Here is a 144,179-nt window from a genome sequence, read left to right as displayed (position 1 = left end):
TGAATATTACATGTCCTTCTGCAGTTAATTATTTATGCTGATGAAACATGGCACTCTCTGTACCCTTTTTGGATCCTAATGGAAAGGAACACATTTTCTAGACAGTCCTTCTAAATACTGATGGCTCACAGAGGCTTCTCTCATCGGAGGAAAGATCATCCTCAAGCCAGTTTAAGAAGGCTTGGAATTCATGGACAGAAACTATTGTGAGAGTAGAGTCTTCACCGCTGGCCACCAGCTGTGCATCCCAGGCTGCCAGCTCTGGGTGGGCTTCAAAGTGCCTGGCCTCAGAACTCCTTCTGTTCCTGGTGGGAAAACCTTTCACATTAAAGATCAATTAATCAGCAGGATTTATATTTCAGAATTTTTGGTGCTTCAGGAACAGTTTGCATCTGCTCAGGATTTTAGACTGAGCTTGGAGTCTGGCTAAGCAGAACTTTGACATTTTTAGCTTTCCTTTCAAATTGGCATGAAAGCAGTCATCAAATATTGAAAACCTCCGGAGCTGGAATGATCTTTTTCACCCAGCTCTGATAATTACTGTTTATGGATCTCATTGCAGCCAGATATGCTGTGAGCTGATCTAGACAAGAGCTTTGGCTGAAAAAGATCTGCAGATATTATCTCCGCTATTGTGTCATTTTTAGTCAAAGAAATGTAAGTCTCTCCTGCACCATAAGTCCCTCTGAATTATCAAATCCTTAACAACCACTTCTGGTTGAGTCAGGTCTTCAGAATTTGACCATCAATCAATAAATTGATGGTACTCAAATATCTTGAATGGTGAAGAATCCAATGAAATATAAGCCCCAGAGAAACAGAGCTTCTTGTAGCCATCGTGACTACAAGACATTGGGTAAACCAACCCCACTTAGAAGCTCAGTGTACTCTGGTATCCAGGGAAGCAGAGTAAGGTGTTACAAGCTTTAGAGACTCCACCTGTTAACTACACATGTACTGCTGTTAAGGAGGATTCTTCTCTGGGGACAACAAAACACTATTACAAGGAACAAGAGAAGCATTTTTTACTGAACTCAGCAGTGAGATATTGAAATAACATTTGGTGGGACTCCTCTAAATCAGTATGTCTGGTGCATTGACTGTGATTTATACCTGTTTAATTAGTCCTTTATGTTAGTTAATATGGAGATACACTTGAGCAGCTGCAGAATGCAGGTGCTGGAAAACTTGTGCTGTTGTTATGCACAGACAGCTGGAAGCAGACCCAAATAGCACTGGGATCTCAAACACCCCTTGCTCTCAAATGCAGAGACAATGGAAATGGTACAGCCATGGGGGGGCTTCATCCCAGTAATGCCCCAAGGCTCCTACACTCTTGCCCTGGCAGGGGCCCCATTGCTGTGCTTGGCTCCCTGTCTCATTTTCCTCACCCCAATAACTTCTTATGAACAGAGAAATGAGACTGGGCTGACATCTGTTTCTGTGAAGTACTGTGTCTCAGCACTATGCCTATCGCTGCCACACATAGAAAAAGTCTCAGCTGCCCTGGGGAGGATGAAGGTGTTCGCAGCTGTATTTATACGGCAACTGGAATTTCAGGCTGTTGTTCCCCAAAACACTCATTCAGCACTATATGATATAAGCACAAGATACTGGTGAGAGCATCTTGCATGTCTGTTTAGGATATGGGCTGGGCAGGGAGAAGCAAGAGAGAAAGAGAGAGATTTCTCAGGCCTAAGGCCTGGCATTCTACTGGTAGCCAGTTACATGAAATCAAGCTTTGACTCCCTGGGTGTCAGCCAAAACTGTGCCTGTAAAACCTAAGCTATTCTACAAGCATCAGCTACTCATAAGGAAGTTTGCGGATGTTCTTGACAATGTTGTGTGATTTTCTTTATCCCATACAAAAGTTGTCATTAAATAATTAAAATGAAAGTAACTACAACTCATGCTGATGGGTCCTGCTCAGATTAAATTTTCAAAAGCACCTGAGAGTATTTTCAAATAGCATTTTATTACCCTTGCCATATTAACAGGACTACTCAGGCTGGCTGAAAGCCTGTGCTAATGCAAGCTGTACCACTGCAAGTACCCCAAGCTAGGTCATTGTCAGCTAAATCCAGCAGCAGCTAGTGCAATGTAAACATATTGTCACTTCCTTGTGGTCATTTCCCCTAAGTCCCTTTTGCCTTGAAATCTTCCTCTTCTCAGGATTGTCTAAGTTAAAAAAAAACAAACAAAAAACCCCCATATTTTCTGACTCCTAACAGTCACATCTTAAACAAAATAACTTCCTGTAATTCTGATAGCAGCCACCATCCTTATTTCCATAGCTTTCATCATTCACCTCTAATCCTTTTTTTTTTTGCTTGCCGCTATTTGTCTTTGCCTTTATTCTTTCTGATCACTATTGTTATCCAATTTCCTTCCTTCTTTCATCTTTCCCTAACTCCCACTGCATTTGTACCCTGTCATTTTGCGATTTTGTTTTCACTCCACATGTAGCTTTCTATCAAATATAGAACTTTGTAACTGTCTTTGCCTTCATCTTCCTACCTTTTTTCCCCTTTTCTTAGTCATGCTCTGGGGATCAGACAAAGGCCAGCAATGCAGGCAGTTGCAGACTCTTCTCACACAAAATCTACAGAGCACAAGTGCTCAGTCTGCTTCTCTGATGAATGGCAGAACAGCCTTTGGCTTCGTTTGTAATTCATATTCGGCTGGAGGCTCTTGGGGATAGCAAATATCTTTTACCATGTAGTATGCAGTGCCTGGAACATGGGAGATCTGATCCTAATTGAGGTAGATGTTATTGGAGACGTAATAATAGTAATATCAGGGATTGCGGATGAATAATAACATCGTCACAGGCTTTGGCTCACTTGAGTAATGCAGGGAGAGATCAGAGAAGCACCTCTTTTACATGGGCTAATTGAGAATTTATTTATCCATTTACTTAAACTGTTATTTAAAAAAAAAAAAAGGCAGAAAATACCAAAGTGATAAACCAATGTTTCTACCAGCACCCCAGTAAAAACAAAACCAAGCAAAAGCAAAATCTCTTAAGAGATTATTCCATCCTAATAACCACTTAGTCTAACATAAGGTCCATGGTGTGGCTTCATGCTATGTAAGAAAGAAGGTGGCAGACGTAAACAAGAGATATGTCACCAGTTGCTCCCACAAAATTTCCATACCTGGGCTGTATCTGTCTTGCTCAGTTTGATTTAGTATTTTAGACCACTTGGCTATATATGACATGCGGTCATTTTTGAGGGGAAGGATTGCTCCCATGCAATCGGAATACATCATGCAAAACAGAATACATCTGAATATTTGAGGGAATTCCTCTTTCTCCTTTTTCTCCTCCCAAGTGGAATGGTCTTCAAAGTTCATAGATACACTATCAAACAGATAGAAAATGCATATTTAATATACCTTATTTGGAATTTAAGAAAATGAAAAATGGGTCATCAGCTTTAACAGCTTGCCTAAAAATTTCCACGATGCTGAGTTCTTAACTGAAGTTCTCAAATACAGCTGTATTTCTTTTAGTTGTCAAACATGGCCATACTGAATGATTTCATATGCTGTTCCAAGAGAAAGTGATCATGTCCTTCTCTTGAGAAAAACTTGTCCTGACAGAGGTGTCAGGGACAATCTACTTCACTCCATTCAGGACTCAGCTCTCTATCCCTGAAGCCACTTGCTCAGCAGAGACAGATAACTCCAAGATGCTTCTCAAGAAAACTGAGCTCAAAGACTATGAGATTGGCAACAGACTGTCCTATAATCACATTTGGGATGAAACCCTGCTCACTTTTACATGAATTGTTCTTAGGGCTTAAATAGGTAGTGTGAGCAAGGCTTAGACCTATAAGGTATCACCTGAACAAAGGGTCCATGCTGTGTCGCTCGCAGATCAAGTTCACTATCCAAACACCTGGGAGCAGAGGCTCTCATGGACTTGCAATCACCAGTCACACTTCTCTGTCATTTTCATGCTTGCTCTTGCTGCAACCCTATCTCTTCCCTCCCTGTGACTGTCTCAAAGGAAAGGAGGAGTGTTTGATTTCAGGCAGGCTGGGTTTTAGATTGCTCAATTGTTCTGGATATTACAGTCTGCAGAAATTCTCCCTTCCTGCCAGCACTCTACAATGTAACCCTCACTGATGTATTTTCATGAGTTACAGAAGAGCAGAATGACTGTATAGATAACTATATGTGGATATGGTTGTATAAACCCACCATTCAAATGCAGGTACTCAAGTAATGCCAGGGTTGATCAGGTAAACCCTCAAAACTCATGATTTGATTCTGACCCAGTAGTTCTCTTGAAACATTTATAAGTATCAGGGTGCCAACTTCAAGAAGCTGAACTGAGTTAGACACGCAGCTTCCTTCTATAGTCAATGAAAATGAGAAGCCACCTCCCTGAGAAGCCGTCTCAAACCCTAACAGCAGTGTTTGCGATAGGTCTGCAGGTGAGAATTATCCTTGCATTACCTTCTCTATATTAGAAGGGACTTTTGGAGATCAGCTGTATGGGCTTGTGTTGGAGTAACACAGAGTGATGACCCACAACAGCAAGGAGGACCAGTCAGTGTAACACAACCAAGGGCTAATAAGCACAAGCACCCTGTAGCCCCCAGTGTCTCCAGGTTGCAGCTGGTGAGCTCTTATCTTGGAAGAGGGCAGGTTGCAGGCTCAGCAAGGATGTGTAAGCTGTGAAGTGAAACAGATGCTTGCCTGTCATTTGACCTGCAGAACACGCTTCACTTTACAGTGCTCATTAGGGGGAACTACAGTTTCCTCTGCCAGCTTGGTAAATCTGCTTTCACTCAGACCGCATGCTTGATAATTTATTTGTCCTGTAATGAATACCAATTTAAACTTCTCATGCAAACTTTTGTATTGTAAACCCATCCTACTGCATGGTGCTTTTTTGTGCTGCGTGAAAAGCATCTCTATGCATTTTTGTTTGTGCAGCACCAAAAGCTAAAATATTCTTGGGCTGGAAGTAGGGTTCTTGGCCCTGCAACAATGAAAATGAAATTGACATTATTTGTTTTGTGGTGCTGCCTCTAGGCCTCAATCAAAAATGACACAAGACAACAGATGGATGTAAGTACGCAGGGGAAACACAAGACAAAACATTTATTCATTTAGTAAGCATCAGCCACAGTGCACCAGCTGCTTTGGTATTAAATATTTTGCAGGCAGCATTGTATAGATATAAAAATCGCAATAATTGTTGTTATAACCTAGCATATATGTGAGAAAGAAATGAGTTTTTATACTGTTGTATCATGGGACTGGAAAATGTGACCATTAAAAGCAAACACCTCTGTAAGTACAAGCATTCAGTTGTTCTTCAGCTGTAAATATTACATTATCCTAGACTGAGTCAAAGCTGATAGTTGTGCTCTCATTTAAAGCTGATAAATATCATATTAGAATTTTCTGACAAGTTTGCAGTATGCAACTTGTTATACTCTGCACACTGGCTAATTTTACATCTGTTCAGATATTTAAGCTATTCTGAAAATAAAACTTACCTCTTCCAAAAATGCTCCAGAACATATTAAAGTGGCACTGGTATATGAAACACATAAAAAGGAAAAGTGGATGACAAGTTTCATTGTAGACAATTAAATTAGAACAATATTTTAAAGAAAACTTATGAAAATACAGAGATCATGACTGCAGATGTTATTATGTCAATAAACATGTATTAACTGGTTTTGAAGCCTGGTTCAAATGGGAAAATATTAGACGCCAAGCTTATCACTCATTTACCTCCTGAATGGCTTGGTTGTTTTGCTGAATTCATGGAACCACTGCGAAATTTATTTTGACCACTGTGAAAGTTTTTCCTGTTTTTTCAGTTGGAAAAATCAAAGCTATAGTTTTTCAGGGCAATGTCCCAAGAATGATTAAACTTTGCTCAGGATAATTTTCTCAGATTTTTAATGTTGTGCATGCTACAGCTGAGGGGGCAGAATTAGGCTTGACTAATCTGCATGTGTCTTTTAGTGACAAAGTTACATGCTGCATGCTGTGGGTGGCCCTTCAGGTATGACTATTGTGTTTATTCCCATGTCCAATAGTTAACATGAAAGATGCTTCTCAAGAGCACATAGGGAGAGACAAGGAGATTTAGTTCAGGCCAGATTCATTTAGGTCTAAAGTAAATATGTTTTCCCAGCTGCTTTTACTGCCAAGTTACTTTGTTTGAATCTTAAAAGATCCATTTACCTGCTATCAAATTTTATAACTTTTTCATCTAAGTTTTTGTTGCCTTTTTTGTTTGGTTCTAAGAGACAAAAAAAATTTATGGAAGTTCTTCCCCCCTTACTTTTCAGCAACAACCTAAAACAATTTTACAGGAAGCACACAAAACAAGTAAAAACATATGGAGAAAGGAGTTTATGTATGTATCACATTGTATACTTAGACAACATACATAATATTTCTTCTTAGTTCCAGCTATTTTTATTTTTTATTCTTAAAAAGGTGACTAATGACAGCAATACTGAGTCCATTGAATTGGTTCCATGTGTGTTAAATAGTCTGGAACTCATTCCCAACCAAAAGAACTAACCACCAACTCTAGAGAAGGAATGTCAGATAAGGAAGCAGACCTCTAATTTTTCCAAACACTAGAGAAACATGACATGAGATTTGTAACTGCTTCTGTTGAGGTTTTTTCTCTCATCAGTAAACAATAACTATCTTTCAGGTGTCCGTTACATGTTTTGACAGCTGACAAAATCTGTAAAATACAATTCCTTGGTATATGGATTTTATGAGGTTCAGATGTACGCTCTCTGTAAAATCAAATTGTACCCTTTGCTACGCACTCTTTAATATTCCCATTAGCTCTTTTTTCTTCTGAAAGTGACTATATTGCTAGAACAAATGGAAGTAGTGAGAACCTTGTCTGGTTCCCAATTGAAGGAATGTTTGTGTAGCAAGTATGCAATTTATAAAGCATTTATAAGTACTTGAGACAGAGCACGTATTATGATAAATCTTGTTTTCCAGTAAACCTTTTCTAAACTTCTTGTCTTGCAGCTGGATTTAATATGTATTTTAGAAAAGCTAAAAGATGGGGTATCTGAAGCTATCCCTCTTATAGCTTGTCTTGTCTCCCCTTCTGGGTAAAATCTAAACTAAATTACCCACCACAATTGCAATACCCTTCTTTGAATAATTGTTGAGAGAGCTGGGGTTGTTCAGCCTGAAGAAAAGAAGACTCCAGGGATACCTTATAGCAGCCTTCCAGTACCTAAAGAAAGCTGGAGAGGGACTTTTTACAAGGTCATGTAGTGATAGAATAAGGAGGAATGATTTTAGACTAGGAAAGGGTAGATTTAGATTAGATATTAGGAAGAAACTCTTCACTGTGAGGGTGGCGAGACACTGGCACAAGTTGCCCAAAGAAGCTGTGGCTGCCCCATCTCTGGCAGTGTTCAAGGCCAGGCTGGACAGGGCTTTGAGCAACCTGGTCTACTGGAGGGTGTCCCTGCCCATGGCAGAGGGCTGGAACTGGGTGATCTTTAAGGTCCCTTCCAACCCAAACCATTCTACGGTTCTATGAATTGTCCTCCTTAGTGCTGAACATTCAGTTTGGAAAGACATTTCTGTAGACAATTGTATTCCCCATTAGTACAAACTGAAAGTTACATAAATTAACCTCTAATTTCCTCCTGGGGTTTTTATGAACAGAGTTAATTAGTTGAATTACAGCCTCATGGTTTAGGATGTCACCACAACATGTCGTACAGAATTACATCCTTGTTGTATACCAAGAAGGGTGCACTATTGCTTATAGTCTGATGTCTTCCCGTCATGGACTAAGAGCAGCTTTTGAATTTTGACCATCTTCTCTTCTGGGCTCTTGACAGCCTAAAATGTCATGCTCTTAGGAAGTCATTGAGATAGTCAGAGTGAGCTCTTAAGACCTTTGCTGCCCATGGTGGACATTTTCTTCAATCAGGAAGTCATTCTTCAGCAATGCTATTCAGTTTAGTTTACCACAAGGGGTCAGTAGAAATCAGTGAGAAATATTCCCTCCTCCTCCACCCCAGAAACTATGAAATGCTCACAGCCACAATGCCATTCCCTATTAATTTCAGGAATTCGGTAAGGGAAAAACAGATGTAATTGTTTTTCTTTACAACCAAACAGCTTTCAATACTAAAATATATGAGTGGTTTCCTAATATTACACAGAAGTTTTCTTTTGATCAGAGCCATTTGGGGTTCAAAAGCTTGTATTCATTTATTTTTCCAGGAAAACTTTGCCTCTATACTTCTTTATTACAGTTGCTAAAATGGGTACTTTGAATGTGGCATAGATTTATGATCAGGAAGCAGATTTTTTGTCTCTTCCAAACTATTCATGGAATTGTTTTTCTTTTAAAATTGATAGAATTAAATTGAAAATAATTTTAAAATTAAATCAAAGCATGTGTCCTACTAAGCTCTGTGCAAGTAAGCAAGTAGGTGGGAGCAGTTGCATATATTTTCTCTCCAAATCCTTATGTAACTGATTTGTATTTATTCATGATTGCCCCATGAAGACTGTTCATCACACTTGCACTGTTCTCTCTATATCACATTCCTTTCATCCTAAACGATACTGGGGAAAAAAGATCACTGGCTTGAAGCTTGATTCTCTGTCACTTTTCTGACAAAGCAGTATGCCTAGGGACCCTTCCAGACATAAATTACTGCAAATTAAAGACCTGTATACACCACAGAGGGAACTGGCATCTCATAAACTTTACCAAATGCTATCTGACTATTTTCCTTTAGGCAGGTAGTGGGTCAAGCTGATGTCAGTTAATCTTAAACAGAAGTGGTGCATTAGGTAGTGTTTATAGAGACCTTGAAATTCCTTACTTTTTCTTGCCATAGCCTTTCATCCTGAACAGTTCAGATGTAAGGAAATGAAAATAATGCTGGGAAGTAGATTGGGAAATATTTCAATTTTAATTTATTCAGACTGTTGCAGCAAAGTGGTAAAAAAATAAGTCCAGTGGTTGAAACTGTCAGGGAATTATGGGACTGTAGATTGAGTCATTTGCTAAAAGTATTATTACACTTTGGTTCATTTTTATGATATGGACAGCATAAGTGGTCGAAGATGGAACTAGATGGGGGGGTTTGCTCCAGCAAATCAGAGTTTGGCCAATCCTATTGATGCTTGAGAAAAAAAAAAAATCCATTTTTATCACTGTACATTTACTTCACTGTGCTTTGTTCAGAGCTGGGGTATAATGAATGTGTGTTCAGCGTGGCATGCAGAAAGAGTGTGCACAGTGAAAAAGGTTGATTTTTCATGTATATTGCAAAACCAAAGCCACATTACTCTTAACTCAGGCAGTGACATTCTTTAAGTCTCTCACTGCTAATATGTACAGCAAAGCAGAGGCTCTGAAACACCATTTTTCTTTTGCAACATTCACAATTCATTATGACTATAAAATGCATACTCATCAAAAATTGTTAAAAGAATCTAATTTCAGTTGTAGAGCTAAAAACCAGTAGATTTGGAGTTTAATTCTATTCTGTGCACTGAATGTCACAGGAAATCCTGAAAATGTAGTAGGAACCGGTCCCATTCGATGTTGGATACGGTAACCAGGGCATAGAGTGTCTGCTGCTGCTGCATAGACTGCAAGACGCATATTAGCTGATGGCAGGTGAAAGTGGGATAATGGCATTGAGATGTTGGTGACACATGATACATCCAGCTGAAATCTGCAAGACTTCATTTCCTGTTCCCTAGGGAACCTGGAGAGTCACTGCTATGGATGAAGGGAAAGGAAAAGCAAAAATGAAGATAAGAAGCCCAGAGTTATTTGTGATGAGGGAAACCAGTGCTGCTCTTGCTCCTTGTCATCCAGAGAGGGGTACAGGCAACAAAATCTCTGTCTTGGATTCAGAAGACAAACATCATCTGGCATTCAGTTCATAGCACCAAAAGCTATGTCCCCACTAGTGTAAACCTAGAACATTCACGTGTTTCTTTGTTATCCTGATATGCAGCCAAACTCCAAAGAACAAAAATAAAATGTTTCAAACTGTAATTTCTCTCCTTTTTTTTTTTTTTTTTAACATGATACCTTGGCAAACTCAAACCCAGAATTTTTGAGGTACTAGAACTCATTTCCTCCACTGTGCAGAGTGTCACTCTTATTTTGTTAGGAAGGTCTGACCAAAGTCATAAGGTTCAAAGAGCTTTTTTGAGTAATGGTTGTGTCTGAACACCTAAAGTGAGAATGGACCCTAGATGTGCTATATGCTGTAAATAAAAATTCCAAGTGTACTGAATAAGCAAGGCAGAGATAAACTACCACTATCCCCACGCAGACTTCGAGAGCTGAGATGCTGGTAATGACTAAATGACTTGCCTCAAGTCATATCAGAGCTAGATACTGAACTTCAATGTCCTGAATACCCTTTCTGACCCTTAAACATCCTTTCTGTATCTACTTACCCCTGCAGCCATGTTCCAAACTGACACATGGGGCCTGATAGATGTACCTTACTGAGGATGGGCACTGTGCCGTGCCCCCAGGAAGAAAGGTGGAAAAGGGCCTCTGGAATTGAGCTCCAACATGCCAGGTGCTCAGAAAAGAGCTCAGGTTTAAAGCTTCATAGGAGCTGTGAGGAAAAGTTTATACTCAGCAGTGAGGAGAAAGGAAACTCACTTGATAAACACAAACTCAAGACATACTTAGAATCTGGGTATGCAAGCTGAACTTTCCCTGGGGCTAATTGCTGTAATGGCATGTTAAATAAATCCTCACTAAACTTGGTTGTACAACAGGAACTCTGTTTAAATAATGAAGTGCTCACAGACAAATTCTCAAAAGTATTAGGCAGAAACAGGCTTTTATTTAACTGGAATTGTAATATACGGGTTGTTTGGTTCTTTTCCATCTAGTTACTGTGACCATCACAAGTCAGGTAATTTTTTTTCTGTTAACCTGGGGCTTTCGCTTCCTTTTGCTATCCTGGGCACCTATGAATATAATACATGCTCCTCCTCTTTGCTTTTTTCGCATTGTTCCATGACAGACACAGGAAAGTTCTTAGTCAATTACTGAGCAGTTGGTAACTTCTGGGCTTTTCCCTTTCCATTATGCATGTGCTCAAGACAAGATCAAGCTGCTGGGAAATGGAAGATATTTATGAAGCAACAGCCTCCATGGCCAAGCCTCTTGAAGAAGGGTACTTCAGCTGATGAGTTAGAATGGGCTGTGCCTCATTAAATCTGAATAATGTCAGTTGACACTAAGGAAATAGAGGAAAAAAACAGAGGAGTAAAGGGTATTGCTACAATCTAAAACTCTTAAATCTGAAAAGTTGCTCTCAGTCTATGTATATAGAAATAGCTAGAGACAGTCATAGATTTCCTGATATGCTGATCATAATGGACAAATTACTGTAAGAAGGAGTGGAAGGGCTTAAATGGCTAATTGAACTGGAAAAATATTTCATAATATTATCTAGGGTTTTGACAGATTCTCCACATAGCAGGGCTGGAAACATGCCAGTATCATCATTCTGTAGTATTTCGGGCATTTCTGCTTCTTGTTGCACTAACTGGGATGAACATCCTCATAGACAACTAACATACTGCTAATAAGATTCTGAAACCTTTGTAAAGGTTTCCCTTTCTAAGGAAATTAAAGTAATGGTTAACATAATGAGAAACCCCAAAGTGTCAGCTGCAAGACCACTTCAGTAAAAGAAGGTGCTTTGTACCTGATTCATCCCTACTCCTTATCATAGAATCATAGAATAGTTAGGGTTGGAAAGGACCTTAAGATCATCCAGTTCCAACCCCCCTGCCACGGGCAGGGACACCTCACTCTAAACCATATCACCCAAGGCCTCGTCCAACCTGGCCTTGAACACTGCCATGGATGGAGCATGCACAACCTCCCTGGGCAACCTATTCCAGTGCCCCACCGCCCTAACAGGAAAGAATTTCCTCCTTATATCCAATCTAAACTTCTGTGTGTTGTAAAGCAGCAAAATCACCATTTCAAATACATAGCACAAGTGGTCTTTGCAAGAGGTAAGCAGGAGAACTTTTTCTGAAATCCAGCCTCATGACTGGACAAAATGCAATCATATTGAAGTAACCTTGAAGACTCCTGCCTTTTAGTGTTCAGAGATGCCTTTTATTCAAATAAATATAAGATAAAGGTAAGATTTTAGATGTCGACTGTGAAAAAGGTGCATTACTTAATTGGTGGCTCTTTCTTTTCAGGGAAAGTACACATTTTATTTTATGCTTTTGATAAAAGATTTCCTTCAAGTATTTTTAGAAGAGAGCGGAAATAAAAGTATATGATTCTTCTAAGCCTTAGAATACTATGTTTACATATTAGGGAATCTATTTCATAGAAATCAATATCTTTTCATTTCATCTGGGGAAGAATAATATTAGACACTTGTTGGTTCTTGGCATTCTTAACACTCTGTTTGCAAAGGGAAACAAAGAATTTTATAGCTGCTTCCAAGAGAGCATATTATTAGATCTTAATACTTAACTGCATTTCCTCACAAACATTGATTTGCTGTTGTTATTGTTGTGACTGCATCCAGGTGGTCATATAGTTTGAAAGAAATATACAATTAAATTGGTATCACAAAATTATACTTGGTATATTTGTGTCTGCCTAGGTCTTTGACTCAAATGCAAGTAATTTGATTTTTCTTCAGAAATGGAAAACTCGATTTCCTCTTATGAACTCCTCAAGTTCTAACAACCACCAAGAGTGATAGAGAGGGAGGTTGCTTCTAAGCAAGAAGCTTGCCAGTGGTGTGGGAGGCTGTTGTGGTTTAAGCCCAGATCTTCCCATTCTTCAGCAGCTATCAACAGTCTGGGAGACATTCCCTTTTAGATTCCCACACACATTCCAGAGAAGTCCCATGATCACCAGGTGGTTTTTGGGCTGGTGTTTGGTGATTGGGGGAGAGAAGGGAGTGTGAGGCAGAGGAGCTGGAGGAAGTCACTGACCCACTCTGAACGGTACCCTCAAAGTGCTTCCCATTGAGCTATAGCAAGGACCTGAATCTTTTTATTCCTCCACACCAGTAGGGTTAGAGACCAATGGATAACTGGTGCTACATGTTCTCTGATCAGAAATTCTTTACACACTGAAATTGTACATAAAGTATTGATAAGCTTTCTTTCACAAACTGATTTTTCTGTCTGAAAAATGTTTTCCTCTAAACATGCCCAGCTAGCTCCATTATGTATTTGCTAAAGACCTGAATACATAATCATTTTGCTTCATTATTATTGGGTTTATTTTTCTGTTGACCTTTATTCTGTCTGTTTAACATCAGAATTACAAAAACCATGTGAAGTGAATATTAAAGTATTCTATCTAGAATACATTAAAAGAGCCCGATTTTCAGAACATCTGGTCCATGGTTTCCCAGCATCAGCCATATTTAAAAGTCTTGCTGTCTGTTTGAGCTTTTAGGCAACTAGACACTTCATATATGTTTACATGTGTTGCAGCAAGGACATGAATTCTAATTTTCTCTAAATATCCCTGTGGATTTTAATTGCATAGTAGTAGGATCATGATATTCTTTCTTCTGAAATGTTTGTTCTTACACATTAAAATTTATCACAATCAGCAGAAATCTTTTCCAAGAAACAATCATTTAACCCAGGCCTTAGCTCTGTGGTCTCCGAACAACAGTCTGCTCAGGTGCATGGTTATTGCATCTTGTTTTTCACCTGTTAGTGCAAGGGATCTCCACTAGTGTTGAAAGGCATCAGGAGAAGATCAGTGTTGGCAGAATGAAAACTGCAAACTATTTGGTTGTTACTGTGGGATTATGCCCCTGCTTATAGTCCATGATCTGTAGTGTCACAGCAAATACTTAAGAGTCCATGATCAGGGATGGTTTACAATGAACAGCTGTGTTGGTACTTCCTTCAGCTGTCCATCTTGATGATGGCTGCTGCTTGCCACCTGGGTCATTCACTAAAACAAGCTTTATGAGCACAGGCAGGTTGCATGAGCTGAGGTATCAATGGCTGGTCAGGCAGACGGACAGGAAAGTTGATCACTCCTGCTCGTGAGCCTGGGCATGCAGCGAACACACTTGCAGTTAGCTGGAGTACATCATGATTCCTGGCAGGGCTTCAACTTACAGAGTTAACTTTACTCAAAAGAAAACTATGCCAGATTCTGGCCTTTGAAGATTTCGGTAAGCTTCTTTTTGAGGGAAAAAGGACTGCCAACTGGGATTTTTCATAAGTTGACTGCTTTTCAAAGATCTCTGTGGAAGGGGCTTGGTTAAGGGCATTGCTGGGGGAAACCAATTATAATTTTCAAATATGTTAGACTTAAATAAACATTTAATTAAAATAAGACCAGCTCTTTCAGCCATTGCCTGTCTTCTCCTGTTTGTAGAGCTGGGGAGTTCTGGGGAATTCCTGATACTACATATTTTTTGACAGCGTCAGCAAACTTTTCAAACTAACCTTTCATATTTTCTTTCCTTTCCCTTCCTCCCAACTTCTTTTCTCAGATTCTTTAACCTACTTTTTAGTCTCTTGTTTTTCCTGGTTTTCCGTGCTTCTTGCAATCTCCAATTTTCTTCTAATCATTCGCTCCTTGCCCATTTATTCCCTGGTCCCTTTTCCATACTTTTTTTCCCTGCTCTGTCTTCCCCCAGCCCAACCGTACCTCACCACAACCCAGGTTATCTCCACAATAGCCTCTGCCTAATGATGGAGGGAATATCCTGAAACATCAACTTTCAGCACCTGGGAGTCAGGAGGGTATATGTGATAATGGCTTTTCATCCCCTTGCTGGTTTGCGTCACTCTTCAAATGTCCATCTACCTCTGGAGGCAGCAAGAGATTTACCTGGGCTAGTAAGAGGCAGAATGGAAAAAGAAGATGATTTTTTTCATTTGTTGAGCAGCTCCAGCTGCTGCCAGGCAGCCCAAGAAGACCCATGGGGAGTAGAAGTGTGACAGAGGGCCACAGCAAGGGCTGTGGGAGGGGGGGCTCCACCTGAATGACATGCAGCACACAGAAATCTGTTTCCACTAAGGTACAACGCTGTATTCAGCATTATAACCACAACAGCACATGCAACATTGAATGCTGAGTGTGAATCTGTGAAGTTATTAAAGCTTATAAATATCTTCAATAAAAGCAAAAGGAAAGTGTTGGCCACACCATGTTTTTATTTCAGAAACATCCAACTGATAGTAGTTTGCCCCAGGTTTAAAGTTCTCCCACCCTCCAATATAATTTGATTTTAAATTGTCCTGCTTCCTCTTTTCCCTTTTTGCCCTTTTCCTCAAGGACATCCAATGCTTAAGTACGTTTTCTTGGTAAGAAATTATTAAGGAGCATGATATTGCATTGAGATACAGTAAATGTAAACAGTATTATCATCCCTATTTTGCAGAGGGACAAAGAAGGTATTGTGCAGTAGCTGGTGACACTGGCTGCTATTAGACATGCATTAACGCGATAAATTGTGACTGTTTTCTACATGTCTTCAAAAATACAAAAAATGCAGCTTAGCAAATAAGGGCAGCAAACAGACGTGTACCAACTACAAACAAATAAAACAAAACATAGCCTTAGCCATTCTTAGAGCTTTGTTAGAACTATGGCATTATGTGCAAAATAAAAAATTATAATTAAAATAACCCAGTAAAAAGCTCCAATTCTATTTAAAAGAATGTGACTGAAATCTTAAATAAGACTTCCATGCATGTTTCTGCTCAGGCTTGTCTTTCTACAGCTCCATGCTAACCATAAAACATTATTTTTATTTGCTATTTTAAACTATGCAAAATGCACAACAAAATCCTGTGAACTTTGTCTGTCAACCTTAATTTCTAGGCTTTTCTAGCTTTTAAATGTTTGATCTTATAAATCTTGTTTATCAGTAATGTCAGCATTCTTTGCCCTTTTACTGTAATAAAAGTTTGGGAAATATTCTGCTTTACATCTGTGAGTACTATGTGAAGAACTATCACTTCCTTCACTTGTCAACTCATTCTCAAAAGCAGAAGAGCTTTTTAAGTTTTTGGTGGGGTAGCAAAGTTAGTCCAGGAAGATTCAACAGACTGGGGAGTCTAAATTAATGTGGATCAGGTGAGGAGATATTTCCAGAGTCACACCATGATATCCAGCCTGCTTACAAATTCTGCTTCAGCTGCGAGCAGGCTTTTCAGACTAGAGGCATTTCCAAAGAAAGGAAAATATTTAGATCCTACTTGAAGTTTAATAATTTCTAACCATCCAGAAAAAAGTAAAAACATATTCACAATAACAGGTTCCTCCGCCAGTTAAAGTTTTTTAACAGAACTGGAAAGGTAAGCCTAAGTGTAGATCACAGGCAATAACTTTTGTGTCATGGGTTTGATAACAGGTCTCTGAATTTTGGAAAACAAATAGTTACTCAGTTGGAGGTTTGACTGCAAGCACCTTTCACTGCACTCTCATACAAAGAGTCAGTAAAATTATAATTTTGTTATAATCTTCTAGTAGATACATGTTTAGCTATAGTAAAGAAACAAAATGAAATAGTTGTCATTAGTCTTGTCCACACCATGAGACAACTACCGGTTTCTTCATAACTCCTGTCCCTCTGATAAGGATTAAATTCTGCCATCTGTTAAAATACAAAATGTAAAGTGGTTTAAATCCTCATAAAGAACAAGACATGGAGCCTAACTCCTGCTTTTCAGTTTCAAAGGTAAATTGATCTGTAATCAATGTGGGGATTTTAGTCACATTCATTGCTTTTCAATTGAATGAAAACAATCATTTCAATTTTCTCTGCTTTCTAAACACCATTAAAATACAGATTTGGTGTCCTGTAAATAGAATAAAATTTTATATTATACCTATTAATATACATATGCATTATCTTGACTTGCACGTATCAGTTATTGCATAGTACAGATGAATCACTAAATGCTTAATGTATTTTCACCTACGGAAAATAATCCAGCGCATGACATTTACCAAACTACAGACATTTGACATACTAAGCATGTCTGAAAGCATCTCTCTTGTTTGACCAAATCACTAAATTAATGGTGCAATCATGTAAAACATCTCTGTCTACATAAAATTTTCATCATATCTTAATCATCATTTGCTATGTCAGGTCCATCATTTATAGGAATAATTTCCATGCAGACATGAAGAAAAAAAAAATCAAAACAAAGCCAAACATTTCTCCTGTATTTAATAATATATATAAAATACTATATATAATATTATATGTATATATATTCATCTCACAGGGTCTACTTCTTGCTACTAGGAATTCATGCATGTGAGTAAAGAATGGCAGCCTTACCATAATTTTAAAACTCTAAATGTCTTTCTCATGTAAGGAATTAATAGCCAATGGGATTTGCTATATCTTAAAATATGAATAAAGACAGAGAGCTCTATCTGAGGATTTAGGTCTTGTAAACCATGTGTTTCTCTGATTTCTATGTCTTTCAGTTTTGTTGTGAAAGTTCACAGAATGTTATATACATCTCTGAGGACGTGTTTGGCTTAGTTCTGCAGTATCTGCATTCATATTTCCCCTACAGCACTTTGGAAAAATACTGCCTTCAGCAATCTGACAGCTGAAGCCACCTTCCCGCTACAGCAGAGTGGCAGCTCCAATGGCAGCAACAGGAGTTTATTATGACTATCCCATGACTGCATTTCAATCCTCATCAGTCAGGAGATATCGCCCTCTCCTGCCCCACAACATTTTTGATGTGTTTTGCAAAGCTGTAAATGACACTACTATTTGTGAGACGGGGCTTTTAGATGGTGAGCACTCTTAAGAATTACAAAAGTATCTTTAGCTATTAACTGCTCCACTGTTTGCCAAGCTGCATTAAATTTAATTTAAAACTAAATTCTGCCTTCTGGCAGCAAAACATCTCAGCCAGGGCTTGTGTGAGACTAGGATTTTGTCCTTAAAAGAAAAGCTGATGTTGGTTAAGTTTTGTCTTAGGCATGTACAGTAGTGGCAGATGTTCTTGGCAATTGTTAAATGAGCTCCAGATGGTAGCTTAGAAGTTTGACCTTAAACATTTTCTAACCTTCAGCTGTAATTATTAAATAAAGAGATGTATAGATGCATGGCTTGTTCAGTTTTTCTCCTGGATTTAGACCGAAGATAAAATGATGAGATTCATCAAGAAGATGGATGATGATATTACCTTGTCGTGGATTCATTGAAAGTGAAGTTTGATAGAATAATCTGTTCACCATTATCTATAAAAAAGATTTTAAGGGGAAAGAAATAGCCTGTTAATTTTATTCTTTTTAGTCCTCACAGAAATAAAAGAAAACCAGTTTTCTGTTTGAATCTTTTATTCATTGTTTGATAAAATTTCATCCATTTACGCAGATTGTTTCCTGCTAGGCTGCTCAGAGTAAAGCCTAACTTGATGTGTTTATCCTAAGAGAGAACAAACGACTCAGCTCTCAGGTTTAAAGAACTCTTTTAATTTGCTTTGCTTTTCAAAATATGATGTGCATATTTTTAGATCATTTACTACTCTTAGCAGAGTAATCACTACATAGTTTGCCAGAAACCATAAGACCATCTCTATGGGAAGCTTTATAAGTTTGAAAATAACATCTAAAATCACTGTAATCTCTTTCCTACTAGAATTATTCTTTACATGCAGAGATAAAGAAGGATAACTCATTGTTCATTTCCTCATTAGAAAATAAAACAACCTGTCATTGCAGTAAAATTTCTGTATGCCACTTCCAGAATGGGTACATGTAGCAAGGGTGTGATTCTGAATGCACGATAGGCATATACTTAACAACATTGTCTGATTTTAAATTAATTGGTTTTCTCCATTAATTTCTTTTTTCTTTAATATACCCACTATTTTACCATTTACACGTTTATTCTGAAGATGTATTCCTTCCAGCAGGGAGCAGGTAAAAGTCCATCTCAGAATGGCATCAGGCACAGGAGAGGAGCCAGGTCCTTTCAGGGCATGGTGCAAAGGCAGACCAGTGGAGGCACACTGCAGCTGGGCTTTGCACACCCCACTTCCCTTCTGATGAAATTTTGGCAATGCGAACGGACAGGGCTGTGCTCATGTCTCACCCCAACACGGGCTTGAAATAACAGGTTAAAAGTGATGCATCCATGAACAGGACACCAGAGTACTATTGCATTTAGTAATTTAGACATTGTCATAATAATAAAAACATCAGATACAGTCTGGTCCTGTAGACCTGCTTGACTAACCTGTTGTCCTATGACAAGGGGACCCACTTAATGGATGAGGGAAAGGCTGTGGATGTTGTCTGTCTAGACTTAAGATTTTGACACCATTTCCCACAGCATTTGCTTGGAGAAACTGGCTGCTCATGGCTCATACTGTTCACTGTGTAAAAAGCTGTTTTCATGGCTGGGCACAAAGAGTGGTGGAGAATGGAGGTCAATCTAGCTGGCAATCAGTCACAAGTGGTGTTCCCCAGTGTTCAGTACTGTGGCCAGTTCTGTTTATTATCTTTAGTGATGATCTGGAAAAGGGGATTAAGGACACCTTCAGGAAGTTTGCAGATCACACCAGTCTGGGAGTGTTGATCTGCAATACCACAGGCATGGGGAAAAGCATCTGGAAAGATGTCTGGTGGAAAAGGACCTAGGGGTGTTGGTTGACAGCTGGCTGAACATGAGCCAGCTTGTGCCCAGGCGTCCAAGGTGGCCAACAGCATCTTGGCCTGTATCAGAACTAGTGTGGCCAGCAGGACCAGGGAAGTGGTTGTCCCCCTGTACTCAGGACTGCTGAGGCTGCACCTCGAATCCTGTGTTCAGTTTCGGGACCCTCACTACAAGACAGACACTGGGGTTCTGGACCGGGTCCAGAGAAAGACAACAAAGCTGCTGAAGCATGTAGAGCACAGGTCCTCAAGGTAACAGCTGAGGGAACTGGGGTTGTTTAGCCTGGAGGAAAGGAGGCTCAGGGGGGACCTTATAACTACCTGAAAGGAGGATGCAATGAGGCAGGATGCAATGGGGCAGGTGTCAGTCTCTTCCCCAAAGTAATAAGCAATCGTACATGAGAAAATGGCCTCAAGTTGCTCTAGTGGAGATTTAGATTGGATATTAGGAAACATTTCTTCAACAAAAGGTTTTTCAAGCATTGGAACAGGCTGCCCAGGGAAGTGGCTGAGTTACCATCTGTGGATGTTTTAAAAAGATGTGTAGGTATGGTACTGAAGGACACGGTTTAGTGGTAGACTTGGCAGTGTTAGGTTAACAGACAGAATCAATAATCTTAAAAGTCTTTTCCAACCTAAATGATTCTATGATTCTATATCCTACTGCTTCAACCACATTTGGCACCTTCTAGTGGTAAAACACTTCTTTCCTTTTGAAGGAAAACAACTCTGGAAATATTGACTTGGAAATATTTAAAGGTTGCCATTGTTCATATCTTTGACCCATAGATAATTCAAGAAAATAAGATCTAATAACATAACTTATTAAAGCTGATGAATGTAATCAGCAGCTTTCAGGCTGACTGAATATTGAATGTTCCTTTATATAGCAATAATTCAAAAAAAGTAAGAAGCCATTGCCCAAGGTAAATGGAAGAAAAAAAAATACACATGAGGCCAAAAACGGTTCCCTAAAGTTAACTGCAAAGCAGTCAGGCTGTGATACTGATTTATGCAAATGTGCAGCAGGCAGGAGGACCCATCATTTAGGGACTGACCCTGGGAGCAGGCAGAGAGGTATGGGGACAGCCCTGGGTTGCTGAAATGGGCATCTCGCTGCCCGTGCCCATGCCCCACGGTTTGAGGGTGTAAAGGCAGACCCACAATGCCCAAGCGGCACCTGGATGTATAATCTGTGTCTCTACCCCACAGACTCACACACTGTGTGAGAGATTTCCAAAGTGCACAGATCTAAAAGCTATAATTAATCTTTATGCTTTTTTACTACACTTCATACATTACCTGCTTCCTGGTGCAGCACTGTGCCCCATACACAAAGTAAAAGGTTCCTTACACAAGTGTGTAATCAGCACCAATATGATGTACCTATCTTTCATATCCATTACTCGTATTTTGGAGAGTGCAGACTGATTTTCTTGTCTTTGATGAAATATATGGAAAGCAATTGAATTTTGGTTTAAAAATACTAATTTGTACAATGAGTCTAATCACAGTTTGCTATAGACTTATTCATCATTGTGTTCAGACAAACAAAGCCAACTGTTCTTTTCTGCATTTTCTCCCCAGAGACATCATGGAGTGAAGCCTCAGTCCAGCTGACCACTCGGAGTGAGTGTGGTACAAGCTTATGCCAAGTTTGGGCTGTGAAGAAGGGAGGAAAAACAGTTTCTTTCTTTTTTAAGTTGCTGTAGAATTGAAGTTTTTATCTTGATAATCACAATGAATTCATTAAGTGTAATTTGAAACCAGCCTGGTACAAAATTGTCTAGAAGTCTGTTAAAATCAATGTAACTATGGAATGAGTAATTAGAATTCAGTCAACAGGGGAACTTGCTGACTCTTAAGACAGAGAAATCAATACATATTTTGGCAGAAATCACAAATTGCAATGGTTATATTCAGAAGGCAACTTGTTTTATACTTTAAAGATTACCAATTAGTTACGTCTTTCACCTGTACTCCTTTGTAAGACTCTACCCAGTGCCCACACAGCTCTTCTAGCCATAGTGACGTTTTTTCCCTTAGTCGTGGAAATCTGGCTCATGATTACCAATTTTAATGTTCTGATAAACTTAGGAAAAATGTCAATTTAAAACAAAGAAGCAGAGAGACAGAGACAACTTTGTTCATGGCATCAAAAAATTCACTCAGGCAGATTGCTTTAGTACTCATGCTAATCGTTAAGGTAAATACAAAGAGTTAGTCTGAAGATGTCATATCACAAAAATTTTGTTGGTATATCTGGGATTTGGAGCCTGGTCTAGAATAAGGCTGCATAAGGTTCTGTAATGGACCTAGAGGTGTGGAGAAGGCAGATGAAGTGGTTACCACCTCACAGTACAAACTTAGGTGTCTGAAGAAAGAGGTTAGAATTTAAGTACCAAGTGTGCAACTTCCAAAGCTGTTAAGATGGCTTCACAGTGAAGCTTTGACACAAACTTTGACACAAGCTTCTGTGTTTTATTTTTAGTTTTGTTGTTTGTTTTTAATACCAAATCCCACTTACACTAAAAGCACAGAAAAACAAAGTTAAATTACATGCAAATATATTTTATTACCTGGCTTGAGCCTCCTCATCAAAAAGGAGCATTAACAGTTGTAATAAAAGCATAGGAAAAAAGTGAAACCACATGCAAATATATTGTGCTACCTGTCCTAAGCCATCTCATCAAAGATGAGTGTTAATAAATTTAGCAGGCTTTCTGAGCAAGGCCCACCAATTTCAGTTGCTGGAGTTCACCCGTGAAGCATGAGAGAAAAGCAAGCAAACTACTTTCCAGTGTAAAATAAACAGGAAAGAGATGAGAGAAGAGAATGACATGCAGTATGTTGACCTAGAAAAAATGCTAAGTAATAGATTTTTATCTGTGATCTGTAGGAGATCCTCAGTTCATCTGCACATGGTCTTGCTTATAAAACAAAAAAATCCTTTTCTCAATCCTGCAAGCTAAGCTTAGCAACTACCCCATCTGTTGAGATATAGTAGTAGGCAGAGGCCATACTCTATCACTGGGTGTTATTTGTATAAAGAGTACAGTGTAAGGTTGCTTTGCAGCAAGCAGTGACCTCCTTTTCAGTTGCCTGTTTGGGGATTTGTACTAGGCACCTCCAGACCAAGATAATATTTGTGTAGCTGCGCACTGACATCATTCCTTTGCTCCCTGAGAACAGAATCAGTGGGTTGCAAGTGGGTCCTGTATTTCTGTGCTGGGCTGGTCGAGTCTTGCTTTCCTTTAGGCCAGAGTACAAAACCTCACCTCTTTGCAACTCCTCTGTCACCTGTTCAGGTCATCTGTGTGACTAGAGGCTGGTCTGTGCAATCATGGAACTTATTGCTGATCCCAGGATGCCCTGGTTTGGCATTAAGGGTAAACCATTTTAATAATCTAGTGTAAATCTCAGTTTTGTGCATGTCTTCAGCTCCATCCTGCAGAGAAACTCTTAAACTCTTTAGGAGTCTCTGCCTTTTCATATTATGCTAGGTAGGCTCAGCTTGCAAAAAGGAAAGTACATCGGCACCAGGCTTTCTTTTTTTATCGCTGCTAAATATCAGGCTGACAAGACGGATAATCTTTCTTGATTACTTCCTTCACGTTTTATTAGAACATGTTCCTGCATTCATTCAGATATTTAATTTCACTATTGATGGCTACTTCCTAAAACACAAACAATTCTGTCTTGGTTTGAAAGAACGTTTATATGATATCCAATAATTGCCTTAAGTGACAGCAACCACCATTACTAGCTCAATACATTCTCCAAGGTTGCTGGACTCAAGAGCATTTTCAACTACTAATTGTTTTTCTTCATGCTTCTTTGTTTTTCCCTTGGTTTGGTAATTAATTTCTTCATTCCTTCCTCAGGTTTTCATGTTCACACACTAATTTTCTTCCTCAAGCTCCTGAAATGTTTTTGTGTAACTTAACCTCCGGATAGAGCTGCTACCCTCCTGAGCATGCACCTACTTCTAACATGGGGTTCTGCTAAATGAGGTGACTCTAGATCTGCCCTCAGAAGAGTCCCTGCAGATTTATGCAGGTATGGCTGACTGTGGGGTTAGTTATTTACAGATAAAATACCTTTTCTCCTGGAGGTCCTCCAAGCATGAAATGTTTGACTGCTACATGTAGTGAGAAGGTCTAACTTTTTGCACTAGCTTTCTGGCTGGGAACTGTCTTGTCAGAGAGATCCTGACGAGCTGCTCTTTCACTGCTTGATCAAGGGACAGACAACGCCTAAAGGGGTTTTCTAAATAGTCATAGCATCACCAGGAGTTACACAGATAAAGACCTAGATGTGCTCAAAGGGAAAGCAGCAAGGATTTGCTATGGCTGTCAGACTCTGTGGAAATAATGACTCAGCCTCTGTGAATATGGAGGAGGGCACTGGCTTGGGTGATGACAGTGAGCTGCCATTATCTTCAGCACTCTCAACCCAAAGTTTTTGGCAGCATTAGTATGAAAATTACTCATGCTCAAGCAGCAGAGCTCAGACATGCCAGAACAAAATGCGTTACATGTACCCATTATAAACTGTTAGCTAGCAACAGGATCTATCCCTCAGCCCTATGAACTGCTATATTTGCTGTGACACGAATTCCCCACAGATTTTGCAATATCTGTGTGTAAATACTTTCAAATATTTACACTGGTTTACAAGATCGCTGCATGCAGTGGAAATCAGAAATGTGAAATTTGTTGACCTGCGCTGATCAAGTGATTAATATTATCTCAAATGAGAAAGTGTGCATTCTTGGAATACAGGATCTTTCATTATCTCATTTAAAGGAAAACTTTGTGTTATGAAGCATGTAGGCCTGTTAAGTTACGTGAAAGACATTCTGTCTGACTGCTCAACCTACCCATACATGCAAGCTACTATACATTAAAAAGATGGAGAACTTATATGTCCACTTCAAGACATTAAATTGCATGTAGTTGATATTGAAGCTTTTCCTGTCAAATTATTCCATCTTTTGGTTGTGATGGTGATAGAGATAATAGTGGCAGTTCTGGCTTTCTAACACTAAGATGGGTGAAAAAAGACCTTGCTAAAGCTGAAAGTGTGATTGTAACAATGCAGAAATGAAAAAGGACGCTCAGGGGCAAATGTAATATCTGAAAGAAGCTGTAACTCATTTATTGGAAATGACCAGGTTTCATACCACCCTCATCATCTTAAAGGATCACATTCAGTCCTCTCTGATGGCTTAAAAGTCTCTTTCCCTATATAATGTAATCTTTACAGACAGCTGCTAGAGAATGCAGCATAACAAAGGCAGGTGCTGAATATAAGATACATTTATGTTATAAGGTGAATTTCATACATTTTAGTTGAAGTTGATCCATCAGTTGCACACCATGATCTGATGTAGCTAAATGAGAGGCCCCATTTTGCTGGTAGGGTCACAGAACAGAAATCGTATGCATAGCCTGCAGCCCCAGTATAGTATTACAGCACTATGCATACACTTGATGGAGACAAGGAGACATGAGCAAACACTGCTAGCTCATTCACTCTGACCTCCTGTAGAGGATACCATAGCCTTATATTAAGAACACTAGTCTAAAAGCATGTTTGCAGATACTTGGAAAGAAAAGATTATCTCAAGGCAAACTGCTTCTATCTCATTTGCTAAATATAATTCCTTTACTAAATCATCTCTCTTGTCCCCTCCCTCCACCCCACCATGTAAATTGGCAGTTGGTGATGGTAAGACTGGTGATTCAGTGGGAGCCTGATTTTTTTTCCATCTTGTTAGTCCCTGCTGATAGTTTTGGGGCAGTCCTCCATAAAATCTGTTGTTTCGCAATTGGCAGCTAGCAGCTGACTATTTGCTCCACCTGGTGAGAAAGGATGTGGCAGTAATTTTCTGCAGGTCCTGGGGTGTGAGAAGAGCAATCACAGGTGAAAACTCTGGAGTAGTCCATGCTGCAGGCACAATGGGAGCCGAGTTTCATGTTGTGAGGGTCTGGACTTCCAGGTTAATAAATCCGAACTGCAGTGAGAATGTATTTGGTTCTGTGTGGTGTATGGACCTCTGACAGCAGGGTGTCAATGGGATTTGCTGATAATGGTTTTCCTGTGAGTTACCTTACATATAGGATTTTTTACAGCAGACAATCCTGAAAATCCTGACTATTTCAATTTATTTGCTTTTGAAAACACAGCTTGGCAGTTGGTTTTATTACACTGACACAAGCAGCAACTGTGTACCTAACACCAATTTCATGTCTGTGAAAGAAATAAAGGAAAATAAACAAAAAATTCCTGTTACTTTAATTCACTGCTGGAAGTTTCATTCAGTTTCATAAGCTTAGCTCTTTTTAGATGACCTGCAAATCTGAAACAAAGGAACATACAAATATATTTATAAATCAAAAGAGCATACAACATCACATATGCATGTAAACTTCAACATGTCCTGACCTTACATATATAATAAAAAAATAGCTTAAGACAGCTGTAGATGGAAAATGTGGTCGATGACAACCCAAAAATGTCAGGTTAAGGACGTGTGTACAGAGCCCACATTTCCTGCAGTTTCTTCTCCTAACATTCAAATAAAAACACTTCAATCACAACTGACAGAGAGCTTTGCAGTTTATAAACAACACAATAAATAATTTTATCTGTGCTTTAGTTTTACTGACAAATATTTGCCATGATGATTGTGAAGCTTTCCTAAACAATATATTTTGTACCTAAGCATTTAGCTTTAAAGGGGTAATTATGAAGCAGAGCACTTATTTGTAAAGCAAACAAAAGAATAACAGGCTGCTTTGTTTATTATTTAGCCGTTTTCCCATAGTAATTAGGATAACCCCCAAAATTACAAAACAGCAAAAACAGTTAAGTTTTTCCATTGCCAAAATTTTATTAAATTGCCAAATACACATTAAAAAAAAACAAACCACAAAACAAACAAAAAAACCCAAACAAACAAAAAAACTAACAAAAAAACCCCACCAAAATTAAAAACAAGTATAAACAATCATTCTACTTGTGAAGCCCAGATGAGGTGTGTATTAGTGTACTAGGAAAGGCACTTGAAAATAGGCTACATTTCATTAGTTGTTAACAAGTGCTTAATTGCCCATAGAGATGTTTTCCCACATAAAGGTGAGCCCTAAAATTATTTCAGATTCTCTCATGGAAGGGGTGACAGATCACATTCCTCTCTCCAGATGTTGAATAAGTCTATAGCAATGAAAGCATTGCAGGAATGCATTTGCAGAAGTCCATAGTCTGTCCCAAGTTACTTATTGAGTATTCTTAAATTTCATTCCAAAGATGGAGAGAGGGAAAATAACGACACCATCTGGAAATGGTGAATTCAATAGTCACAAATCTAAAGAAAGCCCTAGCCAGGAGAGTGGGTCATTTAAAGCATCCTTGAGAAAACTACCTTTGTTCATCAGGTTTACAATGACAGAGACAGAAAGAAGGTGGCTTACACTGGATTAATGAGTGAAATAGATAAATTCACTGCAAAATTCAAACACAGGGTAAAGGATGATTGCTTCCTATTAAGGAAACAATCTGCTCTGGCTCTTGTTTTCTTTAGGAGGAAGCAATGATTTACCACGTAAGAGCTTACCACAAAGAAGGCAGTAAGCTATTCTGTGTCCTTTGGGAAAAAAAATAAAAGGCATGAAATCAATGAGGGAAAACTAGATTGGTTATGAGGAAAAGTTTGCTAAAAATAAAGAAAAACCTTCCTGGGAAACCTAATTACTAGAGAGAAAGTAAGCGAAATCCTGGAGAGCATGGTTTATACACAATTGAGCTGAGCTGAGCCAAGGGAAATTAGCAGGAAACCTGTGAGATGTGTTAGATTTTATGATTCCATGGCTCCATCATGGCATTCACTTGCACTTTCTTCTACAGCATTTTGCAGCAGTGGAGCCTGAAGGCAGGAAAACCAGCTGTGGGTATACGACAGGAGAGAAATCCCCATAGCTAGAGAACTTTCTGGCATCATCCCTGTTTCCAGAACAGCTCTAAGCCTAGTTACCAGCCTGAACTGAAATAATGCTTCCAGATCTCCTCTTTGAACAGTCCAGTATTAGAAGCATACTTAGTTTTCCCAGACTACTGTTGATTTTCGTGTGCAAAGTTCTGCACTTTAGTGTTTGGAAAGATTTATTATGCTACTATGAAGATACAAAGTTTAATTGCCCATGCATGCTGCCAGCTCCCAAATCCATCTCATCTCCCAGTCTTAACTAAGAGCTCTTAGCAAGTGAGGTTATTCCCAGAACCAGGAGCATACATAATTCCAAGTAATGATCCAGCTAGGAGGAGGGATAAGACAATGAGATGTGCAGCTTCATCCACCCTGCTAGATCCTATGCAGAGCAGAACCATGATAGTCACCTCCATCAAATACTGCCAACAGACCTAGCTACATTAGCACAGTAATTAAACTAAAAGTTTATGGGTAAAAGAAGATGGCCTACCAGAGCAGTTACCATTGTCCCCGTGTAGTATCTTCATCTAAAAACCCAGCTGTGTTGCCTACAAACAGCAGGCAACAATAGGTTAACCTCTTGGTTATGCCCCCTCAAAAGATATCCATTGTTTTATATGTATCTCAACTTTCAGCTAAAGGAAAGTGTGTAAAGAGCAGTGAAATTGCTTCCAAATCTTAGGCTAGCCAGCATGCAACAAACTACACTCAGTACAGAGCATCTGACCTTGTTTTCCTGAGACTGCCCTTGTAATGGTACTTTATGGAACTGCAAGGCGTAGTGCAATACTGACGCGTGGCCATATGTGAATCATTATATGATGACCAAACACTTGGGATTAATGCCCACACTAGATTAAAATAAATAAATAGACAAACAAATAAATAAAATGTAGTTCTTTTTCTGTCCCTTTCCTACTATACAGTGATTGATTGTCAGTCTGCCTAGCCCTTATGCTACTTGCTACCCTCATGTGCCCTAGAATATCTCAGTAACTTTTTTTTTCTGGCACATATGAATACCATAATGTCATAGTCTGCTCAGTGTTTGAATTCAGGCTGTCAGAATGGGTTCAAAATATGTCCACTGGTTCTAGTAAGCAATGCAGACATTCAACATGTAGCACAATGCTGGGACTGGCTAAGAGAATCCCACACTGTTTTATTTCAATCTTCCTTTATCTGTGCTTCAGGGTGGCTGCCAGATTGTCATGTCACCGTATTTCTGGTTTTTATTCCAGGTATTTTAGGCTGGAAAAGAAGCTAGAATACTGGAATTACATATTTAATGGTATGGTGTCTTGTTTCAACAGATTGTGAATCACTTTGGAGGCACACTCAGTTTCATGTATCAGTTCATTTCTCTTTCGATTTATATAGACAGCTTGTCAACAGATGTTGAATCAGTGCAGAACTTTCTACTACCAGGAGTGCTGTTGGGAGTAAGAGAATTTTGTTTGTCTCACATTCAGGGTATGTGTAGAGACCAGAGCACAATATTCAGATTTTACTTCTCTGACATTAAGTAATGTAAAAGACAGTAAAATTGGTCTAAGGGGGGTTGGGGGGGAGAAGAGGAGTTCAGTCTGTGTATTGCCTAAGAGCAGTCAGTCTTAGCTGAGAAATACAGACTCCACAGTAAGGAGGGAGATGATCTGCTAAGATCTCTTCAATCAAAATTGAAAGACAAGCATGAAGAACATATCCTTCAAGATCTTTATGAATGCCTTTAAAGTATTTAAATCAAACAATTAAGTAATTCACAATTAATTTTGTGGTGAACACTGTGATACCAATAACTGAAACACCAAAGAAACTGTCTCCCAGCTAGGCATTCTAATACAATAGGCTTTTCTTTTCCAGGAGGTATCATAATCTAGCATTATTTGGCAGAAAAAAAGAGAAATGTTTCCCATTTTCTAGACCTAGGCAAACTAGAAACTACAATGTTACATAGATTTTACAAACACTGTTCAAAAGTCCTGGAAAAACAGACTTCTTTCAGAATCTTCTCATGGAAGTGATGAAGGTTTTCAGAGGAACGTCCTCCTTGCTTTACAAACCACATAACAACAGAATCCTTCTGGTGGTAGTTAAGGACCTCATTCATTCATCTGTGTAAGGGTAGCAGTCTTCAGATCTCGTATTTGGAGATGAGACATTTCTGGTAAAAGTACGATACCCTGATTTTTAGATGCCCTATCCAGGAAGACAGCACAGGACAACTCACAAAGGACTGGATCACAGGAAACCTTTAGTCCGATCTGCAGCACACAACTGGGTCAGCCATGGGGTCAGGCCAGGTTGCTCAGGACTTTATCCAGCCTTGTGTAGAAAACCTCCCTGCATGGAGCCTGCAAATCTAACACTTTGATCTAAGATGTAAACGTATTATAGCATGAGAACATACGTACACCCTGATTATCCAGTGTTAGAGAAGAGGGAGTAAGAGAAGGGGAGCTAATCTTAACCTTCCATTCATATCTGTGACTGGAAGCCCTCACCAGACTTTTAAAGACAGAATGAATTCGCTTTTTCAGAAAATCAATTTTTAGGACATCCTGAGGCATTTTCCATCCCTGCAGCTCATGACAGAGTAGTGGCTGCCATTTGAAGAACATTTTAGAATGGCAGTAAGATAATACACAAACCTTCAGAAAAAAATACTGCAGCTACTGTTGTCTTTCAGCTATTTTTTGAGACAGGAGCCCATTAGAATAAAATAGCTTCACAGTTAACTCACTGAAGTGCTTAAGTCAAGTTGGGTTTGCTTTTAGAGACTGAAAAACAAAACTTTGTAATAGCTGAAGAACAACAGATACTCTGAATTGCCTAATATTTCTGAATGAGCACACAACTTGCTTCGAAAGGCTTTGATAATTACCCCAGCATGCCAGTTACTGAGCAAATGAATTTTATACTGAGTTGCTTGCAGTTTAAAAAAAAAACCAAGCAAATGCCCCATAGCAATGCTCAGTACAGGCAAATTTTAGCCTCCTAACTGAGAAAAGGAGCACGTTGTAGGTGGTGCATTTCTAGCTAATTAGCTGAAAATTAAAAAAAGCTCAAGGAAATAAGATGAAACTACTTGCTGGAATGGCTTATGCCCTGGAGCAAAAGACACCTTCATAATGATAAAATGCTTTTAATCACCAAAGGTTCGTCTAATCGGCTCTATATTGATACACAACACACAGCACTGAAACTGTGCCAGTGTGGCCCATCCCAAAATTCACTGCATTAAATAATGGTACTTGGAATGGATTTCCCTAATCTAAAAAAACCTCTGAAGGTCTAATCTTTCCCCTTTGGAATAGGATCAGGCCAAACAAGCACAGTTTTGTCCCAGCTGCTACTCCAGTCATGGTTTTCATATTAAATTATTCTTTAAACATAAGAATCGCAGTTTCTGACTCTGAATGTGTATATGTGTGTGGGTGGCTGAGCTAGCTTTGCTGTAAACTCTGCAAAATCTCAGATGGAAACCTGGGCTGTGTGGAAAGCTGAGCAGGAGCGAGAGGTTTCCTAATAGGTCACAGCAATGGCTCATGTGGTTTCCATCCCACCTCACACCAGGGAAAGGTCCAAGTGCCAACGGAGCATTTAGGGGATTTACACAATGTGCACTAGCAGTCAGAGAAGCACTTGCGAGCATCGGTAACTGTAACCTACCATCCAAACCAAACCTTCCTCCATGGCTGTTGCTGCTAAGCTGAGCTGAAAATCTACACAGAAAATGTGCTTAAAGAGCTTTAATTGGTCTTACTGTAGAGCAAAAGTGGTTTTATTTCTACAAATTGACCTGTAACTTTTGTCAGGTTTCAGTTTTAATTCATGGCCTGTTACCTTTCTTCTCCAACTGCACCTACTGCTCCTGTCACTGCGAGGAGGCATCACCACACCAGCGCTGCCTCACTGCTTGCAAAACATGACGCTGCTAACTTTTTAACCATTGAGCTGCTTGTCTACCATGAGAAGCCATGAGAAACATGCAGAAACCTGCCAAGAATAGGGTTTCTGATGCAGGCGCTGGCTCTGTACCAACCCCGCTGACACAGACAGAGTGCCGCCACCTTTTCGTAATTCGTTTCTTTTTCACTCCACGTCAGGCTTCAGAAGGTGCCGATTACATTTATGTAGCTGATGAGCTTCCTAACCCAGTGTCCAATTTCACCTGCATGTTGAATTTTTAATCTGGTAAAGAACTTAAATCCGTATCTGGAATATGCCCTCTGCGCTGGAAGTACCTGTGGTGGAACAAGTATTATATAAGCTAAATGCACAGAGGGGAGGAAACTGGAGGGGGAGGGTATTTATCAAGTTGTAAAACAAGATTTGGCTTTATCCCAAAGCAATTAATTTATTCCTTTAACTGAAAAAAAAAATAATCAAGAAGCTTGATCTTTTCACTTATATATAACTTCAATCAGTCAATGGGTACAGTCTGAGCAGATCAATCTGAAGAAATATGTTTGCAGCATGTACTTATTGAGTGAAATTAAATCTACAACACTCAGAAGGTTAATCTGTATACCCTTATCAGAAGCCTCAGTGACTTTCATTACAATCTTCTGAGTGTATTACCTCAGGAAACTAAAATTCAGTAGGCATGTTGTTTTCCTCTAAAATCTCACTGGCCATCAGGGACTAGCTGATCTCTAATTTGAATACACGGTTCCATTTTTTTTTGTGAGGGCATATGGTTATCATAGTATCACATGCCTGCCAGATTGTCTAAAAAGGGAAGCATGTTCAAGACTTTTGAAATAGCAAACAACTAGCATATTCTGCTGTTAAACCTACTTCCCTCCCTCCTTCCTCCCCTTTTATTTCTAACAGGGAGCCAGACAAGCTACAGATGTGAGGGAAGTAGTCTTTTCTCACCAGAACTTCAGAAGTAGATCCATGGGTGGCTTTAAAGGAAAATAAGGAAAAATCTTTGTTCTCCGGGTCTCTTCTCAGCTGCTGACCTCTATAATGAACTGCGACTAGGGAGTGACTCAAGTGAGATAAAAGAGAGAAAATTTATAGCACCACAGTGAAACCATACATACACAACCCAACACAAACTGGAGCAGGATGGTTTAGCACTTGGATTGGAAACCCACAGGAACTCCCCTGTGCACAGATCTTGCCTGCCCATGGCTGCTGCAGATCCTGGGGCACTTTTCAATGAACGTGTCTTATTCCCAGTGTCTAAGCTCTGGTCGGGATAATTACACTCTGCTTAGTTAAACCCCCTGGAAATCAGAGCAGCACACAGCTTTCTACTCTGTGCTCTGAAACACTGCCTTGAGCAGGTTGGCAGTGCTCAGCTTCACACCAAAAGTGACTGTTTTGCTGGCTGGAGAAGTGATCCCTGTGTGCTGGCTATAACAGTGTGTAAGGCGATTTGAGACCTGTTAGGGTAAAACATGTAAAAACATGAAGTGTTATGTTACTGTTATTCCAAGAAAGGCCTTTTGCTGTAAGTGAGCAATGGGGCAGTGACTTGAAGCATGTCAGAAGTGTGTGCTGGGGTAATTCTGGGCATGTAGCACTGCAGTGAAATGCCTGAAGGGGAAGGGCTCGATAGAAGTGGTTTGAGCATAGCTCTGGGAAGTCCAGACTCCTCTGTGCTTACCCCATTTCAGCAAGAGCAAGAGCTATTTCTTCCAGGACTTCCTTGAAGGAACATAAGCGAAACTGAACGCCCATTAAAGAGAGATAACGTTACTTATCTACATGGCTAGTCTATTGTCAGAATAAGCTGATAACGTTTGCAAGGCGCATACGAAGTGCTAATAAGCACTAATTCCGTATTTTTTTTTTCTATGCATCCCGTTTCCCATAGACGAAATAAAGTTTTTACGCTACCTGTTTCAGTAGCTAATTTACAGGTACGACTTGCCTTTACCTGGCAGCTTAGATACATTTGTTTGCTCGCACAGGGAGAGGCTACCTCCGGATCCGTAACAGCAAACAAAACCTGTTAGCAAAGCGCTTAATCTCCTGGGCTCTCAGAGGCAGGAGCGGCGAGCAGCAATCCGCGCCGTCACACGGGCTCTGCAGCCACCGCGCCGCCGGGCAAACCCTCCCTTCACCTGCCCGGCAGGAAGAGACGCACCCCCGCTAGGCCTCGGTGGGGGCTCTCGTTCAGGCTGGGGCCCCAAAAGTTTCGCGGTGAAAGTTTGAGCGCCGGCGCCTCCCGGGAGCGGCGGGCAGGTGAGGGGCTGCCGCGGGGGGCGGAGGGAGGATGGGGGGGGGGGTAGCGTGTGCGCAGTGTTGGCGGGTTGCTGCGGGATGTCCTCCCGGCCCCGCAAGCGGTGGCTCCCCGGGTGCAGAGCTCCGCCGGCACCGCCCAGCCCCAGGGCGCAGGGAGTTCCCCAGCGGAGGCAGCGCCGCCGCCCCGGTACGTTTGTCGGGGACCGCCCGCAGGAGACGGATCGAGGGGGTGAGACGGGTACAGCGGGGCCAATTCCGGCTGTCTGCGGCGCGGAGCTCTCAGCCCCGGGAGCCGCCGCCGAGGGTCGTCCCTTCTTGCAGAGGGGGGCTGCCGGTCGTCCCCAAAAGTTTCGGGTAGTGCTGAGCCCCCCGCCGTTCTGCAGAGCCACCAACTTTTCTGCTGACTCCTCGACCGCCCCACGCACCGTCATACTGCGGGCATCGGGAATTCGGGGCATGTCTTCGCAACTAAAGAACTGTCTAGTGGTGCCCGTGCGTTTTCAAGCAGTAGAGTGGGTGGCTGGGGCGGGCTGCAAGTCTGCATGGCATGCTGATAACAGTTCTGTTCGCTGCAGTCGATAAACAACATCGTGTAAATTCACCAGTTTAAAAAATGCAAAATCTTGCTTTGACACAGCCCTTTTCTTACTCTTCCCTGTCCTAAGAGGAGGAAGAAAGTCCACCTGCAACCCTGCCAGAAGATTAAAAGCTACCAAGTTGCCTTCCTGTTAGCTCCAACTCCCCAAAATACAGGTGACTTCCGTGGGGACTGCTTGCTGACTTCTAGCAGTGCTGCAGGCAGGTAAGAGCTATGCATGCCAATCTTTGTCTGCTGAGGTGCAGTGGGGTCCCCAGTCCTGACCGGGAGCTGTTACAAAGAATAATAATATTTTTTCCTTTTTTCAAAACAAGATGTCCTGCAGCTGTAGAATGAAACCCTTGGTATGGAATAGTCTGGTAAACTGGTGAAGTTACAAACCCAGCACTTTTAGTGTTGGAGTGTCTTCTCTGTTCTCTTTATACAAGCAAAACTTTTAATGACTCTGATGTGTTAACTTACGTACTCATGGATAGGACAGCTCTGCATTTATCTGTTGTTAACACAAGCATACTTTTGTTTGTTTGTCTCTAAGGAATAATTAGTAGAACTTCAGCTTTAAATTAACCCACAAGTGGCTGAAAGTTGACATGTGGATTAAACTATATAGTCTGAAGTCCAATAGGTTTTATGGTTGAGGAGCAGGACCAGGTAAATGGTTGTATTTGTGCATGTTCTCAGAAGCAGTGCAGGTGCTATTGACTACTTTCAGTCACTCAGTATGAGCCCTATAGAAAAATTTAATGGCATCAGAAATTGACATATGCTTCTTTACTAAAAAAAAACTTTGCGTCCATTGTTTCATTTGAAGGAGTTTTTTTCCCTTTGGAAATATATTGAAAGGATAATGAGGAACTAGTGACTTTAATGGCCAAATCAAATGCAAACCATGTTTTCTTTGCCACATTAATAATTATGTACAACATGTTGTATGCTTTAAAGTGCATTAATAACTAAACATAATTGCTGTAACAACATTGTGGTCTGCAACGTAACAAGGGAGAGTGAAGTAGAAAAATGTTAAATATATGCAACTTGGCTGGGTGGGAAGTTACTTTGATGGTGTTGGTCTTTGGAATTTTGTGACTGCTCTGGAAATTTTGAATTTTTAAGCTCTATTTTTTTTAAAGGGGTTTTACTGTTTCAGGATTTTCAGTGGGTGAGTGAAGGACGCTCGTTTTGTTTAAACAGTTCTCTCCTTTGATAAGAAATCCCTACCTATTAATACAAAATACTTAACCATTTTTATCTTATGGAATGCTAACAAAATTCTCTTAACTTGATTTGCGAGGTTGGTAGGTAATAATCTTCCATTACTGCTAGTGATAAAAGTTGTGCAGGCCAGATGGTGCCTTCAGTTACATCTTGACACAACTTTCTTAGAAGCATCTCTTCAGGTGAAGAAATTGCTGAGGTATCAGCAGCACTGATGTACCAATGGGCCTGGATGCTCTGTATCTCCCTCTTTCTCACCAGGTACTGAAACACTGTTTGTCATGGGTTGAGAGAGAAACTCATCATTACATTGCACTGTCTGTACTCAGTCCTGTTGTACTGAGGCCTGCCAGCTTTTTTACCATACCCGTGATACACCTCAGTAGATTCCTATGGACAGGAAGGGAAGTTTGGTTTGTTTATTATTTTTATTTCAACAAATTTTCTCAGCAGCACTGAGTTTGGTTATCTTGATCTGGTTATGCACTTAATTCAAACTTCTGGAAGGACTTTGACTTCACTCAATCATAATACTCAGTGTAACTTGCTGGACAAATTAAACAGCAAATATTGTATGTTTATTCCTAGCAAACACTGGAATAAACTAGAATGCAGAGCAGCCCTGCCTGACAAGAGGAACTGTGCAAGCACTGTCGAGAGCTGGAGCTGTGCCTTGTGTTAGTTGTTGTAAAGCCAGAAAGTTGAGATATGAACAGTGGAAAGGCGATCCTGGAGGATCACCTATGCGCGAAGTAGGACAGAAGCTAACAGATGAGAAGTGAGGAAGGAGGGGGAGCATTGAAGTGAGAAGGTATCTGTGCCTTATTCTGCTGACTGAGCTAAAGTAGCCTGGGCCAGTATCCAGCAGGGCATTCGTTGGTACAAAATTTTCTTGCTGTGATGCTCCAGTGGAGGCATCAGAAAACGTGTTGCTTCTTGAGGTAAGGAAGGAAAGAGGGAAAAACGTATGGGATTGCAGTATCCTTTTCCTCCTTTTGCTTTCATTAATTCAGTTGTATCTAAGGAGATGCTGAGACAGTGGGAATTTGTGGTAACCCCCAATAATATGAATGCTTTGACCATTATAAAGAGCATCTGTTTTTTCCCATTAGTATTCTGCTGGCTAAGACACGCATCTTGATCATTTTTTTTGCAGGTGAGGGAAAATGGTGGAGGGGAATTGACAAAAATGTTTCTGAATTGTTTGAGGCAATCTAATGTTTTGCTTTTATATGGTTTTGATTTTATGACTAAGTGGTGGTGTAGGTAACAGCAGCAAGGAAATCTTATGTTAGGCAAGCACACTGCAAAGAGGTGCGATTTGTTTTGTGTGGTCTGGAATACGGAAAAGCCAGTAATGGTACCTGAGTGCTGGAGGTTCCTCTCCTCAGCTACAGGTGTGTTTGCTTGCCGGGGTGGATGATGTACTGAAATTAGGAATCATGCCAAAAGCAGGAGATGCACTCTTCCCCATTTTTGGGTGGCTGTGCTGATTCAATTGCTTGTGTTGGCCCTGCTCAGGAATGTGCGTCTTCCAGCTGGACCAAAAACAGAGTTGGAAAAATGCAAGGGTTTCACATTAGAGGAATGTGGATTCCTGAAACTGTTAAATTTGACAATGGCATTAAACAATTTGGCATCAAAAGTGAATGAATATAAACGTATCAAGCTTCTAAATTTTTGGTGCAAAGAGGTCTGTGTTGTCATCTAAGGCATAGTGGTACTCTGAAAGGACCTGAAGTTAGGGCTGTTTTGGTCACTATGACATTTTCTGTGAAGGCTTGAGTTGAAACATGTGAGACATTGGGGTCCATACTTTCAAAAGAGATGGGAGGGAAGTCAGGATAAAGTAAGAATCAAGTTCAGCATGGGTTAGAGGGATACAGCAGTTTCTTAGGCTACATTATTTTCCCCATTGCAAGCATCCTATTCAGCAGGATGGTCAAGTTATCACACCATGGAGCCATGTTGCCCAGAGCTGGAGGCAAGGAAAGATTTACAGCTTAACTAGGGATGCTGAACCTATGTCTGGATACAGCTGATCTCTTCTGAAAATACTTAGGTTGAAAGTAATTGCTTGTTGTCTCTTCCTTCACAGCCACAAGAGAGCATTCATCTTGATTAAAGAATATTTGCAGGTATTTCCTCTTTGCCATGATGCTAGAGAGTGTTATTCATGACCTTTGCTTTTTAATACTGAAGGAGCAAATTTGTCAGTGTTGTGCAGCCATTTTTCAAGTCCTACTAGAAGACTGCTAGACACAGACTTTTCTTAACGTCGCTATCATTTTTTCATACGTGGGTTACAAATCACTACCTTAAATAAACTACTTATTCAAGCTGAAAAGCCTGAAAAAATCTGATAAGGTAGCAGAATAGCTTCAGATTTTTGATGGGTTTGATGTATTTAGAATAACCTATGCTAAAATAGGTAGTCTTAATTAAAACCGATGCTGCTTCTGTTTAAAATTAATCTTAAAACTTAGACAACGCATACTCAAATAATACAATTTCATATAAATTAAATTTAAATAAAGTAATTGCAAGCAGCGTGAAAACTCTTGATACAAAGGTAATTGTAGTGACTGTGATGGTGGAGTAAATTTGCTATAGCGTGTTTGATAGTTAAAAAATTCATCTTGAACTGCTGTTGCCTTCTAGGAACTTCTATCCACACAAAACTGAAACTACCCTAGTAGAAGAAACGTCTGTTTTCTTACCCACAGATTAAATTTCTTGGAAGTGCTCTTGATTTTACTATGCATCTGATGATGCAGGGCTGATAACATGGTGCTGCATGCAACCATGATGGTGTTTGCTCAAGGTCAGCTGTATATCATGTGCTATAGATGCATGTGATGGCTGGTATAGATAAAGGAAGAGCCATCAGCACTGTGCCTTAGGTAAATCCTTTGAGGGCTTTAGTTCGATTGAACCACTTCTTCCTGGAACAGTTTTTAGCTGAATGTTACATGGCAAATGTGTGAGCCCTCCTCGTGGTGACAAGAGCTGGGCAATAAGGGATGAGGAGAGCAAGTGGCTGGAGAGAGCAGCAGTGCCAGCCTCTTGTGTTGGAAAAGTTCATGGTTCGTGGAGATGTGGTGTGAGATACTTTGTTTTCAGCATCATCCATGTGGCCTGAGGAAAGTTTTCTTGCCCACTCAAGGACACTAGTTCTCAGAAAGGGCAATTCATAATGCAACAGCTTTGTGTAGTCAGAGATGGAAACAAATGATAAAATCACAAAAGTGGGCTTATTTGGAACAATGCCGCTATTCATGGTTTGTGTCTGGATCACTAGCTTTTTTATCATGAGAAAGTTATGAATCCCAAACAACTTTTCCAAAATAAACTGATTCCTGCTTTCTAGTACCTCCACTTTGATTAATTTCTGTCAAAGATGCTCATTCAGATGTGCATGTCTTATTTATTTGGCTTTTTTGTTTCTATTCCAGATGCTGTCGATGTCATTCTACATGAACAACACAGCTTTTGTCTGGGGGAAAACAGAAGAGGTTTGTATTTGTTAGTCCTTTGACTAATGGCTCTTAAAGCATTACTTATGCTGGGAAGCTTCTGTCTTGTCAGCAGAGTGACTTCTGAAGACATGCAAACAGTGCATTTGCTGCATGACTGAAGTTAGGTGCAAAGACCTAAGTAAACCTTTTGGCATAAAAAAAGAAAACTGCAAGTCTGAGAGTGCTGAGAGCACTGTAGGGGAAGGTGCAAGAGGTAACAGCTAGTGAAGCGCGTTTTCTTTGGCTTTCCCCAGTCTTCACTGCTTCCTTCCAGTCCTGTGCATCATCACAGTAGCTGCAAACAGGTACATGTATATAACACACAGGTAATGCCATCTCTGCAGAATCAAGGCAGTAGGAACTAGGTGCAATAAAGCACCTAGTTGTCTTCCTTCCATATTCCAGATTCAATCCAGATACATAGAGGCCATACAAAACACTTCAGACAGAACATTTACATTCTGTTAATGTCTAGCTGTCTTCTACAGAACAATTATGTATGAAAGTATTAATATTTAAACTCTGGTTTACAGTTTTTGCAGGCTAGTACATTGCTTTAGAGCAATGTATAGTCTTAATGGCATGGAACTGGGGGAAAAAAACCAAACAACACTTTAAAGCTCTGCATGCAGTTTTGTTGTTCTTGAAATCTTTTGTCTTTTAAACACAGTTACTTTGTTCATTCAACAGCTATTTTTTAATGGGAGTTCCTGCTAAGCCGTGTGTGTGTGTGTGTGTGTGTGTGTGTGTGTGTGTGTGTGTGTATGTAACAGAGGAATTACAGATGTAACAGAGCTGAGTTACTTAAAAAAAATTACAAACTTACGGAACCTGCAGCTCTTGTATACTTCAGAATAACTCTTAAATGCCTGCATTTTTTTTTTCTTTATTTGGAGGCTCATGTACGTTAGCTCTGTTAACAGATTTCTGTTGCAAATATTTTTCAGTAGACTGTCTTCGTTTAAAAGCTTGAGTTTTTCTTTGCGTTCTTTGTGGGAGTTTACCAGACACATCTATCCAATATGCACTTATAAGGGTTTCCATTTTGTTGAATTTTAACACTTTTCTTTTTGCTGACCAGGTCAGTTTCAACAGTTGCTTTTCAGCTTCTAGTAACATGCTTCCAGCATTCTGATTCAGGTTAAAGAGTTGGCTTTTTTATGACCCACCGTGTTTTCTAACTTAATTTTATAGCCTTTTTTCTGGCATGTGCAGGGCATCAGGCATAATACTTCCTTTTTCTGAGCCCTCTGCTCTGCAAGAAAGTAATCTTTTTGGTAAGGTTTCACATTCAGTCTCATTTCTGTTGAACTTAGTGGTGCGAATTGGGTTTTTGCAAGTCCTTCCCAAGTTGCAAAATAGCTGAGTAAAAAGTTGATCCACTCATTTCCTTTCTGCAGCATTACTGATATTATCTTACAATGATATCTGCAAAACTAGGATTCATGTTTGAGGGTAAATATCAAAGTATGACTCCCGGAAGCATAGGCTGAACTGATGTCAAGGCACTGTGAGTGGAATTGTGTTATGGGGGTGACTGCAGACATCCTTCCTTGGGCACACAGGGTCATGCAGTCCAGAAACAGAGGCACTGGGTTGCCCATCACAAGGAACTGGCAGCACCAGGGTGGAACCTGGCCACCCAGGATGCCTCCAGCTGCTGCTGTAGCTGCTCAGCTGTGATAGTTGGTGGGCACTGGTTGACTGGTGTGACACCTGGGCATCTCCCTGCGGGTGTCACCTCCCTCCATTAACAACAGCAAGGCAATGTTTGGTGGTGTGGAGTTGGAATGTTTTCTGCAGCCACCTTGAGAAACACTTGGAACTCATCCAGGGGTAGAAGGAGCATTGAGATTGTGAGCAGAAATCTAAGCATTGAAAATAATAGCTTGTAAAAGTTCCAGTTTGTATATAATATGCTGTTTGCACAGTCTCTGATGAAGAATAAGAATGTAACACAAGAACTAGCTCCATCTTTTGTTTTCCAGGTTGGTGTCTCAGGGGAAGATGCTGAAGAAGATGCAGGCACGCTGAAGATTTCCGGGAAGTGAGCCATGTGTCCCTCTGAAAGCTGAAAAGTAACTCCCTGCTAGGGTCATGAATCTAAGACAAGTTTTTGTGTCTGTACTGATGTTTGGAGTAGCTGGTCTACTCCTCTTCGTGTATCTGCAAGTTTGGATTGAAGAACAACATACAGGTAAAGTAGACTTTCTCGCTTTCACTTTCTCTTTTTTTTTTTCTTTTTTTGATGTAGTTGTGTCCTTTATTTAAAAGATTACTGTAATGTCTGTTGAATACATGTGGGTAGTTGGGGGATTCCCCCCATTTGGCAGTAGAATGGCACTGAAAACAGACTTGTTTTAATTGCTACACTTCATAAGCATTAAGAGACTTCTTGAGTCACATAAGATGCCCCCAGCTACTGGATCATATTGTATCAGCTTCATTTGCAAAAGCAAGTGATGCAAAAGCATACTGTGTATGTGTGAAGCCAAGCAAGTCATGTTTAGAAATAGTTCTGTATGATGATTTTCTGTGGGTTTTGTACATTTACTGTGGCAAAGCAATTCTTTGAGAATTACTGATATGTCTGGTAGACAAAATTGGTCTTTACAGCAGCAATGCTCATGTGGAATCATCCTATCCTATTTTTTCTGTTATTTGAGACAGAGTTAGATACTTAACTTACAAGACTTTTTTTTATATATAGCAGCAGAGTCATATTGCAACTTCCGGTAAGTCTGTGCTAGCACTCAGAATTATGCTTACGAGTTGAATTTCTGTTATTCCCCATTTACCGTATTTTGGTTTGCACCAGAGCTTGATCTAATTGCTTTATGGATGAAACTAAACTATGCTATTTATCTCAGCCTCTGGCAGATTGTTAGCTCACAGAATCAGCCTAAAGTTAGTCTGAACTAACCCCCCTGGAACTGAGTAGGATGGATATCAGTAAGGTCCTTAACACCCATTGTTTTGCACTGCAGGTCTACTTAGTTTGTGCCATGTTTCTTGATGTGGTATCCTTGATTTTAGTTGCATACTATTTTTTTGTTTTGGGGTTGTTAGGGTTTGGCTTTTTGTTTGTTTGTTGTTTGTTCATTTTACCACATTAACAATCCAGAATATTCCCAACTTGTTAAGAAGTCCTGACATTTATGTCCTATCATCTCTTGCTCAGCTTCCATTTCCTCTGTAAAACTCTGTAGTATGCTGATACCATTGTGAAGAAATACATCTCTAAAACCACATTAGTCTTCTGGCTTTATTGATCTGTGCTTTTTTTCTATATGAGCTGCTAGGCTCCAGGATGTTTTAGAGAGCAGTGGTGAGGGGGAGAACCTAGTGAATCACTCTTGCAGTTGTTTGACAATGACCTTGAGGGGTTTTTTCAACTAAACTGCAATGATCACAACATTAATTTCAGATTGTTAATGTCTCTGGACTGGTCCAAGACATTTGCAATCTTGTGTTTTGTTAATGTATGTTAATTTTGTTAATCTGGTAAAAGAGGTAGCACAGACTCCTGTGGGAAAGGTTCTCTTGTAATCAGCTGTTGACACCAGGGTGCTGGCAGAAACAGAGTCTGCTGGGGGGGGGGGGGGGGGGGCGGGGGAAGGCTTCCTTGGAAATCTCTACTCTTGTCAGGAATGTAAAGGTCAGATATCCTTGCTTTCAAGGTAGTTCAGGAATGTAGATGATAACTGTAGATTATTGATTTATTTACTTGCTGACATTCTTCACATTCCTTGCATCTTTTCTTGAGCTGCAATTAACCTTTTTCTTTTCCTTGAAGTGCTCCTTGTTCCTATTTCTCACTGCTTTTTCCTTTCTTTTTGTCTGTATCTATCTACCATTTAAAAGAAACGGGGGAAAAAAGATAATAAAAGGGGAGTTAGAACACAGAGTATTCTTTTGGGCAACCAGATGCTTTCTTTGGGGTTTTCTTTGATGTATTGCCATAATCTTCAGGCGAGAGGCTTCTCCTAGTACACATAAGTCATTTCCATGTGAAAACATTTCTGTAATAAAACGGAAACCTTTGGAGAACAACAGAATGGTTAGAGAGCTTAAAGTGTGGCTGCAATTTTGAGTGCCCTTTTATCCTACTGGGCTGCTGCTGGGACAGCACTTCAGCAAGATCCAAAAAGAAGAATTTTGGCATTGTCTACAGTTGCTAAGTCCTGCACGTCAGAAAGATCATGGTGAAAAATCAGTCTTTGGTGTCTGCTCTTGCCTCTTCTTCCAATTTACCATGAAGAGAACCATTCTTTTTTATTTCAAACACCTGTGTCTCCTCTAAACCTTCTGCAGCTCAGTTCTCTAATGTTGCCCCCTGTATGCTGCTTAAGAGCCGATATGAAGTAAAACATATTTGAGTATTCACAATATACATTCAGTTATGGGCATTTTGCAATTTTTATGTTTTTTCCCCTCTTCTGCTGTGTTTTTCATATTGCCATGTATTGTGCACTGTGGCTTTTTTGGGATGAGCTGTGTCTAGAAAATCCCAAATTGACAAGTATCTTTACAAGGATTTTATTTGTTCCTTTAATCGTATCGCTAGTCACACAGCTGTAAGACAGCAAGATTTAATCTGCAAGTGGCTGAGCATGTGATTTGATGTTCTATTAAGAAATGGAAACTGTGCCTCATGCTTCTCAACTGCCATGCTATGAGCCTGTAGAGACAAGTGTGTGTTGTAGGCAGAACTATTTTTATCTTCCACAGTGCCCTGCTCAAGACTTTGCATTCACATTTGTATTTAGTTGCAGAAGGATGGAAAGTTGGATGTGTTCGAGTTCAGGAAAGTATCTGTTGTTCATGAGTGAGGTGCTGCTGTTTGCCATGCATTCCTCTGAATATCTGACTTGGAGCCTTTATAAATCCAAAAGAGAGAGTACATTTTACTTGATTGTTGTTTGTAATGTTCATATTTCTCAGACTTTTCTCACTGTGGTGTGAATGATTGCCAGTCAGATATAGATATTGTAGGGAATCGGAAAATTGTATAGTAATTTACAATTTCCTCATTAGAGTTTGTCCGACTATACTAAAGTCAGATGATTGCTTTCACATTCACCATTCTAATTGCTACCTTTTCCCTTTCTAGCTTTTCATAATTTTTCCCACTAGACCTAATGCCACTTTTTTTCATAGTTGGATTCCTTTCTCTGTCTCTCTTCTTCTACTTGCTCTTCATACCTCTAAGATCCTAACTTTGATTTGATTCCCCCATTTGCCTTATTTTCTTCTAGACCTTATTTTATCTAAGCATGTTTTTTTCCTCATTTACTTTTGCAGACTACTTCCCTCACCATCCAAATTATCCAGCCCAGGAGCACCTTCCCTAATCTTTCATCCTGTCTGTGTACTTCAGATGCACCTGCAGGCTCAGCAGCTGTATGTGCCTTTCAGCACAGCCACATGTTTTGCTCCCTCCCACTGTGCTTGGACTCTTCAGATTATTTCCAATCACGTTCATAATCCCTATAAATTAAAAAAGAGAAAAATCTTTCATTTTACAAGTGTCTAAGAAACAGATGGTATCTACACAGTGGTCCTCTCTGATGGCTTTTCAGAGACATTAGCAGACTGAGAGAACAGGTGAGTTTCTTGGTTTGGCTCTGTGCATGAAGTTTATGAAGACAGGATGATTTATCCTTACTCAAATGTAGAAGAGCCCTTCTGTGGGTGTCTTCAGTTCACCTCAGTGAAGCAGTGTGGAACAGGCTTGTCAAGAAGAGTCCAGCATGAGTGTAAACACATACAGACTTCATCTGTCTGAAAAATTCATTGACATAAATGCTGATAATGCAATATATATGAAGCACTTCAGGTTCTGCATATATAAATATATTCACTTACATATAAACTCATATACATAGATAAAGCCTGATGTGAATTCACCTAAATCTCAAAGCTTTACTTGACAGTCTTCCATATGATCTTGCATTCCCCAGTGAAAGCACCAGATATTGCGGCACTGGTTAGAAAGCAATTACTATTTATTGCAAGCTTAGTAATTCCCAGCACTGTTAATCTTACACAGGGGAAGCGAACTGCTGGGTCTTCCAGAACTAATGTGGAGTTTTATACCATGAATCACCTGAATTAGGGGGGTTTGAGGTGCAAAGGACACTTGCATTTTACTCCTGCTGCATTATAGATGTGAAATTGATTTTAAGTTAGGGATTCTGATTTTGTACTTTAAAACTCTTATTTTTTTGGGGTTGTCTGATGTGATTTAGTGTGACTGATTACTACAAGATAATCTGTAAAATCTTTGCTGCTTGTGTGGGTTGATTTCTATTTAAACCTTGCCCGAGTGGAGCTATGTGAATGTGGCTCAAAGTTCACACATAATGCATTGCACAGGCAACTGTTTACACAGAAGTCATAGTTTTCCTAGGCATTCTTCAGTAAATACATTAAACTAACATACTTGTAGAAACCAGGTTTGTAAGTAAAGGAGATACTGCTCAATAGTAATTATTAATCATGAATAATTTAGTTCTTTTAGTAACCTTGAAATATTTCTGTTGTCAAAGTCTTGTGTAGTTTATGGGAGGCTTCTCTGCTGGAGAATGCTAATATGCAAGCATATCTTCCTGGTTTGCAATGTCCAGCTACTAATGAGGCTGTTCTAGTGAGGCTGGGTGTGTTTAGGTTTTACCCTTCTGGTCAGAATATGCTGTCTTCTGTGTCAAAAAGTGGTTTTGTTTCTTTGCTTTTTTAGAAAGCTGCCTCCTTATGGGATTGAAACAAAAAACAAAAAACAAAAAAAAAAGGAGGATTCAGTAGGATCAGTAAATGCTGCTTGAGTTGTTGAAGTCCCAGGAATACTAGGTGAATTTCGCCATGTAATGAGTTTCCTTCCCCCTCTCTCCACCTCCCGCCTTTAAGCTGTAGCGAGAGAACAATTGTCTGCATTAAAAAAACTCTATTAAGAAACAGGTAGAGATTGATACTTTGTCAAACCATAATGATCTAAAAACATAAATAAAAACTAAGTATAAGAAATTACGGTTTTCAGAGGTAGTGACTGTAGAGTCTCGCACCATCTTCAGCAGCTGCAAAACCCAGACGCTTTAAGGAAAATAAATGTTCATGCTGGTGCATATAACACGTAAGACTGTAATTTTCTGTTTGTGAGGATGTTCTTCCTAGATCTGTCTGTTTAGCAGCCCTCAATCTTGCATCTCCTTCACTTTTATCGCTCCTTCAGCTAAATTGCATCTGATTTTAGAAATCCTTCTTCTTTAAAAGAAATTCTTGCCATGCTGGGTTTTTTTTTTGAGGGCATTGAGGAAGAGCATGTCTAAGTTGGTGGTATGTTTTAATCATTTGGTATTTAGCTTCTGTGTTGTAGTGGTATTAAAAAAAAGAACACTAGATGGGATGAGTTTTCTGTGGCTCCTCTCAGCTATAGATTCAATGACGTTTCTGCAGAAGAACGTGGCATTTTACTTGTTATTATGTATAAGCTTTTGACAACCCACTCAACCTTGTTCATATCCAGACCACAGAGATCTACTTCTAGAAAAGTGTAGCACATACCTTAATTGTACTGGGGACACCTAAACATACTTTTCCTTGCCCGTTTTCAAACTACAAAATTCAAAAGAGGCTAATACAACTTTATTATATCTCTAGGTATGTAACTGCTCTCACTTTAGAATTTGTATTGTAACTGCTGCTGGAGGGTTTTTGGGCTTGGTATTGGAATACTTACATAGTGGGCTGCCCTCTTCCTTTGGTAGGTTGAGTGTCAGTCATGCTGTCTTCAAAATGCTGGTTTGAGTTGGATATGAAACATGTATTTTCCAGTTATTCAGATCCTTGGAGCAGAACGTTTATATGACATTTGTAAATGCAATTTTACATGGAGCTTTTAGCAGTCATTCTATTTTGCAGCTATGCTTTGTTTTACATGGCATATGTTATTCAAATTCTGTTTGATTTTCTAGCAGATGTGCTGTCAATGAGGTCAATTTTCAGTTACTGTCCGCCAGTGTTGTTGCTTTTAATAACTTTCAGTTCATATCACCTCTTCAGTTCCAGAAAGTCCTTTGCTTAGAAGCAGATTATCCAGACAATGAAGCCCTGCAGTCTTGTCTCTTCAGTGTGCTGATTGTATGATGCTGTACTGTTTAAGACATATATATAGCTTTACACAGCAAAAATACCATAGAGGAAATTTTTACCTGGCAGGTCACTTAGAAGTAATGGTAGAAAAACTCTGAGGTGAAAGTTTCTCTGCTCCTGACTTGTTCCATTTTCCTTAAGTGTACAGCACATTTTTAGAATAGCAAGTGGTTGCTGCTGGAGTACATTTAAGTACATTTAAGGCTGCTTACCTCTGTGTCTGATGTTGAACTACTTTGATATGTCGCTTGATTACAAACAGTCCTGTTAGAGCATGTGATTTGGTCTCTGCCAAAAACCTTTGGCTTCTTAACTACAATTAAATTAGGAATTCTGGTATTTGTTTTTAGTGTGAGCAAATGCATATATGTATGCATGCATGCTTAATTTTAGTATCCTCTTTATTTCCCTTCTTTATGTGGGAGTAGGGACTGCTGGTGGGAGAAATATTTTGAAGAGAAATCTCATGGCTGTCAGATATTTGGATACATGAAGATCAGTTTATATGGAAGAAATGTTTTGGTGTTCAGCCTCAAAAGCCTTTGGTTCTGTCATTTTGCTTCCATTTTACTAATTTGGTGTTACTATAAACAGGTTATTGCTATAAATTAGGGATAATTCTTGATCATTTTGCAACATCTGTGAAATAAACACTTCAAGAGGCTGACAGGTTACGAGTAATGGGAGCCATTTCGGTATACAAGGGATTAATATCCTACAAATGATGTGTATGATTTAGCTGAAAAAAATGTGATGTATATCTCAGAGAAAAAGATTCAGGGAGGAAAAAAATAAGATGATTTCCTTAGAAAAAAATGAGTTGTTTATTTTTTTCCTGCTTGCTTGAGGTTTTTTGTTTGCTTGCTTTTATTTTTAATTTAAAGGTAAACATTATTGCGTGGCAGTATGGAGATTGGCTGGCATTCAAGTCTGGGTTTCGGCTGCCTCAAATATCTCACTTGCATTTTTTTGGGGGGGAGGTGTATTTATGTTAATGGCATATTCAAAGAAAAAGAATGTTTCTGCATTTTTACAGTATTTCTGTGGAAGCCATTTCTTGACTGCCAGTTTGAAACTGGAAAGATTCGTTGTCGCATCAGCATATAGTGTTTTCCTTCCCAGCTCCTCCAACTTTGAGCCTGGTGGATGTATCTGTAGGAGTGAATGTAACTGTCTTCAGTCACAAAAGAGAATTAGTTGAGTATTATCAAGTGCTATGTTTAAACAACAAAAAGCACCTAAGGAACGTTCCAAAGTTTGTTCACATCTGTCCAAAGTCAGGGTGAATGACTGAGTCAGCTTAAAGGCTCTTCTTTTGGTAAAACTTTAAGTATTCATTACTCAAGAAAAACTGCAAAATATGCTGTTTTTTAAGCATTGCCCTGTACAAAGATGAAACCGTTCCCAGGCATGTATGAGCCTCACTTGATATAAAATGATGGGGAATAAAATAGCACACATTCCATTTGCTTTGGGTTTTGATTGGTTTGATCTTGATTTAGCAAAGATGTGCAGCAGCATCCTGTGCTGCCAGGAAAGCCTTAGTTGGCAGCATGTGGTAACAGTATTTTTCAACCTATAAAATATTATTCCCTACAGTAGTTCTTTAGGAACTCCCACGCTTTCTAGTCCCACTCATATCCATGAAAAATGATTGTTTCCTTACTACATTGAGAGCCTCCCCACAGTAACAACATCCAGCACCATCACTGACCTCTATTAAACCTGTGTGATACCTGCTAGCAAATACAATTTGTTCCTCACAGCTTTGTTGTTTCAAATGATTTTGTTTATATTATAACCATGAAGCTTTCTATCATGCAGTTCCTGGCAGAAATCCACAGGGCATAGCTCTAGCAAAATCTGTCTGAGTAGATACAGTTTTTGTCTCTTAATCCTCTGGCTTCTTAGGAGCTATGCTTAGCACCATCTACAAGGGATGATGACATGAGCTATCAAAATGTCTGAGCAATGATAAAAATCTCCTTTGTTTTTTTTTTTTTGGGGGTGACTAAGAATGATAAGCAAAGAAAATTCAAGTCTTCACATCACCTATTTAATAATAATTTTCCTGTTTCCAGTTCCATTATATTCTAAAAATAAAAGTAAGGCATGGTCAAAGCTAGCCTTTTCCAAACTAATACTTTTGGTTTGATTTGGGGATTTTTGTTGGCTCAAGGATGCTGCAGTGCTGAAGCTCCTGTAATGGCAGGAGCAGGATATGGGGTAAGTGGTGTGAGGCAGTGGTTGTAAGGAGTTCAGTTCACATGCAAAAACCTGCTATGAGCCAAGCAGACAATGGGATGGAAAACTTGAAGGAAGTTGTTGGCATTGGAGAATTGAGTTTCTTGAGAAACAGACATCACAAGGCAATAGTTGTCTCCTGGCAGAGAATTTCATTGCCCTCAAATGTAATGAATGATGGCCTAACAGCCACAATATTTGACATGCACCTCGGGGTATGTCTTCTGTGCGTCACGGACACTGGGTAACATCCAGAAAAGTAACTGAAGATCAGCAGCCTAAGGTTAAGAATAATCAGAATCAATATTAAATTTCACTGTGAGCAAATGCCAGGTGAAAGAAGATATGTTAACTGATTTTTATATTTAATGTGATTGGAATGGAGCAGGTCATTTCAGTACCAATTATGATTTAGCAACAGAAGAACGTGTTCAGCTGTATGTACGTGTGTAAGAGCATAGATAGAGGAAGAAGCTGTTAAAGGTTTATAACACTTTCTGCTACAGATATATTATAATCTAGCCTTAACACAAGCATGCACTTAGAAACAGCTCAAGTGAACTTGGGGTTTCTTAGAGTCATGCAGTAGCCTAGGTATGGGAATATTGCCTCTTGGTAAATTATCTGCAAGAGAAAAGAGGGTTTGGGGAATTTTGGTTTTGATTATGATCAACTAGGGAGATGTGGTACGTGAGTTCTGGTAGCTGCAGCTGGAAGCACTCAGTTGTGTTAAATAGAAACAGGGAAAATAGCAGTGCCTGATGCTTCACCATTCATCAGAAAAATAGCTCTGTTAAGGGAAGAAAATATGTTCAATAGGAAATAATAAGTGTAGTAAACATTGCTTACAAAGGCAATTTTCTCTCTGACTTTTGATCATACTTGATATTCTTGCTTTAACTCTTGAAAAGAGCAGACACAGTTGTTCCTGCATTGCTGACAAAACCTTGTACTGTTTCTGTTGTTCAGAGTTGTATGCCATGAGAAGTTACTTTGACTTTGCATTAACCATACTGTGTTTTCAGATAATGGTATAGCTAGGAGATAATGTTATGTTTAGAAAGAAAAGGATGTTCCTGCTCTCATGTAGTATGGTTCCCAAACACACGTATGTGCAAGTCTTAATGTGAGCATGTCTTGCTTTCTTGTTTTGGGATGGGAACCATGGATATCCAGTGACACCCATTTGCTGTGATGTGTAAACGTTTTCCCTGCATAGCTGAATTGTGGCATGATTCCCACTGTTTTGGTTTGCTTGGAAAGCTGTCTGCTGTGGCCATCCTTGGCAGCATTCCAGTGAGAATGAAAGTAGAGTGGCATGCACACTATGCAAATGTTGTGGGAGGTTCAGCTACTCCACTGTGCTCCACTGAAGGGGCCACAACATCAAGTTCATGCTCATGAGGGACACAGACTGTGCAAGAAGCTGTTATTGATGAGGATTGTCAGGGGAAAGGCCACTGTATATGTCCTTTGTAGAGGGTTTTGCAGGCAATAGTGGAGTAAGAAAAAATGTAGCCCTTTTGGTAAAGGATGGCTACTAGTCATGGAAGTTTTTAGTTCCTTCCACCAAATATCCTTATGCCCTGTTACTTTTCAGATTTATTCTTCCTGACTTTGGAACCACAACAGTGGCAGCTAAAGGAGAGACTTTAGTTAGCAAAAGGTTAAAGTTGGGTCAATAGAATTTTACTTTTTGCTCCACTAATCTGTGCAAAATTATGTATTTATTCCTGGAAAAATGTTTAATGGCCAAATAATGCAATGCAATCTACATTGCAATGATGTTATTGTATTAAAAAAAACCCATACTACAGCATATTAAAGTATTACAGTACACTTTTCAAGTGAAGTATGGCAAGAAAAATTAAGAAAACTCATACAGATGCATTAATTTAATTTTTCTTTTCTATTTTTCTGGCTCTTTCTTGCTCTCATTAAAGATCCATTAATGCACAGTATGCCTTGTCCACTACTGAGAACTAATGGGATACAACCTGTTGACACAGGTCATCACACTTGAATTCTGTGTAAAATGCAGCCTGTTATTTTAAACATGTTATATGTACATAATTCATTAAACATCATTGCTTTAAGATGATTCTGTAATTATGGTCAAGATCTATGGTACACTTCCGAGAAAGGTCCTCATCTCTGTTGTTGATGTAGGGCCAAAGAATCAAGACTTCTCATAAATTTCAGCTTGATTTATAAGCTGTTTAGCAACACTCAAGCTGAGTAACTCCACTGAACAGTTATTAATAAAGGCAGCAGAAATCTGTTTTCCTTAGAAACTGAAATTTCCACAGGAATATAAGATCTTCAAGATGTCTATACCATTCTGTCTACTGGCAATTCTCTAAGAGGTCATTGAATACATAAAATACTGACACTGGTGAAGAAACAAATCTGTCATGTTCTGTGATGGGAGGGGAAGAAACAGGGCAGGCACATTGGTAGAGGGACTGGAATTTACTTGGATGTGGTTTTCTCTTTTTTACACTTTTGCTATGGCAGATGCTGAATTATTATGCAATAATAGAATTCATTTGATATGAATAGACTCCTAATCACTAAAGAAATTACTTGTAGGAGCAAAATCATTAGAGTGAGAGCTGGCTGACTGTCCCCTGATTAAATGATATCCAGTGAAGCGACAAAATTTTTAAAATATATATTTTTACAAGAATTATTTGATGATTTTTTTTTCGTTCTGTCTGTGATCTTATGTTAATGATTTGCTATTGCAGTCTTGGGACTGCTGGCAGAGAAAAAGAGATGATTAAAAAATCCCTCTCAAAAAACCCTGGGTTTTTGCCTGACTTTCAATTTAGTTTCACTGGGTTGGGGGAGGCAACATAACTGTGCAATATAAGAAATAATACAGGCATGAATATTATACTTCCTGGCTTTTTTTTTAATTCACTTTATCCTCTTACAGATGGCAAAATTAATTTTACCCTACTTCTTTTCTGTTACAATTTTTCACTTCAGTGTGTCTGTGTTGAAGATGAACAGGCAGATGAGACTGGGCTTATGTAGGCTGAGGTAAGTTGCAGTGAGGTATAAATACTTCATGATTTATTTAACCTTTGAGCAGAAATTCCTTTCTGGTAGAATTAATCTGCAAATAGCTGTGGTGTGCTACCTCTTAAGTTATGATTGATCATGCAATAGAACAAAACTCTATTGGCATCGGGTTTAGGACTGATGTACATATAAATATAACCCAGATAAAACTGCCAGATGCTGTGACTGACAGGTGGGTTCAAGGTATTCTAGGAAAGTACAGCCAGTCTTGCCTCTCCTGATACCAAAATATGTATAGTATTGTACAGCTGGCATTAATATGCTCTGAATAAAACATGCTTGAGCCAGAGCTGGGAGTCAATTTAAGCAAGGACTAGTCTGGACTTTCTTGAAAGTTAGAAGTTAATCTTGGTATTTTAAATGGGCTAATACATATGGACTAATATCAGCTTAAGGCAATCATATTAATTATTTGGGAAGGTCAGCTGTTTGTTTTGGAAATTTTTGCTGTCCTTTCAGCATTCATTTGTGCCTGAAGACCAGGTAGCTCCACTGGGTCAGAGGACTGCCAGAATATCTAATTGCAGAGCTGGTAGCACAACACCTTTTTGGTTTCATCCCCCCTACATGGGCCAAAGATCCAAGAAAGGATCAAAAAAGGGCTAGTTCAGTCTGTTCAGTAATGTGTTTCTTTAAGTTGACACATTCACTAACAAATGTGCTTTGCAAATATTTACCACCTGAGGTAAGCCAGAGAAAAAAAGATTCAAAAAATGTCAGAGAAAAGTGAATGCTTCCCTGATCCTCAATAGGAAAGGAGGGTAAGGCAGGTATAACAGTTGTTAACTTCTGTTACAGGAAATGTGTCAAATGCATATTTATTGTACATGTTCATGTTTTTCATGATTATGCCTTACTTTGGTCCAGCATTTTTGGGTAGCTCCTATCACTGAAATATTTTTGCCCTTTGACAATTCTGTTTCTCACGCATCAATAATTAGTTAAATTCTCTATCATTAAACCATATTCCAGTGAGACCGTTAAAAGACAGCTCCCAACACACAGCCATTCTGGAAGGCAGGAATTGAAGAATTAATTTTGCAGGTGCCTTAACCTAGCCTCACTAACCTGGCCAAAACTTTTTTTTTTTTTTCTTTGAGGAAAATTATGATGTTTCAGATTTTTCCAGAACTCCAGTTCTCACTGCTATTTCTTATCCTGTCCTCCAAATAGCAGGAAGAAGCTAATGCAGCTGCAGTTTGTAAAGGCTTAGAATGAATGGGTGAATGTGTAGGAGCATCACCTTTTCTTTATAGTGAGAAGTAAAAATATATTCCTCATGGGAAGATCACTCTGCGCTTCCAAGAATGATGATAGTTCTGCTGATCATTCAAGTGATCAGTAGAACTAACAAAGAATTTTTTCATGTGAGGAGCACTGAAGTTTGACCACTTGAAAGTACTTATGTGTCTGTTCCTGTTTTCTTTCTAAATACTCTTCTTCTTTGGTTCTTGGGTTTTTCTCCTCTGGTGTGACAGTATAGTTGTGCAACAAATAGAGGTAATGTTTCAGGTAGTTATATTGCTACAGTCACATTTTGTTCTTAAATAAATAGCAATAAAACTGAACAAATAAATATGTTTGCATTTCATGTAGCGCCAAATACTCCATCATCAAAAATGTTCACTTGGAACTGCACCTCTCTAGGAGCATTTTTCAGCTACTAATAAAACAAAATATTTGTTGTGGGGGAAGAAGTCCTAGACTGATGTCTAAACTTATAATGGGAAGTAACAGGAAGCATTTTTATGTGGAGGCATTGCTTTGTAAAGTTGCTGTGAGCTGGGGAATGAGGAATGATGGAAGGGAGGGACGGCAGAGCCTGGAAAGGAGGTAAAATACGTTTGATGGTGTGACGTTCAGGAAAACACATGCCTGGGAGGGACAAACTAGGTGGGTTCAAAAACCAAAACAAAAAAAAAATCCCAAATCAGAGTCCTATGAGTTTTCTTTTCTGAACAGGAAAGTTTAATCAAGTGGATCCATAAGTAGTCTTTTAAATGAAGAATGGTTATAGGGCATAGTGACTTAGCCTTAGACTGCCATGAATACCAGTGAGGGGAAGCATTCAGACTGCTACAAAACTGAAAGCTGTAAGTTTCAGAGAAATGCTGCTTGAGCTAAGCAGAGGGTAGTAGTGTAGTGATGTGATCACCATCTGCCATGTAAGATGTGTCACATAACCTCTAGCTTCAAGTATCTCAAGCAGAGGCTTCTGAAACCTCCCACATGTGTAAATAAACTGGCTTTCAAGGAGTGAAATTTGATAAGAGCAGGTCAGAGATCTGATAGACATTTAAGGGGAGATCAGGTTGTGTATAAAGCATTTTTTCCATAAAAGGAAGATAAGCATTTTTAAAAAATCGGTAACAGGTAGAACTGCATTTCCGTGCCAATGAGGGACTGAAATAATGATTAGGTTTTGATTAGAAGGATATTTTCCCATGCTTTTAACAAAACATGCATCTCCTAGTACCTAAGATTGAGAGGGAGAAAGAAATGTAAGGATTTCTGTGGGTTTCATATGAAACATCGTGTCCTGAATGCTATGTTCGCTTAATGTTGCTTGTACAGGGATTAGAAATGGAGCTGACAGTATGAGTTGGGCAAAATGCTTGCCGTGTATGGATAGCAAATAGAATAGTAGGATAGCTTGGGTTTTTTTATCACTATGTAGAATGAAAGTTTAGTATATCAATCAGCTGCAACACCTTTGGGAACAGAATAATGATTAAACAGTGTTTGTGAAGCTATCGCCATCACCCTTGTGACTGCTTAGAGGAGCTGATCTGCTGCCATTTCATCTCTGAAGAACTGTCTATCATTAGTGGAGATAGGTGCGCCAATTTGCTTCTTCAGCTTAGAGAAACTGAGCATATGACAGCATCTGAGGGTGTGCTAGCTGTGAAACTGCTGCCTAAACTTTAGCAGACAAAAATTCAGTTTTCTTGTCTTAGCTGACAATTAATGGGGAAGGTAACAGTAGAGTCAAATGGCTTCTGCTGAATGAAATTATTCAGATGTGAGGAATGCATGAATGGAAAAAAGTAACTTTAATAATTTGAAGCAACTTAACTAAACACCAATAACCGTAATTTTTTTTGACGAAAAAGGCCCACAAGCTTTCGTGGGTCAAAGGCAGGCTCTAAGAAAAATAATGCTAAATACTAAATAGATGTAAGTAACTACAGTAACTTTCATAGAAATTTTCACTTGTTTTCCTGACAAGAGTTTACACTTCAAAACACAATCAATGGTAAATGAAATTATAAAACCTTTTCCATATTTTTGTGAGGACATGTTTCTCTTTGCATCCCAGAAGAATAAGGATCAAGTCAATTATGATTAATGTTATGTGGAGAACTTTTAGAATAAAATTTACTGAGAAGCATCATTTTATCAAAGAAGGAAATAAATACAATAAAAAATAGAGGCTTGTTTATTTAAAAGAAAAATGTAATAAAAATTAATTTAAAAAATAAAAAACTGAAAAAAATTAATCTCTGGGTTTGCTTTTTAAGAAACTGTCTGATTCAAAGCATTACATAGTGTATAGCTTAAATTCACTATCCTGTTAAAAATGGAAAAACATTAGAATGTCAGGCTTTCCTTAAGAAGAGTAATTGAGGTTTCTGCTAGCTGTAACAAAGGCCCCTTAAATTTATGCTATTATATTGGAGATGTATTATAGATTGCAATATTTGAATTTAACAGTGAGATGGCAAATTATAGGGTATCGATTTATTTGACAAAAGTACTTTGTTTAATTAGGTACAGTACTGCATAGACTATTAGCAAACATTTTGCAGACTGTCCTCTGAAAAATGATTTCTCATAAAAAGACCTTGCAACAGCAATTGATTAAGTTTTGATTTGAGATGAAGGGATCTCAGAATTTTGTGAGCAAAGTCTGCCTGTGCAATTTATTGAGGGATGAGTTGGAGAGTCTGATAGAGAAATCATTTTTATCTGTCCTTCGTTGCACTTGTGGGGAGCGTATTTTAATTCTACTAAGTTACATTCTCTGATAGAAACTGTACTGTGTTTTGTTGGAACTGTTAGATAAAGGCTACATTCCTTTCTAATCAAATTCCTGAAGTGAAAAAAAAAGGGAACATTCAGTCACAGATTAAATAATCTCCAAAGCTGATCTGATTTAACATTTGAAAGCTTTCTGAAACTAATAAAAGCTCTCTCACTCTATAATTCCTTTCTTTTATGCATTTTTTTGTTCGGAGAAACCTTGTGTTTGTGAACAAAATATATCCTTCTTAAAGACTAAATTTTCTTGTTGAAGAAGTCCTCAAGAAGTCTGTTTCTAGTAATTGTCCAGTTAGGAGAGACAAGAATATACATCTTAGACTGCTGAATCTCTGCTAAAAAAGTTCAAATGCTTTATTTGGCTAAAAAAAAAAAAAAAAAAATAATTATAGCCACTGCCTAAGCACATGGCAACTATTTTGAGCACATAACTTCTAACCTGATAGTTTCTATCAGCCTGTCCTAATGCATGCTATACCGAAACAGTAAAGGCTCACTGCTGAATATAAAACAGCATTTGAGAAGGATGAAGAGCATCGTGCCTTCTATATGTATAATGCAAATGGATGGGAGAAGGTGACATCTGCACTTGCTTTTCACTGATATAGTGACAAGCGATAGATGTGACTGCAGGTTTATGCATGCTTTATATGCTGGGGGGGTTTTTTGCCTGACAGTAGAAATGCCAGTATAAATTTGACTCCTCTCTTGCTTAAATTGCAAATTGTCAGTCAGTAGTTGCAGTGGTTTATGGAAATGAGGGTAATGTCAGCTTACTTCAGAGTTACGCTTTTCGGGCTTTAAGCAAAAAAGACCAATTTCATAGCTTACTTTTAGACCGAGAAGTTTTATCTGTTTTGGATTTGAGCAGTAATGCATTGTAGCATGTTTCCCACACAGTACTGAACATGACATGACTGTTGTCACCAAGATACCTACCTGAATGCTTTCAGCTCTTAATTTTAGAATCCCCAAATGAGCATCTTTAGATGCCCTTGCATGTAAACCTGGGACATTAGTATGTTATGGTTGTGGAGTCTTTTGAACCCCGATTTAGTTGGAGAAGACCAAGATTTTCCATTTCTCTGTTAAACCATGGTGATGACACAGGAATAAGGGGATTAGGAAAGGCTTTGTGAATTGTGCATAGAGATTCATCGAGGAAGATGTAAAGAGATTTCAAGGCATAAATTGCATCTTAAGCCTAGGTACATGAGTAATGAAATACAACAGAAAGAAGGAGACATGATGCAAAGGAGGGAGTTTGAAAATAAATGTTAGAGTCAGTAGGCTGATCTTAACCACTGCAGTTGGTGGAGAGGGGGATGCTTCCCTTCACCCTCCAAGATAATTTCAGATCTATTTCTCTCCTGTGGTGTAGTGACAGTAAGGTTGGTGTCACACACACTGGTTTGGACTAAGGTTGGCCAGAGAGTTGGTAATATTTGTTTGGAGCATGGGCAGACTGAGGGGAACAGGAACATTTGTCTGGGTGAAACTGAAAATGAATTGAGAGCAGACAGGTACAGTTGCAGTCAAGTTACTGGTTTGACATTTCAAAATAACAACGCTTTTTTCTTGTTTGTTTTTTTTTCTTCCTTTTTTTTCTTTTGGTTGTAATTACAAATCAAGTTTAATTATCCTTTTCTGAACACCTCCTGTGGAGCTGCTGTCTTTCCTGGGGCTTAAGAGAGAGTCTAGAAAGAAGCTGATTTCCTCTGCCTAAAATTAGCCTTGTGAATACCCCTTAGAGGTACTACAGTTTGTGTTCTCTATATATAAACTTCTTAAAGACGGTATGCAAAGGAAACACAGCCATGAATAGAAAGAGGTTTCATGTTGCTAGGTTATATAAAACTGCAAAGGTTTGCCAGATTCTTCCTTGGTTATTTGGCTTAGTTAACACTTTGTATGTTGTATAGTTCTTTCATGGTTTAATCCAGGCCAGCAGCTAAGGCACCTCCTTGCTGCTTATTCACTACTCCCACGCCCAGGAGGATGGGGGAGAGAACTGGAAGAGTAAAAGTGAGAAAACTGATGGTCTGAGATACAGTTTAATGGGGCAGCAAAGGAAGAAAATAATAATAACGATAAAAGAATTAGAATGTGCAAAACAGGTGATGCACAATGCAATTTGTCACCACTTGCCAACCAAAGCCCATCCAGTTTTCAAGCGTAGTATAAACACTACTTAGCAACAACTAAAAAGTTCAGTGTGTTATCAACATTAATCTCATACTAAATCCAAACTGCAGCACTGTACCAGCTACTAGGAAGAAAATTAATTCTATCTAAACCAAAACCAGGGCAAGTTCAAGTTAACATATTAAAGATCCTTTTTAGATATGAGTTCAGGTGATAATCAGTGAAGCGCAGATGCTCCTCTGTGAATATAGGAGGGTAACAATAATGCAAAATAGATCTGCAACATAAAATTATGTGGGGAGAAGGGTTATTTTGTGCGCTGCACTTTCTTTCATCCATTATACATTCAGGAAGCATCTTTCTGTTTTATTAAGGTAGATGGCTTTCATAGGAGAGGTGTTCCAGCCCCCTGATTGCCTCCATGGCCTCCTCTGGAGTCGCCTTAACAGGTCCACGTCCCTCTTTACCTCTTGTGTTGACCTCAGAGCTGAACACTGAACTGCAGGTGGGGTCTCAGGAGAGTGGATTAGAGAGGCAGAATTAGCTCCCTTGACCTGCTGCTCACACTTCTTTTACTTTCCTGTTTATCCTAGTTTAAGAATTGTCAGTAACTAGTATGTCAGTATGAATATTTAGTTTATTACATTTAGAAGGCAATTCTGTTACCTGTCTAAAATTTATGGGTTTGCATGTCCTTTTATGTTTGGCCCAATGAAGCAAAATAAAAATAAAAAAATAAAAATGGCAAAACACCCCCAAGAAATATAAATGCTTGGTTTAAAGTAGCAAATATTTAATTAAACTAATAAAACAAATTTAAAAACTCAAGTCTGATGAATTCACAATTGGACTTTCAATAAATATGTCAATACCTATAAGGCAGCTGTGTATAACTTGAGCATTCACATATCAAACAGCCAAAAGAAGAGGAAACATAAGATTTATAGTTCACTATAGATTACGTTAGTGAACTAGCAAGGATTGTTTCATAAGCCAGATATTTTGTAAGCTACTTTAAACATCATAGATCTGTATTGCGTGCTTACTTTGGGGAGAGAAGGTTAATGTTAATATTTAAGCATTTTGCATCAGGTAGAATAAGCCTTGATAGAGTCTGAATATTTCTGCATATAATAAGTTTTTACCATGTTCTATTTCCCTTTCTGTTGCCTCTCATTATCAAAAGCAAAGTAGACATATTTTTGATGGGTTTTTCTGAGCCTAATACAGAAAAAATTATGGATTCATACTTGAGCTGTAAACTGCTTGAATAAAGATTTGTTATAAAGTGGCAAATATTGGAGCAAAGACAGTGGAAAATGCATCTTGCAGTGGTAGAGATGGTAATTTGTGGTGTTTAACACCTCGACTGGACAGATGGTTCTTGCTATCAAGGATACACCTTCTCAAGACAAAGTTGTTAAATCTGTGCAGTGCCCAAACTATCACCCATATTTCTTTGAGTATTCTTTTTATCTGAGCTTGACAGATTCACTGTTTCTTTTTGTTCTCCAATTTCTTTTGCAATTCCTCAGGCAGAATATTCTTATGATTTTAATTTCAACAGCTATATATGATAAACTGTATTAAAGAAGCATTTATTCTTTACCAAGAGTTAAATAGCTTCACACATGCTTTTAACTTTTTTAACAGAAATTCGGAAGTGTTGCAAGTGATGTATGAGTTAGAGGTTGGCAGACAACACCCTCCTACACCCTTGCTTTATATATGGAGCAGGAAGAACTGAATCTAAGAAAACACTTGTAATATTAAAAGATTAAACTTCAGATAGTTCACTGATTGTTTGGCTGCCATAAAAAAATAGAGTACACTTTGCTCATAGGTGCTATGAAAATAATAAAGTATAAAGTATTTTTGTGACCACTTATAAAAATTTAAAAAAGAGCAAAAAATTGAAATAGACTCATTCACAGATGCTTTGTTATATTATACTGCATTCTTCGTGGATAACTGATCTTCCCTGCAACTTTATATGAACGTGAGTGTGAGGGGACACAGAAACAAGGCAATTGAAGTGCTATTCTTACTCTTTTTTGTGATTCCAAATGTAAATAGTTTATTCATTCAGTATTTTGGCATCTTAAAAATATGTAAATTGGGTAAAACATCTTAGTAGTGATTCAAGTTTTCCATCACATTTGATATCTAAATCATCTTAAAGACCATCCCCAGATTTAAAAGAAACCTGAGAGGCAAAACCAACATAGTTCATGTTTTCCTATATATGGAACATAAAGTTGTCTGATTGCAAAATTCTTCACTGGATGTTGAAACCTCAGAATACAAATGGGATTTTAAGTCTCCCTCTTTTTTTTCCTTTAGAAGATGGTGGCACACCCCTTTCCCTTTCTGCGGAAGAGCTAAGCCATAGTAGAAAAGGTGGCTTCCTTGATGTTCAGTTAGTTGTTTTTCTAATTTTGTTGTGTGTCCCCCTTACTTATTGGTATGGTTTTGATAGTCTATAGGGGACTACCTATACTGGAAAGTTTGCATCTAATTTGTATATATAATTTTTTATATCTGTCTTTTTGCAGTACTTTATTTTTCAAAGTTGGGTTTTTCTGCTTCTAGGTCTTTGTGGTTTTTTTTTCTGTAGTAGCAGTAAAAGCTCTTGTCTTAGGCAGAATCTGCAGGACACCATAAGAGTTTGATGATCACATCTATCTACAACTGATATATTTGATTTTCAGCAAAGTTTCAAATGTTACCTTAAGACGGGTATTAACAACATAGACATTGATTCTTGAAATTTGCTTAAAGAGGCTCTTTTAATCAGACTGAGTCCTATTTTGATGTTTTTCACTTAATAGCTGCACTGATGGTTGGATGTTACTGTAGCCTAATACTTCTTTAAAAAAAAAAAAAAGGTGAAATCTTCTTCTCTTTCTGTGTTGTCATTTCTCTTAATGAGTTATAGAATTGCTACAGAGGAATACTGTGAATTTGAAAAGCTCTGGAGAGAGAAAATAGTGGGAGAAAAACAGTGCTGCAGACAATAACTAATTAAGTTAGTGATCAGTGCTACTTTAATAAACATTTTGGGGATGTATAGTCCATACTATGACCTTCATGTTTTTCAATTAGCAATAATTGAATCTAAAGCATGTTTCAAAGCATGCCCTGAAACTTGTAGAGTACTCTGGAGATAAAAATCTTTTTTGCATTCATTTTCCTATGCAGGAGAGATCTGTTATGTTTCTCTGCCTCTTAATAACAAACGTGTGTGGCTTAAATTAAAATCATCAGTTGAGACTGCAATTATTCTGTTATGAAAAGAATAATTGATATCTGGTGGTACCTGGCCACCAGATATCAAATGTAGTATCTTGAGGCCAGATCTCTGGAGCCAGATCTGTTCTTTGGAAAGATACTACAGAAGGATGCTGTCAGGTGAAATCAGAGTGGAATTCAAGTGGAATGAGTTTTCCAGATCATGAGACATATTTTATGATGGATGAAGGTAACTAAGGTTGGGAAAGACAAACTATATTTACGAGAAATTGTTTTCAGTTAAGGTAGAAGAAAAGAACCTCTTCTCAAACTTGGAAGTCTGAGCAACACCAAGACATCTGGATGTTGCTGTAAGATAGGCATAGACTGTAGCTATTGAAAATACACTTGTGGCATTAGCTGAAATTTTACTCCTGTTGCAGGAACGTGGAACTTCTTGAGATGTTGAGCTGCACACACAGGACTAGCAAGACAGGGTATGTTTGGGCTCTTTTGTGTATCTGATTAAAGAGTGAAAAGAACAGAACTGAAGTGTGCTATGTGAGAAATGAAAATCTTTCAGACAAAGCCTAGATATAAAGAAAAGACTTCACTGAATGCACTGTTACAGGAAGCAGATTTTGTTTGATTGGTTAAATGAGGAGTATAAAGAGCAATGAAGTCAGAAAGATGTCTTGGTGATGTCTGTGAAACAAAAACTGTTAGCACTTAAAAAAGGGCAAGTCAGCATTTTAAGCTCAACAGCAAAAAGTCAAATAGAAGTTGTAAAATGAAAAGTGTGCCATGAAAATAAGGCATCATTACTCTGAGAGGTGGAGAACCTCAGTGCAATAGGTGTTACCACAAAATTCGCTTGCAGTTAGGACATTAAATTGTAGAAGTGAGCACTAAACCTGCATGCTCAGCATAGTAGTGTAAGGAGGTTCATACTGCATAGATGAGTCTCTAGAAATTCAAGTCTGGTCATCTAAAATACCAGCAGTAGGGGGATTACTCATTAATCACATTTGTGAGTCATCTCATTAGGTCAAATAGTAGGTGTGGTGCTATAGGTTCTTGAAGAACTAGCTGCTCATTAGGAGAGAAAGTAATTTCAGTTAGCTTTAAATCACCCTCACAGACACTTGACTGACAGATATTTTTTTTGAGAAGCCACTGGCTATAAATTGAGCAGTTCTGGAGAGCTGTACTCCAAAACTGTACTGTAATGTTCATGGGCTACAGGAGGCTCCATGAGGATGCTATCTACAGCAGTGCTCCACTGGTGTGGTCCCCATGTTGGGGACTGTAGGATGAGAGGAATTTATCTTCTAAATATGGAGGCAACTATCCACTCCTTCTCACTATTGTATTTGGGGATGCTGAGGCTGCATCAAACATGTCTTTTGTTGAATTTGCCCTGCATGCTTTAGTTAAGGTTCCTTACAACAAGATGCTACCTATTTAAAGTACAGCCAGAGTTCCAAATACTGTCATACAAATGATAGGAGGGACAGATGGCAATTGGTTTTTGGTTAGGATTTTTTTTCAAGCATTTGAAGAAGAACAGCTATGAAACAGAACAGAATCCAGGTCTCTCTGCTTTGATCTCTTGCCCCTTTGACAGTGCTGCCTCTTGACAGACTGATGCATCTTGGGAAAACAGCTTGGGTATCACTGCACATACTCTTTGAAGTGCTCATATCATCTCTGTCTCTGCTGTCCTAATAACTTGTTGCCGAGATAGCTACCAACAGTTATAGGAAGGCATGGTAGCAGCAAACCTAAATTTAGTGAATGAGATAAAAATCTTCATGCAAAATCTGAGGGTTCCTTTTTCCAAACCAGTAAATCCTTTCCAATAAAAGCCATGTTTAGCTCTTCCCACCCGTTAAGCACAGTGCGACTCAAGTGTGGAAGAGCAGCCACTAACTCACAAAGTTTTAGCCTGGATCCAGACAAGTGTCCCACTGTAGTGGTAAGAAGACTGAATTGTTCTTTGGATTTTTAAGCTCGGCTGATCTATGTAGTGGGAAAAATGGATGAGACAATTCAGGAAAGAAAGGAGAGGCCGAAAAGAAGGGGTTAGCTATCAAGTAGTTTTCTTTAAAGACAAAGTGGGAGTGGAAACTCTTGAATGATTGATCTTCTAAGTGAAACTGAACTGCATCTTCCTTGAATGAATTTTAAACAAATGCTGTAGTGTCAGAACAATTTATTTGTAAGATTTTAAACCAAATAGTTCTTCATTGATGGCATAGCTATGTGGTGCACCATAAAAGAGAATGTCAGAGGTACAAGCCTTTATCAGTATGACTTTTAGTACAACATCAGTAATGACGTATGTAAGTGTTTAATCGATAAAGTATTTTGAGGTTGCCATATTCCACTTAAAACCAAATCTAACATTTTTTTCAGTCTAGTGATAACTTTATATAATTTTATGTAAAATAGTTTTTCTATGGCACAAGTCACCTACGTGATTTGTATGCATGTATGTTACTTCAGGCTGCAAAACTTATTTAAATACATATGAAGGGTGCAAAGCAACAGCCATGTTGTTTGGAACTAGACACTTGGCAATTGCTGCATGCTCTAAATTGCATCTATAAATAGCAGCATCACTGTGTTGGAGACGCCTTGGGCTACCTTCAAGCCAGGTAATTTGTGTGTAAGTAGCAGTCTTGCTGCAGCATGAAATAATTCAGGGCTCATGACTTACCCTACTTCCCTAAGTTGTAGGCATGATTCAACTTCAGTGTAATCTTTCAGTCTTAAGAAATTTCTGTTCTGTCTCTGTATATTCCAAGTAGGATTTTTGAGCTGCCAGAACCTTTTCCCCTGTTCAAGACAACCAACCTGTAAGTTGTTGAGCCTGTATTACATCCTCTTCATCTTTTCCTAAAAAACTTAACAGGACATTGTTAAGTCTCCTTCACTAAACTGGCATGGCTTCTGTCCTGCTGGCCACTTCTTCAGTGTGGAAAAGAAGCAGTACCTCACTATTCACGTTAGGCAGCCAGTCTTAGCTTTGTGCAAATGTGGCATGTTTTCACTCAACATTTTTGTATGTCAGTATCCAAAGTAAAAAATATTTCCTTTTTGCGTGTTTTTCATGCTATTTGCATCTGAGAATTTGACCATGGGATGATGTGAATACCTCTCTAACATTAGTCGCTAAACATAGCCTAGGACAACGGATGAGTTCCTGCTGTGAGTAAGACACCAGGCTAATGCTTTTGATGGTCAATTTTCGTATCTGTAAACTGACCCAGGTTTCTAAAGTTCTCTTTCCCTTAGGCTAGAGAGTTTATAGTGTCATGAGCATGACATTCTCTTCCTAGATTTGTTTGCTATGGTTCTCCTTATTCTGCAAGAGCAGCTGCATTTGTGTTGAGGGCCTCTCCAAAAAGTGGGAGAAGGCTTCTTCCCCCTTATGACAAGTTCTCATCTGACTTGTCTTCATATTTGCTGCTGTTAAAGTCATGAAGTAATTTTCCCCTGATCAGTCAGAAATCTTATCACCAGCACTAGCTTAGTCCCTGGCATTACCTCTTTGGCTTCATCTGAGCCTTCACAAGGGAAAACATGACTACGATTAGGAATCTTACATCAGAATTGGTTCCCAAAACATGCCTGCAGGCTTTTGGGTTTGTTGCGGACAACAATATTTTTGTGTCTTTTTCCATGAAGAATAAATAGAATTGAATATCAATTGAAACAAACTCATTTGAAACTAACCAGTAGACATTTCAAAACCCAAATGTCTTAACCAACTTAAAAAAAAATAAATATATCTACTTAGACACTTAAGATTCCAGTGCTTAGTACTTCTGAAAATGCTGAAAGCAAACTTCTCTAAGCCTGTAGTTTTAAAGCAGAAATGAAAGTTAATTGGAAATTATTTCTTTTAAAAAGGAAACTGTCAAATCATTCTTCCATAAAACAGACATTTTTGTATTGTTTTGTGGCAAGTCATGAATGCACTGCAATAATGTATTCCAAAAGTATTTTGCATCGATTTTTCACATGAAGAATCAGGAAGAGAACTGTTTGCAGTTGTTATTTGGAAGGCACCAAAATATTAGGTAGCAGGAGTTAAAAAAAAAAAAAAAAAAAAAAAAAACAAAAAAACTCCAGTGTCATTGCTGGTATCTGGAGGTATTTTTTTGGTTTCTTTATTCTAGAGATGGTGAAAACTACTTCCATTATGGGGTTGATAGTACTGATTGCACCCATGTGCATTTCCTGTAATAACCACTATCCAAGCCAGGAATCTGTATTGAAAATTCTGTAGCACTGTTTACTGTCACTTTGTCGAAGCTCTGTGTTTGCTTTGGGCAAAACTTCAGAAAAAGGCTTACATTCCCCAGACACAGAGAAGATTTGGCACAGTATGCTGACATTCAGAATTTTTGCATTTCAACAGAATGCATGAATTAGGTGTTGAGTGCCCACTGTGTTGAGTGAGTGCCGCTGCTCCCATGTTTTTAAGGGCTACCACCCAAATTTCTAGATAAGCAAATATACCAGAAGTTGATACTCTCAAAGCTGATGCTTTCTGTCTTCAGAGATGGAATTGATTCTCATCCAGTTGAACACCAGTGGGTATCAGTACTCCAAAATTCTTGGAAAGTCATTCGAGAAGGTCATTTTTTAGCCCAACCTCTAAGTAAGAGTGATGTATTTCAGCTGTGTACACCAGCTTCATGTTGTAAGTTAGTTTACCTTCAACTGTGTGTAGATAAACTGGGGCAGAGTGGAAGGGAAACAATGTCAACTGTGTTTCTTCAGTTCATTAAGGTGATATAAGCTGTAAGACAAGGTCTTTTGCAGAGTTTTGAATGAGGCAGCAGGTTGTATTAAAGGACTAGAGAGATTCAGAGAACTTAGTCCTGCTATTATGCAGTACAATTATATAGGGCCTTGTCTGGGTTAGAATTCTGCTTCATGTTTTCCAATTCACCTGAATGACTGCTTCTCACTATGCGAAAAGAGACATTTTAAGTCACATCCCACTCTTGTGCTCCTTAACACCTTTTGTTCGACAGACCTTTGTAACATGCAACTTAAACCCTAGTCAAGTCAATGGTAACTCATCCTAAACATACCAGATATGCAAGTAGGATGTCTGCAGGAATGAGTGGCTACATGGTACCCCTCAGTGGGTGCATGTGGACTCGTGGGTATGGCTGGTGGGATTCCATCAAGTTGTTTTACTTCACAAAGTGCTTGTGAAATGTGTATCTTCTGTTACTATGTCAGAAGGGCATAGAATGAATATGAATTTATATGTACATAAGCTCACACCAATAAACTTATAAACAGTATGCTAATTTACTTCATATATATGGTATTTTTCTTCAAATTATATGTTGCATGTTTCTGTTCATTTCACTGAATATTAGGTAATACTCTCATCGCTAAATTATTTTTTATAAAGACATGTCTTTAAAGCTCTTCCAGCAGTTATGAGACTGAACTTTGGTTTTAATCATTATTGTGCATCTTAGTTGTCCAAAAGGTCCATGTTCCAAATGAAATTGTATTATGCAAACTGTAGACTATGTTGGGGTTTTTAACATTATTTTTCTTGTTGATGCATATTCTGAAAGTCTTGATTTTATTTTTTGTTTTTAAATCGGTTTCTACAAGGCAGTTTTCTTGTCTCAGATTTGGGTGTTCCTCATGGCACTTTTTAACAAAGAGAAGCATTAGGCTTAAATGAACATCTCCAGGTAGCCTAGCAACAGGATATGATTAATAATGCCTTTCACCTAACTGTATGCAGATAAATGTCTGAAAGTGAAAGAAAATTCAGAATTGGTTGGCCAGAGCCTGGCAGTAAAACGAGAGAGAAAAAGTAATATGATAATATCTTGTGATCTTTGTTTAAAAAAGGAGAGAAAATTAAAGTTATATTTAATGGGTTGGATCTGCCTTACGGAGTAAAATACAAGGCATAATGGATTTTTTAATAACAATTAAATGGTGTACTAAGAGAAAGTATAAATGCCCTTGCTTCTCATTATTGGTTATCATCACTAATTTACCAGCCATATGTGAGAGATAAGAAACAAATCCGTAGTAATTATGGGACCATCACAGCTAAAATGAAATCTAGTATAAATGAAATGTAGTATAATTTAATAAACAGTCAATGGCTTTGTAGTACCTTACCAGTGTTTTTAGGCCTGAAATGGACTTTCGTACTAAGTGCTGTACTTAAAAAATATACTAAATATTGGATATGGCATTAAATTTATAATTAAAGTTTTCTAGAAGAGAAAAGGAAGCTGCTCTGGACTTTCTGTCTGAAATTATACTACATTATTTAGGTTTTCCTTAAAATTTTGTGTATGTATATATTAAAAAAAATAATCTGAATTTTATTACTATATTTGAATTTTATGTATTTATAAAAGATTGGAGATATTTACTTTTCAAGCACTCAGTGTTAGAATGTGAGTTGGCCACACAAGCTTAATTCATTCCCATTTTGTATTCATTCTGTACAAAGAAGTGTTGCTGTGGGAGTAGGGTGAATATGGGATTCATTGTATGCTCATTTTGTAATAGTGGAAAATTGCTGTTTGTATAGAAATAAAATGGAGTAATGCATTTCTGTGCTGAATGTAGAAGATCTAGTTATCTTGAGACAATCCCATGGACTGTCATAAAATCATAAATATTTGCCTTTAGAGAAATAACCTATTACAATGCAGAAGTAACCTATTACAACGCAGAAGCACAGATTTCTGTCCTGCTCTTCAAAACCTGCAGAACCCGCTTTTTTCTATTTTCAAATTACTTAATTATACTGATTGTGCTCTGTCTTCTGTGTGAAATCAGTAGAGATGTTTTTTCGAGTTCATCAGATGCTATACTTTTGTATTTGCTGCTTAATGACAAAACAAACCTTTCAGTGTATGACAGAAGTTGCAGGGGAAATGCTGTGAAAGGTTAGGGGTTGATTGTGCTCTTTGTAACTGTCCTGACACATTTTCATGGGCTAACATCCACCAGCAATCATTTCAGTCTTCACTTGTTTTTTCTTTACACAGTGTAATTCTTTAGTGCCTGGTGGAATTCCAGGTTTTGTTGCTAAAACAGAGAGGAAAGACTTTCTGCATTTAAGAGGAAATTTACTTTTTTGTCCAAATGCAGTGTCCTACTATCAAAATATCATTGTTCTTCTGAATTAGCAAGTAGGTCTATTTAAGCCTTGACTTTTCAAAGGAAAGTTGCTGCTATTTTCTGTAACACCTGCAAACCCCAGTTATTCAAAGTTGTCATAGGTGTATTATGGTGTTTTAGGGGTGTAGCAGGGGAATCATTGACTCATACCTGAGACGATTGCCCCTTGTTAGCTGAAATGCCCTCCTGTAACATGTCAGGCCCCAGTATTTGGCTTCTGTTAATTGTCTGCTGGAAAACTGTAAGATTTCCAAAAAAACCCTAGCTGTGGCCTTATCTTACACTCCTTCCTTAGTTAACTGATGTTCCCTCTTTCATCTTTTAGTTGTCACCTGAATCCATTTGGCACTTTCCTGTACTGCCTGCTACATCTCCTCCTGTGAACATGTCAGTGGCTCTGCAGCTCCTCAGCCATCACGGCTGGTGTGGGCACAGGAGCATGACAGACCCTCGTGGAAGAGTAGGTCTGTTTGCCTTTGGTTTGACACCGTCAGGCTTGCAGCTACTAGCTGTCAAATTATATCACAGGACTACATGATGGGGTAAAACACTATTAAATGCTGGCTAGTATTACTCCTTGTGTCCGTTTGAATATGGAACTGGAAATCATTGATCCTTTTATTGATCACCTACAGCTACCTTTTGCATGGCAAACGCTACTTTTGTTGCCTGTTGTATGCAAGGATATGGGCTGACTGCATGGTGATGACACAGGTGTAAAGGCACATCTTTAGTTTTTCTTTGTTTTCTTAAATAATGCCAAACCCCATCAGTGTTGAAGGACTTCTCTAACATATCTCTCTAGTATTAGTAGAGAGAAGAATTCCTGGTTAGGAAACAAATACCATCCTTAATCTTGAAATCTGAGACTCCTCTTTTTGAAATTACTGTTAAGTTGTGCCATGAACTTACCTGAGATAAGATAGTGCCCTTATTTTGTAGTTCTGTTCAATGAAATCTTTTTAGATCTTTGCTTGTAACCTATCCTAAATAACTGGCTATGCAAACAACTCTTGGTGCTTTTACTTCTTTAAAGCAGCATTCAGCAAAGACTGTTCGCAGAACTAGTTTGACTTGTATATCAGGTAATTATATATTTTCTGAGAATTACAGCTTCTAGTCAGTGCAAGATACTTGTGCAGCTGTTCTTCAGCTTTACTGACCTTCTATTTCGAGTCAGCTGTGTTTGCTTCGGTTTTCTACTCTAAAATGTATTTGTAAGTTTTTGGTTGAAAACCAACAAACAAGAAAAGAATGAAACTGAAATCCCCCTTTCTTCCTGGACTGCAGTTTCAGGATAGCATTTATTTTGCTGGTAAATCATATTTTCAGCTGAAAGAAGAGAGACTTCTGTAGGCAGTTCTGTAAACTTAAATGATATCAGAGGTGATTGTTTTCAGACAAACTTCATTTTCCAACCAATTTTATGATGGAGTATAAGTAACAAAGCAGCTGCGCACTACAATCTTGCAAATGAACAGGATTTTGTTGTATAATGCAACTCTGAAATATAGGACATTTAAACAAGCAAAACAGTTCTGAAATTAAAAATTACTAATGTTTAAAAAAAAAGATACATAGCTTCGCACTGACTAAAGCCAGATACAAAAATGTTTCTCTGTAGTCCTACTGTATTTGAATAGGTGGATGCAATAACCATCAATGAAATAGGCTGTAATTAAACTGTATGCCCCCTGCATAATTGCTAATGAAAGAGTAATTACTTATTACACATTACCAAGTCTGAATTTTCAGAAGTTACGTGCAACCTGGAATGTCTCTGTATTGTGTAACTCAACCAAGATACCTCATAGGAGCCTTCTTTTGCAAGTACTGAATTTTGAGGTAAAGTGGTAAGTGTGTGAAGCTGCATCCATTCTGTCTTTTCATGTGAATCATAGTTGTGACTCTCTTTTCCTTAGAGAACTGAAGAGGGTGAGGAGACTTGTTTGGCTTAGAAATGCAGAGGGAATTCTAAATGGAATTTTTTGCATTCTCAGAGTGTGTGCATGTGTGTGTTGTGCCCTTCCTGCCTTCTACCTCAACTGCCAAAATAGATTAGCATGTATCTCTGCCTAGCACTAAAGTGCTCTGTACTTCCATCAAGGGAAACAGGTGTCCCTGTGTTTCAATTGGCAACTGCTGTGTTGCAAAATGCCCCCAGGATCCCTCTGCTGTTGACAAGGTCTTGCACCAGCCAGGATATCCACTGCCTAAATTGCTTGTTACCAGTTAGCATCACCCCACACTCCATGTGTCTTGAGTAGTGGGAGACAGAATTAGACCTGCTCCTCTCTTTAATATCTCTCAAGGGTCCACTGGTTCTATTTGATAGTGTAATATTTACAATGCAATTGTTAATATTTTCATTCTTGTGGAGGTCAGTGACATTCACAGAAGTCTGAGCAAATCCATTTGTTCACTGAATCCTGTTCAGCATATCCACAGTGTTTCTAGATGGCCTTGCAGAGTTTTCAGTTTCACAGATGTCTGAAATGTTGACTATTTTATTTATTTTTCCTTGGAGTAAGCAGAATTCGTTTATGTAATGAACAAATAAAAAAAGAAAAGAGAGGAAGTAAATACATTGGTTCAAATTGCTTCTGCATCCAGTTCAGGCTGAACACTGATGTTCCTCTTTTGGTACTGCTTCTTCATCAGCATTTGCTTTAGTATTCCTTGATTTCAACTTTTTCTGCACTTTATTCTCTTACATTTGGGTATATTTTCTTCTAGATCAATCCCTATCACGATTATTTTTAATATAGTTATTTTTTAATGTCTTACTATTAAGAGTCACGTCTCTTTTGACTTCATTGCTTCATTCTTCCTTCTCCTCTTCCTTTCCCATCTGTGTTCACACATTTCTTGTGGTGAACACTTCCAGTGATTTTTTCTTGTTGCTGAAAATCCATCTCTTTGTCAGAGATCCTCAAGCTGTCCTGCAGCAACATCATCCTTCCACTGCCAAAAGAAGCTGTTTTTTCATGTGAAACTGAATTAGCAGATGTTGTTACCTTTTAAGCCTGTAACAAGTGATTTATTTTATTTATTTTTCCTGGCCACTTGAGAAGCTGCATCATGGTACTTCAGTGTGGTGGTGGTGGGTTGGTCTTGTCTTGGACTATTGGGCTGGGGTGGGGATTTTAGTGGTTTTGAGGATTTTGTTTAGAGGTAGCTTGGTTTTTGCTGGGAAGATATATTTTGGATCAAGGAAAATATACTTAAGAAAAAATAGGTGTACTATAGGTGTACTCTCAGTGTCTAATGCAACCTACAAAGTAACATATGAAAGATGTCGGTTTTAACTATCAGCCCCGTTTGACTGAATAAGGTTTTGTGGACACAGTGGACATGCCTATTTAAAACAGAGCCCCCCCAATTCCTCTTTCTTTTTTTGATCTTTTTTTAGTGACTGCAGAACCTCTGGTCTGCCATGTACGGGATAACATCTCAAACCATTTCTACCATTTGCAGGTGCAGAGGGGATTGTGTGCATATCAACTTAGTAGCAAGGGGAGAGTTTAGCAGGGAGGTTATAAAACAGGTCCTAGCAGAGAATGGCAAAAATAAAGCTTGAGAACCCAAAAGTAAATAATAAAGAGAATGAGGAATCTGAGTGAATGCTGGTCTACAGTAGTAACAGAAAAAGGCATGAGAAGAACTGGCTTGTGCAGAGGGAGGACCTCAGAGCTCCTCAGCAGCACCAACATCCATGCTTTATATTCCCACTTTCTCCTTCTGCAGGAGGTAAGCCCTCAGAGCTAATAAATGAGCTTGTGATTTACTGTAGTTGATTTTTTCCTTCTGTAAAGCTTGTGCTTAGCTTGTAACACTTGAGTAGACCCTGAAGTCAAGAGAGACTTTTCATGTGGTTAAAGCTAAGGGAGTGCTGAAGTGCTCTGCCTGGTTGATTTGTGCTCCTTGCTGCAGAACTGAGTTTTAGCACGCACAGTTTATTAAGGTCAGAGGAGGCAGATTTAGGAACAAAGTTGCTGTACCTTAGGTTCTATTTCTGTGCTTCTTTCCACAAACTTTATCCCCACCGTGCAGTGCTTCTTTTAACATGGCAGGGTCCATTTTTGCAAGTGTTTTGTGACTATAACTGGAAGAGCTAGTGAAATTAGAACCATAAAAAACAGGCAAACAGCAAAAGCATTGAGAGGTGGAGCAAAGAAGATTATTTTTCCTCAGCTTTAATAGTGGAACCATAAGCAGTAAGACAAATAGGCTTAGAAAGGATAAGTCTAGCCAGATTGCTTTTTTTTACCTGATAAGATTACAAAATAAGCAGATAAAAGGCAAGTGATATAATGCATGCATTTTAGTAAACCTTTTGATACCATCTTGCCAAAGCATACACAAATAACTAATACATATTGGCTTGGATAGAAACATGGTCATACAGACTGTAGATGAGTTGAAGGACTGTAAATAATGAGCAGTGATGAATAGTGATTAATTGAAATGGTGAATTGTACTAATGAGGCTCTGCAGGAGTCAGGATTTAAGCTTGAGTTTTTATTCTGTAACATCTTTATTACAGCATCTTTTCCACATGCTGTTGATTTTGCCCTTGTCAAAATTACCAGTGAGACTGCTAAGTAAAATATTGGTATCTACAGGGATTAGCCCTGGACAGAAGGCAAAATGAAGTAGTAAGGAAGCTAAGCAAAACTTGTTTTTTTAAGTTTCATAAGGAGGGACTGAACTTGCTACTACTATTGACAGCCATAGAAAGGTGTAATGAATAGTGGATTAAACAAGTGGGTGTTCAGCTGGATTCCAGGAATCCTTAAAGGGAATTTAGTTTTCTGTCAGGGATATATTGGAAGTTATTCATCAGCTTCTTAAAGAAAGTTACTTAAAGCTTTGCTGCTTGATTTGTCACATTCTGCAGTGGAAGAAAGCCATTAAATGTGTCAAAGGAAGATGGTGTGAATAGCTTCTCTCTCGGTAGTCTTTGTACCTGTAACCTCCCAGATAGATGGCCAGCACTGTCCTATATAGAAAGTGCTACCCCCACCCCAGCTCCCACCCCGAAAGTCCCATCCTCCATATAGGAAAAAGTTCTTTACAATGAGGGTGGTAAAATACTGTAGCATGTTGTTGCCCAGAGAGGTAGTGGATGCACCATCCCTGAAGAGATTCAAGGCCAAGCTGGATGTGGTTCTGGGCAACCTGATCTAGTTGAAGGTGTCCCTGTTCATTGCAGGGGAGTTGGACTAAGTGACCTTTGAAGGTCCCTTCCAACCCAAACTATTCTATGATTCTATGACTCAATGCCACAGCCTGACACCCTATAGCAGAGAGGTATTTGATGGTCTTCCTCTGGTGTTTACACCTTCTTTCTTGAAAACATGGAATGAAACTGAAAATGTCAGCATGTAGTTAGCAGTTCATACACGCTCTCTGCAGAGTAGCAGAAGTGTCCAGCTGTGTTATGAAGAATGACCAGGAAATAGCTTAGGCTAAATAATCGGTTTTAGAGTGCTGTTGCTCAAAGATGTTAACAACAGTAATGTAGCAGAACATCTACAAAATGATGCCATACTAAATACCGTCAAAACAGGCAGGAATGGACTAGATCTGCTCTGAATTCTTTTGTCAGGTTATTTTCATAGAATCATAGAATAGTTAGGGTTGGAAAGGACCTTAAGATCATCAAGTTCCAACCCCCCCTGCCATGGGCAGGGACACCTCACACTAAACCATGCTACCCAGGGCTTCATCCAACCTGGCCTTGAACACCTCCAGGGATGGAGCATTCACAACCTCCCTGGGCAACAACATGTTACAATATTTTACCACCCTCATTGTAAAGGGTTTTCAGTGGAAAGTGTTCTTTTTAAAATCAGTACTACTGGAAAAATATTTGTTTGGAGTTTTTTTTTTAACAGATTGCCACCAAGTGTTGAAATAATGATTTGAATTTTTCTGGAACTCGTTTGTATTTTCAAAATATTATTAGGCAATAGGTAATAATTCCCTTACAAATGACATGACATATAACACAAGGTGAACACATAAATGGTGTGTTACAAGTGGTCTAGGGAAAAGCCTGTGTGAATCTGTCAATGATACAATAACCAACACAGTACTGTTTTTTTTTTTTCACCTAAATCTGTCCCTCTGAGATTGTAATGACAGGTTATCACTTGCACCGAAATGTGTACAACTGCAATTGAGATGTCATGAAATAATGGAAATTTGAAATAGGTAATAAAAATTTTCTTTAAATTGTCATATGGGATGCTGTGGATATATGTTTTGGGTTGTTTTTTTGTTTGTTTGTTTTTAATTTATCCTCATTTACCATGCCCAGAAGCCACATTGTTTAAAGTTTTCTCTGTGGATGAAATTGTGTATTTCAACTGGTTCTGAAATTACTGTTTTACTTTAATTGGCATACAGAATATCTTGTCTATGTATTGCAAATTAAACAAGGATATCAAAGGATATAACAAAAGCAATGTTTTATATCAGCAATGAATTTGGAAAAAAAAAAAGGGAGAAACAATTACAGTTGCTGCAGAAATCTGAACTTGTAAATGCAGACTTTTAATTCCCTAACCATCTTGAGGAAATTCTACCTTTGTTATTACAAAATGCATCAAACTAATTTTGCTATCCATTTCAAGTGGCAGTTGTGATAAGTATATGAGCCTGAATAGCAAATATGAATCCTGTATGCAGGCAGTAAACAATTAATGGCATTTCTAAAAGTTTGGGAAACATGGTTGATAAATTTTCCCTACCCATGAAATGTCGCAGATTCATTCTACCACTTCTTGTAATTGAACCTGTATGAGACATAATTAAGCCCTGTTACATTTCTCACGTTGCTGCTGCTTGTCTTCTTAAAATTAAGCTAAAAGAACAACAAAACTGTTTTCCTCCACATCTTTTAGGTTGAGTTGGTGCAGACTTAAATGATTATGAAATTAATCAGATGTGAAAGTATAGTTTTAGTTGTGTGTATAGCATGAATTTAGAAAAAGCAAGAAAATACAATTAGAGTAGTAAAAGATGTGAATTGGATATAGATTTTTCATCACTATAATGCCACAAGGAAGCTAAATAATTAGTCTGAAAGACTGGCAGACAGTGACAACTGGTTTGTATTTGAAGTATATCTGATAGTACTGTACAATTCTACCATTTCCGTTGTGAAACAAATCATTTGTTTTGTGATAATTTACATCAGCACAATTAGAAATAGTTTTTCAATGACTTTGTAATGCAAACAACTTTGCGACTAATCCAATAAATCAGCATGAATATTTTGCTTTATTTTTAATGGATATTAAGCGAATTATCATCCACTGTCATACTAACAGCAGAGTGTAACTGATGTGGTCCAATTGTATGTCTAACCCTTGCATCTTTCTGAATTCAGGAGAAAATTGCTTCTGTCTCATCCAAAGCTGGTACTGCAGTGTGTTGCCTTTGATCCTATTCAAGCAAATGAAGCCCTGTCTTTATGGTTTCTGAACAATCTGAAATATACATTGATGCATAGGCTAGTTATTTCTTTAAGGCTAGAGAGGATTGTGAATGAGATGCCATGGCTCTGGTGTACACCCTTCACCTGATCTGCTTTTGGTCATCTGGAAGGTGCCCTGGACATCCTTGAAGTATCTGCTTCCTTGCAGAACATGCTGCAGGGCCCTGGCCAGGAACAGCATCTTCCATTCGGACCCACAAACCGTGCTGTCCCAGCTAAATCTAGATGTCTCGTGACCTGGACTGAGTGGTGGCAATTGACCCATTTGCCCATCCTTCCCTATCTCCACTTACGTTAAACCAGGTTTGGAAACTACAGGTTTACATGGTGACTAGTAGGCTTACCTAAAGCAAAAAAGAGTTTACTCAGAAAAGAGAAAACATGTTATAAATAAGCTACGTATATGCTTAGTCAAGAGCAGGTCATCTGTCTTCTACAGTGGGAGAATTAATTAATACATATTAATTAACACATATAGAATACTAGTCTAGGTATGGTATAGAACCTGCCTTTTCTGGTATTGGTATCCACAGCCTCCACTTGTTCCTGCAGTGACTTGTCTCCTAACCACTTACACAATAATGCAATCACTAACAAGCTCATATGTGAAACACTTCTCATAAAATTAATCCAGTAATCTTCAAATTGTGTGATTCCACAGCATCTTGCCCATAGTGCCCCTAGCCACACTGTATTGTAAGTGCTTGAAAATAATGTTGGAGAATGTGTTTTATCAGGAAGCCACAAGATGTACAGATTTACCATAAGTCATTCCAAGCTATGAAGTGAAGATACAGAGCAAAGAATGCAGTAAAATGGGAATATCTAAAATTAGTTATTTATTAATTTATTATTATTAATAATAACTAATTAGTAAAATTAGAGCCTTGATACATAAAAGCATGAAGATAAAAAATTAACTATGATACCAAAAGATTATTTCAGGGTAATACTAAATGCTGTTTTATACGTTCATATATAGTGAATATCTGTTTTAGCAGTGGGAAATGAGTTCAATTTATGCAGATGAATTAATACTTTGGATTATAACTAATCTTTTGCTACAGCCAGTTTAGTTGTCTATTTTGTGTATTTTCTTTTTAAATACTCATTAATTCAGGAAATGAGAGAACAGAAAGAAGCAGGTAAGATGCTGTATTTTAATTCCATTCCCCTAAGTATTTTATGCCTTTTTGTGTCGGTGATTTTCTTCTTGAAGCCTGTATCAGCATCCATCCTCAGCTCAAGAACGGTACCTCTGTCTGCAGCTTTACCAGTCTTATCTTGCATGGCTCTAGCCCGTGTACTTTGTCACATCCTTGCCGCACAACTTTTAGTGGTTTTCTCAGAAATCTGAGCCAAGGTAGCACAGTTCTGCAACACTGGCCTTAGGCCTAGGATCACAGGCAGCTGGATCCCAAGGAGGAGTGTTGCAGTACTTACGTAGGAAAACATCTTTTCAGGCCTTGATTCTCCCGGTGCTAAAATACAAGTAAGCACAGAACCCTAGAGCAAGTCAGGGATCTTTCTGACAGAATATTCTCCTTCAGAAAGAAATGCTGATCCAGTGCAATTGTGAAACAGTGTGTGGGGAAGAAAGTTTCAAATTAATTTTTTATTTAAATTCATTTCTTTGGAGAACTGTGTTGACATTATTGTTTTGACATCTTCTGAATAAAAGAATCCTTTCTTAGTTATTCTGAATTTGTCAGAGTCTCCAGCCTAAGAAAAAGGACTTTTTTATTTTATTTTTTTTTTGTGTCTAGCAGATGAGGAGGAGATTAGTGATCAGAGGTTCCTCTTATCTTTAAGAGGAAGAAGATGCAGCATGTATATGCAAATTCCAGAGCTAGGAGGCTCAGAAAGAGAGGGGTCTTTCTTCTTATGGTGATTGAAAGACAAAAGGCCAGCCCTGGCTGTGCTCATTTTTATATTATAGCTTCATCCCAGATCATTTCGGTCCAGTATCCTGTCTTTATTAATGAGTTTGGGTATGTATCTCTTTTTGAAAATTCAGTTATGCTTTCAGGCTCACTTACATGAGGAAAAAGAATAACATGGGAAAAGTGGGTTACCATGAGTCTGTTTGTGACAGAGAGACTGAAAATTGAGGAGATAAAAATAGGCAACAAAAAAAAATGAATTAGCAGATTATTTCAATCTAGTCATGCCTGTCATTTCCCATGTGAGTGTGTCGGGTTGTCTGGGCTTGTTTGTGCTGGGCTGACCTAGCAATGCTCATGGCCAGAGACGTGACTCCAAAGAGGTATTTGCTAAAGGAAGTGCATTATCTATGATGGGACTGTTGATGCACAGGTAAAATCACTTAGCACAACGTCTAAAGCCACCATCCTTTCAGAGAAAAAAAATCAAACCCTTTGTGGTTATGTGAATATTATGAGATCTATCCTAGATTATGAATGAAGTCTATGTAGACTGCAGGTGAGACCTGAGGCAGGGCTGTGGTGTGTATCATGCCTGTAGAGAGAACTTTACACATGCTTGTTTCTTGAAAGGATATCCTGTTATTACATTTTCCAAATAAATCAAAATTGGTCATTTTTCCAGAGGTCTTCAAAATCAATGAATTACATATTTAGCCTGCAAAAGCTGAAAGTGTATACACTTTCAGTGGAAAAATACCCCATTTACTACCTTTAGAAGAGTTACCAACCCAGCTGCAATCTTGACAAGTTTGAAAATGGGTCTTTAAAGCTATCCTCATAGTTTTACAATCCATGTGCATTGAAAGCTACCTATCAAGGAGTCCGCCTCTTAAGATGGAGATGCATTTATGCTAATGCAATTTACTTCTATCTAAAATAAATCTACGTGAATTTTGATTGTGATTTAATAAGAATATTTTCTTGGAAAGATATGCATTAAAGGTCAAGTGCTAGGGTGTTTGGAAGAAACCAGAACCATTTGCATTAGCTTCAGAACAGTTTCTTAGAATACCTTGTGTGCTCTCTGCACCCTTTCTGAGCTTTCTAATTGGAAAAGACACTTATTCCTGACATTGGGACATCAAATTTCTCATATTCTTTCTACCTTTGGTACCAAAATTATGCCCTAATAAGTGATATCCTCAGGATAGTGTTAGAGAACATTGGTTATGCTGCTTGGGCATAGTTGGGCAAGCTACTCTGTCATGCAAGTCCTGAAGTCCTGAGATTGGACACCAGCTCAGTTTTGTCTGCTGTTTTTCTGCGAGGTCAAGGGATTAGATGTAATTGTTTTGAGTTGGTGCTAAAGAAGGGAAAGGCACAAAAGGAGGACAAAGTCTGCATTTGGGTGCTGCAAGGGGAAAGACTTTGTGACTCTTCTGTGAGACTGGTTCCCTGTTAGCAGAGTTTAGGAGGACACAGTCTGACATGACAGGGCTGGGCAGACCTTAAGACTCCTTTGCCCACACATCCTTGCCTCTGGTCTTGGCAGCTCATATACAGTCTTGCTTGGCTGAACAGCCACTTACCCAGAATGAACCCTGCCTCTGAGAAGCTGAAAATCCATCCGGGGAGGCTCCAGGTGGGTGATGCAGCCTCTCCTGACTCAGTTGTTCTGTGTCAAGGATGGATGCCACCCTGTGTCCTACATCTTTTCTGTTACAGAAAAACAAGAAACTGTCCAAGCCAGTCTTGGACTTGACCCCTTCAACATCTACTTATGAGCTCAGAAGTAGGAAATTTGCTGAAACCGTTGTTCAGAAACATCAGGAAATCATTGCTGAGACTGAGTTGTTTGTTGTTTGTTTGCTTGCTTGTTTGGGGTTTGGGTTTTTTTGTTTTGTTTTTGTGTGGGTTTTTTGTTGTTGTTTGTTTGTTTGTTTGTTTTTTGTGTTGTTTTTTAATCTAGTATTTCCAGTCCTTTTGTCAAATTATATTGCTTTATTGTAACAGCTGTGCTCTGGGATTATAACATACAGGTCTCTGTCTGCCTCTAATGGCCGAAATAGCACTTTGTAAGTGTACTTTAAGGTAACAGATGTGGATTTATTTTATTTTTTTTTTTGTTAAAAACGTGTATCTGGAACACCCTTTGTTGATGTCTTGCCTCCCTGGCATTACATTGAACAAGCAACATCCTAAAATTCTTACATTGGGTGAAGAATTTCTCTATCAGACTAGTAAAATTGACAGCATCTTTCCCCCCTCATCAAAGTGACCTCTTTCTTCAGTATCCAGATATAACTCCCCTTGCTTTTTTGAGTTAAACTATGCACAATTGCAGCAGAACACTATTCTGAGTTTTGTCATGCATAGTAATTTCACTGTAAGTACTTAGGATGATTTCACACGGGTATTTACAAGTTGATTAAATGCTTTGGTTACCTAGTTGCATAGAACTAGTTACAGAGTTGCAGCATTTTGGAGGGAGGGGAGTTCTTGTTTCTGTCTAAAAACCCCTCAGTGCAGTAGCAACGGTATGAATGTGGGAAGCTTGGCTGCAGTGATGAATCAGGTGCAAGCAGCAGCTTTTCCTCTCAGCTTTGCTTCTCTAGTCCCGCATTTCCTTGCTTGGGACTGGAGTTTCTCTGCTCCACAGTGGCTGGGCTGTAGGTTGTGTTGGGCAATGCTCAGAGGTATCTATAGCATATGGTAGCATAGGATTGAAAGGGAAAAGTAGTCACAGTGCAGTGAAGAGGCTCTCTCTGTGCTTTCTCTCCTTCTCCTGCTGCGGGGGGAGCTCTGGGACATCCAGTGCATCCCTCCATACCGCCCCATGGGCAGGTCTGTGTCTGTGCCACAGCATTTCAAAGGTCAGTGGGCCACCAGCTATACATGTACTCTTCTGTGAAAGTGCCAGATCAGTTATCTGTCCCAAGTGAAGAAATCCAGGAGTGAAAGCCTGCTTTAAGAAATTTCACCTTCTGCTGTCGCTATCAGGGACTGCAGTTCAGGCTTGAGAATGCCCTCCTACCTACCAGCCCCAGCAGTGCCACGTGTTTATTTTCTTATGAAGCGTCTCTCCTTCCCGTAGAAATATGTAGTAATTCCTGTTTAAATGGAGAAAATATATTAGAAGTAGTTCTCAGGTTTGAGAAGGTTTTATCTTGCTGCCCTGGGGTTTATATTGAGCTGATCTGAGAATCTGTATTTGTGCTTCCATTTTCTTTTCAAAATCAAATAACGCTGTTTTCTTTGTTTGTGGATTTTTTATTTTTTTTTTTATTTATTTCTCAGGCTTCCAGTAGAATGTCCCTTCCACTGTCTATACAGCCCGGCATCATTGTTCTATACATTATTACCTTGATGTCTAGTTTAAGATCGCTGAAGACAGTTCTCAAAGTGTTACTACTCCCCTTGCTGGTGTATTGTAGTCATGGCAGTTAGATGCTTACCCGGCTTGCCGGTGGTAAACTGCTTCCTATTTGGATTCCTGAGGATGATTTTATGGAGAAACAGAGCAAAATTTAAGAGAATAGGGTTTTGTCACCTTTTTATGTCTTGCGACTATTAAATTAATAGAATTGCTTTCACCTGTCTTTTTGATTTACGCAGGCGTGGACCCTTGGACATGTGTAGACTTGTCAGCACATTTTTATTTGTAGTGGGAGCTATCTGGACAATGGCATGATAACTGTTTTATCTGGCTTGGTTTTCAGAATGATCTGTTCTCCCGAATAAAAAAATCAGAAAGGCTTGTAGACATTTGGGTAAAGATTTACCGATACTGCTGTCTTAAGTGGTAATAATAACAATAATAATAATAATAATTAATAATATTTCCAAAACCTAAAAGATGGAATTAACATAGTAGCTATGAGGTTTTTTTCTGGCCCTGTGTGACTGATGAGATGAAGTGTTACTACAACCCCAGTTTCATGTAAAATCAATTCTTCACCCTGCAAATGGAAAAGTGTATAGAGCTCTTTTGCCTCACTGTACAAATCATTAAAATACTCATTTATAGAGAAGAGATGATGAAGAATCTAGACCAGGTTTTTAGGGACATTGGGATATTCACAAGGAACTTGCTGAGGTTTTCCTTCTTTTTTATACCTTGACAAATGGTAACAGAAACAACGCAGAACAATGTTTCAGGAATTTGTCAACTGCAGTGGAATAATGATCTCCTCCTTCACCTGATGGTATGCTGGAATAGCTTTCAAATGATTTTATATAAGCAGGACATAATTTGGTTGCTTTTTTGCCCAACAATAACAGACCACATAGGGCCAGACAGAAAATCTGCTGGCTGCAGTTATCTGGTCTCCAGAAGGTAACCAGAAGCAGATTGCAAATGAAGAATACAGGAATAAAGGAAAAAAATACGATCCATTCCCCCAGGGCTCTCCCAGTTCTACTTGGGTAATACTCCAGTGAGAGTTCAGAATAACTTTAAAAAAAGAACCAAAATTATTTTTCTTCTTTGGAGGGCCCCCTACATAGAAAAGTTGTTGTTTCTGGGAATGGCACTGAAACATGTAACAGGGCTTTAGGAAAGCTGCAGGCAGCTCTGCCTATGACATGTTGTGCTCCAGGGCTGTGGATTAAACATACACACTGGGGTGAGACAGGCATTGTAGCATCCAGTCTTGCAGGGTGTGCCTGCATTTTGCACGGGGTCTGTATCTTGGTGTGATTTTTTCAGTTTCAGAGAGTGGGTCTGTGTGAGGCCAGCAGTGTGGAGCCCCAGTGAGCCACTAAAACAGCTCAAGAACAGGGAAATGTGCTTTGCCAGTGGTCATTTCTGTGAACAAAGTCAAATCAAATGTTGCAAATCAGTGGACCCAGGTCACAGCCTGTGATGTGTGCCCCTCTGACTTGTGAATATTGAGTCTGAGATGTAAAATCTAAATCTTAGCCATTCATTTTCATTGTAAGAAACCAATCCATTTTACTAAGGGTGGTTTGTTTCTTCTTTTCATATAGGCTGTCCAGTTGTGTTCTGACCATTTAGGGTCTATAGAGGTGCTTGGCTTTTGTGATTAAAGTAGGTGAAGGAGTGGGGGAGACTGTCACCCTCATCCTATCATCTGTCACTTCAGTACTATATCCTGCAGGACACACTGTTTTTACCCTGCTTTTTGCTACAAGCAGTAGATTTTCCTTTGTGAGGACTTGACATGAAGTCTGTTCCTTATGCTTGTTTAAAAACATTCATATTTAAAGAACAACATTTTCAAGGCATATAGTTAAAATACAAGTTGAGACCTTTTTTTTTCCTTTTTTCATTGTTTTTCTGATGGCTTTGTCCAGCATACTGGAAAAACTATTTAAGAGATCTGTGTCTGCAAAGGTTTCTCTTTGAGTGGGCTACATTGCCTCTTTTATAAAAAACCTTTTTTTAATTAAACCCCCCAAGGCTAAATGTGGCTGGTTGAAGGCACTATGGGATTGTAATCCAGAAACACAGAACTAATTTCCTTGTTTTACTTTTAAATTAGGGTGATTTTTTTTTCTCCTGTTAACTAAAATTGAAATGTTTCAATTATGAATAATGCCAGGAAGAACTAGCACACTTGAGTAGGTTTAATGAATTGCGTATGTTCTTACTGCTTTGTGAATGTGTGCGTGGCAGTGGAGTTTCTGAGGCCTGTCATTTAATATGTACTGAAATGCATGTTTTATTTATGGTGTATTAATTTTAACTATCTTAGCTTTTTTGTTTTATGAGCAGGGTTTCTGTAGAGCCCTAAGATCATTTTAATATGTTCGGAAGAAATTTCCACAGACACTGAACTGCAGAGCTTTAAGTCTCATGAAAGTGTAAGAGGAGCATGTTTCTTGTCTACTTTTATTAGTTTTAAGGCAGCACTGGATTCTTCTGTCATGATTGAGAAAATGCTAAAAGGTGGTTTATTCCTTTCCCTGGGTAGTTAGCCTGCATTTGCAGTTCTTGATATATTGCAATTCTAACCAATATGAGCCCATATGGACAAAGAGACAGCAACGTATGTACTCTTCTAAAACTTGAGAACAGGTACTAACAATAAAACTGTACCACTTCTTGACAGTAATTTGAAAGGTCAAAATGTAATTTAGAGTATCTTAGCATTGCTGTTTGTTGTTTTTAAGGAAGCAGAATTTCCTTAGAAGATTTGAACTTCCTTTAATGCATTTTTATGCTGTCTGCATTTGAACAATTTGTCTCTTTGCCATGTCTTTTTTTTTTATGAGCTGTTCTTTATCTTGTGTAAGAAATTGCTTACTGAAAAGCTGCATTTTAAGCCTTTGATTTAATATTCCAGAGGAATATAGGAGTACTTTTGACTAAAGCCCCGGTTTTACAGTAATATGGGAGCACGCAGTCTAACCGCTTATCTAGCTAACATCAGTGATTATAATAGTGCAAAGACAGTGAGTGCAGAAACACAAATTAATGTGGAAGGTTATTGCTTCATTAGAAAAACTGGAAAATATAATTCATGCTCATTAAGTGTGGAGACAAATAAATATGTTTTCTGACCAGCATGTCACTGAAGTGACATTCTCTTAAATAAAAAGAAAAAGCATAGCAGACAACAGTGTTACTTAAATCAGTCATTGTGGGTCTTTTAAAAAATTACCCAGACCTGTTTTACAAACTGAGGTGTAATTGTCAGTGTGAGATCCTCCGTGTTAAAAAGCAAAAGACAGCATTTGAAAAACATGGAAGAACTACTGTTTGCAGAAGAACAATGAGTAGTTTTGAAGTGGCATCGACAGATCTGATCACAGATCTGCAGCAGGGGAGCACACACACAGAGTTTTCTTCTGTATTATAACAGTTTGAAAGTAGAGTCGGTATCTTTTCTGGGACTTCTCTAATTTCACAAATTGAAAATGTTTGAAAGACCAAAAAAATTAGGAACTTTGCTTTTGGAGGTGCTTTTGTTTTGTAAGAGCTCGTTTGTAAGCCAAACTTCCCTAAGTACATGTTTTCCACTTAAATCTTCAGGGACCATAACTTGACAGATGAAGCTATGTGCATACTCTTTAGACATGTTTGCTCCAAACAAGTCCCTCTAGACATATTTGTTCTGAGGGAGGAATGACTGATTTGAGGTGTGTTTCAGTGTGTGGAGTGGGATTTGTAGCAAGAGGCAAGAGTTACAGGGCTAGCCCAGAGTTAATTCTCTACTACTTTTGCAGTATCACCACTCAGTGGCAGACATCTCTGAGTATCAGTTTCTTGGATGTTGTGGAATTTAAACAATCCACCACAAAGATGACTATGCATCTCTTTTGTGTTATAGATAGCATCAAAGTTAATGTTAATACTCCTGTACCTACTTTCCTGCTACCTGCAGGAAAAGACTGAAGCATTTGGAGTCATGTTTCAATGTATAAGGCTGTATTTAGGCTAACACGGTGATGTGTTTGTTTGTTTGTTTGTTTGTTTGGGTTTTTTGGTTTGTTGTTTTCTTTAGATAGGGGTTGGTTGGTTGTTTTGCTTCATTTTCTTAGAAACAAACAAGCAAACGAAACAAAGCAAAACAAAACGGTTAGAGATAACTGAGGTACAAAATTGGGTAAGGCGTGGAAGTGGCTGTGAAAGTTATTTGAAGTCGGGCTTTGTCACTAGGGGGCACTCAGCCCCACAAAATTAGCCATGTTTGGGTTCAGGAGTTTTTTGTAAACGGTTCTTTCTTTAAAATATTTTCTAAAATATCTGTTGAATTCTTTTTCTTTTTTTTTTTCATTATTGATTCAATATGAGACATGTATAGGCAACCCCCATGGCAGGGGTATTGGAACTAGGTGATCGTAAGGTCCTTTCCAACCCTAACTATTCTATGATTCTATAAATATCTGCAAACACAGAAGAGTTTCAAGGCAGTGATCTGAAGTGTAACATTTACTCTGGGACACGGGATGAAGGGGGAAGGCTAAGGAGAGGCTACAGTGTACAGGATTTAGCGCAGAACCCACTCAAGTTAAAAATATACTAAAAGGCTGCTCAATTAGTATTAACTTAATTAATAAAACCTGAAGTGGAACAAATTAGTGTATTTAGGAGGGTGGTATTATCACAAACACAGATACATTTCTTGAGTATCAAAATCTCTCTGCTGTAATTTTATAAGTGCAAAACCTCCTGTTGTTAAAAACAAACAAATCAGAGCTCTCATTTACACATACCAATCATGAAGCGCTTAAGATACTAAATGGAGTGTAGTTTTATAAAAGGGTTTAAAGTCCTTAACACTTCATTGCATACCACCTAGATTCATTATGCTCCAGTGGTTTGTTTTGCCATACCCCACTGTACCTCAGTGATCTCCTGATGGGATTCTTGATGTTCACTGGCAGCCTGGCCACACAAAGGCATACTGGCAGCTCCTGGTACACCTGTAAAGCTGTCGTTGTGTCAGGAAATAACACATTTTATCTACCAGCTGCATGGCCAGGAGAATTTGACATGGGACCTTTTTTCTCCACACCCCTCTGATGGATAAACAATCACAGTGGGCTGGAGAGTGAACCTACGGGGGGGGGGGTATCCCAGGCAGATGGAGTTTGCTGTAATTTTTTTTCAGGCTGTTACTGCCAATCAGAGAGGGTAAACAAGGTACCCAGGGACTGCGTCTGCCAGGCCAGTTTAGTGCTGAGGCATGCAGAACGCAAGTATTAGTTTACAGATAGTTTCAGCAAGCACGGCATGCAGCCGTAGTGTATCTGTTTCTCAGTGTTGTCCTCAGCTTCTGACCAGAGCTTACCGTAGAAGGCCTTGGTCCAATGTTACCTGTGGTTTTTCTGCTGTCTGAGCAGTCTGACAGGCTAGTTATCAAATTAATTAGCTGTAACAAGTGGCTGAAGCCAGGGATGGATATTCCAGGGCAGTATCACTTCTTACTCTTGTAATCAAAAAGAAACAGACTAGAAATCAGTTATAATCAGAGTGGGTTTGACCAGCTTAATTATAAGACTGAGAATTCTAAAAACTGGAAAGTGGTTTCCTCTGGTTTTGCTATTTAGGCATTTTAAGTGAAGCAGGTAGGTGCTAACATTCACAATATCTTCTTCATTGTACCAGTGCTGGGCAAATCACTTGGCTGGTCTTCAGCTGTGATCATAGGTAACCTGATTTTACACCAAAATAGACTGGGAGCACTCACAGAATCCATTAACACAACTCAGCAGTTGGATTTGAAGCATCATAGATGGCTAAAAGTGGGCCTTCTGGTAGGACTTAAGAATCAACGATGAAAGTAGTGCAGCAGTTGGCGTGGAGGTTCTCCATGCAGGTGAACTTCAAAGCTGACAGCTGATTTTGCCTATAAAATTGTGCTATGAAATATTCAGTGTGTTGTGCAGATTTTGGTTTAAACTTTTAAAATAAATGAAGTTATAAGCATTATTTTCCATGAAAACAAATCTCTAGAAGAGATTCATTTCCTCCTCTAGAAGGAGAAAAACCATAGGAGGACTACTACATGAACAAAGCTTAATTAAAATATAATTGTATTTAATCAATGCAGTATAATTAGAAATAGTGTTTAAAAGCTATGGCTGTTAGGCTATTTATGTCCTTTAAATGAATATCTGCTTTATGAACAAAAATCCAGCACAGCTTAGTTCTTAAAAAGGCTTGTTTGTTTTTCCCTAGTGATTTTTTTACAGTTCCAAGGAGGAGCAAAAACTGAAAACCAGCAAATTGACAGGTGGTAGGAAATTCTTGTAATACCTCCTGAACACTTGGTGGTTCCAGCCTGTGGCATGGAAGAATGGTCTGGTATTAGCATGTGGCTTAGAATACTGCCGGTCAATCCCTTGCTTTCAGCACACTTTCTCGGTAACTTTAGAAGTCACTGATGTAGCCATGTCCAGACTGTGAAGTATTTAAACTTGGACCCTTTTTTTTAGCATCTTGTGTTGTTGCACGTAACAGCAGCAATACTGGATGAGGCCAGAGCTGTGTCGTGCTCAGTATCCTAGCAGCAAAGTGAAACCTCCTCACGTGACTTTCCCAGACTCCAGCAGTTTGTGTTTCAGGAAGTTCCTGTGCCAGAGGTGGTTTGTGTTTGCTTATAAACCCCCAAAGGGTTTCCTGTCTCTCAGCTTGTTTGGTTGTCCCCTGAATCCATGTAAAGTTTTAGCAGCTGTAACATCCCGTGGCGAAGAGTTCCTGAGTTTCCTTTCCTAGTTGTGTGGAGAGCTGCTTCCTCATGTTTGTTTTGAATATGCCATCTGCCTGCTTCATCAGATGCCTCCAGCCTTGTGATAGAAGAGGCAGCAGTCAGCTCTGATTCACCCCTTCCACATCACTTATGATTTTACAGATCTTTATCCTATCTCCTCTGGATCATTGCTTTGCCAGGCTTCATAGCTGTTGCTCTTTGTAAGGCAGTCTGTACTTTCAGTCCATCACCTTACCCTCTTTTGTTCTTCTCCAGTTCTGTGCATGAGTAGAAGGATCACAGTTGCATATGATACTTAAGATGCAAATGTTTGTATATACAGAAACCCACTGGTTTCTTTTGTTGTTTTTTATTTCTCTGTTCTTCAATTTGCTTTCACTTGTGAGCACAGAGATGGTGTTTATGCAGAAGTTTTACCACCCCAAGACCTCGTTCCTGTGTAGCAGTGTGCTCAGACCTCAGTTCAGAGTCCACAACTTTAGAACTGAAAAGTTTTCTCCTAAAAATTTCCTAGCATCACTTTGCGTAAGTTACACTTAATATGTCATTTTATTATCAGCTTACTCTTGGAAAAAGCTCTTTTGCCTCCATCATTTCTACCCCAAATAAGTTAATATCACCAACAAATGTTCCTGTTTGGTCCCTTTCTCAGGTGATTTTAAGAACATGTTGAGAACATGGGTGTCCTCAACATGAGCTAGCAGGATTTCACTGGTGACTTTCTTCCACAGTGGGCTCTTTTCTCTCATATTCCTGTGCTATTTCGTGTCTTTTAGACATTTGGTTTTTGAAATCTGCCCAAACATGATCCCTCTAATTCTGTATCTGCTAAGTTTACTTAAGAAATCGTGTGAGAGAAATGTTATCAAATACCTTTTGGAAAGTCAAATAGACAATACATCTGACTATTAAAAAATGGAGTCCCATGCAGTTGGAGCCCTGAAAGAAAATAGGAGGTAGTCAGGAGACTGGTTATTGTTGGTCATCTGAACTATTCAGTTGCTTGTGATATTTCAGTAACAGTTGGGTAGGTGAGGGCTCAGATAATGGAGATTTATGGCATGCTTATGCTGATCCACATGTGAGCTTCCCCAGGAAGGGACTTCTTGCGCCCACTGTTGTTCCCAGTCGTGTACCTCTATTTGCACAGCTAATGTGGCTGATCTGAGCTTATATGGTTGAAAATCAACCTATTAAGCAAAATGAGAATTTTTATCTGAATCAGCACTGTGGTGTGTCTTGACGTCACGATGCAGCTGTGCTAGTGCTGGTAAGAGGGAGGAAGAAGAGTATGTCACTACAACTGCAGCAAGGGCTGGGCTGTCCACTTTTGCCAGCTGTTGAGCAGCTTAAACCAACCATGGTTTCATGTTGAGCATGAAACCAAACCTGTGTTGGGTAAACCAAACATGAAACCAAAAGCTGTGGTTCTGTAGCTTGTCTGAGGTGGTATTTTTAGCTAGGATTATTTAGGTGTGTAGTAGATGGTTGCATGATCCTATTCATTTTCCAGCAAAGTAGGAGTCCACGATACATTAATAGAATTGGTCTGTTCTAGTTTTCATGAGAATGAAAAAGTGAGAATGAAATGAGAATGAAAAACTGAATGAAAAGCTTCTTTATGACTTGTTTCCTCTGTGCATGTGTGTCTTCCTCCTGTGATCAGTAAGCCTAGCTTCCATTATTCCAGTGGGTTTGTTACTGGGTTTAACTTAATTTTGGTGCCACACAGTAGCAACTAGCGATATTTCCAATTTTTTGCTGTGATTGTGGGAGCTAGTTATCTGTAATCCAAGGGACAAAAAGTATTGTTGAAAGTAAGGACATTACTGATATGTTTGTATGAACAGAAGAAATCTGAAACTCTGAGCTGTTTGCACCTCTGCTGTTCCAGAGTCTCTGGCTGTACATATAATTAACCATCCATTTCAAAATGCTGGCCAGTCCTTTCACTCCCTGCCAGCAACATCAAGATGTAAAATTCATTTTTCTGAAGATTTGCTTGTCATATACTTGTGATAATTGGACATAGCCTTTATATTGTAGACAATTCAATGTACACAAATTGCCTTAATTACAGCAGCAGGTCAATATGTTAGTGATGCCCAAAAGTTGTCATAGGGGTGGATGCTCAATTATCACATTTTCTTTTTTAGATCCCTCGGAAGGCAGGAAATTCAGTTCTGTCAAATTGGATTTTTTACTCTTCACTAATTATTTCATTAATAGGAATTGGTGTGGCTTTAGTCCAAAATGCCTTCTAATCTGAAGAGAATTTTTCCACATTTCCTTTGTGTTTCTTTCCACATTATTTAATTAAATTTCATATAAAGAACTGTTCATTATAAATAAATGCTAATAAGCTAAACAGAAATATGCTTTTTCCCCTTAATCTGTGGGAATGTTTGAAGAGCTTGCTCCTGAAGTTAGCAAGAAACCAATAACAGGATTTGCTGACAATCAGATACAACTTTGACTGTGTTCGCCTGTCAGAAGAAAAAGTCTCATCCTGAGAGTTCAGTTCCACTCTGAGTGCTCAATTCAGTAGAAATCAGTAATTTACATGTGAGTAAACGTGCCATATTATGACTGTGTCACTTAGTAGTTGCTGAAGCTAACTTGGTTAGTAATCCACATGCTAATTCGTGTCAGGCATGCAAGATTATTTTTTAATGCCTAAAAATTTACAATTCACAGGGGAAGAAGAAACAAAGTGGGTGTTTTTCGGTTACAATAAATCATTTTTAATTACTTGTTAATAAGGACTTTCTCAGAATTCTTTTTTCACCTCTGAAGGAGAAACATTAGTCTTACCCTCAGTTTGGGGTGTTGCCATCACTACCAGTATTAATACACATCCATGGTTTGCAAACTGAGACTGGGAAGACTTGTCTCTTAAATCAGTCTGCCAGTCATGAACGTGGCTGTGATTCCAGATGTAAATTCTACCTCTCCTTGCTGTGCTTGGCATGGCATGTTCTATGGGATGATAGCTTAGCTTGTTGACTGAAGGCTGCTATGTAAATAGTAGTTGTGTATTATATGATCACGTTCTCCTCATAAGTCTCCATAAAACTGCACCTGTACATTTTATGGGTGTAAACTGTACCCTGCTACCACCTTTTGGTGTGTACATGCGGTCCTTTGCAAGCAGCAGTAGTGTATGCTGTGGGCAGAAAATACTTGTGTGTACAAAGCCTGCAGGTGTGGCTTAAAAGCCAGTTTGACAATTTACCCTCTGTGAAAAGGTGTGCTCTGCCTAAGAATGTCTACATGCCTCTGCCCTAGTGGTTGGATTGATGCAGTGCATCATTTACACTTGGTGTTGGGGTACTTTGTAGTTTCTGGGTCCTGGATAACACCTTACTGCTGTTATTTTCAGTCTCTAATTGTAGAATTGTAGAATAGTTAGGGTTGGAAAGGACCTTAAGATCATCTAGTTCCAACTCCCCTGCCATGGGCAGGGACACCTCACATTAAACCATGTCACCCAAGACTCTGTCCAACCTTTCCTTGAACACTGCCAGCGATGGAGCATTCACAACTTCCTTGGGCAACCCATTACACTTACAGTAAAGAACTACTCTCTTATATCCAATCTAATTAAAAGGAAACATTTAACTGTGTTTTCAGTGACATTTGTGAGTTCAGTTCTCATAATGATTTCTGCAGTTGAACTTGCTGCATCACCCCTGCCGCTTTCCAGTTTTGAGCACTGCCAATATCCAAGATGGCATCGCAAAGATGACAAGCAAAGGGAGGCACAATGAGCATTTCTAAAGCAAGCAAAAGGCTCCTGCCAAAGCAGAATATGGTGCTGTTTGTGAGGCTTGGAGCATCAGAGTATTTCAGCTGCAGGAAAGGCGGCATTTGCGATTTAGCCGCAGTTGCTGCTCAGCCAGCCAAAGTTAGTGGTAGGGCAGATTGCAAGCTTGAGCTGCAGGTTTGGCTTTAAAGACATTAAGCATACAAGAGTTTGGGGTTGGTTTTTTTTTAAAGCTCAAATGTGGTCCCATACAGTGGTCATGAATCCTTTACCGACTGTCTTTCAGAATTGGTTTCAGGTCTTTAGGGAGGTGTTTTCAAGATCTTGATTAAATAACTACTGTCAGATCTCTCTTATATGGATTTTCTTTTACTTCTACCCATAAATTACTGTATCCTTTTTTTTCCCTAGTCAACTACCTTGTCAGTATGGAGGGTACAGTCTAAATTTTCTGATGTTTGAAGAACACTTTCAGAGAACATGACTAAAATGCTCTTATATGTCTATTGAACTTTTCTTATTGAGGATTGCTTGTGCATCCTTATAGGCTCTTCTTGCAAGGAATGCCTTAAAATACCGCCCATTTAGTACCATTTTAAAAAAGAAAACAAAAGCAAAAACAAGTAAAACCTCCAAAGAAAGAAACAAAACCCCACAAACAAACAGTACTGTTGTTGTTAATGCAGGAAGTCAGGTATAGACATTCTATGATTTAATAGGGTTATAAGCTATCTTTACCTGAGAATGTTATTTCTTTATACCAATAAAAACTGAGCATCCTTAATATTTTCATAGAAAAAGCAGTGGGAATAAGAGGTTTTACCATGTGCTAGAGATAAAAAATTGACTTAAATTGCAATAAGCAAATAAGTAGCCTTATTTGGTCAAATAACCTCCTTTAGTAACATTTCAGTAATGTAGTCATCAATGACAAATGTAAAAGCTGTGTGTTCTCTCATAATTCCCATTCACATATTGGGAATTGATTATTCAGATTAAATACTCTTGTCCAATATCCAAATCCATTTGAGAAGTAAATGGTTGAGCTTCCCAACCCCCATCTTTCTCCCTCTCTCCACAGTTTCTTTTGAGCGGCACAAACCTGATCCCTGTGCATCTTGGATTCGTATTATATTCTCAGTCATGGATGACCTTTTATAAATGACTTCCAATAGCTACAGATGAATTCAAGCACAAGAGTTGGTCGCAAAAGGTCATACTCTAGTTATACAAAATGTAGATAAATTTATACTCCCTGCAGCAATGGATTGCTGTAGGGTTTGGGGTTTCTTTTTTGTATCTGATGAATCCTAATTCAGAGCCATGCATTAGGAAAGGGTATAGTCTACCTTTGTTTCTCTTTGCCTTTCTTCTTCTGGTTTGCTTTCACCATAAAATTATCCTGGGTTTTGAGCTTTCCAGGTGTTAAAGATCTGTTTTAAAGGGTGCCTATTTCATCTTTTCCTTTTCCCCTCTGTTCTTTACTGGTGTATTAATTCCAGAATCTCCTTGTAATATGTGGATAGTGTCTTTCTGTAAGTGTCACATTCTTAATGGGGATATTTTACTTCCAAATGGATTCATTTCAGAGAAGTTACTTGAGGCCAATCTGCTAAGAGCATGCATGCCTTAGAGGGGCACATTTAGACCTTAAACAAAGAAATATGGCAGATTCAAACAGTTACAGTTTATTTATGTAGGCATAGTCAGAATGGGTAATAAATTGAAAGAGTATTTGCTCTCATCACCACTGGTCGCTTCCTGGCTTTATGCTGTATAGACAATACATCTCCTTTTTATTTCTGAAATACAGAAACTGTAGACTAATGTTTCTAATGGAGACTTTGCTGTGGGACTCTAATTAGTGTCAAGAAGCTGTATTTTTCCACCCCTATTTGGGCTTGCTGCATTCTCATCTTTCACACACCTCTCCTACCAATTCACACCAGAGAAGCTTTGTAGCTCAGCTGTTTGTGGTGCAGTTGTCCTAGCAGGTGAGTCAAAATAAGCTTCTGTGGGTCTAACACAGTAGGAGCTTGTGTGGTGCTTCCCATTGGTACTGGGGCCTTCATCTTCATATGCTATTTCCAGGGTATTTTAATTAAGATTATATGGGGACTGTGTGCTTTAGAGCTGGATATCAACTCATCTTCACTATAAGTGAAAAAAAAACAGCTGACCTTCTTTACAATATACTAGATTGGATGTTCATGACTCCATGCGGCTTTGCTTTAGCATGGTTAAATCTGACAGCAAATTTCAGCTGCTGTCACATTCCTCATCTGGGTGGGGGTAACCATATGTTCTTAATGTGGATAGAAACCAAGCAAGAACTAAAACCAAAGGCAAACTATTTCAATGTTTCAGCCCTACTGTGAGTGTAATACAAATCTTCAGCTGCCTAAGATCATAATAAGGTATATTAAAGATACAGATGTATGTGTATGGCTTTATTTCTGCATGGTGTCTATGTGAAGCTCTAGTTGTTCTCTGTGTTTTTTTCCATCATGACAGCTTTTACCATGCTGTTCTTACAGTAAGCACCAGATAGATAGTTTTCATTCAGAAGAAAAAAATTGGGGTCAGCCTTCATTTAACAGATACTAAGAACCCTGATATAGGAAAATGAACCTGCTAATGGGTAGAAACAGCTTCTTCTGTCTCAAAGCCCAGAAACCTATTTTGTGGAAGATAACTGCATAAGCAATTGAGCCTGGTACTGGAGCATAGTTAAAAAAGCATTTTAACAGATGATGTGACCTATCCTCTAGAAGATCATAATATAAAGCACCGTAAAACACCATACATAACTAGTAACATGAAAATGGAGCCTGGTGGTCCATGTGATTTCAAATAAAAAAGCAATAGTCCTTGCAGTGTGAGAATGGAGGCAATTTCTACCTTAGGATGTGGATCCCATTGTGATAAGGTTTGAGGAAGTGCATCTGCTAAGCCCTAATTCACTGATCTTTACCTGCCTAATTGCAGAGGAGTAGAAAGCCATGATTCCTCCATTCAGTTTCTTAAGAGAGCAGGAATCTTGAAAAAGTCAAGTTGGATAAAAGGAAAAAGCATTTCCAAGCAGTTGAGTAGTGAGCTGTAAAAGAAAATTCAAACAAAATATTCTTGTTGTTAGATACAGGATGCCAAATGGACATTGAAAATATACATGATGTTCAGCTGGAAACCATCCAAACCATGAAATGTATCAATATTGTGTTAATGTTAAAGTTAAATACGCTGCCTGGCACGTTTCCATTATCTCAAATCTTCTATCCTTAAAGAAAAAAGGTGTCAAATTTTGTTTTCCCTTTCCCCAGTTATATAAAGCACAACCTTCTAGGAAAAAACTGACAAACAAGCATGCCAACTAACTCTGTTAGTGGAATCCTGGCAGTTCTGTCTCATTTGAAAATATCAATGCTGAGAGGCAGAGGGCAGGTAAAGCTTCAGATTTTTAAGCAACTTATAGTCTAACATCTCCTTGACATAAGTATAGTTATATAATGTTAGGCAGTGCAGGATTTGTTCCAGGAACGGATTTGAGTTACACCCCCACCTCCTTTTTACACGCAACAGAATTAATGAATGAGTCCCATTAAGACTAAAATTTCTTTGTCAGTCCTTTTTTTTTTCTTTGGGGTTTCTTCTTGTTATGACTTCGTTAGGTGGAAATTGAATGGTGTGTGTTAATCAACACACGACATTTGGCCACTTGAGCTTTCATAAATGTTTAGTTTCCCAGGGTCCTTTGAACCTCCAGGGAACAGTTCTGCATCCTTATTAGAGACTGACAATTAAAGGTCTGTTTTTCATATCAAAAGTAATAACAAAAAATTAGCTAAGGAGACCTTGGAATGCTGCAAGAGTTTCAGTGTTTTGAGATGGCCAACTTTCCTTCATTTGCTTCAATCAGTATCAACTTGGGTTTCTTTTTATGTTTCCTACTGCCAGGGTGCCTTACTAGCTGGCATTGTGACAACTGAGAAGGATTATGCAATACCGTGAAGATGTGATTAATACATTTTAGGCCACTGTAATCATATTCAGTTGCATAATTATCACAGAGGTGCAAAAGTAAGCCAAACAACATTTTGAAGGCAGTGCTATAAATGAGCAATTTCAGTTTTCTGAATTCCTTGTTAGAAGAGGAGGAAATGCTACACACTTCTGCAGGAGCTGTATTGTTTACAGATCTTGGAGATTCTGAGGATAATTTCTAGGAAATGTATGATTTTGGCCTAAATATTTTAATCCTTGTGTGCCGTCTTACAGGCTTTCATGGAAGATAATCTGTTAGTGTCACACCTTCGTCTGAAAAACAAATCTTGAGTGTTTCATCCTCAGGCTCTGGTACCATGGAAAATTGCTGCAAAAGTTTGTCATGAATGAGTGCTATGGTTTCCTTTCACCTCTCAGAATCTGCTCTGGTAGATTAGGAAACCAGTAATGAAAGTGGGGTGGATCATAACCAAATAGGCATCATATGTGTTTATTTAGGTCTGTAAAAATAAAGTAACATCCAGAGCTGTTAGTGTTCCTGTCATAAACTGGGAAAACAAATTTAAGCTGATACTAGGGTATCAAATTCCCTCTTCAAAACTGATTTCTTAGTAGTGCCATTCCCACTTTCAGTTAAGTGACCTATGGCTGCTTCAGACTATACATATGGCTGTATCAAAGCAATGCTGAGGGTCCCCTTTGCCCCTGGAATTCTCCCCAAATTTTGTTGTCTGCTTGAAGCCCTTAGACTCTTGGGAACAGGGAGACAAACCCAGAATTTCTATTCCATTCACCTCCTGCCTTGCTGCCATGGCACAAATATTAGTAGGGCTATCTGAAGACTTTAGGAAACAAACTTTTTATTCCAAAGCCTTCATTTTATTGATGTTGATGATGGTTGCTTAAAGTATAAATTGGGATTTGATTTTAGGGAGAAAAAAGAAGAAAAAGAAATCCTTTGTTGCTAGGACTTGTAGCAGTCACGTCACATAAATTGGCAGATCTGTGTGTTTAGGGGATTTTACACTCTAATTAAATGCAGTAGTAGTGTTCAGCCTTTTGAAATTAAGCCTCTTTTTTTTTTTTTCTTCTGCTACATACTTAGGGAACAAACATGCTGTCAAAATCCTTAATGTATCCAACCATTTGAACATAAGAAACAGCATCAAGCTGTTATTTGTGTTCTTGGAGTGTACTCATATTTCCAATCTGAATCCTTTGTACCTGGTGATCTTAATTATATTTGAGCTGGAAGTAGTTTAACATTAAAAGGAATTACAGCAGATTAATCTGTAAACCTGCACAAATATCACATTCCTTTGTATGGGAGTAAGCAGGGCATAGTGTGCATAATTACATGTTGTTCTCCTGTAGGTTGTGTGCGTAAGGCTGAGAAGTCAGTGTTGCAGATCCTCATGGCAGCATTGGTTATGGCACACTCTTGTGTCTTCCAGTGGTCAGTTACATTAGAAAATATACATTATGACTCTCAATAAGTTAATCTTCATAAAAAGAACAAGCAAGAAAAAAATGAAAAAAAAAAAAACCTTGCCCTGGAAACAGGAATTAGTATACTGCTTATACAGCAGTACAGAGAAATCTTTTAAAGAATATTTGCTGTAAGTTTTTTCTTTCTAAAGTGATACAGCTTGAGATCAGCCCAAGAAGGCCATTTGTCTCAACCATCTTAACCATCCTTTAGACTTTTTACAACTGGAGAAACAAGAGAAAATCACTAAAACTTAATGGGGGAGGTCTGATTCTCCAGTCCTGATGCAAAAAAATCATCAGTATCCAGTTGCATCAGTTTAGCCTCAGAGTGGAAGGAGAGCAGAGCCTCAGCAAATCAGAATCGTAGTTGTCCTGGTAGATAGATCTTTTGACTCAAAGCATCAGTAAAGTATACTTGTCTATAATTAAGGTCTTTTGATTTGCTTGCACTTTCAAGGCTGGTCATATGGCACTGTTGAGCTCATTTAGGAACAGTTTTCCAGATGACAGAAAAAAAGAAGTTACTGGCGAAATACAGGATAAGAGCAAGCCATTCGCATGCGGTCTGAGTTGCAGGTGTGTCTCTTGGACTATGCGCTCTGCTGGGCAGCTTCCATATACATGTCCAAATAGCAGTAAATCTCCCAGGTAGTTTGATGCTCATGCATCCATTCATCTTGCATAAGCTGCTACCTCATTGCAGTGGCTCTGGAAAAAACAGTTGTAGATTTTGAATTTAGCATGTGTAGGTCTACTGGTCATAAAACTCCTGTCTCAAGAATTACGTGCATTTCATGAGACTAATACAGGTGTTGTCTGTGGGAGTGACAGACATGTTCTGACAGTTCTGGTTTTATCAGCATCCCATTGCCTCATGTCTTCCGAACTTGGAGCGCTCTCTCTTGAATCCCCATAGCGAATGCTGACGCATTCCCTATGATTCACAAGCATGCACAAGGTACAAGAGAAACATCCTTCTGAAAACTGAGGGTGACATAAAAAACAACAACACAGAACAGTAACTAATTATTGCAAGAGAATTCTGGGAAATAAAATAATAATAATTAAAAAAAAAATCAGGGCAAACAGAATTCTGGCTACTTTCAATGACAAAACTTTCTACTGCCCCAGTGTTAGCCATCAGCTGGAAACTGAACCTGCTTTCAGCACTGTAGGTAGTAGTCATGTTTTTTCACTGCTTTTGTAGCTTTTGTCCTAAAACAAAAGTACAGTACACACCAGGACTTTACAGGCTTCCCCATGAAATGGTGCCTATGTATTTCCACCTTAATTTGCAGCATCTCTTTTATTACAAACCTTGGTCTCTTCTGAGCACAGCTGCTGACTATGCCAAATTCACATACTTGTTCTGTGATGAGGACAAGGATCATCTAGTGAATAAATGGAGAACACGGTATTCAATTTGCTGGTGACCTTGAATTTGATCTCTCTTCTGTCCTTAGCAGCCTATTCAATCTCTGTCCTGTTTAACTGATGTCATCATTACTGGTATATCATACAGACACTTCTGCAACTGCCTTCTCCTTGATACTGTAGTATTTAAATCACCAAAAGAAAGAACTAAGAGTGAACAAGGAAAAAACTACCATAAATTCTTCTTCACCTTTTCCTCAGCAGTGTCAGAAATGACCACAAAGGTCTTTCCCAATCTTCTGTTCATTTTTTATATTTGTCTAAGGTAGAAACCACAAGTTTGATTGATAATGCTATTTGCATCTTGAGGCATCACTGGAAACACAATGGCATGAAAGGCTACTCTGGCGGAGCACACTTTTTCCCCAGGGCTGTCTTTAGAAACTCATTGATGTCACTTCCTTCCTCAGTCAGCAAGTGAATTTTCACTAATTCTCAAGACCAGCTGTCCATGCTGTCAACAGAAAGTTATTAAAATTCCTTTAAAGTGAATCAAAATAGCCTAAAAACAAATGTACTGAGAAACAGGAAAGCATCAGTATTCAAAGTCCACAAACCTTTGAGCAAAATAGGGTTGATCTAACCAAAGATTTCAAACACTCTGCTTTCCTGGGAACTTGTATATCATTAGACAATGCTAAAAACACATATTCCTTTAATCTTCTATTACCAACAATTTATCTGGTTAAAATGTTAGTTATAAGAATCAATTCTATTTCTCCCAATGATGAAGTCAATGAACAAGGAAAAACATTTTAACAATTATTCCCTAAATGATAATTTGGTGGGTTTGGGTTTGTTTTTTTAGCCAGAAAATCATGGGGTTTGTTGTTGGATTGTTGTTTTTTTTTATTTAGCAAATAAAAGCACAACACAAACAAGCAGGAAATAATTATCATAAGAAACAATTTTATAATGTTATTGTCTTTATTTGAATTATTTGTAAAGCTTTCATTGAGAGGAGGAGTGTTCTCTGGGACAAGTAAGGAATATAATTTTACTTTAAATAGAGTCTCCACACTGTATTTTAACACAATATTTTCAACTCATTTTAAAAATTCTGTCTTGTGCCACAAGTATTTGAATGAAAAAATCCTGTTGAAATGGAGTACCGTTTCCAGTGCTGGAGGTGGCAGCCACCCATGCTGGGCAGGGTCCCCTGACAGTTAATAGTGATACTGACAGGTTGTAAACTGTGTCCTATCATTATTACTCAAAAAAACCCTCTCAGTACACGTAGCCTAGCTGGATAGGTAAGTGTGAAATTCCTGACTTTCCCCAATACATGTGGATGGTCTCCAGCAGCAAAGGGAGGGTAACTGATACCAGCTGCCCCTTCTGACAACTAGTGCATGGAAGCAGTAAATGAGGCAAAATTACTATCCCTTTTGATCTAAAAAGAAATAATAGGTTTGAGGTGTCATTGCTCCTGGGGTCCTGATGGTTGTAGAAAAGCAATGTTTTGTCCAGGCTTTGAGCATGTCTTCAGGAGCACACTGAAGGACACTTTAGAGGGCAGTCAGAATAAGGAAGCAAGACCATAATTCAGCTTGCCACTTTGTGAATATTATCAGGATAGAATTTCTCCTTTGAGCCAGCTGGTGCCTAACCTCAGTCTTGACATAGGCATGTAATTTTATTTTAGGGTCATGGCAGAAGCTGCTTTTCTCCTCCAATGGTCAAAACCTGAGCTGGATGCTAAGTCTCTTAGGTACATATGCATGCAGCAGTGCATCTCACAGCATTGAGATAATTCATAGCACATATTTAAAATCTGTTGTCTTCATTTTGTATGTTGTAATTTAGTGTGAGACTCCAGGTTAGCAAGGTTGTCTATCTATCTTATTGTTCTTCTTATCACATATTGATTAAGAGGGTCTTCTGTTTTAGTTTAGGTGGATTTCCAGTTGGAAGTTTCAAGTCATTTGTACATGTTAAATTCTGTTTCTCAATTATAAGGGTTTATTTTATTTTTTTTCCTGAATTCACTGGTTTTTGTTCTGTATGTACACAGTCATATTCCGTAAAATAAGTACAAAGTAATTATTTTCTTTTTCTTTCAGAGTCTGGAGAAAAACTGCAACAACAGATAATTAATCAGGTACTTTCATGCTTTTTGTTACTTAACTTTTCTTGCAGAAGAATTGTAGCAGTTAAAGTAGAGGACTTCACAGGACATAATATTAATTATGTAGGTGTGCTAACGACCATGTATCAGACAAATGCTTGGCTCTTCAGATATGTCAAATTCATAAAATCAGCCATCATTTTGATTTAAACCTCAGATTTGCCATTTAAGCAATGTAGTTCATCTACCTCTCCATGTGTCGATGGTGAGGACAAAGCCTAGAGGTAATTTGTTCATTGGTATCAAATTTTGTAGCACACAATTATGCTTTTTTCTTTTTTTTTTTTTAAGTAATATTTCTCCTGTTTGCTAGTATTCCTTTTAAAAAAACCAAAAAGCTATCAGTACAAAATACTTGCACAGCACATGTTAGCGGGGTCTTTCAGTGTTGCTTCGGTTTCAATTTCTGCTGTGAATTTTCACTGAGGCTTCACTAAACTGATACTGGTTGTGCAGGCATTTTCTGTCTTGTCTTTATTACTGTACCAGTTAGGAGTAATTATTTAGGAAAAAAAAACAGAACGCCTTTTCTATATTACAATTTAACATTTCAGAATCAGGAAAATGATACAGGAACTGTACTGAAAAATAAAATAACAGAATAATAAAAATTCCCTACCAGGAAGAGAGGAGAAAACCCAGGGTTTGCTTTCTAAAATTACATGCTTTTCTGGATTGAAAAGATTTGACCTGTACAGAAGCTTTGTGCTGCTTCTCAGTCTTGGCTGCTTGACCTCTTACTGAATGCTGTTACCCAGATGGCCTATAAATGGGTATGTTGCTTCCAAGCTATAAATTGAGGCCTTGAGGTTTTTCCATTACTATTATCTGTGAATTGGTTATCTAGATGGAAGAACGACCCACCAGGTGACTGACCACCTAAAGCAGCCTGGTTTGGCTCTAACAGTGTTTCACTGTGATGGCAGATACATCACGGGTATCACTGTATCAGTTTCAGTGGCCTGAGCTGGCACCCCTCCCGACCAAGTGAGCCCTTGTGTGTCCAGAGACTTATGAGAAGCCTGGCCCTGTGACACCAAATAATATCCAGAGTTGTTACACACCTTCTTGAGAAATCAATGGGTGAACATATTTATCCCAGAATATGGCATTACAGAAGCAAAGGAAAATCTTCACTTTTTCTAAATAAGTGTAGAAATATTTTGAAACTTAATGGAAGTTCTGTGCTTCAACTGAGAGTTTATATCCCAAAGCAAGTCTAATTAACTTTTATAAATTAAACTGCATTTTAAAATTCACCTGAAATTCACCTTACAAAGCCACTTTTGGGAGTCTTTATTGGCCAGAAGGGGGGGCAGTTGTATTTTTAAAACACGACTTGAGGCTGCATTGACAGGTAAGTGTATGGCTGATTGGAGACATCATTCTGCACATTTTCTGTGTGCCAAAATCAGCTCTGTGGATGACATTGCCCTTTTCTGAGGATGAGTGCACTGTGATAAAAAGGACATTTGTCACAGTTACTAAAGGTGGATTAGGTGCCGTACCTTGTGTATCCAGTCTTGGTCTTTTCCTGCCACTTTTTCCATGCCGCTGCCTTGCCCTTCTTGAATTGCTCACCTGTTCTGTCTCTCTGCAGTTGACTTAAGAACATCTCATTTTGCAGGAAAATGGCATTGTCTTGGTATATAGAGTGTGTATCTAAATAAAGCTGTAAAAACTTGGTGACAAATGGTAGACATTCACTTCTAAATGGATACTAGAGAAGTTGGTGATGCTCCATTCCATACAAGTTCCTTTAGACTTCCAGGAATTGGAAGAATATTTTAAATTAGAAATCAATTTCATTTTCAAGTCTATAATTTAGGGCACGGTTGCAGAGGCACTGCATATTTGATTTGTAGTAATACTACTTCAATAAAAAGATTTGAACTGGGGTTGATCCTAATGGAGTATCTCACATAGAAGGATTCAGTTTATTTTCAATACTTGAAATATTATATGCAGGATAAGGTACATATCTGGCTTAGGATCCTGTAGTCCCCTTTAAGTCAGTGCAACAACACTGAGTTAAACTGGCTGCCAGAAACTTAAGTGAAGGGAGAAGTGGCTCTGCAGAAGATGAATGATGTTACAGCTTGACAGGAGTAGGAGTGCAAGGGGGCAAATAGCAGGAAATGTCTTGTTGAGAGATGAGTGAAACAGAGAGGGGAAGGGGATATGGTAAAGCTGCTTTCCTAATGATTTCCTGCTAGATAAACTCTCACTATCTGTGGGTATCTGGAACTTCTCACATCTTCAAGACCACTGTTTTTTCTGTGTGAGGCTTAGCTCTTTCTAAAACCTAAGCAAAGTTTGGTGAAATATGACATAGATAAAATACTAAGGCAGCTTCTACTTCCAGAAACCTTTGACTATAGTTACCATCTTGACTAGATCTTTTTTTTTTTTTTTTTATCACAAGGCATTTGGTGGTTTTTCTTAAGCACCTTATCATTTATGTGTATAGGTATGCATGTTTGTTTAACAGCACCAGTCATTTACCACTCTACCTGAGTAAAGACATCCAGAAATGTTATGCACTCTGCTTTTTAATACCTGTTTTTAGCGACCTTTACAACTTCAGGGTAAATACTGGAATCGATGTACAGTGTGAGTAGCTGTAGCATGTTAAGTACTGCTAAGGAAAATGCAAGGAAACAAGAACTTTGTGCTTCTGTTTAGTACTCTTGACTATAAAACATGTTACAGACCACCAATGAAAATGCATCTGAAGGCAATCCTTTCTGTTTCATCTTTACCACTCAAATTTGTTGGTGTTGTGGTCTTAATATATACTCCTACGTGTGATTTTGCCCAGTGCCTCTCTGAACTCCTGAAGGACTAACAAGAATACTTGCATTTAAAAGTTGTTGTTTGCACAGTCAGACTTTTGGGTTAAAATCCCAGCTGTGCTTCAGCTCAGACTTGAGCCTGTCCCTTCCAGAGTGAATCTGCCAGTTGGGTCAGGATGCTGATGAGAGCACTCCACAGCATCTGCCTTACTGTTCTGTCTCTGAGGAGCTCTTTCCTCAAGGCAGACCCTCTTGCTGTGGCATATGCATCTCTTTTTTAGTCCCTTAACATCTGTCAGGGAGCATTTCCCTTTCTGCATATGAGGTTGAGGGAACAGTAACACAGAAAGAGCCGTAATGAGGGAATGTACTTGCTAGAGCTAGGCTTGGACCAGAGATAACTCTAATGTACTGTCAGTATGTACACACCTTCTGCCAAAGTAAAGAAGTGAAAGAAAACTCAACATCTATTAAATGACAATGTAAGTTTGTTAAACAGACCATGTTCGGGAATGACTTATGACCTGAAGGAGGCTTGAAGTATGCACATGGTGTAATAAACCTATACTAACATAAGCAAAAATTAGCCAGTTCAGCTCAAACTCTTTGGTTTTCCTTGTGCACTGCTGTAGTTTACTTCAGTAGTTTCCTCTATCCCCTTCACCCTCTCACATCACCTAGCCAGGGAAAGTTCAATCAGTGTATGCCAGCTTCTAAGTGCTGCTAGTTTGAGCAGCACTGAACAATTACTTAGCCTTTCCCCTCGTGGCCACCCCTGGCTCCCCTCATGTTCAACAGTGTTTAAATTGATATTGTTCAGTTTTTGTACAGCAGCTGTATGTATGCACTGCAGAGCCTGTTTCCAGCTCTCCACCCATAGCGAGGATTAACTATGTGCTATCTACTTTATTGCATACACTCCCTTCACCACTCCATGTACTTCTCTCCCTCTTTTTGCTTCTCCTACTATACAAGCCTCACTAAGGTACAAGGCCAGATTACCAGCAGAGCAGCCTCCTTTCTGGGCTTCATGGAGATGGGTGTTCAGCATGTTGTAGACCAGGATCTCATCCTCTCCAATGCTCCATTTCTCTCTGCCAAGCAGGTCAGGAAATGCTCCTTCCAAGAGACTCTGGAAAACTTAATCTATAATTGCTTGTAAACCACTTAAGTAGTAAGTGATACAGAAATCCAAAGTAGTAATTGTAATAGAGGCTTGAGATGTATTCAAGTAAGAATAGCACTTTTGTTTGAGAACCTTTTCAGTAACCTTTGGAAGGAGACCATTTCTCAGGCTGTATAGAGAGGAACTTACATGCGGTGTGTGAAGATAAAAATATGTTCAGATTTATGAATAATGATTCTTCTTGTGAAAAAAAAGAAAAAAGCCCAAACCCAAACATTGTGGAATTCAACAGACTGGATGCTCAAGTATTAAAAGAAATAGTGTGATGTTCAAGCAATGAAAGGCAGTATGGACGGAGAAGCTGGGTTGCAATCCTGATTTTCAGATTTCCGAGTGTCCCTTTGTCCTGGGTTCAGCAGTAGCAGTCATTTTTCTCCTTCTCAGTAGCTGGTGCAGTGCTGTGGTTTTGACTTTCAGCCTGGGAACAGTGCTGATAACACCAATGTTTTTAATTGGTGCCCAGTAATGTTTACTCTGACCAAGGACTTTGTGAGCCTCATGCTCTGCCACGGAGGAGGGGAAGCCAGGAGGAAGCAGAGACAGGACACCTGACCCAAACTAGCCAAAGAGGTATTCCATACCACAGTACATCATGCCCACTATATAAGCTGGGGCAGTTACCTGGAAGGGTTAGATCACTGCTCGGTCAGTCTGGGTATCAGTTGGCGAGTGGTGAGTGGTTGTATTGTCTCCCATTGTTATTTCCCTTATCATTATTATTATTGGTGGCAGCAACAGTGGTTTCTGTTATACCTTAGTTACTGAACTCTTCTTATCTCAGTCCATGGGAGTTACAATCTTTTGATTCTCCTCCCCATCGCTCCGGGAGGTGGGGGGGAGTGAGCAAGCAGGCTGTGTGTTTTTTTTCTGGGTTGCCAACTGGCCTTAAACCACGACACCCTTCTTACTCTGTAAAATGGCAAGGGTTTTCTACCAGTGTTAATCAGAACTTAGGAATCACAATATTCACATGGGGTAGGCAATTATCATCTTTCCTTGTTTTGCAGACATGGGAAAAATGAAGTGTGAAGGTCAAAGGAGTTGCTCAAACTAAAGCTAAACACTGGTTCTGGCTGGTGCACCTACCCTCAACCATGACACCATTCTTTCTCATTATTCCTCTGCTTCATGGGGGGCTGGTGCTTGATCTAGTTAGTGTTTGGATGGCACACTGATCATCTGTAGGACTGCTTTCAGATATATACCCACTGTATAGCTGTACAAAAACACTGCTACAGAATAAACTAGGGTATTTTCTTTTATCTATGATAAATATGAGATAGCCACTATCAGTGAAAATGGGGTATGCTGCCTTTAAATCAGTGTGAGGAGGGAGTGTGCAGTGAATAATCCCCTTTGTAAATTCACTGCCTGTTTCATCTTACAGTAATTTGTGAACGCAGTCAATTCTCAAGTATTAATTAAAAACATATATATAACACATTAATTAGTTTAAAATGTATGAATACAGGCAAACAGATTTGAGATATTTGCCAATCTAGAGTGCATTATATATTTCTGTTTGGTTTTTATTTACCAATAAAGTCATCTAATTTGAATTAAATGCTAATTGTGATTGGGGGGAAAATGCTTTGATACCTCTAGAGATCTTACTGTCTCTTCCAAAGCAATTTTTGGGAAATTGAATTCTTCATGCCTGAATGTACATTAATATTCTTCAGCTGAACCTAGTTTCATTTGAAACTTTCCTTAATATTTCTAAAAGAGCAAGATGTCTTGTTTATGTGAGAAGATAAGTGTGTTTACCTGCAGACAAGATAGAAATGGATTCTGTTTATCAGCAAAAACTCCCTGTGGATCTTACCACAGCCACTAATGCGAGAAATACTGCCATGTATGCAGAAGCACAGCATTACATTACAGGCCTGTCTTCTCAAAAGGGATGGTGGAGTTTGTGGAGAAGTACAGTTGTTTATCATCTTCATCTTTACATTTCACTAGCTGTAAATGCCCCAGTGCCCTAGGGAGACCTGTCTAGTCATGCTGCCGGGCCATCTCCCTCTCAATCCTCCTGCAGTAACATTTGAAGCCAGAGTCAATTTTAGCCCACTTTCCTGCACTTATAAGAAAAGAGCTCAGCCCACAGCTGCCAGTTGGGTACAGTCAGGAACTGGAAGTGCTAGCTAGGGAGAAATGGATGGTGAAATGTGATTGAAACTCCACCAAAACTAGACTACCTCTTGTAAGAGCACTTTGTTGAACAGCTTCTTTGTAGCTTGATGTTTGCAGCTGAAGTAGCTCTTTTAAAGTAATTGAGGAAAGGATTTAGTACCCGACTCAAAACCTTTTGGACTTAGAATCACATTGTTTTCCTGTATAAGACGTGATCTGTGCTATGTTTTATTCCAAATATCTCAATAGGCATTCAAGCCCCACATTTGGCTACTCAGTAAATCAGCAAAGGAACTGTTTAAGTAATTATACCTTTATTGTACTTCATGGGGGGCAGGTTTGGAAAGAAAGTGAAGTACGTAAGTTCAACTTAAGTCTTCTGCTCCTTCAACACCTCCCAAAGGAGGCAGCTGAGCCTCATAGGCTTGTTCCTTTGTGAGTACAGGCATGCCCCAGTGTTGGCGGGACTGATCCAACCCAAGTATTTCTTATCTCAGTGTGGTGGAAAACCACAAATGGCCGTCTCACTGGGGAAGTTCACACCTGCCAGATTGGACCATGTGTGCTGGGTTGGACAGATTGGACAGGTGTGCTGGGTGGTTTTCTTAACACGGTATTGGTGGGTTTCTTAGCATGGTATTGGATGGCTCTGAAAACTACGTCAGTGATTCCCTGAAGTAGGGAAGTCCAGATTTGTTTTCTTCCTGTATTCAAGCAGATTTAAGCCTACAGTTTCCACTACCTGTAATATTCATCTTATATCCCTCCTGTATGTAAAAAGTGAACTAGAGAGAGAGGCTCATGTGATGTTTGGTGGTTACAGCAGTCCCTGGAGGATGGGAGTCAGGGTTTCAGTACCAGCATGCAGCCTTAGTTAACCTTCAGGGTTTATTACCAACAAGTAGACCACCCTCCAAGGAAATATGTGTCTATTCACGCAGATAGGGCAATGGGGACCACATGTTCCTTGTGCAGGGTTGGTGTTGGTCAGCAACTGCCAAGTCATGATCCCTAATACCTCTGAATAAAAAGATGTTGTCATCTAGCCTCAGGCTTCGTCCCTTGTCTTTGGAGCAGAAAATAGATATTGTTTAAAATATGAAATGTAATAAAAAATTAATGTCTGGTTTGAGTTGTGAACATGCAAGAAGCATTATCTATTTTCTTCTTCATAAAATGACTGTGTATATGAATTACCATGCACTTGGAAGTAACAGTTTTGAGGATTTTATTTGTCCATAGAGGGAACTTTTTAGGTTATTTGACTTGCTTCTGTGGTTTAAGTTATGAAAAAGTAGCCATGTTAACATTATTTAATGAAGTCAAATGAGAGACCAATATGTAAAATACAAATTACCTGAAAGTGTCAGCTTCTGATTAAAATACCTTGTATACATATAATAAACCTACTAGTCAGTGGAACCCAAGAGTCTTTTTCAAATATTATTCTTCATAAAATGAGTACTGCGTACTTAGTTTGAGTCCATTTTGAATTTCAGGTTGTTTAAACTGCTTTGCTCTGACATCATTCCATATAGAAATGAGTGAATATTGATGAAGATTTATGGCCACTGACTGCAGTGCCTGATTTAGGTTTATTAACAGAGTATACACAGAGGGGGAAGACTGAGCTCAGAATTGAATGTTGTTTAAATATACTGGTTTACCTGTGCCAGAAAGAGTGTGACTGTGACAACTGAGGTTGGGCTAAATATTGCCAACTGTTAAGTGGTCTGTGATCTGAAAGTTGCCTTCCATTAACAGTGCATCTTAGCTACACTTCTAGAGACAAGCACTCTATGCAAAGTGGCAGTAGGCTCTGCCCAGACAGAGGCTGTCCGGGCTGCAGTGTCTCTGTGCTTATTTACAAGCTTGTATTGCAACAAACCAGCGCTTTGAAACTGTTGTCCAAAAGCTAGAGAAGCAGCACGAGTATTGTACTACCCGGCAGCCAATTTATCATTGCCATCGATTGACCTTGACAATGACTTCTTTATTAGTAATAAGAAGGTGGGGTGCTTGTTTTTATTTTCAATACTTAGTTGCAGTTGTCTTGGTGAATCTTTAATCTGTTGCACAATCTTACGTGTTACTTAGTTTCCGATAATAATAGCATCTTTATTGATACTTTTTCTATTAAGCATGCCTTGATCTTTCTTATCCTTCCCATTCTGAGCATGTTTTGGAGAAACCAAATGTTTTGACTGTGCAGGCGGAAACAGGAGGGAGTTAATTACAGATTTGAACAAGAATTGGCAAGTAAAATTAGAGATTAATTTCCTTCCTCCAAGTTGATGACCACACGAATCAGCTTGTGGAATTGGCTTATGCAGGCTGTCTTGCCTCATTAGCATGGGTGGCTTTGTGCTTTCTGTAGATGAAGGCAGGGGGCAGGGAGAGGAGGATAGCCCTGCACAAAGCAAATGTGTTTTTTTCCCTAACTTGTTTAGCAATTTTAGAAATACTTGGTACAAGTGCATGTGTTTTGGGAATACATATTTTATAGGAAAATGTGGTGTCTGTTACAGTAATGTTTTGCTTGTCAGGACGGATGGCTTCACACAAAATATTTCTAGATCTTAATCCAGAGGAAAGATAAGCTTGCTGCTTTTTTATGGTTTGAGAACTTTAGGGGCAGAAAGAATGGTGAAAGTTCAAAGCACAGTTGTTTCATTCTTCCTCTTCCATAATGGAATTGTGTATCAGCCACAAGGTATCTCTGACTGAAGTACCTCCACTGAACTTGAGGCATTCATAAGGAATACATATGTCAGCTCTGGCTTATGAGGAATGTAGCAGTGGTGATTTGCCATGAATAAATTAGATAATCCAAATATTCATTACTCCACTGGGAGGTGAGGGGTTAGTGGTGCCTGTCTCTGGAGTAGCTCTTTTAAGCGCAAGTGATGAATCAAGAGGTTTATCTGTACTGCACAGAAGGTGGAGCACATCATCAGCAAATATTTCCTGTTACTTATGCCCAGCCTGGATATTCTGTCCATTGGGAGCTCCTGCAGGGATTTGTTTAGCTCACCAATGTTACACTACACAGCTGCTATGGTATGAGAAAGCTATGAACATATTAATGTTAGCTCAAGTAGAATAGTAGTAGAGGAATCTGACCCTTCTGAAATATGCTTTGTAGGTAGTCTTCTGGCACACAAAAAAAAAGTAAAGTATAATCACTCTTTTTGACAGGCTAAAGAAAACTTACACATACATGTGTAAGTATAGTTCTACGTGGTTTTGCAGCTAAAGTGAGGTGGTAATAGCTCCAGGTTTCACCGGCTTGCTGAAGATAGGAATCATGCAAACTTTTCATTGTATTTCAACTACATATCAGTTCCGAGCCATCTGCCATAATTGTGGACCTCTGCTGAAGAAATCCTTCTAACTGTGCCCAAATATGTGAATAACTTAATATTTTAAGCAAATAAGGTTTAGGCTGGAACTATATGTTATCTTTTCAAAGACCCACATGTACCTACAATCCAAGTAAGAGTATGTTAGTTTTATAGCCCTCCAGTATTCAAGATACCTTCATCTGAATACCAGAATTAAGAGACTGATCAATACCAAATCAGAGAGTAAATTGGAAAATGAACCTTGTCTCTGGAAAGCCTTTGTCTGTTTTCTACAGATAGATCCTAGATAAACTAATAAATTTGAAATTATATGGTTGTTATAATACAATCCTCACATAAGAAGCAACTTAAAGAATTACATTTATACTGTGAAATAAAGTGTCTAATGCCTTAAGTTCATGCTGAACTTTAGCACTGTTGAACACATCTAGTATCAAAGGACTGGGATACAAATGAAGATAAATTATACTTCAAGCATATATTTCAAACTCTTGTCATTTCATCACTGAGGGGCCTGTGCTTCTCATAAATAAGTTTCTTTGAGTATGTGCTGCAGAACACCTACCTGGATTGGTCAGAAAATACAAATGCTTTGTCCTTCTAATAATTGATTTTCATAAATTTCATCTGGAAAAATACAGAAGATCAACCTGTTGTTGTCTTAACAAATGAAGCTTGTATCATCTTTGGATATCCATGTGTTTGCAGACCACCCATATTAGTTATTTAGTATAATAGTGCTGGAGAGGGTCCTGAGGGTACTTAATCCTGCAAGAGATAATTGCAAGCCACAGCAAAAAATAAAGTGCAGTAGGCTCCCAGGTGATTCATGCAGTTGCTTCTAAGAAGCATTTTAGAGAACTCTTTCAGGAAGCATGTTTGAGGACAGAAGAAATACTAGCTAGATATTGAAAACCAAACCATACATTACTAATCCTTACAATGTAGATATTTGTCAGCACAGAAGAGCAGAATAAAACAGAATATTGCTTTCCTCCACTATTTTTGTCCTACATTTTCTGTTGGGCTCACTTAATTTTATTGTCCTTGTTAGTAAAAATGTAGATCCAGCACTAAAGCATTTAGGAAGCACACAACCTTCTGCACTGCAGGCCATTAAATCTTTGTAAATCAGCCCTGGAATATCATCCTTTCCAATACATCATTATCTTTTTGCATGGTAGGTTGCTGTAATTGCAAACTGTCTAGATGAGATCCCACCCGTGCATTGTAAAACCATCACAAAGCATAATTGGATGAGTCTTAACCATTCTTGGCAGTAGTCAATCTCTTCTACCCCAGTGGCTTGTGAAGGTATTAAAGGAAAGGACAGCTTCAGTGTGTGTAAAAGAAGGTATTGGCTACTTGTTTTTACAGTGAGGAGAAATCCTTTTGTGAATGGGGAGGAGCAGGGAATCCTCAGCAATAAAAATGTCCAAAAAAAAAAATAAAATCCATAAACCTATTAATGACTCAAAAATGCCTTTTGTTTCAGCAGCTTCAGAGTTGCCTGCCATTAGCCAAATACCATGCTAACACTCTGTTAAATTCTTTTTCCCTTGTACTTGAGCTAATTTTTAAATGCCTTCAGTTCCTGCCTAGCTACAAAGAGAAAGAGACGATGTACATACTTTTCTAAATTTGATTCACAGCCATTTCTTAACTTTTTAAAATGTTTTAATGCAAACGGAGAACCGAGCACTTTGCATAAATACTGGCAAAGGTGCAACACCTTGCTGGGTTTTAATTCTCAGATAAAATGTACACAACCTGCTGCAGAGGTTGACAGCATGTCTCAAGAACAGCCCTGCATCTGTCCAAGGTGACCATGGAGTTCATCTCCCATGCCAGGCAGCAGGTTCCCAAACTTAGCAGCTCTTTGGAAAGCCATGAATGGCCATCCCTGCACTTGGACACTTGGCTCAAAGCGTTTGGTAAGGACTGTTTGCATGGGAAGATCTGGGTTCAGACCTAGTGACCAATAGGTTTTACCTGCATGCTGCCTGTTGTTGGTGTATGTTCATGTGTTTTCCAAAATAATGGTGCCCAGCAGCTTGTGGGATGGACTATTATGAACACTGCTACAATGGACAAGGGTTTTTAGAAAAATGTTTGCTGCTTTTGCAAGTTTCTTTTCCTGTTCTTACTGTAAAAAATAAATAAATAAATAAAATAAATGTAACATGGAGCTTTTCAGATCTTTAAAGTATCATAAAATGGTCATTGAAAGGTCAGTGGCATCAAGAGGAAGCCAAAGAAGGCGCCTTACTTTGTGTAAGCCTACTATCACAAAAACATTTAAATCCTTTTAATGTGTGGCTTTCAGCTGTCTCATGCACATTAAGAGTACTAGCAGCTAAATATACCAGACTGTAAAGCAGTTTTGCTTAAGAAATATGGCACTATCTATTCAACAATTTGTTAGTTTCCAAAAAACCCCTTTCTAGTTAAATATTTCTCATAAAGAAATAAAGCTTGATTCATCCCATCTTTCATTGCATCTTGACTAGCTATTAGCCTAGTTACTTAGGCAAGTGCATAGGAAGGTTTGTTCTCTTTCTTTTTTTTATCTTGAGTTGGAAAACTTCCATGGCAATGTAACAGCCATTTATGCCTTTGAAAATAACCACTACCCATTCCCATTCTTAGATAAAGTTACAGCCAGCATTTACTGCAAGGACACCATCCGTTGTGGAACTTTCAATAACATTTAGTAACCAATACTGTTGTGTTCACCATGGGATATGTGTCTCATTGAGAAGGGGAAATGGAGAGGGGAAGCAACTAATGGTATTTTACATATTGAAATAATTTTTTTTGTCTTCAGAACTTCTCGTGTCATTGTTTATCCCCTGGTCTCCTTCCCCTCACCCCCTTCAGATTGGGTCTTCTTTTTTTCCCTGATAGATTCTTTCTTCTTTTGCCTCATCTCACTTGGAGGAAGCCCCTTTCAAGTGATTCCCATTGTGCATATGTCGTTCCTTTAGGGTATTACCTGAGATTTCTCTGAATAGTTCTACTCATCCTTCTGAAGTCTTTAATCCCATGAAAAATCCTTCAGTAGTACTTCCTACAGCTGAATTCACAGTTCCTGAGACTGAAATGCAGTCTTCTTCTGGCATCTCCTTGGGCTATTCCCTGAGGTTGGTCCTGCATCCCAGGCAGACTGAAATGAAACAAAATCAAGACCACACACCTTTCAGTCTGTCCTTTTCCCTCCTGAGCTGGTGGAATCAAGGCATCTTCCACTAGTTCAAGATGGCAGGCTGAATTCAGCATGCTGAAATTTCCTCTGAAATGTAAGGCTTATTTAACAGAAACACAGAATCACAGAATTGTTGAGGTTGGAAGGGACCACTGGAGGTCATCTAGTCCAACCTCCGTGCTCAAGCAGGGTCACCTAGAGCACATTACTCAGGATTGTGTCTAGACGGCTCTTGAATATCTCCAGTGAAAGGTACTCCACATCCTGTCTGGGCCGCCTATTCCAGTGCTCATCGCCTTCACAGTAAAGGTCTTTCTTATCAAGTGGAACTCGTCTTTTAGTTTATACCTGTTGCCTTTTGTCCTATCGCATGCCACCACTGAGAAGAGTCTGTCTCCATCCTCCTGACACCCTCCCTTCAGGTACATACATATACTGAACAGATGCCCCCCTTAACTTTCTCTTCTCTAGGGTGAACAGGCCCAGCTCCCTCAGCCTTTCCTCATATGAGAGATGCTCCAAATCCTTAATCATTCTAGCCATCTTATTGGCTTTGGCTTGAAATTCAGCTGGTTCAAGCGTCTTTACACTGAAGTCTCTTGAAGTAGACAGCTAAATTCAGATTGCATATCATAGGAAGTCATGAGGTACTACTGCCCCCCCCCCCCCTTTAATTTTCTCTTCACTGAGGAACACCAGTACGGTCACATATCACTGGAGACTATCTTCTGAATTATAAAATTCCTCAGAGCAGCACCAATGAGTTTACAATGCTTGATTACTTTAGCATTGTAGTCTAACTTTATTCCTACTCCTGTTAAGCCTGGTATTGTGTGATTGGTTTCTGTGTATCTCATATTTTTCATTTTCACTTTTTTAAGTGTCAGGTTTTCCTTTTAAGGTCAAAGCATTTAATTTATTTGTAAGTCTTTGGTTCTGCAGTAGCACTTGTAAGTCGTCATTCACTGTGATGCTGAAATGCCCATTAGGCTCATAGTTATCCCATTTTACTACTATTGCTACATGCTGTTACTACACACTAACTATGTTTCTGAATTCTTTCCATCCTAGGGCAGAAGGGATAAATATCTGTTTCGAAACACGCAAATCTGTGTTTCATTTCTTTTAAAGAATGAAATGTTAGACAACAGAAATAAAAAAAAAAAAATTATATTAGAAAAACTGACCACATCCACACGCCCTCTCTCACAGATGTATAAGTCCTGCATGGCTTTGTTCTTTTATTTGCTTTCATCAATACAAAAACCATTTTACTCAGTTCAGTGATAACAAAGACCTGGTCATCTGTGGTTTGCAGCAATACAGAATAGCTTGATTGCCCAGGTTTCTTCATGTCATTGGAAATTATTGCACTGCAAGACAGGCTAACTTTTCTTGGAACTGCTTGTTTTTCCTTAGGCTTCATTACAAGCTGGAATTTAAATTGTGTTCCATGCATTACCATTTCTTTCATTATTCCACTGAATTTTTAACATATTTGAGTCGGCCTATGAACTTTCCCATCCCCCCCAAATCCAACACTGACAGTCTGCCAGTCCACAAATCAACTTTCCAGTAAATGTTTAATCCAGTAAATGGCAGAAGAGACTTTTTATGTAGTTCTCAAAAAAAGCATGACTTACAAAAACAGTCAGGTAGCCTGTGAATGTGTGTCCAATGGGTGTCATTCTGGCTATCTTGTATTTGCAACGGGATGTTTAAAAACCTGTTGATGAGCAACCCCCCTCTCCAGAAGTGTGATGAGAATAGCTATATAGATGTCCCAATGCAGCAGGCTTTCCTACTAACAGGATTAAAAATCTACAAGCCTTAGCAGACACATGAGAATATACTCAGGAATAAGCTGCAATGCTTAAACTGCAAGAAACTCTTCAATCAACATGCATGATACAAGACCCTAAAGAATTTGACAGCAAAACACAGATCCATGCTTTGCCATTTCTGCAGCTTGTAGATTGCACACTGGCTGGGGACATTAAAAGAGATGTCTGAGAGGATAGTCTCATCTTTTCACATTCTTTGCAGAGTCACTAGTTGACGTTTAGTTAGTTGATGTAATTAATGTTGATGTTTAAAAAAGTCAGATGGAATAAGCTCTAAAGGCAACAATTTTGCCTTAGTTGTGAAAGAACCTAGCTCAGGTGCAGGCATCTGTGTTGCAAACAGAGGGCAGGAATAGGAGCTTTTTGGAGTGGGGATTTCATCTGTCACCACACCCAGCTCAAAAACACTGCTGTCAGCTATTTAGGAGCCCTAGGTTTGTCCCCTACCACTGGGGAACAGGGCCTGCTCCAAGTCACAGTGGTGGAAACAGATTCAGCAGCTGTTACTGTCTCTGTGCCAGCACGCTGCAGAGAGCTGATAGCAGCCATGCAACTCAATCAATGCTGTCGAGGGGGAAAATGTGTTCAGTTGAGAAAAGCACCTGGCTACCCCTATGAGGACTATCAGCCTCCCTGCGTGAACCTCTTCTGATTTCCTAAAAGGTGTGGTATAAGCTATTTATTTTTGCAGGAAGACCTACTGTGCACTAAGAGGTAAGCTTCAGAAGCATTTATTTCAGTAATTAGCCCAGCTTGTTGCTAAATTAGATATATCAATCAATTGGTTCAGGAGGGGCTTTGTAGTAGTACTAAATGTGGCTTCATCAGGAGTATGCACTGCCATCCTTGCTGCTGTTGCAATGTGAATGGTGTGGGCTGTTGCTGTGTTTTAAGCTCTGATCCTTTCCCTGTTTGCAGGATTTCACATTCCCCGCTCTGGTGATGCCGAGAGGAGCAGTGTGGAGCAGGAGCACTCCTTCTGACCTCAGTAAACATGAGATGGCCATCGTGGGCAGCAGGCACTGGCAAGGCAAGGCTGACCTGTTTGGTGTGGTGCCTGCCTCCTTGGTGAGCCAACTCTCTGACCAGCAGAAGATAAGTGGGTCACCTCTCAGCTGGCTCAGAGGGGTGTATTTACCTCCTGCACTACACCCTTTAAACAAGACGTTAGTCAAGGATGGCAAATGGAAGGATGTGGATAGCACCCAGGAAAAGCGCAGGTACTTCCTGCATGACTTCTGTAAGAAATACAACAGCAGAAAGAAGCTTCAAACCCACCTTGTGCACCTGGTGTCAAGAATTTACGTGGAGGACAGGCACAAGGTCCTATACTGTGAAGTGCCTAAAGCAGGCTGCTCCAATTGGAAAAGAGTCCTCATGGTGCTCAGTGGACTCGCCACTTCAGTACACAACATCTCCCATGACGATGTGCACTATGGAAAGCATCTAAGGAAACTAGACAGTTATGACCTAAAAGGGATATACACACGCTTGAATACATACACCAAGGCTATATTTGTACGTGATCCTATGGAAAGATTGGTATCCGCCTTCAGGGATAAATTTGAACACCCAAACAGCTATTACCACCCAGTATTTGGTAAGGCAATAATTAAGAAGTATAGACATAATGCAAATGAAGAGGCATTGAAAACAGGATCGGGAGTTAAGTTCAAGGAATTTATCCAATATTTGTTAGATTCCCATCGCCCAGTAGGAATGGACATTCATTGGGAGCAAGTCAGTAAGCTTTGCTATCCCTGCCTCATCAACTATGATTTTATAGGAAAGTTTGAAACCCTGGAAGAAGATGCCAATTACTTTTTGCAGCTGGTTGGTGCTCCAGCAGAGCTGAAGTTTCCTAAATTCAAAGACAGACATGCCTCTGATGAGAGAACAAGTGCAGAAGTAGTGAGGCAATACTTGAAAGAATTGTCTAAGGAGGAAAGACAGCTGATCTACGACTTCTATTACTTGGATTACTTAATGTTCAATTATACATCACCAACTGTATAGCACCAGAATAGCTTCAGGCTTCTGTTAGATATTTATCATTTTGGTATTCAAAACAACTACTTTGATATTAGCCCTGAAAGGAAACGAAGTTGCTGCTAAGTGGAGTTTTCTTGACTTAGTGGGGCTTTTATAAGTTAGAGTGATATCAATTGACATTAAATTATAGGAGAATGCACAAAAAAGACCTGTAAACAGCATAAATTGCACTAAAATGCCTGAAAAAGCTACTTTTACCATAATGGATTATACTGTGGAAGCGGTAGTGCAGCCAGCTGTTGCATTAGCTTACCTAATGTTCTTTTAATGGTTTAAGAAAAAAAATTATTCAGAGAAGCATGATTCTTTTTGTGTGTGTGCCTGCTTTAGAAATTGTTTTCAAAACTATTTTTGAATGTATTTTTTACTTTCTGTCACTTACTAGTAAAGAAGCATTGGCTAATTTTCTAAAATGTTTGCAGTGTTCTCAGTTGCAAGGTTTGGTTGTTTTGATTTCCATTAGACTGTAGCTGGTTTTAGACCTGATTGTTTTTCATTGAAGGATGCTCTTGAATACAAATGCATAAAACTAAAAATAACATGGCAGCTCAACTGCTGAGCAGAGTAAATCTTTGTAAGCCTTGATCTTAAGTCCCTGTCCACAGCCGCATTTTGATTGATGCACTAGAGATGACAAGTATGACCTTCCTTTCAGAGAACTGCCACATACATTAAAATTAACATTTTAATTTGCAGGAGAGTCTACCATATGTTGCATGTGTTCCATGGTCCCAGTATTCAACATAGTCTTAATCTTTGGTGATAGGGCAAAGTGTTGGGGTGGTCACTATGGGACATTATAATGTCTGTATTAAGAAGCAACTTCATTGTAGCTGGTGTGACCACTCTTGGTCTGCCAGTGTCCTACCATCATCCCACCTCCCATGGTCTGTTACATGGAAGGTGTATGACCATTGCCTTGCAAACCCATCAACTGGTTTTGCTCCCAAAGCTCACTGAAGTCACCGGTTTTGGTGTCCTTCCTGCCTTGTCAGCAACCAGCAAACCCCAGGGTGGAGTGGATACTGCAGTATGTGGTGGGATAGGTACTGGCGTTTCGTGCAAGAGGCAGTTATGTCCAGAGTCCCACAGTCTTGGCTATAACAGGGAAAGGTACCTTCCCTCTTCCCTTTCCTCCCCTTAACTGCTATCAGACCGATGCATGTGGTCATTCCTGAAACCTGCAGTTGCACATGGCATTGTTGGAGGAGTGGCGAGGGTGTCCCAAGAGGAGGATAAATCTCTGCAAAATGGATAGGGAGAAATCCCTATGTGCCTTCCAAAATAAAGATGACACTTATCTTTTGTTTTCTGGAGTGTTTTGGGACATCACACATAATGATATAACAAGTTGTAGAATAAGGAAACAGCCTGGCAGGAAACTGGTACAAAGTAAAATGACCTCTTTCTCTAGATCCTCTGCTCTTGTGAGTATTGAATCCCACCTCAAGCCCTGAATGAACTCTCTTGCTTTGTAGGGAGGTCATTGAAGGTATTGCATAAAAAATAAATGTACACCAACCTTTGGATGTCTATATATTTCCTTTGGGTAGCTTGTCTGTTTTAGGTGTGTTTTAATTAATTGCTAAATTACAGACAAAAATGTGGCTCATGTACCAATAGTTTCCAAAATACTTATGAGGAAAAAAAAATTAACATCCTAAAAAAGACTAGAGGCCAATTTATATATGAGTTTCATGCGAATTCTTAAATGCAGACAAATAAATATTAGTAAATAGCAAATTTTCTGAAGAACTTAGCCTTCACCTTGAACTTGCATTAGTGACAAACTTTCAGCCTATGTGGTCAGGGAATAATAGAGATTCAGGAATGGAGGGAACATAATTGTATTGGAAAAGCTATACAGGCTCATAAGATTTCATCTACCAATTGATCTTAGATAAAGCTATTGTTACAGTGAGGGAAGGAGAGCGAAAGAAGTTATTGGCAAAATTTTGGCTTCTGTAAATGAGAGGGGAAATCACATTGATTTGTATGCATCTGTGGACATAGACATCAGGTGCCTGGACTCTCATCTTGAAAATCTGGTATGGTTTGCATTTGTGATTTAAAAAGAGAGGACACTACATAAGCATGTATGTGCACAGAAGCATAATTGGTTTAGCCGCACTGTTGTTCTATGGCTCTAGTGAAAGTAATTTAACTTCTTTGTATGCTCAACTTCAAATTTCATAGGCCCTAACTGCACTTAAAAATTCATTTCTTTTACATCTAACCCAGACTTTTGTAAAGAAGAGCCTCTCCATAGTCATCTTCAGCTACCTAGGGATTCAGATGATCTCAGTAGCAGAATCTAGATTGTACTTTGCCTCATTAACCACATTTTGAAAATCACCAGCCTGCTTTGCCAGGAATTAAGTTACATGATTTAAAATTAACATAAGAGTTTAGCATAATTGAAGTGGGACTGTGATATCTGACTTATGGGATTATAAGAGATAAAGGCATAATTTGCAGTACAAAAGATAACCTCTATTTTTAAAAGTAAATTTTAAAAGGTCAGAGTGTGAGCTTGGGTTGTAACTTCGCTTATGTTTTGTAAAACCGGTAGGCAAATCCAAAACATGAAGGTCACCCACTGTAAGCAGTATAAAATCCCACCTCCACAACTGTGCACAGATGTTTGTTTTACTCAGAAAATTATATTGAACATATGCAGAAGAAGAATGAAAACATACTCGGCAACATTCGGTGCAATTACACTTATAGTAGAGATCAGCTGTGGCATGCAGAGGGGCTTCATTACAGTAAATGCATTTTAGTTATGAACTTTTCTTCATTTGAAGATCTCTAAGCACTTCTCTAATGTAGGCTGATTGTCAGGGCATGTCAAATGTGCTATAAAGGCATTACAGTGAGTCCATGGGAGGGCTGGAGCGGGAGGAGAGTGCTCTCTTGTCTGTTCCAAACACCAGGCAGTCATACTTCCCTCCTGAAACAAAAGCTTGATTTTTGGAAACTAATGTTCCATATTTGCCTTTCTTTTAAAATTATTCAGTATTAATAAATAAAATAAATTTTAAATTATTTTAACAAAAACAGTAAAAATAATTTTAATAAAGATAAATAAAAAGAAATCAAAAATAAAAATGCATTAAACTGCATAGGTCTGTATTCTCAAGTTATGATACATTTGTCAACAGAAGTGAGGTTCATTTTTCCAGGTAAGGTTTGGCTTGCAAATCTCCGACACACCCATTACACCCATCTCTTCTGAAAACACCAGTAAACTTGCTGAAAAGTCAGAGGTACTCAGCCAAAGTGCAGTCAAACGTGGCACCTCGTCTTGAAATGTCCTCTGGTGTAACTCTCCCAAAAGGCCAAATTTATTGGAGCTGCTCCTGCCTCAGGCTGTTCTATCTTGGTGATGTGTCATTGGAGATCACCACTGTAATTTTGAATGTAATTTAAATTTAAGTGAAAATTACACTATGTCACTTTGCAAAAGTCTGAGAGGAAAATATTTTACTAGAGCTTTGTATTATATATATATAGGTTGTATAGAAAACTCTTTGTTGTATGTCCCTGCAGGCTAACGATACATCGGTTAAGTCTTTTTAACTGTAATGTTAATACCAGTTTATTTTGGCTTCAGACAATAAATTATTACACTTTATTAAAAAAAAAAACAGATGCACCTCTACTGTATCAACCAATTCATTTACAGTTTTAGAGGGCAAGGCAGAACACAAAGTACTGAGGAGTGCAACTAACTGATTCAGCAAAGGGAAATCTGTCCATAACCCCAGATACCTGGGACTGATTAGGTTTCTGCAATGTGTGATGTGGATGGGTGGAGGAGACAGCCATATTATTTATTTTAATAAAAATGTTTTAAATTAAATTTGATGTTCCTAAAAATGTCTATTTTGAGGGAGAACTGTGGAGGTCTTGGCACGGTAACTTATTGAAGTGAGTCCCACAAGTTTCTTGTATGTTAGATTGTGTCTGGAGTAACAGGCTTGGACTTCAGTGACCTGGATCTTCCTCCAAATTCTGCAACGTTATGGATATGTTAAACAAACATGAACTGCTCCCTGCCGCAGTTTCCCCACTAGTAAAGTGGTCATGTAAATGAAATGCAATAATACTATGTGCCTACTGCTAAAATCATTGAACTATGTGGATGAATAGCTGTGGTTAGAAATTAGGTATTAATATGTAATTTCATTCATAAGATGTTCATGGCCTTTCTTTGTTTTCCTTTCAATGGTTTGGAGGAAGCTGGGGACTTCCCAGCTTCATTCCAAACGAGAAGGGTGGAATATTCACCTCTGTTCTGGGCAGCCGGCAGCCTTAAGAATGCTAGCTCTGTTTCAAAATGCTGTGAATCTGCCAAGCTTGCCCAAGCACTGCCTCAACATAAAATGAGTGCCAGGTTTTCTGAACAGGGGAAAATGCCCCTCCAGTTCCTTTTGTACAGAGAAAGGCAGACAGACAGGATGATAATCTTGCTGTCTCATTTTATTCCAAGCCCAAATGATAAACTATTTTATTTCTGTGCAGTAGCCCTGAATAAAATGATTCTCAAGAGTTCTGCAGAAGAAGTGGATCCCCTACATGTATGCAAACTCCTGCCTTCTCCCGAACACCAGGGCTGAGTAACCCAACACCGAGGGCTGTGTTCCCCCAGCCCTTCCCGAGGTCCTACCAACCCTTGTGGCAGTCTCCCCCTGCTAGGGATTCTCAGGATTTATCTCCTACTAGCATAGCCACTTTTTCTATGGCTCTATGGAGGCTGCTAATTATGAGTGGAAATGCTAGCGATGAGTGGAAAGAGTCCTTACAAAAGGAAAAGGGAAAAGCTCAAAGTCATGGTGGTAAGCTTTTTTTTTTAATATATATATATATATATATATATATGTAATTGTTGCTTCCTTTCCTCTGTTTTATCACATACAATTTCCCTCCCTCTTTAAGTATGATGGCACAAATGGGTGAGACCACTTGCCAGTTCTCTCTGAGATGTCCAGTATAAGTCAGCTCAAGTCCAGCATACCTGTGTTAACAGGGCACTGAGGCTACACTAATAAGCCTTCCAGAGAATATGGTATTGTCAGTCACCATCTGTGCACCCATATCTGTCTTGTTCCTCACATGTAGAAATTTCTCCTATCTCACAGGTTTTTTCCTCAAATTGCTTCCAGAAAACAGTTTCCACAGAACCTCCCAATTTTCCAAGATTTGCAAATTTGAGATGTCCAATATAAGTTGCATTCAAGAAACAGCATTATGAGACATAAAGTGTAGGAGCAGTGCGGGTTTATCTGGGCCTTTCAGCACACAAAGATGTAAGTCAACACTCAGTGGATTGTAAATACATGTCAGTAGGATATTAAATGATAAAGGTTTAATTTTCCCAAGCTAGTTACTTGGGTGCACAAACTGGATGTAGGCAGACTAGCACTTGCCTATTAGATTTTCCCATTCTTGATAAAAGCAAACACAGAGACAGATTTTTAAGTTTTAGGAATTATTAAATCACAGTTCATCTGAGAACCACTGTGTGTTCAGAGAGCCAAGTTCAACTACATGGCAGGTCCCTCCCTACAAACTTACATAAATGCATGTGTAAATGCATGCACATGTTTTATGAATGCATGCACATGTTCACACACAATATATATATATACGTGTCTCGTAACATTCAGCCAGATGTCTCTCAACAGTGGTAGTGACAGCTACTTAGTCCTGCATTTGACTTTAAAGATCTTAAATGAGTATTAAGGCATATGTTCGCCAAAGAAACAGAGCTCCCGCCACTTGAGATGTACAGACAGAACTTAGATTGACTCTGTTTTCATCTCTGGCTATTGCAGAGAATGAATATGGTAGCATATCAGAAATAGCATGGGCAGCAGGGCCAGGGCAGTGCTCATCCTCCTGTACACAGCACTGGTGAGGCTGCACTTCTAGTACTGTGTTCAGTTCTCAGCCCTTCACGGCAAGAGAGACATTGAGGTTCTGGAGCCAGTCCAGAGAAGGGTAACAAAGCTGGTGAAAGGCCTAGAGCATAAGTCTTATGAGGAACGGCTGTGGGTACTGGTGTGTTCAATCTGGAGAGGAAGAGGCTCAGGGGGGACCGTGTCACTCTCTACAGATACCTGAAAGGAGGTTGTAGTTATGTGGGGGTCAGTCTCCCAAGCAACAAGCAATAGGACAAGAGGTAACAGCCTCAAGTTGTGCCAGGGGAGGTTTAGACTGGATATTAGGGAAAATTTCTTCACAGAGAGGGTGATCAGGCATTGGAACAGGCTGCCCAGAGCAGTGGTGAAATCACCATCCCTGGAAGTGTTCAAAAAACATGTAGATGAGGTCCTCAGTGACATGGTTTAGTGGTGGTCTTGGCAGTCATGAGGTAATGGTTGGACCTGATGATCTTAAAGGTCTTTTCCAAACTCGCTGATTCTATGATTCTGGGATTGTATATACAAAAGTTATCATACGCTGTATAGGCAGGTTAACATTTTATTAGCATGTTGCAGAGCCACGATGTTATTCTAGATGAGCCTGAGCTATGTGCAGGAATTGCAAATTTACCTCTTGCATAGGTTTTCTTTTTGCTCTTTTAGCTTGCCTGGGACAGGATGCTGCCAGGTGTATGGGTCTGCAGTTTGGGCAGCTGTGCCTGCTGCACATTTCCAGAGGAGGTTCCCTTGAGGGGAACTTGTATGGGGGAGAACTGGGCAAGGGTTGCAGCATCTCTGTGCTTTCTAGGGAGTTACAGTGTTACCACCTATAATGCACTCCAAGCCATAGACACCAGCAGTTGCCTTTGCTGTGACTTCCATTATTCTCTTTAAAACAAGACAGAGCACACGCACACCAAAAAAAAAAAACCAAACCAGAAAAGGGACAGAAAGAAAACCTCTAATGAGAAGGGGTAATGTTAATTAGAGCTGGAGGTGACAGTCCACAATAAGAAATTACTGGTTTGCTATTGTATCTCTGACTACATCACAGCAAAAGCTCAGCTTCAAGGGAGGATGGTGTTTCTCGAAATCCTCGTGATCCCTGCAGGTTCTTGTGAATAGCAGGGAAAACACCAACACAGAACCAAAGTTGCATGAAATTGTTCTGGGCTTCAGCCAACAAATTCCACTCTCCATTTCTCCCTGAATCTTTCTGGCTCTCTCCAAGTGGCTGCAGTGGGTCCAGGACACTGTGCTGCCTCTGCACACAGAAACCCCCCTAATGGAAATGCTGAATCTGGTTCACAGCTTTGTCTTCTGCCTTGCTTTATTTAACAGTGATGCTAAGACTAAAATTTCCATCTTAAGCTGATATACATTAGGATACTCAGTCCACAAGTCAGTAGTTGGAGATAGCAGGCAAAGCTTTGCAGGCAGGCCAGCTACTGCTGCTGCCAGGCACATCACCAGGGACTGCAAGGGCTGCCTCTGAAAAGCAGGTTGTCCCTAAAGGAGACACCTAATTGTGGCTGAAGAAACCAATTCTTAGGAAAGTGTGCCTAACATCTTTTCAGTGTAAAAAGAGATCCCTAAATATACTTTAACTGGAAGCAGCAGAGGTTCCTTTGCCAAACCCATACCTTTCTGAGCAAGCTATGGAGAAAGGGAATATTTTTGTGAGACTCTTTATAGCACTTTCAGTTTTGCTTTTTGCTCTGCACACACACACACCCTGCTCCGGCAAACATGGAGGCATTCCTTTAATTTATTGCAGTTTACCAGTGGAAAATAAGCTCTCCCACTGACATCTCTATAGCTGAAATCTGCTTTCTGTGCTGTCATGGTTGCAGAAGCAAGCACAGGCTGAATGATTAAAGCTGGCAACTCATTATGTAAAATCTACAGCAAGTGAGCTTTTCTAGTGCTATTATGCCTTGACCCCTTATTTTGGTACAGTAACAAAACCACTGAGACTGGACAGTTATAGGGTTTCCCAGGCTCATTTTTTTTTTTTTTCTCTTTTTCTTTTTGGCCTCATCACAAAACCCAAGTGAACCAGTGGTGTGCCCGGACTTCTGAAATCATCTAGGACTTTCAGTATGTGCTACATACAAAGAAACAATGAGGAAAGATGTATATTTTATCTATTAATTATTTAATCAGGACAGAGTCCTGCCTAAAAATCCCTTCCTCTGGACCATGGGAGAAACCTCTGACACATTTTTTTAATTGTTTGATATTTGGGCTACACTGCGATCCCTATTGCTTTACATTCACTTTGTTTTCTGTTTGTGTCTTAAATTCTCAATTTTTCCAGTAAATTACATCTTTTTGTAACTCAAGTGATTGTTTTCCCCTTCAAGACTTGACCTTTGTTCTATTTCACCACCCTCATTGAGTAAAAAATCATGATGAATTTCAAGTTTCTGACATTGGACAGCAAAAATTGCATTGTAAGACTGTGTGGAAGTGCCTTTCTGTGCCTTTTGTACCAAACAGGTTTAGTTGAGAAGTAAAAACTAATTTTCACAGAGCCTATTCTTCAAACTCCACCCTGCAACACTGAGGAGCAGGCTGGGTGGTATTCTGCTGCCTCTCGCACCCCACAGATAACAGTGCCAGTAAGGCATGTAGCTGGAAGAAATCCCTTTCACTGGCATGTTGGTTCTGCCATACCACTGGAAAGAAAAATGTTCTCATGTCAGTCAAGTATGCAGGGTGAAACTGAAAATCATTGTGTGTTGTAGATGTTTAGCTTATACACAGAGCGTCACATGAAACTGTAAACCCCTCAGAAATTTCCTTTTCTGTGCATGCACTCTTCTTATAAAGGTAGATCTATTTTTAACAGGGATCTGACTATTTTGGCTTGTATCCTTGAAGAGGTACCATTAACCATATCTGATTCCTTTATAAACACTAAATTAATACGATAACTATCTTCACAAAAATAATTGTCTCCACAAAACTCATGAAATCCACTAAAAACAGAAGGGGTATCTGCAATCTACCTAAACCGTGGATGCATGAAAAGGAGAAGAGTGAGGAGTCTAAAGAGGGAACCCGTGAAGAATGGTCTCAGACTAGCTCATGCAATCATAGAATCATTTAAATTGGTAAAGACCTTTAATAACATCAAGTCCAACCATTAACCTAGCACTACCAAGTCCACCACTAAACCATGTCCCTAAGTGGCATCTACAAGTCTTTTAAATACATTCAGGGATGGTTACTCTGCCACTTCCCTGAGAAGCCTGTTCCAGTGCTTTATAACCCTTTTAGTGAAGAAATTTTTCCTAATATCAAATTTAAACCTCCCCTAGAGCAACTTGAGGTCCTGTTACTTTCAGGTAGTTGCAGAGAGCAACAAGGTCCCCTCTGATCCTCCTTTTCTCCAGCCAAAACAACCTCAGCTCCCTCAACTGCTTCTTATAAGACTTTTTCTCAAGGCTTTTCATCATCTTTATTGCTCTTTTTTAGCCACTAAATGGATTTAACTCCATTCACCACAATTTGTTGGACTTGGCCATCTAGCCAGTTTTGTACCCAGCAAACAGTACACTCTGTATTAAGAGACCTCATAGCAGCCTTCCAGTATCTGAAGGGGGCCTATAGGGATGATGGGGATGGACTCTTCATTAGGAACTGTAGTGATAGGACAGGGGTAATGGGTTAAAACTTAGACAGGGGAAGTTTAGATTGGATATAAGGAGGAAATTCTTTCCTGTTAGGGTGGTGAGGCACTGGAATAGGTTGCCCAGGGAGGTTGTGAATGCTCCATCCCTGGCAGTGTTCAAGGCCAGGTTGGACGAGGCCTTGGGTAATATGGTTTAGTGCGAGATGTCCCTGCCCATGGCAGAGGGGGTGGAACTTGATGCTCTTAAGGTCCTTTCCAACCCTAACTATTCTATGATTCTAAGAAGTCTGCAAGAAAAGTTTTCTGGAGTCAATGTCTTTTGGTGTTGTTTTTAATTATTCACACAGCTTGTGGGGTTTATTTTTTCCCTCTCTTGGCTTTGCAAAAGAGCAGCTTGCCAATCTGTAAGTGACCATAGAAGGCAGTCATGGAGGTTAGACTGCAAGATGTTGTTTATAAAGAAACACAAGATGTGAAAGTAGCGGAAAGAAGGAGATTTTTCTGGCCCTGTGCTTGATTCTTCTTCACAGATTGCATCCTCCACTAAGCCTCTATCCCTGTGAGGTGCCAATATGTGTGAATGCTGGACTAGAAGGCCTCAAAAGACTGGTTTAGGTGGCTTTATGTGCACCCAGAACATGCTCACTGGACTTCAGTAGCTGAAGACAAAGAAAGCATTGTTAACTGTTGAGTTCTCATATGTTCCCAAACCAGTAGTCCATCCAGCCATGAAGTGGATATAAACTGATATCAGTAAAGGTGAAGATGGCATCCAGAAGTGTTTGTTTCTTTGTATTAATCTCTATCTTTGTTGACAATTGATCCAACGCAAAAATCTCTAAAGCAGTACAGCTTCTGCCATAAAAAAGAGATTGAATAACTGCAATTCGCATTTCTGAGTTTAAAACCTTTCCCCTAGTCCAGTAAAAATGTGGCACCTGTATCAAAAGTTATTAGATTTCTTTTATTTTAAGCTGCAGACATGAAAAACTGTCAGAAATGAAACTAATGTTCTACAAAGGATTTCAAGAATAATGTGCTGTCAGATTTTCTTTAGAAGCTTATGGACAAAAAAGCTTGAACTTGTAAATATTCATAGTCAGACCCTGCTTTTCAGTTAGTTCAATGAAAGATGAAACTTTGCATAGGAAAAAGATCAACATCTTCATTTCTATGGCCCGAGGTTTTAGCTTTTAGAAGGTATTAATGTTGAGAGAGAAGAAAACCCCTCTAAAATACATAGTGTTAAGAAGAAGTTACTATTGTAATCTACAAAGATAGCCTGAATGGTCGGAAGCAAAATTCTCTTTCTCAAAACATGCTGCGTAAGCCCCTTCATGGCATGCATTTCCACTAGGCATATAGATCCTATGAATAAGAAGCTATATATGTATTCCATGTATTATTATATTGCATACATCAGATTGCTTGGACAAAACAAATTCCTAGCACTGGGACACGTATCAACTATACTAGGCTAATGAGGCTCAGCCTCACCAAAAAAAACCCAAAACAAGCAAACCACCACCAACACAGGTCAGATCTAATTTTTAAAATTACGCCTGGTTTGACAGAGGTAACTGTACAGAGCAATGGGTTTGAGAGTTTCTAGGGGCTTTACCACAACACTGAGTGACATTTGCTAAAGCATTACCACTGTACATAGCCACGGAGCAGTAAGTGGATTCAGACCTGTTTAACATGTCTCTGAAAGTACTTAATGGACTAGTCATGACAGCAGTTGGGAGGGATCTGAAGTGATCATTGCAAGTCCTCACGTGCTTCAGGGTTTTCAACAGTGAATAAATCTGGAAGTAAATGTAGAATCACTGCCAGTATAGTTTGGGCATGACTTAGTAGGTTGAGAAAAGGATGGCCAAACACAGCAGAATGGACTCTTCACTAATCCCTGTCAGGCAGAATGTCTCCTAAATTTCATGTCTCAGAATGAAACAAGACTTACCTACTGAATGAGGGCTATATCACAAGAAGGTTTGAGGAGTCACTGTGGAGATGCAAGGAAAAATGCTTCCTCAGTGTGATAATACAGTAAGAATGGATAACTCAGTTCCTAGATGTGCTACAAGAAATGTTTTTACTTCAGAAAATGACTGCTGGGGGTCAGTTATTAAAAATGCATTTTAAAAATCATGTTGAAAAAGTGGTGAAGGCACAATCAAGAGCTGAAAAGAAAAAAAACTAAAGAGAAATTTCTTTAAAGTGAAAGACTACTAGAGCTCAGTCTGTTTAGCTTATGAAAAGATGATGACTTGATCACATTATATAAGTATCCTCATGGGGAGATAGTAGAAGTACAAGAGACTTTTTAATCTGGGAAAGAGCAGCATAATAAGAATCACTCCATGGCAGATGAATTCATACAAATTCAGTTTAAAGGAAAGATCATTTCTGATGATGAAAATTATTAGTCTTGGGAATAAGCTACCAAGGGAATGGTGGATTGTCTATCCCATGAGTTTTCAAATCAAGCAAGAATGCTTTTTGCAAGATATATTTAACCAAGTATAAATTATTGAACTCGTGAAATGTGTCATGAAGTAAAGTGTAGTGGTCTATAATATATGAAGTTAACTAGAAAACGCCATGTTGCCATCTAGTCTTAAACTCCCTGATTATTTGAGCTTCTGTAGGAAACTGAAGCAGCAGTGAGGGAAGAAGCCAAGCATTTCACACTGAGGAGCTTAGAAACAGCAGAGAGACTGTAACTCAGATTGGTCAGGAAAGCATGGTTAGATGCTAAAGAATGTACAACAGTGGTGTATTTATTTGGACTACTACATGGTATGTGGCTGATAAAAGCCATGAGCACTTAACTGAATTTCAGTGTCTCACCTAGCAAAGACAGACAAATTTCTTCGGCCCCACTGGCTAAGACTGCAGAGAGACACAGACCACCACCATGTTGTGCTGCTTGCCCCTCCCTGCACATGCAAAGCCTCCTGCACCCTGCCCTTTGCTGCTGCATTTCATCGTCCCCCTCCACAAGAGAGCTACTTCTCTCTCTCATTTCCAATTGATTTGGGATTCTTCCACCAACTCTCCTGTAGCCCTCAGGAGTGCCCAGGGCTGCTTTGCTGATCCACCCCTCCAGTACATCAAATTCTGGCTGTCTCTGCCACTGATGCAGCTTTTTGCAAGAAGAGTTGGAGCAGTTTGTGGAAGGAGGGGAGAAAAAAAAAGACTGTTTTTTTTTCCTCCCATATTCCCAGCAAAGGGCCTGTCCATGCCATGGTGAAATTAAACTGTTTCTAAAGATGAAAAGCCCCCAGGTGGTTCCTACACTACTGAGGTCTTAATGTGGCTTTTCCAACAATAATTGCTGCCTATTGAGACGGGGGGAGAGAGCAAAGAGAAAGCAGCCAATCCAAATTGTCTCATAAGGGAGGTAATAGAGGGCTAAGGAAGCTCAGCAGTCACCACAGCTTCTTGTAAAACCTTTCTGAAAAGCCTCAATGAATCGCCACATGAATGGCCATTTTGTCCCTTTCAGTTCTCCTTCTCTAGCACAGAACTCAATGTGCAGCTTGTGGACAGACAGATTCCACAATAAATAGGGAAGGAGAGTAAAACTAAACCCGCTGGAGCTTCGCCAGCAGCAATGTCAAATCTCTTGACTGATTTCCCAGGGAATTCTTGCTCTAAATGTCAGGAGAACATAGCCCTGCAGCCAAACCTGGACCAGGCTGATAGCAGGGCGTGACAAAATGAATGACCTAAGTAACAAGATTACAGCGTAGGAAAATTAAAACTTCAGAAATGTGCAAAGATCACATTTCAGTGAGCGGTGTTTTATGTAAGATCCTTTTAGTAGACAAAGCTTAACCCAAACTTATAAAACATAAATTGGTGTGGGGAGGGGGATTTATTAGCGGCAACAGAATGAAACTTTCAATCAGTCAGAAAGAGTCTGAGAGTTTCTGCAAGCGTCAACAGTTTCTGAAAGGCTTACAGCCCGCTCTTGTCGGCAGGAGCCAAGGAAGGTCAAAGGAATTTAGTCTCCTAGGAGTCTGCAGTACTCTGAAAACAGCAACTAAGTCCCTCCATCACTTCTGAAAATCCTCCTGGAGCCTCTCCTGCCAGCAGCAGCAGGCGTCCCTTTTCCTGTGGTTGCCTGCAGCCACTCGCGCTCCTGGGGCTGGCAGGAGCCCTAAACACTTTTGGGATTTCTGATCCTCCATCAGCTGTAGCTGAAGCTGGTTGACAGGTTCAAAACCTGGTGGAAAGAAAGGGCAGGAATACCCAGAGAAAGAAGGAGGAAGAGAGCAAACACATGCATGGAAGCCTCATCGGTTTTGAAAATGAAAGCCTGAAGTGGTGCTGAGAGGAGCTGAACAAGATAAGAAGCTTAGCAACAGTAGCGTAAGGGAGAACAGTCCAGATCTGCTGGGTACAAGTGGAAGAGGAGGCACTGAAAAAACACACAGTGCTTCTAAATTAAGTTTTTGGTTTTTTTTTTTTTTTTTTTTGATCTTTCTTTTCTCTGTTTCAGTCCTGTCTGACAAACCCCACAGTCTGACAGAGCTGCCCAGGGTGAATATCCAAGATACTTGCCATAGAAGTGAAGGGACTCTTCCCACACCGTTATTCAGTGGGGTGACAGAATCTGGTGCAAGGAGTTTTTCTGCCTCTCACCCTCATATTGTTTTAACTGGAATTAGCTGCTTGCACATTCCTTTCTGACTTTGGCAGCGTGCCCTCTCCTTCATAACAGGCCAAACTGAATTCCCAGATCCAACACGCTTCAACTGTCTGGGAAGTCCTTGTTCAGAATGAGGATGTGTCTTACGTGTTGCAGCATCTTCTTACCATGGCTTGTGTTCCTACAGAGATCTTTAATTCATGATGTCCTAAAAACTACTGTAGAAACCCATATTTAATATCCAATGAAGAAGCAGAGGCACAGGGAGGCTCCACTGCACATACCCATGCTGTCTGCCCTTCCCCACCATGACTGCGCTTTAAAACCAGTTTTAAATTTTTCATATATATTCTTTTGTAAGTTATTTGCTTAACTGTGTTGAGCACAGCAGCAGAAGAAATATTTCACCCTTGCACAGATGTCCAAAATGAATCAACCCAGATTTTATAAAGATTAAAACATATCATTAAAAACTAACAGCCTTGTATATTTCCAACTCCCAAAACTGACAAATTTATCCCTGGACAAACTGGGGCAGCTTTCATCGGTTTTCAGTGCCATCTCAGGGGCTGTCTTCCTTGCCTTCTCTGTTTTCAACAGAACATAGTCTGTGTGTTTGATCAGAGCTGGCAGTTTGCTGCAGGTTTGTGCCCGAAGCATTGCCTTTCTCTGTTTATGTGGCCACAACCTTTGTCTAATCCTCCAGAAGATCTATCACAATAAGAATGGTAGCAGTGACAGAAGCTATTAATGTTCTTGCTTCTCCATGTGGCAGTGATCTGCTTTACAGACCAAAAGGAGCAGATATATGCTATCTGCAAGAAAAGGAAAAGCAATTATTAGCTTTGCTAAGTGAATTTTATTTGTGAACAAACAATTGAGCTGCAGGAGCAGAGTCCACAAAGTACCAAAGAATAAGCGTGTTTTCAGGGCAAAGCTACAAAAGCAAAGTCAGTGCTGATTTGAAACAGCCAGCTCCAAAACTGGAAGGAAATTTGAGTTTATGTAGGCGCCTTTTGTAGTTTTTGGAAAAACAAAGGAAAGGATTTGTATGGCAGAGGTAGCTGTGGCATAAAAGGCCGAGATTATCAAATAATGACATTGCAAAATGTAGGTGGAAAAAGATACGGCACATTCAAGCCACATCAAAGGAAGCCACAGGTGTTTAAAACAGAACACTGAAAATGAACTTTTTATGCAGTAGTAGAAGGGGGAAAAGGAATAGGGTAAAAAAATATTATGCAAAGAACATCCTAACTGAAATCCTTTAATTGTGAGGAACTGCTCCTGCAGCCTTGATGGAAGAAATTGGTCTGTGAGTATATGAAGGATTCAAGGGTTTTATGTGCCATTAAGACAGCATTAGGAGTCGAAGTTTCTTGATCCACTCTAGCAGGTTGTGAAGGGCATAGATGGAAAAAACAAATGCACCAAATGGAAGAGCAGAGCTGTGCAATGATGACTGCACCTCCTGTGAATGTCATTTTTTTACATTTTGTCCTTTATGATATGGCTTTAGGGGAAGAGCAGGCAAACATGAGAGAAATACCTACACGTATACTTTATGATCACCTGCATTTAGAGCACAAACTGTGACTGGTAAGTATTTAACACATGAGCTTGACTTTTTTTATTGCTGTGTGTACAAATTTGTCCAGGGCACCCTGAACTGATAGTGTTATACATTATACTTGCTTTTCCCTGGTGTAAATTATTACCTACAATCTCCTAACAGAGGAAGACCTTCTGTCCATGGTTTCCATGGCCAAAGTAGTTCTTCAGATCTTGAACTGTTTTCTAATGGTCAGAAGGATTATATGTTACAGGCTGTACTGTACAGGCTGGCTGACCATTATGCCAAACTTTGATTCTTTCTCTGTTGCTGCATGAATACACAGTAGTAGATGTGCTTTCTCTGTGTGTGTTATTTTAACCTCATTTAACACTTGAACATGTCACTTACAATATTTTTGTATAACTTATGCAAAGATTCTTTTACTGCATACAAAGGTCTAAGCCAATGGGGAAAAAAAAATACCTAGATACCTTGTTCCATTTTCACCCCTGTCTTCTTCAAGTGACCGTTTCTATGCATTCTCTAATGAAATAATTGTGCCTGGAAACTTGGGCAACTTTGTTTTTTTCCTTTTATGCGAAGGGTTGTTTTTTCATTGGATTGTTTGGTTCTGTAGAGTCATAGAATCATAGAACCATAGAATGGTTTGGGTTAGAAGGGACCTTAAGGCTCATCCAGTTCCAACCCCCCCCCTTCCATGGTCAGGGACACTTTCCACTAGACCAGATTATGCAAAGTGCCGTCCAACCTGGCCTTGAACACTGCTGGGGATGGGGCAGCCACAGCTCCTCTGGGCAACCTGTGCCAGTGCCTCACCATCCTCACAGTTAAAGAACTTCTTCCCAGTATCTAATCTAAATCTATCCTGTTTCAGTTTAAAGTGATTACTCCCTGTCCTATCACTACATGTCCTTACAAAAAGTCTCTCTCAATGTGAAGACCATCTGAGTTTCCCCACTGTCTGATTTCAACATTTCAGTAGCCTCCCTCGGCTTTCCTCACTAGGCAAAACTTTACTGAATTTAGCAGCTTCCAACAAATAGAACCACTTTGTCTCTTCTGTAACCAGTAGAGTTCTAGTAAGGTTTTAATAGGCACTTCAGATGGATAAAGCTCCCTGGCTGCAGAGTTGTTTAGACCTTTTTTTACTTCACACACAGTGCTTGGCAGAGAAAAAAATGAGAAACCGAGGAGTGCTTCCCCGTGCTGCAGAAGCACAGTGGGCTCACTTCGGGCTTCTTTTAAGCCCCTGAATCAATCTGCATATCCACATGATCGCAGATGACCCGCGGCCGGGGCTGCGGCGGCAGTTTCTAAGGCAGCCTTGGCCCGCCCGGAGCAGCAGGTAGGGGAGGGCCGCATGGTCGGGAGCCGTGCCACCCTCCCGCCCCGCGCCCCGAGCAGCGCACCCGCGCCCGCCGGGGAGGCATGAGCGACGGAGCGGCCGCTCCGCGCCGCGGGTGAGTGCGCGGCTCTCCGCGGGGCGAGGGGGGAGGAGGGAGGGGACGCAAGCAGGGAGGCAGGCACCCAAACCGAAGATGACTTTATGGGAAAGCTTCGGGAGTGGGATGCCCAGGAGGGACCTTCTCAGCGCCGGTGGGGACCCCTTCGCTGTCCGATCTCTGGAGGAGCGCTCTGCCGGGAGTGCTTTGTCCCGGAGTTTTGCATCCAGGGGCTGCTCCCAGGGTACCGGGCTCCCCCTCTCCGAAGGCACCGCCGGAGCCTTTCGGTCGTCCTTGCAGTCCTTCGTTCATGAAAGGGGGCAGAGGGTTGTAAGTCGCTCTCTTTTTCCACACCCTAAAACTTTGTTTTATTCGCTGCTTGCGGTCCTGCAACAGACAGACGTGTGTACAAAAAGCCCAGCATCTGCACCGCCAAAAAACTGAGGTACCATGCTCCCAAGGCTCCCCTCCCCACCTCCTGTAGATACCCACGGCAGTCACCCATTCAACATCGCATTGGAAAATGAGGCAGAATGGTTATAAGCAAGTTCTGCGATAGTGTATTTATTTTGCAACTGTAGTCTCTCTTTCTCCTCCCCCCCAAGCTGGCAAGCTAGTACTTAATGTCCATTTGAGCTACAGCCGGCTGTGCCAGAACAGGTCGGGGAGTATGTGAGTTTGCTGTGGAGATGCCACTGTAAATAGCTGTGGCACGCTCAAACCTTCAGTGTGACAGTAATGTCGTGTGGAGTGGCTGGCTGCAAGCCACATCCAGGCTGTTTGCTCCACTCCTGGAAATGATACCACTTAGAAAAGGAAGATTTTTTTTAGAATACTGTCTGGCTTTTGTGCTGAAGACTTTTTTATTCCTTATATTGTTAGTGCTTTGAGGCCATAATCATGCCTGCAGCCCTGATGGTGACCTGACATCTAAAAAAACACCTTGCATCCAATTAAACACACTGTGTAATCTTTTAGTCCAGACCAGAGAATTTCAAGTATGGCCACATGTGAAATTAATGTGTGACCATGACATGAAAGTGTCTTTCTGGTTTTCTGTTGTATTTAAGGCAACCATGAGCAACTACTGCAAAAAAATTATTCTGCAACTTCAGTGGCAAATCTTAGCTGCTGGAAAGTCCCATTTTGGTCCTCAGACCTGGCACAGCCATCACACTCTCTCTGTCTCAAGCCTTTAAATTAACTGCATGCTAAAATATTGGATGTTGGAAATGGTGTTGATTTCTGAATTGCTGAAAGTCTTTGGATGTAAGTGAAAACCTGGACTCAGGGCTCAAACACAACTATGAAGCTTTCATTAACATTTGTAGGGGAGGTTGCTGTGGGGAAGAAAGGTGTGCAGTTAGAAAGAAAAATTTACCCATGATATCAGTACATTTTGCTGGGTGTTGAAATCTTAGAAAAACAGACTGCTTCAGAGAAATGTATATGCATTAAAAATAGATGTTTAGATCATTAACTGTCAAAGTATGGCTGAGGGTGTAGCTCTGCCATTTTGATATTTTTTTCCTTGTAGTATGGTGTTTCAGAAGGACAGAAACTTTCTTTATGCTGGTGAGCAAGATTCTGTGTTTGAGTTATCCTTTTGGCTTGCATGCAGCACTTATGCATTTTCAGAGCTATAAATAATATTGGCTGAATGCATTGGGCATCACCTCAGCTGGATAAACAGCATGAGATCTGCCCTTTGTTAGTGGTAGTCTTCTGCTAGACAGGCCCATCAGCAGTTCAGCAGATGGTGTGATCTTCTGGGTCCCCTGACCCTCTCTTTACATGTGTGTGCATGTGCACACAAACCCTCACTCTTAATGTGTTCTTTCATGATGCTCCATAACTAACTCAAATTATAATATCAAACAGAAAACCCACTTTCTGTCCACTTCCACAGGATGAAGGGGTGTAAGTAATTTGCAGATTCACTCTTCTCTGTGTACAGAAGGAGATGGTCAGGCATACTCAAAGAAGTCAAGAGTCACCATGTGCCTCTATTCCATGCTCCAAAAACGTGCATTGCCCCCATAGAGCCTTCAGTCATTAGGAACTTTGCAGAATTCTGCAGTATAAATCCAGAGCTTACGTTTTGTTTAGCAAGGGAATGTTCAGGTAAATCCAGGTTGTGTCCTGACTGAGCTGGGGCTGAAAGGGTAGATGAGTGCTGTTTCCCTTGTGCATCCATATTTCTTTTCCATGAGCTTCAGGATATGCTTCATCCCTATATAAAATGTTCACTTGGGATATGCCCTGGGAAAATGAGCTTTTGTCAATATGGATATAGCACCTGTGTCTTAAGCCACTAAAACAAATTATTAGTGAAGAAGTAGTAAGGCTGTGAGAGGCAAGCCTTTAGGTTTCAGTAAGAATCGGGACTTAGGATTCAAAGGTAAGGCTGGCTAAATACCTGTGAACTTCAGCACTGAGGAAAGCAATGATTTTGGAGCCATTTTGAGCAAAAAAATCTAGTCTACATATTTGGTCATTAACTGACTGTTAATGTGAGATCTTACAGAAACATCTTTCTGTTTGTCTTGAGTTTGACCCAAAATCAAAAGATTTTGCAGATGATTTTATTGTCTTTTGAGGTTCTAGCTTCAGTTCCTCTCTAGGAAAGCAAGTCCTGCTCAGGTCTCTCAGGTCACTTCACAAGCATTTTACGACAGCCATTTGTAGGAGAAAATGTAATTCTTGTTCTCATCTGAGAGTCTAGAGAACTGAGAGTTCAAATGACCTATCCAAAATACACAGTAAATTAGCATAAGAAATGAGACAGAAAAACAAATTATTTGCTTCAGTCCCAGGATTAAATTGCCTTTCCCTAACTCACTGCAACTGTTAAGAAATTCATGGGACATTCTTCTTGCAATAACTTGAAAAGGGCAGACATGCCTTTTATGCTTCTTTCTTATCTAAGTGGTATTAAATATGCATTTTAGCTCAGTTACCTTAGATAACTGAGCATAAATTCATCCATCTTCCATTAGAAATTCAGTTCCCAAATGTAGCAGCTGAATATTCTTTCCTTTGTTTTCTACTTTTTGGAGGGTTTGGAGGTTTTTTGCTTTTGTTTTTAGAGAAGAATCTTGTTAGCATTCCTTAGAAACTCATTAAAATGCTTCCCTTTTGGCTTATTCTCCTAATTTATTAATACCACAAATAACTTTTCTTTGGTGACCCACTTTCATAGGTATCTGAACATCTAGCAATATTGTAACTTGTCAGGAAGGCAGTGTAGACTAACAAAAAGCATCTCCAGGCTGAGAGAAAAATTAAGACACTTCTTTCTTTGCCACATAGAGTTCTACACACCACACATACGGAAAATACTGCTCTATTCCACAGCTTGGCATCCTCAGCCCAAAGGGAAGCACTTTATCAGCTGCACGATTGACTTCAAGGTCAGAATTTAGGACTGCATCTATTCTCCTGGCTGTATTCAATTTTTACCCCACATCCACAGTGAAGAAACTGCTCTTTGCATAAATATAAACTGAAATACTGGTCTGTGTGAGTGTTCAAACAAATAGACTTTCTCTTATAGGTCCCAGGGCAACCTCCCAACAGCACACTGTTACCAAAATCATTAGGGTTTGATTAAGATACTCCTTTTTTTTTAATTGTTATACCTGCTTTGTGAATAGTACAGATTTGCTTAGAAAAAGGGAACACATACTGATTTAATGAGCATGATGGTTAACAGACCACTACAAGTGGTAGGGCTGTACAGCCTCTAAGTCAGGCAGAAGTCAGCTATTGTGGAAGAATACACTTATCTGCATACTCATTTATTTCAAAAGATACAGAGATTGGTTTTTGTGAACTGAAGCTGCAGACACTCAGTGGTCACATTCTAAGGGCAAACTGCTCCAATAGTGCAGTCTGTAGTTGTCCCAGCCTAAGGATGCTCAACATTGCTGTGTTCTCTCCAAAGTCTGTTGGATAGCAACCCTTAACAGGAGCACATAAGGCTTATTTGGTGACTCCTAATAAAGCTTTGTTTTCCTTTTCAGTAAGTGTGGTCGTCTCTGTAAGTGTGAGAGCATCATGGTGGCATTTAAGGGAGTCTGGACTCAGCCATTCTGGAAAGCAGTTTCAGCGGAGTTTTTGGCCATGCTCATTTTTGTTCTCCTCAGCCTCGGCTCCACGATCAACTGGGGTGGAGCAGAGAAACCCCTGCCTGTAGACATGGTCCTTATCTCTCTCTGCTTTGGACTCAGCATCGCAACCATGGTGCAGTGCTTTGGACACATCAGCGGAGGCCACATTAACCCTGCTGTGACAGTGGCAATGGTCTGCACAAGGAAGATCAGCCTCGCCAAGTCCGTCTTCTACATTCTTGCCCAATGCCTGGGGGCCATCGTAGGTGCAGGCATCCTTTACCTCATCACACCACCAAGCGTGGTAGGAGGCCTGGGAGTCACTGCGGTAATCACTTCTCTGACTCATAAAGCAGACTAGCTTAGAGCCTAAGAAAATGCAATCAGTGTCATGCAGAATAAGGAGAGCTCAAGTAGAGATTTTGAGAGCTTGCTGGTTTATTTACAACATCTAGACAGGGCTTAAATCTCTTCTTAGGATGGGTTTATGCAGTGTAATATCTATAGATGTTCTTTTTATAGAAGTTCTGTTTCCTAGAACTTCCCCAAATCTGATGACAGCAGGTAATGTTAATTTACATACAAAATTTAAATAATATATGCATGAAATGCCTTTTTTTATGGGCTGGAGAGGGGGAAATGGATTCTATGCTGTTATGATGGGGATTGAAAAAGCATCAATTTAAAATGACATACTTTTGAAATAGATTGTGGCTTAGATTTCGGCTGTGTTCTAAACTAATAAGGAATGCCATCAGTTAGCCCTGTTGCAGGACTTATTAAAAATGCACTTGAGCCACACACTGCTTAATTTTTAATTGAAATTTAAATTAATTAAGTCAGGGCTAATTAATGAATTTATAATTGAATAGTAAATTACAGTGCTCCCAAGAAAAAAAATGGTGAAGGGGAAGTGCAGCATTTGCAAATCCCTGTGTAAAAATAAACTATACTGCTGCAGTCTAACTTTGAAGTTCTTTTTGGATGTTACTGTGAAGCCTTCTGTTCTCAGTCCAGCAGTAATTTTCCATGGCTCACAAAATAAAAAAGAATACAACAGTTAAAAAGGTATAAAGGGGGGAAGGGAAGGGGATGGGATGGCCTGTACCTTTAAAAGTTCAGTGGTGTCTTTCACTGTGTACCATTAGAAATACCTTTAATTGAGAAACATTTAATGTACATAGTGGCTTTTTGATTTACAATATCACCTTTTCTTCATTTTGGGTGTTTTTTCCCTTCTTCCAGGTACATGGAGATCTTTCCGCTGGCCATGGACTCCTGGTGGAGTTGATAATTACATTCCAGCTGGTTTTTACTATTTTTGCCAGCTGTGATTCAAAACGAAGTGATGTCACTGGTTCAGTAGCTTTAGCAATTGGATTTTCTGTTGCAATTGGACATTTATTTGCTGTAAGTTAATGGCTTCTCTTTAAAAACTTCGAACTATTTTCTCTTTATGACTACTTCAGAAGTAAATGCAAACTTCTGTGGCCTTTGTAGATGCTATAGCTAAATAGCTGCTATATTCTTTATGGATCCACACCAAAACCCTTTGAAGTAGCATGAGGGTCTCCTTGGGTAGGGTGTTGCATCAGAACTTTTCTGCTTGTTTACGTAATGACTTTGTTAATTTTGTGATAAGACTAATGAGAGCGGCAATACTCACTGTCAAGCTGAGAAGCCAAATAAACCAGAGTTTCCCATAGTACAAGTACTAACAGAAATTAAATAACTCCCTTCAAGACTTTAATAACAGATAACCTTTTGTCTTTGCTTTAGATCAATTACACCGGTGCCAGTATGAACCCTGCCCGATCATTTGGTCCTGCTGTCATCATGGGGAAATGGGAAAACCAATGGGTAACTCAGCTTTCATGATTCCTTCACTATAGTGACAGATATCAGGATTTTCCATACGTCATTTGCTCTTAGTTACCTATCCCAGTACACCCCAGAGAGACCATCCCTGAAGAAGACAGGTGCTGACCTGCCACAAGCTTAGGTGTAATTGTACTCCTCTGCTAGGAGTGCAATGCAGTATACAGCACATTAGAACAGCATCTTGCTGTTCAAAGGCCATTTTGTGGAGGAAGTAGCCGGGTAGAAAGGAAATCATATAAAAAGTTCAAAACAGAAAAAAACACAACCCAGGGAGAGACTGAAGGAATTGAACTATTAGAGAGAAAAATCCTCCAAGGCAGATTGCAATCCCCCCGGTCATACTGGTGAGAAGTTATGGAAGTAGCTCTGTCGGCTTCACGTTTCACCTGGTTCTGCAGCAAATTGGGGCAGACGTATAAAATGAGAGCAGGGACCCTCTGCGATCTGCTTCCCAAGAGACAAGCTGTCTCAGCAAATGCTTGCAGTCAGAGATGAAGGGGTTGCAGTCTGGTCTTTGCAGACCAGACCAGATGCTACCTGCTTCAATTTGAAAGCATCAGCTTAACTAGGAGTATCTGTGGAGGAAACTATTTGATAAACAGATTCTAAATGATGCAGTCATTTTCTATAGCATCCTACTATTAAACTTATTAAAATCCAATTCACATCTTCACATTTTATAAGGGAGAGATGGATTGCAGCTCAGCCTCACCTAATTATACACAGGGAAAGCACTTCTAGGGACACTTCCAATACTAACTGTAAGAGCTGCATATTACAGTGCATATATGGATTTCCTTGATTTTTAAAGTATGAAGCCCGCATTGCTCTCACTGCAGCTAACAACAGAAACAGCATTGTCTTCAGGCCCTAAGGCTCCAATTCTGCAAACACAATACCATGTGTAACTTTGTTCCCAAGAGTTATCCTATTGAGGCAGATTTCCCCAGTTATCAGTGAATGGCTTGTTCATATGAAATACTGCTGTAGTTTTTCACAAGATCAATTATCCATACTCCGAGGGAGCCTGTAATTTATAACTAAAGCTATAAACAATAAACAAATGTATCATGGTGAAACTTGTAGAAGAAGGTTAGCTACTGTCCTGGTCACTTGGAAAGATGGCCTTTTCTCCTCCTCCAGGGTACTGACATTAGCATGCCATTGACAGAAGCTTCTGCACCTACTAATGTTACCAAACTGCTGCATGCCGTGCTGAAATAGATAGGTACCCTACAAAGTTGTGCGTGTCAGTTGTATTGGCTTATTGAGATTAGCTAATCAGGTCTCTGACTGCCTGTTGGATTCTGCAGGATCAGAAGCCAAATTTGGATTATTTAGGAAATGTAAGTCCAAAATACTGAACTAGATCTATGTATACACTAGGAAAGGTTTTGTTTCCTTTAAAGTTCATTGCCACCTTGAGTGATAATGCAGAAGGAAAATCACTTTTCGACATTGGTGTTTATTTTCCATGTGATCTTGCAAACAGTCCATTCATGCTGTCAACAGCTGTCAATGAGCAACAAAAATTTAGAGAAGGCCTCTTAGAAAAGGATGGATCAATGAAACTTGACAAAACTATTTATCTTTGAAGGTGTGGGCCTGCTTCTCAATCGTCTTACCCTGTTAGTTTAAAAGGAAATCTATGCCAGAGCAACTATATGTTGTGTGTGAACACAGAGCTTTATTTGATAAGCACACACGATCCCACCAGGATCTGTGGCCTTTCTTTATCTTGGGAAATGTTACAGCTGTCATTGATCAAAATAATGATAATGAAGGACCTGTACTTTTGCTTTACTGGACAAAGTTTAAAGAGGGGATAAAAGATACTTTATGTTAACAGGAGAAGGTAGGGCAGCCTGAAAGGATGTCTGTGTGTCTATCCATGGGAGGTGACCGTAGTTCCACTGCCACTCAGCCAGTCTGCCCCATAACTTTGGTAACCAGACATGTAGACTGAAATCTTTTTCAGATATCAGAGAAGTAGGAACTGTACCTCACTGACATGTCAGCATAGGTCGCTCTTCTCCTCTGATCTGTGGGCTCCACTGCCTGGTGATTCCCTAAACTCTGGCGTGAGAGGATTTTTCAGGGGATGTGAGTTATTTTACATGACTGGATTTAAACTAAGGAGTATTTCTAAAGGGGGTGAAATGAGAGAGACTGGGATGAAGCAGAAAAAAAATAATTACCCAGGATTAATGCCATTAGCTGCCTGAGAGACTGCCTTTTAACCAACTTCACATGTGATTTTACAGCAATCACTTAATTGCTGAGCTCCAGGTCACCATCTGTGACACCTATGGTAGTTAAACTTCTCTGCCTCATAAACTGATATGATGGCAGATAGTCCCCTGGTTCATGAAAGCCAGGGGACTATGTAACCATGCAATTCTGGAGAGCTGGTTTTAACATTTGGGACAGGCATTTTGCAGAAAATTTTCTAGGTGAAGTCTGTAGTGACATGCTTTTCTCTTGAGACCATGGCTTCTTTATTTGCTCTAGAGCCTAATGCTTGTCTTTTTTCTGCCACTTTTTGCAGGTATATTGGGTGGGACCAATAATAGGAGCAGTCCTTGCTGGTGCTCTTTATGAGTATGTCTATTGCCCAGATGTTGAACTCAAGCGCCGTTTTAAAGA

The 144,179-nt window shown here is 39.4% G+C and overlaps 2 protein-coding genes across 5 annotated transcripts in view; both read left to right on the top strand.

Annotated features, from left to right (window-relative positions):
• Window positions 1-33,801: 33,801 nt before the first annotated feature.
• CHST9 (carbohydrate sulfotransferase 9) lies at window positions 33,802-119,473 on the top strand. 3 transcript variants are annotated; one of them, XM_061360550.1, is made up of 6 exons: window positions 33,802-33,890; window positions 34,556-34,692; window positions 39,159-39,218; window positions 41,210-41,418; window positions 101,648-101,685; window positions 117,159-119,473. In XM_061360550.1, exons 4-6 carry the CDS (start codon window positions 41,319-41,321, stop codon window positions 118,254-118,256), a joined length of 1,236 nt encoding a protein of 411 aa, XP_061216534.1. In that variant the 5' UTR covers window positions 33,802-33,890; window positions 34,556-34,692; window positions 39,159-39,218; window positions 41,210-41,318; the 3' UTR covers window positions 118,257-119,473. The 3 variants fall into 3 exon arrangements, with proteins under 3 accessions (XP_061216534.1, XP_061216536.1, XP_061216535.1); XM_061360551.1 differs by lacking the exons at window positions 33,802-33,890; window positions 34,556-34,692; window positions 39,159-39,218; window positions 41,210-41,418 and adding an exon at window positions 44,518-44,828; XM_061360552.1 differs by lacking the exons at window positions 33,802-33,890; window positions 34,556-34,692; window positions 39,159-39,218; window positions 101,648-101,685 and having other exon boundaries at window positions 41,329-41,418.
• Window positions 119,474-135,271: 15,798 nt separating this feature from the next.
• Window positions 135,272-144,179, top strand: part of AQP4 (aquaporin 4) — a 9,394-nt gene continuing 486 nt past the window's right edge. Inside the window, exons 1-5 of one of the 2 annotated variants that reach the window (XM_061360549.1) lie at window positions 135,272-135,443; window positions 139,566-139,980; window positions 140,898-141,062; window positions 141,432-141,512; window positions 144,082-144,179. The exon at window positions 144,082-144,179 is cut by the window's right edge and continues 486 nt beyond it. In XM_061360549.1, the coding sequence (XP_061216533.1) occupies window positions 135,370-135,443; window positions 139,566-139,980; window positions 140,898-141,062; window positions 141,432-141,512; window positions 144,082-144,179 (833 nt within the window). In that variant the 5' untranslated portion in view covers window positions 135,272-135,369. Of the gene's footprint in view, window positions 135,559-139,565; window positions 139,981-140,897; window positions 141,063-141,431; window positions 141,513-144,081 lie in introns of both variants that reach the window. The other variant, XM_061360547.1, reaches the window with a different exon arrangement.

This window comes from Neopsephotus bourkii, unplaced genomic scaffold, assembly GCF_033783945.1.
Source record: "Neopsephotus bourkii isolate Nb327-2 ecotype Australia unplaced genomic scaffold, CSIRO-AGI_Nbou_v1 NB_1027, whole genome shotgun sequence".
NCBI lineage: Eukaryota > Metazoa > Chordata > Aves > Psittaciformes > Psittacidae > Neopsephotus > Neopsephotus bourkii.
The sequence above is the reverse complement of the archived record's forward strand: the minus strand, read 5'-3'. Positions and strand labels throughout refer to the sequence as shown.

Excerpts from the sequence above, each read along its gene's own strand:
- CHST9 (XM_061360550.1), top strand. The coding sequence starts at position 41,319 with ATGAATCTAAGACAAGTTTTTGTGTCTGTACTGATGTTTGGAGTAGCT. Across the intron at positions 41,419-101,647 it reads GATTGAAGAACAACATACAG|AGTCTGGAGAAAAACTGCAA; the intron begins GTAAAGTAGACT and ends TTTTTCTTTCAG. Across the intron at positions 101,686-117,158 it reads AACAACAGATAATTAATCAG|GATTTCACATTCCCCGCTCT; the intron begins GTACTTTCATGC and ends CCCTGTTTGCAG.